At 45.9% G+C, this 144,179-nt stretch overlaps 1 protein-coding gene across 2 annotated transcripts; it reads right to left on the bottom strand.

The window, feature by feature from the left end:
• Positions 1–14,638: 14,638 nt before the first annotated feature.
• HUNK (hormonally up-regulated Neu-associated kinase) lies at positions 14,639–117,273 on the bottom strand. Of its 2 annotated transcripts, XM_014786919.2 has the most exons (11): positions 116,036–117,273; positions 76,851–77,143; positions 64,386–64,441; positions 59,158–59,293; positions 45,589–45,716; positions 38,031–38,166; positions 33,942–34,104; positions 30,468–30,551; positions 26,442–26,489; positions 21,743–21,923; positions 14,639–17,957 (listed from the first exon to the last, which is right to left on the bottom strand). In XM_014786919.2, the coding sequence occupies exons 1-11, from the start codon at positions 116,294–116,296 to the stop codon at positions 17,299–17,301; spliced, it is 2,145 nt and encodes a 714-aa protein (XP_014642405.2). In that variant the 5' UTR covers positions 116,297–117,273; the 3' UTR covers positions 14,639–17,298. The 2 variants fall into 2 exon arrangements, with proteins under 2 accessions (XP_014642405.2, XP_087274277.1); XM_087418151.1 differs by lacking the exon at positions 26,442–26,489 and having other exon boundaries at positions 116,036–117,068.
• Positions 117,274–144,179: the final 26,906 nt, after the last annotated feature.

The following is a 144,179-nucleotide window of genomic DNA, read 5'->3' on the forward strand; positions in this document are numbered from 1 at the left end:
TTATACACAAAAGGAAGTTTGCAGATGTGATTAAATTAAGGATCTTGTGATGGGGGCATTTCCTGGATTATCCAGGTGGGCCCAATCTAATCACAAAGGTCCTTATAAGAGGGTCAGAGTCAAAAGAAAGAGGTGTGATGAAGGAAGTGGGGATCAGAGGGCTGCGCTTTGAAGTGGCCACAAGCCAAGGAATAGAGGCAGCCACTAGAAGCTGAAAAAGCAAGGAAACAGATTCTCCCTTAAGAGCCTCCAGAAGGAGGTGTTAGCAGTCCTGCTAACACCTTGATTTCAGCTCCATAAGGCTCATTTCGGGTTTCTGATCTCCTGAGATGTAGGAGAATAAATTTATGTTGTTTAAACCATTAAGTTTGTGGTAATTTGTTACAGCAGCAATAGGAAACTAATAGTAATCAGTGCAGGACGGTAGGAGTGGGGACAATGACATCGCCTGGATAAGAAAACATGTGACACAGTCTTACAAAACAGGCAGGAAAAGTGGGAGAAGGGGGCCCAGCAGAGAAGACGGCAGATGTGTAGGGGGAAAGATGAGCAGTTGAGCACAGCTAAAGCACAAAGTTGTAGACAAGAAATGATGAGAGTTGAGCTTGTAAGATGGGCAGGAGCCAGATGGCACAGAGCCCTGCATTCTTGCTGAGGAGTGAGGATTTTAGCCTATGGCTCTTAGGAAGCCAGTGAAGGGCCTTATGCAGGGGAGTGACATGGTCAGTTTAATTCAGTTTAATATTAGGAAGAGCTGTGGCCAGGTGGACAAAGGATGGATTTCAGGAGACCAATTAGACTGTTGTTGCAATAGGCTTGACCAAGGATGATAAAGGCTAGGGTACAGGCTATTAAACCTGTTAAGGGAACTGGCTATTAAAAGGAACTGGCTTCAGTGAAGAGATGGAAAAAACAAGATCCTGATGTTGGTTGAATGGTGGAGCTGAAGGAGAAGAGGAATCAACTATGACAGCCAGGATTCTGGCCTGGGGGCCTCAGAGCAGATGAAAACAGAGAATAGAGGAATGAGAGCAGAGTTAGAGGGGAAACTGGTAAGTTTGGCTTTGCACTTGTCGAATTTGAGGTGCCTATGAGATATCTGACAGATTTCCAACTGGAAATTGGACGCCCACATCTGAAGTTCAGGGAGAGATAAAAGTTAACAACTTTGGCTTGTAGGTAGGAGTTGAAACAATGAGAGTGAGTGAGATGGCTGGGAATGGGAGGTGGGGACACCACCATTTAGAAAGCAGGTGAAGGAAGAGGAGATCCAGGGGGAGATCAAGAAGGAACAGTCAGAGATAAGAGGAGAATCACAGAACTGGGATAGTAGGGTTTCTAGAAGGAAAGTATATTAGTCAGCTAGGGCTGCCATAACAAAATACCACAGACTGGGTGGTTTAAACAACAGAAATGTATTTTCTCACAGTTCTGGAGGCTGGAAGTCCAAGATCAATGTGTCAGCAGGTTTGGTTTCTCCTGAGGCCTCGCTCCATGGCTTGTAGGTGGCCATCTTCTCACTGTGTCCTCATGTGGTCTTTCTTCTGTCTGTGCACATTTCTGGTGGTGTGTCTTCCTCTTCTTATAACACCACCAGTTCTATCCTATTAGGGCCCATCCTTATGACCTCATTTACCCTTAATTACCTCCTTAAAGGCCCTATCTCCAAATACAGTCACATTGAGGGTCAGGGCTTCAACATATGAATTGACTGGGGTGTGGTGGGGGTGTTCAATTTGGTTCATAACAGAAGCAGTCCAGTGAAATAAATGAAAAATGTCCATTATATTTGGCAATGAGGAAATTCCTGATGATGCTGGAGAACAATTTCAATGAAGCAGTGTGAGAAGATGCCAGAATGCAGTGGTACATGGTGAATGGAACAGTGTGAAGAAATGGAGGCAGCAGATGTGAGAACATCTTCAATAAGTCTAGATACATTGGGATGAGAAGGGGAAGATAGAGCACATTCAAGCTGGAATTGTGTTGGGTCAAGGTAAGGCAGTACTGGAGTGGCTTACCATTGTTTATGGGGCTCTACAGAATAAAGCTTTGTACGAAATTTCTGGGGGTGCCTCCTAGCCAAATGACATGTGGTCCTTCTAAGGACAGTGTACTAGTAAGTGTTCTCCAAAGAAACAGGACCAATAGAATATATATATATATTGTCGTGGAAGAGGGAGAATCCCTCTCTGCCCTTTCCTTTAAGGTTATTATGGCTGGCTAAATAATTAAAAGACAGGTTAGCAGGAGAAAATAATACCAAGTTTAATAACATGTATACATGGGAGAAACCAGGGAAACTGAGTTTCTCAACACAATAGCGGCAATTCTCATCTTAAATACCATCTTCAGCTAAAGACAAAGGAGGATGTTGGGGGTGGGGAGGGAGACAGAAATCACAGTAATCAAGAGTATGCAGATTTAAGGCCTCATCCTCCACACTGATAAGTTTCTAGAGAGGCCATCCCCCCTCCCCCCAGCACAGAAAGGGAGATACCTTTACAAATGGAGATTTCCCTTATAAATGTAAATGTTTGTCTGGCTACTCTTTGCAGGGCCACCTAGAGAATGTGGCTGAGAAGAGACATCATTTTTTATGAGAGGGGCTTGTTGGTGCCTTTCCTACTGTAACATCTATTTTACATTATATTACAGCCATCATATGATAGTAACTCCTTCTTGGAACAGGTCGTCTATGTTAAATTCTTTAGGCAGTTTGGGAGAGGTCAAATGTCTGTCAGAGAAAATAATCAAGGTAAAGAGATATATTTCAGGGTGGCCAATTTTGATCTCCCACAATATACATACACATATACATATACATGTACATATATATAGAGAGAGAGAGACAGAGAGATGCATTATGAGGAATTGGCTCATGTGATTTTGGAGGCTGAGAAGTCCCACAATCTGCCCTCTGTAAGCTGGAGACCCAGGAAAGCCGGTGGTATATTTTAGTCCAAGTCTAAAAACATGAGAAGCAGGGGAGCATCTGAAGTAAATCTCCGTTCAAAAGTCGGACAAGATGAGCCGAGATGTCCCAGCTCAAGCAGTAAGGCGGGAAAAAAGGGGAGAATTTCTCTTTCCTCTGCCTTTTGTTCTCTTCAGGCCCTCAACAGGTTGCATGATGCCCACTCACACTGGGGAAGGCCATCTCCTTTACTGAGTCCACTGATTCAAATGCTAATCTCATCTGGAAACACCCTCACAGACACACCTAGATAGAATATTTAACCTGAGAGCTCCATGGCCAGTCAAGTTGACAGGTAAATTAGTCATCACAGGCAGGATGAACATTTTCAACTCGTTGCACCATGAACATCTGTCCATCTACTGAAGTAGATTTCTGCATATCCAAAGAGGTGGGCTGTGAGGCTTGCAGAAGTCAAAGACTGATCTTAAAAGGGACTTGCTGCAACCTGTCTTTGCTGGCAGCAGCAAGACTTCCCACACCAAGCAGGCGGGTCTGTGCCAGAGGGCTGAAGACGGACGTGCATGCCGCTTCATGCCTGAGTAAAAATGATAGCAGTTTTAAGAGCAAAGAGTTCAAATTTTGTATAAAGTAAAACAACGGGTAAGCTAGACATTTGACATATTAAAAAGAAGCATTTGGAGAAAAAATCAAGAACAGATGGCAAAGAAGAGAGTTTGGGATTGTTATGGAAGGTTTAAGAAAGGAAGAAGACGGGTCAGTGATGGAGCACAAAGGATCTGCCTTGTCATTCTCCAGAGCAATGGAGACACTGAAAGGTAAGCATGTTGGACCATTAATTGTGAGCATCATGGCTGAAGTGTTACATTCAGATGGAAGAGAACATGAACACCAGGGAAATTTCTGTGAAAACTTACCAAGGATTTTGAATGATGAACTTAAAACTAAAAAGCCTTGGCATTTGCTCTGATTTTTCAAGGGGAGTTTGAAAAAAATAAAACAAAAAAGAGCACCTTTGAGAAAAATAGTAACTGATCACAGAACATGATGTTTCTATTATGATCCAGAAGCAAAGAGTCAACGTTTGTGGCAGAAAGCTTCAACATCCCTAAGACTTAGGAAAAATACCCATTTCAAAAGCAAAAGTGAAGAAAGTGCTCATTTGTTTCTTTAGCGTCAATGATATTGTTCATGCTTAATTCATCCCACAAAAGCAAAAAGTTGGTAAGATTTTTTTGCGTGTGTGTATAAATATAACCAGTGATTGGGAAATGTTAAATTCATTTTTAAAAGGACTCTTGCTATGATTTGTTTCTCAACCATGGCATTGCTTTGGCTCGCCACTTACTTTCTGTCACATGGTTTTTGATGAAAGATGTTATTTAACCCACTTGATTACCAATCTGTTTCCCCATATAAGATTCCAAATGACTTTTGGTTGTTAAAATATTTTTTAAATCCACTCACAAAGGAATGGGACTTGCCACTGTTGGTGGCATTCAAAAGAAGGGAATGAATTGGGGCTCCTTGGAGAAATGGCTGATTCTAGGACTGGGGAAGGGAAAATACCAGATGAGCCTGGAGCATCTTGAAGTGTCAGAAAGTAAGGAAGTGCTCAAAAAACAAGGAGAGGGCCGGCCCTGTGGCTTGGTGGTTAAGTGCGCGCGCTGCGATGCTGGTGGCCCGGGTTCGGATCCCGGGTGCGCATCGAGGCACCACTTCTCCGTTCATCCTGAGGCCGAGTCCCACATACAGCAACTAGAAGGATGTGCAGCTATGACATACAACTATCCACTGTGGCTTTGGGGGGAAAAAGTAAAATAAATAAAATCTTTAAAAAAAAAAAAAAAAAAAAAAAAAAAAAAACAAGGAGAACGAAGCATGTCAAAGGGACACAGGAACCAACTTGAAAGAGCTCCCAATGGCCAAAGCTGGGCCAACCTGGGCAACAAAATAAATAGTGTGCATTGGATTACAACCTAAAGCATAGAATAGATATCCATGTGTCAATACTTATATTAATACAGTCGTGCATCGGTTAACAACGGGGATATGTTCTGAGAACTGTGTCGTTAGGCGATTTTGTCATTGTGCAAACATCATAGAGTGTACTTACACAAACCTAGATGGTATAGCCTACTGCACACTTAGGCTGTATGGTACTAATCTTATGGGACCACTGCTGTACATGTGGTCCATCATTGACTGAAATGTCATTATGTGGCACATGACTGTAAGTGATTGAATAAATAAATAAATGGGGGAAAAGAGACATGTCTTTCTTAAAGAAGAACTTCAAATAATCTATGTCATACTCCCTCCTCTAAGAGGTGAAGCTCGACTCCTCCCTCCTCTCACTTAAGAATGAGCTAGACTTAGTCACTGACTTCCAAAGACTAAAGTGGAAAAAGGGAAAAACAGGAACTTGACAATGGAGAGACCTGGCAATCTCTACCTTAACCAAGTGATCAAGGTTAATATCATCAGTGACGTCATGGGGCTCACATGTACCCCCTGGTATGACATGATGAGAAGGGCACTTCACCTCTGTGGCATTCTTTACAAAAACCCCTAACCCCAGTCTAATCATGAAGAAATCACCAGACAAACCCAGACTAGGAGACCTTCTACAGGACACCTGGCCAGGACTCCTCAAGACTCTCAAGGTCATGAAAAACAACAAAAGATTGAGAAACTGCCACAAACCAGGGGAGCCTGGGGAGACATGACAACTAAATGCAATGTGGTGCCCTGGATTGGATCCTGGAACAGAAAGAGGACATTCATGGGAAAACTGGTGAAATCCATACAAAGTCTGGAGTTTAGTTAATAGTAATGCACCAATGTCAGTTTCTTAGTTGTGACAAGTGTCCCTGGTAACGTAAGAAGTTAACAATGGGAGAAACTGGGTGATGGATATATGGGAACTCTTTGTACTATCTTTGCAACTTTTCTGTAAATTTAAAAGTTTTCCAGCATAAAAAGTCGATTTCTTTTAAAGAAAAAAAACATGACGATTTCCAAGGGCATTACCAAAACAGAATTCCATAAAAGTATTTTGAAAAATGGCAGCAATGCTAGAACATGAGTTCAGTCTCTCAAGGGGCTCAACTCAACTCTGTTTTTGTTTTATTTCAATGAGGAATCTATCCCCAGAGAGTGAGGCAACTCGTCTGTAAGTTCTTTAATGCAGATCAAGGCTGAGAACTCAGGCTCCTTGACTCTATACAACAACACAGCCTCCACACAATAACTCACACTTCCATAGCACTCACTTTGTACCAGACTGTTCTAAGTGTCTTACATATGTTAACCATTTACTCCTCACATTTACTCCATTACCCCAAATTCCTATTTTGCAGATGGTTCCTGATGGTTCCACCATGCTAAATAGCAAGAGTAGAAAGAGTGGGTTTCATGCCTCCCATGTAGAGTTTGCACTGACTGCTAGCCCTTCATCTTTGGAGGGTGGAACTAAAAGGATTTACAAACGAACTAGGTGTAGGAGTTGAGGGGAGAGAGTGGTCCAGGATGATGCTCAGGTTGGGGTTTGGGCAAAGTGGAGTCTGTGATGCCCTTCACTACAAGAGGGAGCACAGCAGAAGTTGGTCTGGGGAATGAGATCATTTGTTTTGGATACACTGAGTTTAATGTGGACCAACATGCCTGAAGCTCCAGAGAATATTCTGTTCCAAAGACATAGTTTTGAGGACAACAATATGTTGACAATCCATGGAATTTTGGGGGGAATCACAGGTCATATCAAGACTTCATGAACCCCTGGTCCCAGCATTCCCGCAATTAAATACCCCACCCCTCAGTTGTCCCTCTCTCTGGTTCCTTTGTGAAAGTCTACGTCAGGAGGTGACCAAAACATCAAGCTGGCCCCAGTAGCCACCTTCCTTGGGGTGCACTTGCCAATCATTCCACATCGTCAGATATGGGTTCCTCTCCTCCCTGCCTCTAAGCATCCCAAAGTTCCTACCCAAAGCATCACTTCCTAACATCCTCTACTCTGGACATCTCAAGACTTCATGATGGGAGAGTTGAATCTCCCATCATGCCCAAGGCCCCAGGTCAGGTCCAGACTTGCCAGGCTTTCAGCCCTGGTGATAGCAGAGGAGGGCCCTTAACCTCATGTCCCCCTGGATCCTCAGAATGCGACCTAATTTGGAAATAGGGGCATTACAGATATGGTTAGTTAAGATGAGGTCATACTGGATTAGGGAGGGCCCTAAATCCAATGGTGAGGAATACTGCTGTCTTTATAAGAAGGCTATGTAAAGATGCAGGGAGGAAGACCAACTGAAGACGGAGGCAGAATTGAAGCTATGAGTCTACAGCCGAAGAAAGTCGAGGATTGCCAAGAACCACCAGAAACTGGAAGAGGCCAGGAAGGATCCTCCCCTAGAGCCTTCAGAGAGAGCATGGCCCTGCCAACACCTTCATTTCAAACTTCTCCTCTCCAGCCCTGTGAGAGAATAAATCTCAGTTGTTTCAAGCCACCCAGTTTGTGGTAATTTCTTACAGCAGTCCTAGGAAACTAATACAGCCAGAGAAATGGGTGAGAAGATATCCTCCCAGCCCTGTGAGATACTGAATATGCAAATGGACAAAGGCCAGATCACACATGACAATAGAATTCCGACCGTCAACCTCTGCAATAACCAGTCCGCAAAACCAAACCCCAACCTCTGCAGCCATCGACCCAGATGGACAGGACTTGGTCAGCGACTGCCAACTTCCTTCGTTTTGCCCTTGCTTCCAACTCAGAACCAAGCAGAAAAAGCCGAATATGCTCCCAAACCAATCACATAGGATGTTCTGATTCTAGTTAGTCTGCCTCCAGCTTCTCCATGACAACGGCCCCCAATCGGGGCCCACCTGAAGCCTACCCTTTATTCCCTGTAAAGCTTTCCCAGTCCTCTGCCTGCCGTTGAGTCTCTGTCAAACGCAAGTGATAGTTCTAACTCCCTTGCTGCAGCAAGCTCTGACAAATAGCCTCTGTTTGTTCTCACTGGATGGTCTTCATTATTTCCAGACCTGGGATTTGTGGGTGTATTCGTTGGCTAGGGCTGCTATAACAAAGTTCCACAGACTGGGGGGCTTAAACAACAGAAATTTATTTTCTCACAGTTCTGGGGCTGGAAGTCCAAGATCAAGGTGCCGGCGGGTCTGGTTTCTCCTGAGGCCTCTCTCCTTGGCTTGCAGATGGCTGCCCTCTCACTGTGTCCTCACGTGGCCTTTCCTCTGTGCTCATGAATCCCTGATGTCTCTCTGTGTGATCAAATTTCCTTTTCTTTTAAGGATACCGTCAGATTGGATTAGGGCCACCCTAACAGTGACCTCATTTTAACTTAATCACCTCTTTCAAGGCCCTAATCCAAATATATTCAAATCCTGAGATATTGGAGGTTAGAGCTTCAATATATGAATTTGAGGAGGACAGAATTCATCCCATATCAGGGTGGAAGAGACTGAGTCAGGTGGGGTGAGACAGAGTTGTGTGAATACCATCTTGATTAGCCATGTATCTCTCTTGTAAAAATGCATTATTTGCGTGTAGCTATTAGACAGTTTGTGTGCAATAGAGCTGGAAGCTTGGGATGACAAGACATCAAAGTGAAGATAACAGAGTATTTCAGAGTCAGTATTAAGATACAGAGAATTGGGGTCTCAGTATACTGGCCTAGGAAATAACTGTGTGGGTGGAGGGGGGAGGTCAGGTAACTGTCCAGCTTCTCTCATGGTCACCTCATCTTGGCAAGTTTCTATAAGGTCACCAAAGGAAAACAGTCAAATGGACATACAAGCATTTGATACATGGGGAAAATGCTTCATCACACAACCAAGGTCCACGATTACTTGTTTCCAGGGTGACGAATGTACCTATAGTAGGAGGAGGCAGTGCTCTGGCTGCCCTCTGTGAAGGATGTTGGTACCCAAAGTTAGAGCCCTATTTATTTCAGCCCTTCCATTTTTATATTTATAATGTATTTGAGGGCACGTACTCTGGATTAAGGGAGTACTTTCCTTTCCCTTAAATGCCCTTCAGCTATCCACTAATCTAAGTCATCTAACTCCTCTCAACATTTACTCTCAACCCAGCTCTCATCAGTCCACCCACCGATCCATCCATCCACTATCCATCTAACCACCCACACATCCAAGACTATCCATCTACCATCCACCCACGCATCCATCCATCCATCATTCACCCACCATCCATCCACCCATTCATCCATCCATCCATCCACCCATTCATTCATCCATCCATCCATCATTCACCCACCATCCATCCACCCATTCATCCATCCATTCATCCATCCATCCATCCATCCATCCATCCATGTCTTTAGATCACTGGGTGTAGATACAAAGATGAGTAAGATGGCGTCTCAGAGTCCTGGAAGACACAGCAATGTGTTAACAATTATCACACAGTGTACTCAGTGCTGCAACATACATACCTAGGAGTACTCAGAGGAGGGCAAGACAAATCATGCTTGGGAAGGTGGAGAGAGCACTTACACATACCCTCTTCATTCCAACACTCCTCACAGATCAATTTCCTTCTTTCTATTATGGTGATCACCATGTCTACCCTCTCTGTGGCCCAAAATTTGTAAAGGGGAGTGAGTAGACCCCGGACATCACGACACCCCTAAGCATCCCCAGGACTGCCTTTTACTCTGGGCTCTTTGCCCAGGGTAGTGGGAAGAGCACTAAGCATGGAGGCAGATGTTGCCACTGGCAAGCTGTGAGTTCTTTGATGGATTATTTCTCCATTCTGGCCTCAAATGCATCATCTGTAAATGAGGGAAGTTGACCCCGATCTCTGCCTCTTAAAATTATTCCCTGAAATGTCCAAAGCAGAGAGGACAATGAGAGTTGGGCCCACAAAACTAATACTGATTTTGCATCTGAATACATTACACATATTAGTTTTAAGTAAAAAAAAAAAAAATTTTTTTTTTAATAGCAGTGAGTTATAAAAATTCTACTGCAAGAAGCTCCTTCGTGCTTATCCTGAGAATCTATGTTTCTTGGTGCTCTTTACAGACTCTACCAATCTCCTGGGGGACCGAGCCCAGGGCTGGGTGACCCGAGGTCCCTGTAATTCTGTGACTTGGCCCGAATGCTCTGAAAGTGAGAAAGGCTCATGTAATTGAAGTGGCCATGGGTGGGAAGGACTCTGAATGGGCTCTTCGGAGCGCTCTGACTCAGACGACACCATTCATCTTTCAGTGGAGGGGATGCTTGTCCAACCTGCGGTGACACCACGTCATTCAGGTGTGAGTAACGGTGATGAATCGTCTGTAAGACATCATTCAGCTTCACATCTGTGCCAGATTTGGACTGTTCCCTAAGAGTTTGAGTAAGCTCTCTCTTTTTAGAAGCAAGCAAGAGCCCATTAGGCGAGGCCATTCACAAAAAGAAATGGGAAACGGCACGAATAGAAAACGACCGGAGTGCCAGGACATGCCCTGCTCTGTGCAGATGACGGCAGGGATGAATCTGGGCATTAGGACTAAACGGCGGCGTCAGGCCCTCCTGGAGCATCACCATGCCTGTGGATGGCAACCAACCCTGGAAACCTATTGAAGCCATCCAGCAAGGAATGGCAAAGAGAAAGGCCGGGGTCTCCCCACCTCCAAATTCCCTTAGGATAAATCCTTTCACTGGACTCTTAACCAGTGCATCACGATTATCAACAGACTCCTTCTGCGAGGCAATGAGCCCAGATCACAAAAGGAGCCCTTTCTCTCTTTTTTTTTTTCAGTGATAATTTCCTAAAAGGAACATTTGTAGTGTGTGAACTGGGCAAGCCACCTAAACTTACCTCTAAAATAGAGACAATGTGAGCACTTCGCAGGGTTTCTTGTGAGGATCAAAGTGGGAGTTAGCAAACTGCGGCCCAAGGGCCAAAGTCTACTGCAGCCTGTTTTTGTAGGACCACCAGATAAGAAGGGTTTTCACCTTTTTATTTTATGTTTTTTATGAGGAAGATTAGCCCTGAGCTAACATCCTATGCCAATCCTCCTCTTTTTGCTGAGGAAGATTGGCCCTGAGCTAACATCTGTGCCCATCTTCCTCTACTTTATGTGGGATGCCACCACAAAATGGCTTGATAAGCAGTGCGTAGGTCCGCCGCACCCGGGATCCGAACCTGCGAACCCCGGGCTACCGAAGCGGAGCACACACACTTAACGCGCTACACCACTGGGCCGGCCCCAGTTTTCACCTTTTTAAAGGATTGTTAAAAAAAAAAAAAAACTGAAAACACAAAAAAGACGGACTGCATGGTAGTCGCTAAGGATAAATATTTACTATCTAGCTCTTTACTGAAAAAGTTTGTGGATCTCGGGATTAAAGGAAGAAATATAGTTGAAAATAACTGGCCCGAACCCTAGCACACGGGAGACACTTAGAAAGGGTAGAATTTTTCTCCAAAAAAAGAACTTTCTTGGAGTAATTTAGTTGTAAGAAAAGGGTAAATGGGATTCAGCATATGGGACAAAACTAGTAAGATTTGTAGAATCTATTTCTATTTGGCCTCCTCTCCCTGGGTTAGTATGCTAGGGCCGCTCTGACAAAATACCGCAGACTAGGGGGCTTAAACAACAGAAAATTACTTCTCACAGCCCTAAGGCTGGAAGTCCAAGATCAAGGTGTCGGCAGGTCTGGTTTCTCCTGAGGCCTCTCCTTGGCTTGCAGATGGCTGCCTTCCCATGGTGTCTTTACATGGTCTTTCCTCTGTCTGATGCCCCGCTATGTATCCAAATTTCCTCTTCTTATAAGGACACCAGTCAGATTGGATTAAGGCCATCCTAACAGTGGTCTTATTTTAACTTACCTCTTTGAAGGCCGTATCTCCAAATACTGCCATATTCTGAGGAGGTTAGGGCTTCGACATATGAATTTTGAGGGGACACAATTCACAACACCCCCCTTAAATTAAATGAAATGTTAATAATGAACAATGCTTATCTCTTTATTTAGAATAATCCTTAATACTAAGAGATGCTATAATTACATAATAATGGCACAGGCCAGTCCAATTTTAGGGGACCTTTAAGTAGTAGGCATCTGTACCTTCCCTGTGGCAGAAACATTAACTGCACCCCAAATATCCATACACTCCCCCACATTTCTCAGCCTCTTGCTCAGAGGCAGGACTAGTTCCAGCCCCTCACAGAGCACTCAAGGGCCAGTGGAAAACTCTCCAGCTCGCCCTTCCTCTGCTGCAGCTGCCAGAGAAATGTCATTTTGAGCGTTTGGAGCCACAGCTGGAAGTGGCCTGGATTCCTGAGTCACCACATGGAAGGCAGCTGCTCTGGAGTCAGCCAAGCTGCATAAAAATGCGTGTAAGAAATAAATCTTTATCAGGCAGGTTGAAGATTTGGGGTTTAATTTGTTATCATAGCACAGCCTAATCTATCTGACACACTGGTTACCAGAGAAGAGAGAAACACAGATGAAAGGGTCACAGGAAGGCAGTCTCGTCTCAGACCTGCCATGAATTCACTGCCTTTCTTTTTTTTTTTTTTTTTTGGTGAGGAGGATTGGCCTTGAGGTAACATCTGTTGCCAATCTTCCTCTTTTTTGCTGAGGAAGATCGGCTCTGAGCTAACATCTGTGCCCATCTTCCTCTATTTTGTGTGTGGGACGCTGCCACAGCATGGTCTGCTGAGCAGTGCGTTGGTCTGCGCCCGGGATTCGAACCTGCGAACCCCGGGGCACCGAAGCAGAGCATGCAAACTTAACCACTGCGCCACCAGGCCAGCCCCACTGCCTAACTTTTGAGAAGGCTTGTTCCTGACACAGCCTTGCAAACTGCCCTTTTCCAGCTGGCTGTGGTCACAAGGCCTAGGAAGAATCCATTTTTGTTATTTTGAGGTTTTATGATATGAGCCAAAGCCTTTTCTTTCAAAATAGCTTACGGGCCATCTTCTGAGCAGGGAATATGTTGTGTAACTAGCTCCAGCCTTTAAATCAGAATCGTTTATTCCTTTCACCTGTAAATAACGCAGCTTCCTGGCCCTGTCCTCTCTGAGATGTGCCTTCGTTAACTTGTACATCACTCAATCCAGTTGATCCCTGAGTTGGTTCCCCAAAATGCTTCCTTATCTGCACATCAGCCCAGATGTAGATGTTCCTGAGAAAGGGGACTGCAAAGGCCTTTCGAAATGCTCCGCACCCCTCCCGCATCCCCAGGCCCTTGGTGCCTCAGACATCAGATCTCAGAGATAACCGTGTCTTGAAAACAGGGCCCCAGAAAAGAAGTACAGATATATATCCCAATTGTCTTTGGAACCAGATGTCTGAAAAGCTCCCTTGACAAAAAAAGCTGCCGCAAATAATACACTCATTTACTACTCAGGAAATACGCTCCTTTCATTGAAAAGTGATGACATTAAATTGAACCAGCTCCCAGGACTGCTTTGAATTATTCTTACTCTGCCTGTAGCACATGGAGGGTCCTACCAAAAAAAAATGCAATAACCAAGTGGCTTCCAGACCCCCTAACAATATCAGTCTTGCATTCTTTCTGAATTTGTCTCACTTTATGACGTGGCTATATAGAAAATGTTTCATGGATTTAATGTAGTAAAACCCAAAAGCCTTTTGATAGCTAAAACTAGATAACAAGGCTAACCAGGGGTCGCTGCTTACTTGGGAGATCTGTTGAGAAAGCCTTTCTTCAGCTTCGAGAGTCGACGGTGGATGGTGGACACAGTGTGATGCTCAGAATCGCAAGAAGCTGCACAATTTTGAGAACGACTTAAAAATGCAAAGACCTGGTCCATGTAGGGACCTCAAAGATACCCGCTGTAATGACAGCTTGATCTGCTGTTGACCTTCGCCTCTATCCATGGTGGCCACACTCTCTGATTTCTCCCTGTTCTTTGAGGGAGACGCCCTGTACCCCAGACTCACCGTGAGGCCAGCTCACTCAGGGACATTTGGGAGTCCTTAAACCACTCAGGGCCCTAGCTTTCTCTTTTTCTAAAAAAGTTAGAACCAGATAATCTCAGGTCCCTTTCTGTTCTAAAATGTTGTGATTCCTAAAAGAAAATATCATTATCAAAACTAGATACTCATTCTTGCCCCGACCCACCTCATCAAACTTCAGAGAGAGCTTCATGTAGAGAAACAATGAGTCTCTCCACTTTCTACCCTGCCACCCTCTGAGCCACACTGTACAGGGGACACAACGGTTTAAGCAAGGTGGTATATATGAAAACCTTTTTGTGAACAGTTATGAATAAAGTCGGAACTGGGACGATCCAACAGCCAATCTAGACCCCCCTTCCATTCCACCCCATCATCGCTCTTCCCCACTCCTCACCAAGGTCTAAAAACAAGGACAAAATTTTAGAGGTAGTGTTTACAGATGTCATTCTTCATGTACCATTTTCAGAGTCTCCATGGGACATCCAGATCCCCCCAAAAAGAAAAATGGTGATTCATCTTGATCTGCCCTTTGCCGTATGTCAGAGGTAGACTTTTGCAGACACACCAGTTGCAGGTGAAATGAAGGAGGGATCCTGAAGCGGAAAATGCCCTCAAATGCCCACAACTTGATTCCCCCTTGGATCCAGTCAGTTGCTGGGCCAAGAAATTTACACAGAAGATGGTACGACTATTTGCAACATACTCAATTTTTCAGGTTTATCAGCAAAATAAAGGAAGCAGTCATAGCGAGGGAAAAGTGTATTTCACAGTCATTATAAAAGTACATATATTTAATAATGGTGACATAAATACAGTCCTTACTTATGACCAAATCGTACAATTAAAGTTGACTTCCTTCTAGATTTCACACGATGATAGTTCAGTCACATCCGTCAGTCACTACAGGCTGACTAAGAACACAGGCTCAGACTAATGAGAGACAGTCACGGGTCACAGAGACAACACGCTTTGTACTAACCAAAGGATACTCAAGTTTTCCATATAAATATAATAAAATAATAAAGAATTTAACATTTCTTCTTTCGCTCGATTTCATAGATTTGTCAGGTGCTCACACACACAAAAATACGGTTTACCCCCCTTCCCCACTCCCCCTCACGTCTCACTGGGTTCGGAATAAACCTGAGGTCACAGTTCAAGTTACCAATGGTGATGCAGTCAGTTAGCTGGATGACAGTCCACAGCTGTTCTTGAAGCAAGCAAGGAACAGGAAACAAGTTCCAACAAGCTAACGGCGACACAGAAACGCTCACGCTCTCAAGGAAGGTAAGATACAAGAAAGAGACACAAAGGACTAGAGGAGGTCCACAAGGCACAGGAACACAGCCTGGGAACCTGCAGAGCGGGACACTCGCAGCTGGACACCATCAAAAGAGGTTTCTTCACTGATCGAAAACCAAACACTTCACATCAAATGGAGAGAGTCTTTTTCAGAAAAGCTTCTTTTCTTCTCTCTGCCTAAAAAGCTCTATTTTCAATGGAAAGTTCTGGAACCCAGTCTGGAGCCATACAAAGGAATAACACAACAGCCAGAAGCCTGACCTCCTCATAAGAACCCCTAGAGTGGGGACGATCCCATCAAAGGGGAAGCAGCCAGGACTGGGCATCAAGGTGGCTTCTGGGGCCAGCCAAATATGCGTGCTCTCCTCACTCAGTCACAGACGTGAGGGCCAAAGGAAATCACTACTGGTAAATGAGAAAAGATGAAGAACCACCTCACCACTCTCCGGCATGGGCTGGCTGCCAATGGAAATGAAGGCAGGCTTTGCAATTCTCAAGGGCCGAGGTCTGTTCTGGAACAAGTGGGTTGAGAAGACTAGCCTTGGAGTGACCACCACAGCGGTGGTTTCTGGTCACACCTGCACTTGTCAACAGTTGAAGACGCCAGGCCGTGGGGTAACTTGTCTCCTGAGCTAATGGCGCTCCAACCTGTGCTAATTCTTCTTCTTTTCTCAATTCTGCTCACGACCAAGGGGCCCCCCCCACCAAGTGCCAGGGCCCAGGCTCCAGCTGGAAATGGTCAGACAACACTAGGGTCCACAAAACACGCACACAGGGACGGCACTGACACAGAACCGGAGACGCATCTTTGGTTCAATCCTTGGCAAAAGGTGTGAGAACAGAACACGGACTCAAAAGCCTATTGGAGAAACGCTGCTTCCCTCCAAGAAGACACGTACCGTATTAGGAACATGATCCCCGCCAGCCAGGCCAGCCTGCTCACAGCTCACAGCAAACCAGCTGAGCTCTCTAAACCTCACTTTTTCTCTTGGCAGCTTGAAAACTGTATTGCACAGAGGTAATGGTGTCTTCTTGCCATCCAAATTCAACCTTAACCATTTTCTCTCTTTCTAAATAATCAAATGTAATTATGTTCTATGCCTTCCAGAAGGATCAGGGCTTTGTTGATGCAGTGGGAAGAACACAGGGCCGGCTGGGACCATGCCCCTCCTGCAGGCTCCTGCGGTCCACCAGCCACTGAAAACATCCCCTGGTGAGCTCTTATGCTCTCATGCTTAGCCTTTCGGGAAAACATGAGTTTGGTGGAATCGCTTCTCGTCTCTCTATACAGGTTTTTAAAAATTGTTACTTCGATTTAACGACCTCACATAAAGAGAAATCATCTTTGGAGAAGATAATTCGACCATTAGCAAGTTCCAACCAATAAACAAAAAAAATCTGTCAAAACCTTGCTTGGCAAATGAGTGTCCCCTTCAGTCTTTTTCTTTTCTGGGGGTCCCTACTGTTTAGATCAGTCCTTGCCCAGCTGCCCCTTTCTGCTCAGAGGAGGCGGTGCTGGTGGCAGAGGTTCCTGCCCGTCTTCCTCTGAGGTTCGGGGCCTGGTGCTCCACGCTGGGTGGCCAGCTCCCGCCAGCCTGCAGGACTCACTGCTACAAAAGGAAGGGAAACCGTGGCCCAGATGAACTGCTTTGTGATGCCTCAGTCAGTCCCCACGCGACCGCGGCCGACTGCTGAAAAGAGAACAATCCACTGAGAGGCACACACAGAGCACAGGGTGAAGAAAGGTCGAGTAACAGTCAGTAATCGGAGTAGCCCAGAGGCCGATGCCGGCTTTCGCCCCGGAGCCCAGCTGAGGGAGGTGGGCAGAGGGCGGGTGAGTAGGAGGGAGGAAGAATGACATGAATGATTGGAACCGGCTGCACCCGCAGCCAACGCTTCTAGTGGATTCCAGCATCTCTGGCGGTCCCTACGCGGGACTGGGTTGTATAGGCTTTGGATTTGTGGATTTCAGCTGTTCCACAGTTGGGACGTTGCACGGCAGGAGAAGATGAGGCCATGGAATCTTCACACCCTGACAGATGTGTGGAGCTCTATTCCATCACCTCCTTTAGAAGAACCCAGAATCCTGCCGCTGGCCCAGACTAACACTGGCCTTTGACCCCGTCAGCCATGTCAAAGGAGAGGCTCACGGGGGCCATGGGCTGCAGCGGGGGCATGCTGGCCTCCAGGGGCCTGTCCGCCGAGGGCTGCAGGCTCTGATGCCGCTTCCTCAACATCTGTCCGATGCCCATCATGGGGAACCTGCCTCGGCTCTTCACACAATTCGGGCTCCCCAGAGGCTGCGTGGTTCTGTGACTGGGAACCGGAGGTGGGGAACACACGCCCTCCTCTTTTGGGGGGCTGTTCTTATCTTCGTGAGCAAAGGAGACGAGAGTGGGATGCAAAGGAGTTTGGAGAGGTGATGGGCTTCCGGGCAGCAGAACCGGGGAGAGCGTCCGCTCGCTGGGATTTCCGCGAGCCAAGCCCACGGGAGAGTTTAGAATTCTATAGTGATGGGACGGGGAAAGCAGGTCTATCTGGTCATCGCGATCAACAGACTCAAAGGAGCGCACCATGTCCAGCATCAGGGGGTCTTCCTTGGGGGGGATTCCGGTGCTTCCAGGCCCTGGCTGAGGGGGCTCCAGTTTCTTGACAATCCTGGGGGTCCTGGGAGGTGGCACGGGGATGAACTCCATGGAAGAAGAAGCCACACAATTGGAGTCTGAGGTTTTGCGGAAAATATTGCGGCAGCCAAAGGAATCTGCACACCAAGAAAGCAAACGAAATTATGAGGTCAGCCACATAAACAGTGCAAATGGCCCTTCTCCTGCCTGCCCCAACCTCCAGCTTGGCCGAGGCAGTGCGTTACCCAGGGAGGTCAGAAGGAACCGAGAAGCTAACAGCCTCAGCTCTCCCCAGAGGGGACCCGACGGCCTTTCTAGAATGGAGGGGACAGAAGGCTGGTGACAGGAGGCCTCCTGAGTTCTGATCTGCCTCATGGCACCAGCTTAACATCTGCTCTCCTTTCAATTGCTTAAAATTCTGGATCCTGCCAAAGAGCCTTGAATAAAAAAGGTACATGACTCAACAGAACAACCACAAAACTACTGGAATCATACTGAGCCCAACTTATTGAGGACCCGAGAATTCGGTCCTCAGAGAACCGATGCTGGAAGGAGCATTTCCCTCACGACTATTTTTTTTGACTTGTGGTAAAAAATACATAACGAAAATTTACCATCTTAACTATTTTTAAGCGTACAGTTCAGTAGTGTTAAGTACATTCACATTGTTGTGAAATAGAACTCTTCTTACAAACCTAAAACTCTGAACCCACTAAACACTAGCTCCCCAATTTCCCCTTCCACCAGCCCCTGGCAACCACCATTCTACTTTCCCTCCTTGAATTTGACTATGCTGGGTACCTCATATAAGTGGAATCTACAGTATTTGTCCTTTTGTGACTGGCTTGTTTCACTTGGCATAATATCCTCAAGGTTCATCCGTGTTGGAGCATGTGCCAGAATTTCCTTCCTTTTTAAGGCTCCCTCATGACTCGATCTCAGCAGAGCCTCATCCAATTCTGAACAGCAGTGAAACACTCTTCATCTATATATTTAAGGCCATGAGCCAATCCCCACGGTTTCCATCTCAAGTTGGCAGACACTGGAATCCAGGTTTGCAGACTGTGCCAGAAGCGAAAGGGAAAACCCCCACAAATTTGGAGCTGAGAGAAATAAAGCCAAGTTCCTATGGAACAGGCTCTCTTAGCTTCCTTTTTCCACCATCACATTTTATAGGCCCCTGTCGAGGCCCAGCTGTAGGAACAAGCTGCTGCCCACTGGGAGTGATTTTGGAAGCAGCCAAGGGCACTGGGAATCTTCTTCACCTTACCTAAATAAATACACAGATCCCTAAAGAAATCTCCTCAGGCCGGCACAGATGCCTGAGAGTCACCGGCAGAAAGAGGTAAAATTGCATTAATGGCTCACGTCTCCGGTGTTCTGGCTGGCAAGTGGGCATCCCCTCCCCTCCCTGAGATGGCTGTGTGCCCCCAACTGGTAGCCCAACTTCTCCTTCTGCCCAGTCCTGCTTCCTTCCCTTCCCACGGTGTGGATCCTGAGAGGATGCTTCCCACACTCATCCTAGTGACCTCCACCTCAGAGCCAGCTCCCAGGGTACTGACCCGGACACAGCATGAGCCCCAGGAGAAAGGGCATGGTCACCAGGCTGGCCCTGGAGCACGTCTTCCGGCTCCTCTTCATCCCGCCCTTATTGGGAGGCAGCAGGCTACACTGGTCAGGAGAGAAAGGTCTAGCCAGGCTACCCGGTTGGAAATCCGGACTCTGCTGCTTACCAGTTCTCTGACTTTGGACAACTCTCCATGCCTATTTCCTCATCTCTAGAAATGGGGTGAGAATAATCTCATTGGGTTGAGTTAAGAGCCGGAAACAGAGCCTGCCACACAGTGAGTGCTCTGTGTTAGCAATCACACAGCCTCCCGGGCGCTTCTAAGCTAATATGCTCTCAGGACGGGATTTCCTAAATCCAAGGATGAAGACAAAAAGCAAAGAAACTAACTCAGTGACAGTTGGCCCAGGAAAGTACCAAGGAATGGATTGCACCTCTGGGGTGGCAAAGTTGTCCCAAATTATGCAGCACTGGCCTAGCCTTCCCTGGGGAGATCCACAGGACACCACTGTCAAGGGCCCGAATTGGCTGCTGGTTAAAAGCCAGAAAGGAGAATCTGCTAAGGAGGGATAAGCGGTGAGACCCCTCCCTTCTGAAACCTAAGAATGAAATTGAATCAAGTGGAATCGCTCTTCCCTGGGTGAGAACCAGGCCTCCCATAGGGTAAGACCCATGCTGTTTGGTGCTGTTTGAAACTCCCCAACACCTTTCTGCTTCCCCAGGGAACCACTCAGACAGCCCTGGCCCTCTGTGACCCTCAGTCTCTTCATATTCAAAAGAAAGGGATTGAAGACTGAACTGCACAATCTCTCCCACCCCCTTTCAGTAATAAGAACCTCTCTTCTATCCCAGTGTTCTGCTTTAGGGCAGGATACACCTCAGCTCCCTGCGCCCCCTCTCCCGTTTCTCAGTATGTTAAGCCTGTGTGGTGCTTCCTTTCTGCATCCCTCAATGATTGTTCCAGAGCAGTTACCTGATGTGCTCGTCCCAGAGGAGGGAGACTCATATTTATCAGTTACCCGATGTGCTAGACTCTGAACCAGGCAGAGAAGCCCACCTATGTATCTCATTTAGTCCTTCCAATAGCTCTGACAGGTAGGTTTCCTTTCACAAGTAAGGGAAGCAATTAAGGTCCTCCAAGGGTAAGGAATTTGGGCCACAACAAGCCTGAGAGCTGGGGTTTGAGCTCCCTCCCCTACTCCAGTTTCCAGACTCTATCAATCACACTTCAGTGCTTCTCAGGGTCCACTATTCTGGTGAAGCCTCCTATGACACCATGCCTCTGATCTCTGCTCCTGCACCCCATCTCTGCCCCTGCAATACTGAACACCCACCCCTGGTTCCATAACACCATGCACCCCGATCTCTGCTCCTGCACCCCAGTCTCTACTCCTGGGATACCTTACACCTCGATCTCTGTCCTCACAATACACTGTACCCCAATCTCTGCTCCCACAGCACCACATACCCTGATATCTGCTCCCACAATACCATGTACCCTAATATCTGCTCCCACAGTACCACACACCCTGATATCTGCTCCCACAATACCATCCCTCCCAATCTCTGTTCCTGCACTCTGATTTCTATTCCTGCACCCCAATCTCTACTCCTGCAATACTTTACACCCTGATCTCTGCTCCCACAATACCATGCTCCCTATCTCTATGCCCACAATACCATGCACCCCATCTCTGTGCCCACAACACCGTGTACCCCATCTCTATGCCCACAATACCCTGCACCCATCTGTGCTCCCACAATACCCTGGACCCCATCTCTGCTCCCACAATATAATGCTCCCTATCTCTATGCCCACAATACCATGCACCCCATCTCTGTGCCCACAACACTGTGTACCCCATCTCTATGCCCACAATACCCTGCACCCATCTGTGCTCCCACAATACCCTGGACCCCATCTCTGCTCCCACAATATAATGCACTCCATCTCTGCACCCACAATACCGTGCACCCCATCTTTGCACCCAAAATACCATGCACCCCATCTCTGCACCCACAATACCATGCACCCCATCTCTGCACCCACAATACCATGCACCCCATCTCTACACTCACAATACCGTGCACCCCATCTCTACACTCACAATACCATGCACCCCATCTCTGCACCCACAATCCGTGCACCCCATCTCTCCTTTCGCAAATCCTGCCCACACAAGTAGCTAAGCCCGCAGAGTCTGGACGCTGACTGTTCCTGGGTGCCTCAGGAGCGTTAACTCTGCTTTCCCACGGGCACAAGAATCTTGTCTGTCCCACAGCCACCCGTGAGGCGTACCCAGCGGCCATGCGGCTCAACGCGAGTGGCCTAGAGAGTACCCCGAGCCGACCCACCTCTGTCGGGGAAGCCAGACTTGGGGGCCTTGCGGTCCTTCAGCAGGGCCTTGGCGTCCTGAATCTGCGTGACGAGCGAGGCCGAGGGCTGTCTGTGCGAGGGCAGGCTCTTATCCAGCTTCTTGGAAAACGGCCGATGAAGAAAATCCCCTCTTTTTTCCTGTTCTTTGGGCTTTTTATCCTTCAAATCAGAAGCAAACATGTACTCAGATGCACACAAGAATATACAACGTGATTCGTCTTCGAAGAGTTATCCGAGTAGATGTGAGACACCCCAGTTTTTCAACACTCTATGCTCTCAACTGTGTGTCGAACAACCAGAGCGCTGAGGCCCGGCGATGCTCGGGAGAACCCACCTCCTCTCCCTGGACCACACGCAGGCTGAGGTTGCCCCCAGCTCCCTGAACCGCGCTGTTTCGAGGTGTTCCAGCAAGAGCAAGGTCATGCCTAGGTGGTCGATTATTCTAGAACAAGCTGAACAAACTAAGGCAAAGCAGACGAGGACTTCTGGAAATCTGCCGTCTCATTTAAAGTAAGGCCCTACGATTCTGCCCAAGGTGGTGGTTTTGCAAAGGCAACTTTGCAAGGGAAACATAACTGCTTCCATCTTAACCTCAGGTCACGTGTGTTCCGTCAAGCGAGGGGGTGGACAACAAACCCATGAAGCCCTGAGCCACCTGGGTAGTTTCTGGCCCTTTCCCACCCTCTGGTCATGTGAGCACTTACTTGTGTACTTAAAAGTGGCACTATTCAGCCATTTTTGTTGTAAATCTTGCTTTTATTGAACTTGCTTATAATCCCTCTGATGGGAGTGAATTTGACTATTTTATACATCTTCAACCCCACAGCCTCTGGCATAAAGCCAGGCACTTAGAGAAAGCTTAATAAATAGTTTTTGAAATGTTAAAAAGAAGAAAACAAGCCAGTGGAAACTGAATTAAAATTAACTGAATTCAAGCTTCTGGGAAGAGTGATGCCACTAAGCAGAAGTTTTTTCCTGGCCCTAAAGACTGTGTTTGGTGTTTACTGTTAAACAGAGAAATCCCTGACCTCACAAGTGAGGGAAGAAAAGACAGATTTTCACATTTAAAATTTTTTTCAACTTTAAGAGCATTTGCAATTCAAGAGAGTTCATCTATTTTTCATTGATGTTGTTGGGAAGCTTCTCAAGCAAGCATCTCTTCACACTTCTATCCCCCTTCCCAATGAGGATTTTCAAAGCCTTTATGGATTGGGGTTCATTATGTCCAGTTTTGGGGTGGGAAAGAACAGGAGGGAAGAAATGGGAAGGGGCGATGCTGAGCAGAGCCTTGAGTGTCACCGTGAGGGCATAGCTCCCTGGGAGTTGAAGCCTTGGCTGAGGTGGCTTGTCCCCAGTGGAGGGGTGAGGCAGGAAGAAGGGAGAGGCGAAGCTTCTGCAGACTCCTTCCCCAGCATCAGGACAGCCATCACCCGCCTTTATTGAGGACCCTCGGAGTGCCAGGCACTGCACTAAGAGCATGACCCACGATGAGGCAAATCCTGTTATCCTCCCTACAGACAAGGGAAGAGCCTGGAGTGGTTACGTAATTCACCCAGGAGCCGGATGAAAAGTCAGATTTTCATAGCCCTGAAAGTCGGTGTCCTTAACCCTTGACTCAACACTGTGCTCTGGAAGCCTGGGGCAGGGCCAGGCGATTCGCAGCGGCTGCGCAGGGGCAGGGACCACGCTGTGATGTAGTCCTAGGGCTCCAGGTCAGTATCCGGGAGGCCACGGAGGAGGCCACGTGCTCCAGGTCATTAACAGGATGCTACGAAAGGGAAAGGCCATCTGCTCCTGGTCATCTTGGTCAAGGCCAGTCACAGTTCTCCACCGCTTCCCTCTCCCCGTTTCTGGGAAACACCCACAGGCCCCCTTCTCTAAGGCAAAGCAGAGTGAACTTTCACACTCCCTCCTCTCCGCGGAGCATCAAGGGCACACGACGGGCCTGTCCTGAGAAGGCTGGCAGAATTCCCTCCTTTTGCTCCGTTCTTTCTATCTCTGTTTTTATGAGAAAAGTCACCCGTTCTAGCTCTTAACACCTTAAACAGGAAAAAAGAAATCAAATGCACTTCTGTGATACACTGTACGACAGTATTGGGAAGAAAAGACACAATTGCAGTTCCCTCTTTGTAGGACTGTTTTTTAGAACAATGAGCACACCTTTCTTTGGGTGCCCTGTGACCCCTACGCTTAGAGAGCCCCAGTGGCTCCATGGGTTCATTTCAGCTCCTTCCCAATGTTCCTTGGGTTCCCAAAAGCTAAGGGATCAAGATGCAAAATGTCTAAGGCCCGTATCACCACTCAGAGAGAGTTCATTAGCACCAAGAGGTGTACAAGGCATGAGAGTTTTCTGTAGAAAGAGACCAAGGTTGGCTCTAGAAATCCCTCCTGTAGTCAACAAAGGGATATTTGGCAACGAGCAGAAAGCCCGCTCTGGGGGCAGAAGAAAGGGGAAATGGACCGTGGACTGAAAATCCTGGGAAACCCTGCCACGGCCACCCTGTTGAACTTCATCCCAGGATCCTGCACCCTGGTTTCCTCCAAAACCCCCCAGAAAGCCCTTCTCCAGCCTAAAAGAATGGGTGATTCCATGGCGACCGGTTTCTAGGAGGATGCCAAGAATTCACCACCAACCGCTCCCTGCTGGGGACAAACCACTGGGTCAGCCCAAGTGGAAGGGTCAACAGCCCACAAGAAACATGTTTGTTTACAAGCAGCCAGTCTCATGGCCCTCCGAGCACAGGTTAGCAAATGCAACTGATCATCCAATTATGCCTTTTCATTTGCATGGCCTATTTTCGCCAAAATAAATTTCCTAGGGAGCAGGATGCTAAATTGCCTTATGTAACAGAAACAGATTTTCAGAAGGACTAATTATGTTCCTCCTTCGACAGGCCTGCACCCACTCCCGCCCTCCCCTCCCAGCAATGCTGCTCCTGCAGGGCCTCTTCGGCTTCTGAGTCTCACGGGCGGTGCGCCCCTCACCCGCAAGCGCCTGAGGGCGGGCAAGGGAGCTAAACTGCGGTTCAGAGGGGCCTCGTGCACCTTCACTGCATAGTCCCGAACCCCAAAGGCAGATCAGAGAGGGGACCAATGAAACCCAGATGCAAGCCCCACACAAAACAGCTTCTTGTTTTCTTTAAACCATTTTCTACCCACTGCATATGCATGGACATGTACAAAACTGGACACTTTTGAAAATATTGCCCCATAAAGGATTAATCTACCCAAGACTCTTTTAATGTCATGGATTGTTTGATGGAGGAGAGGAAGAAGCCAGTGAGTGATGAACCACCGGGCTTCCAGAGGGAGATGTCTGAAGGCTCGACAGCCAGTGGGAGGAGGAAGCCAGCCTTGGCCTCTGAGCTCTGAGCTCCAGGGCGCTGGTCCCCTTGGGCCCCGTGGCTCCAGGCTCCTGCATTCTAAAGAGCCACACCCCTCCCCCTTGCTTCCCAGTTTTGCTCCTGTGGGTGTAGCCGGGTGACCTTCAGCGAGTCACTCCCCTTGAGGGAAGTGTCTCCCCATCTGTAACCAAAGGGTGGGTCCTTCCCAGCTCTTCCAGTATAAAAATGAACCTCACATCTTACCTGCTTCATCGTCTGAAAGGCAAATGCATCAATTTAACCAGGACAGATGCAAACACACCTCCTCACCACCCCAGGCTGTAGGAAGGACTGCTGCCCAGCACAGTGCCCTTGCCCCTTATGCAGTGAGAAACTGACCACAGAGCATGATGCCGGCAGCAGAGGAGCCCTGGGGACTTGAGCCGAGCTGAAGCTGTTTTCTTTGAGTAACTGTCAAGTCCAGCTTAGCGTGGGCTTTTCTGGAGTATGGTGTCCTCTTGATGATGAGTTAACCTCACCTGGCTGTTGGGGACATCAGAACTAGGTGCAGATCGTGAACACCTGGGATGGCCCAGGGGCCCAGGTGTTGTTTGCTTGTTGATTTTGGTTCCTTGCTGTGCATCACATAAGGAACAGCCACAGAGGCCTGACTTTGCCATAGGAAAAACATGAACGAGTTGAGATAAAAAGGGCTTGGTTCATAAATTAGGCCACTGAGCTGGGAAATTCTGTTGCAAACCCCACTTCTCATACAGGTAGAAACATGAATGCATAGCCAAGCGTGTAGTTACAGCAAGACAATGAAAAACAGTCAATTAAACATAGAAAGCACCAATCTGATCTGAGGGGATTCTGATAAACCCACTCACAACAGGATTCTGCATGTTTTAATTTAGGATAAGGACAGGGGTGTACAGAGTCCAGAGACCTGGTCAGGGATCCACCAACCCTCAGGGTCATATATGATGGTTAATTTCATGTGTCAACTGGGCTAGGACATGGCACCCAGATGTTTGATCAAACACCAGTCTAGATGTTTCTGTGAAGGTAATTTTTAGATGTGAGTAACGTAAATCAGTAGACTTCGAGTAAAGCAGATTGCCCTCCACAACGTGGGTGGGCCTCATCCAATCAGTTGAAGGTCTTAAGAGAAAAAGACGGCGGTGTCCTGAGGAAGAAGGAATTCTGCCTTCAGAAGGCCTTGGGACTCAAGCTGAAATATCAACTCTTCCCTGTGTGTCCAAGCATGAGACAGACACACACACACATACACCCTATTGGTTCTGCTTCCCTGGAGAACTGACTAATCCATCATAACCCCCCAAATTCCTACCTGCACAGCATGGAATTCAAAGTCTCTTGTCCAGGTGTCCAGGGAGGCCTGTGGAAAGCAGCATTTTTCAACAATTCAAGAAGCTGCACCTGCTGTTTATTCTCTAAACTCCCTCCCCTACCACTCGCAGCTCTGGTTGGAAATTTCCTTTCAATGTTTATAGACAGGAAACCAAACTCCTAAATGACTGTGGAAGCAGGCAGCAGATGTCCTAATTCACGCACTGAACAGATTTTCCAGGTAAGTGTTTTATTCAAGTCCGAGACACATAACGGAGGAGCGCTCTAATGATGAGAAAGCAGCTCAATGCGTTTTCCCAAACAGCAAAAACGCTTCCAACCAGCACCTGGAGGTCCCTCCTACTGTATCCTCTCCCGGTCCCCAAAGGTAACTACCATTCTGATTTCTAATAGCACAGATTGTTTGACTCTAAACTTTATTTTAAAAGTTGTATAGATTTTGAAATAAGACACAAAGTGAACATGTTAATATTTTACCTTTCAACTTATAATCCCCATCATGGGTTGAATGGTATCTCCCAAAATTCCTATGTTAGAGTCCTAACCTCCAGGACCTCAGAATGTGACTTTATTTGAAACCAGGGTCAGGACAGGACTCTCATGTCCGCTTTGAAGCTCAGGGGGGAGCAGGAGTGAGAAAGCTCATTCTCCTTTGCCTTAGACAAGGGGGCCTGTTGGTGTCACCTTTACAGAGGTAATCAAGTTAAGATGAGTCATTAGGGTGGGCCCTAGTGCAGGCTGACTGGTGTCCTTATCAAAAGAGGGGAATCGGACACAGACACACGCACAGGGAGGACACCATGTGAGGATAAAGGCAGAGATCAGGGTGATGTGTCTACAAGCATAGGAAGCCCAAAGATTGCCAGCAACCACCAGAAGCTATGGGAGAGGCACGAAACAGATTTTTCCTCCCAGCCCTCAGAGGGAACCAATCCTGCTGACACCTTGATCTCAGACTTCTGGCCTCCAGAACTGTGAGACAATACATTCTGTTGTTTAAGCCACTCAAGTTTACGGTACTTTGTGACGGCAGTCCTAGCCAGCTCATACGGTCCTTCTGCCACGCTCTGCACAACTTTCCTTCCCAAAGTGCAACATTACTTTGACACTACAGAGAAGCCTTCCTAGTTCTATGTTACATTTTTCTACAAATTAACATTATCTTTAAAGACTTTAACAAAAATGGCTTCTGGCTCTATATGGCTTTAATAGGCCAGTTTAGAAATGAGGACTGTCCCACCTCAACCCCCACGGTCCTCAAGGGCCTCTTTTTTAGGAAGAGTCGTCCCTGGGGCCCAGGCCTGAGGTGTTCTTAGAACAGACAGGTGTCCTACTTTTTGCAAACACAGTCTCTGCCTCTTACAGGAAGAAGAGGTGTAGAGAGCGGTGACGTCATAAATCACAGCACTGTCATCCCAGGAGGGAGGTTTTTTCCAACTTAATTCAGCTCCTTTGTCTCCTAGGAGAAAAAGAACTGGAATCGGGAAGAACAAGGAGGCCGTCGCTGGCGTTCAGTGCAGGGCCACGGCCCCTGAGCCACCCCCAGCCAGCTTGGGCACAACCTGAATCTTCCATGCACCTCTTCCCCTCCCCACCCTCCCCTTCCCCTGCCGCTTGGCGGCTTCTCCTCCTGGACCAGCTGACAGCAACTGGAATGAAACCCAAAGAGGCTCTGAGTTGGCTTCTCCTAGAAAATCTGAGCTCTTTCAGACTTTCTTAACACTTTTTCTAACTGGCCCCACTCCACTTTCTGGGTTCCAACGGAGACGTGTTGGATAATCTAGTAATAGCCTGTAATTTAATTAGCAGAAGTATTGCCGCAGTTGGAGAAAACAAATGGATCATAGAAAATTGAAATTGTGTTTTTCCATTAGTGTTCCTATTTAAACCCTAACCGCTAAGCATTTCAACAAATGTTTAAAACGTTCACCATGTGTTTTCAGGCCAAACGAAATCATCATCCGGGAAAAATAATCTGGATGAAAACAAGAGGCCCCTTTCCCATCACAGTTCTGATACTTTCAAACACAGCACCGCAGGGGGTCGGGTGTGAGGGCAACCAAGGACATGGGCATCAAGTCCCTGCTCTTAGGGACTCACAGTCCAGAGTGGGAGAGAGACGTTCATCAAATAATCCCTGAAAATGTAACACTGCAAATGGGACAAGCCCCCAGGATGCAGAATGAGGTGTGACAGCCTGTACTACGGGGATGTGACCCAGGGGCAGAGGTCAGAGAATGGCAGCGGTCCATGAGAAACTGACCCTGCCTTTGGATCTGAAGATATACAGACATTAACTCAGCAAAGAGGGGTGGGGAGAACATTCTGGAAAAGGGAACAGGGTGTTCACAGCCCTCGCAGCCAAGAGAGCACAGAAGTCTGAAGGCCCGTGGGACTGAGCACAAAGCAAGTAGGAGGGCTGTGTGTGGGCCTGGGAGACGAGGCTGGAGAACCAAGCAGAGGCCAGTCCAATCCGTGACACGGTGGCGACATCACAGAGGTTGGCTTCCAGGTTAAGGAAGCCTTTGAAGGTTTCAAGCAGGGAAGTGACATGATCTGGTTCGAGTTCAAATAGCTCGCTCTGGCTGGCGTGCTGAGAACAGAGCCAGGCAGTCACGGGGAAGGGGGTAGACCAGTTAGGAGGCTGTGGCAGAGGTCTAGGCAAGAGACCGTGGTCCCGGGGACTGGAGCAGGAGGATGGGGATGGAGAGAGCAGAGGGGTTCGAGAGCTTTAGGAGTCAAATTGGCAGAACCTGCTGACAGACTGGCTCTGGGGGTGAGGGGAAGGTATTAAAAGGACTCCTGGGTTTCTGCCCTGTACCGAGGGCAGGGCTGCCATTTGGAGACAGAGAAGGGTGGGGGCGGGGGGAGGGCGTTTGGTTCTGGGCACGCTGGATTTGAGACACCTCCACTCATGCACGAGGAGGTTTAGTAAGCAACTGGCCAGAGGGTCTGGAGCTCAGGGGAGTCTGGCCCCTCCATCACCTCCGCTCTCCTGGCCCCAGCCTAAAAGCCATGCACGGGCCAGCCTGGCACTCAAGAAAAACCCGGAACAACCTCCTTTCCTGATGACACGTGTGGCTTGTGGAATCAGGATGAAAACTTCAAGCCGGAAGAGGGAAGAGGGCAGTGGGCAGCCCATCGGCCTCACGCAGGGCATGGAGGAAGGGTCTCTTTTTGATCTCTCTTCAAAGGAAGGAATTCCTACGTGTCTTGGAGAGACCCCTGTGACGGGGGACTCGGAGCACATGGAAGAGGCTCCAAAGGGGAAATGGAAGTGGGTTCCCAGGAAAATCACTGAGAAGACAGAGGAGCCCCACTTGACAAAATGGCGAGTGAGGAGTTCCGGGTCGGGGAGCACCCTCACCCCATGCTCCTGGCCCTGGATCTGGAGTTCCCAGGCACGACCTCTTTACAAGCATGCTTTCAGGGTCCAAATTTGGGAAATTTGCCATATATCCCTAGTTTTTACACTGAATTCAAAGAATCTTGGTATTTTCTCTCAGGTATGTGCCAGGTAGCATCAAGTCACCTGGGAGAGCAGACTGGAAAATCTTGCTTTCATCCATAACTTATCCCTGTTCCTCATCTTACTTTCTTCTCCTGATGCCAAGTGTTACATTTGCTTACATTTTTACCTGTTAGAGATCTGACAGTGTCAGAGGTTTCCAACCTTGGCTGCTCAGTGGAATTGTCCAGGGAACTTTAAAAAATACTGACCGCAAGTCCCACGCCCTGGGATTCGATGGACTTGGTCTGAGGTGTGGCCTGGGCACCCAAAGATCAATGCTCCCCAGTGATTCTAACGTGCAGCCACAGCTGAGAACCCTCATTTGGGGACTGAGCGATGGTGCTCTGCTGTAAACTGTCTCTCCAGGGTTCAGTCAAGTGTCTGATTTTTGCTATGTCTATGATGCATAATAAGTGGTTTCCTTTCCACTCTCCTCCCCAGATGGAAATCCACTCTTCCTAAGCAATCCTGGGTTTTGCTTTGGGGGTCACTCACCTCATAGGGCTCTTTGGTGGGCCTGCACTTTTCTATCTGGTAGAGCTGGGTCTTGTAGCAGACGCTGTCCTGGATGTCGGATTTCTACCAGAGGAGAAGAGAAAACAAGCGTGGCTTAACTCATGGGAAACTGAAATGTCCATTAATTAAGCAGTCGTTAATTTTTAAACCAGCGCTTGGCTGAAAAAATGCCAGAAGTGGTTGGCAAGCCCGTTCACTGTAATGCAAAGCCTCATCCGAGGATGGCCTCCAGGCCGGATGCAGTGCGGGGAGAGCCCTGGGCCCAGAGTCAGGAGACCTGCTTCTGTTACTGGCTGTGCCCGGAAAGGGCCAGGTCACCCTGGGCAGGCGGCTGCTCCTTGCTGGGCCTCAGTTCTTTCCTCTGTGCAATGAAGTCTACTCTCAGAAACCAAATACGTGAGCTGGGAAGAATAACTTATTTTATTGAACTACAAAATAGGATACAGATCTCGCTTATCTGTTTATTTAAAAACAGCCCTGGTCCCTGCCCACTCCCCTAATAAAAGTCGCAGCGATTCATAATATAGCTTGAAGAAGAAGATAGACACCGCACCTATGATGATCTAGATGCACAATTTAGGTGCAATCCCGTCTGGAGACAGCTGAAATTAAATGACTGATTGATGAATTTATCCACCAACAAATATTCACAGAATGCCCTTACAGGCTCTCCAACTTAAAATGCATGCTTCTTGGTTTTAGAAAGAGGAAACGAGAATCGGAAGACAAGAGAAGAAATGACAAATAATTAAGGTATAATATTTACTTTCTAGTTCAGTAGTTTCTTTTTCAAAATTATACGTGGGCTGTTAGTAATTGGCTGATGAGATTAATAACTGGGACAGTGCATACGGTGCAATTAAATTAGCCATGTGCGGAGATTACTGAGCAGACAGCTGTAGTTGTCTGTGGGGATTCATTTGCTCTAGTTAAAAACAGCACTTGCCTAGACGCTGGTTCTCGGACCAGGTACATCCTGTGATTTAAGGGTTAAGTGCGAAACAGATACAACAAAATAAGAACTTTCTTGGGTCAGAACTACATTAGCTGAGTTTCCAGGGAATGTTCTCAGTAGACAAAGCCATGCTCAGCTTTGCAACATTGCAACACTTGCAACCCCAATGCTGGGCAAAGAGGAGGAGTGAAACACAGCAGCCGGCAAGACACCCGCAGAAATCAAGATCCAGCTTCAGGGCTTCAGACCAACGTCTCTATTGCTTGGATGAGCTCTGTGATTGTTTAGGCTAAGTCTGAATAACCAAAGTTTGTATCTGTAGATGCAGAGGTAGACACAGGAAAGAAACTACTTTAAAAACTAAAGCCCTTCCATCTCATGGATCAGTATCCAAAGAACTAGTTCTACCAAAAGAAGAAGGTTTGAATCTGCTGGCTTTCTTAGCAAAGTAGCAATATCATCCTCTAAACATGAGAAATCATCAACTTTATAGTCAGTTTTGTGAAAACACTTTTTAAAAACTAATTTTTGAACAATACTCATCATTTGAAAAGGAAAATCAGCGTGTTGACCTTCTTCTCTTCCTTTTACTTGAGAACTATTTAAACTCTTAACTATCATCTTCTAGCATGATGGTCCCCAAATGGTGTGACCTTGAACCCATATGAGTGAAAACATAAGCAGGCACCTACAATACAGGCATATTTATTTATACATTGGGAGTATGTACCACTATTATATCATGTACATTATAAAATACAGAATAAAATAGGAATTAAAAAAGATAAGAAAGAATGTGGGACATATGGTCTTCTTATAAAAGAGAAATAAGAAACAGCTTCAAGTTCAATATGTTTTTCAAGTTCCTCATGGTGATAGAATAAGAACCTCTGTGTGATATAAGAGATTTTCTTAATCACTCTTTATCACAGAATAAAATGATATCAATAATATACTATCTGTCGAAGGTCTGGTCTTTCTGGCCTTGACTGCTCTCCTGCAGTTTTCCTGTGACAGTGGCACTGTCTCTAAGATCAAGCCTCAAAGCTGCATATCTGTCACCATCAGAAGTGCCATCTCGTTACTGCTTACATGGAACGTGTTTTTTCCCCCATAAAACATTGCTCTTATTAAAAGCCTTGACTATAGAGAATGTTTCTTCTCGCGTATATCTTTCCTTTGGTGGTTCACCAAAAAAAGGAGTTCTGTGAATAATTTCCTGTTGAAGCAAAATCTAGCAAATACCCTTAGCTGAATCAGCTTAGAAACATCTGTACTCTCATCCAACTGTTTAACAAACTTCCCGTGGAGCTTTCTCACGATTCAGTAGTGTTTTCTAGAAGTCTCCCAAATCTATTTGCTAACAAGAGATACACTCTCACCATCTTGTCTTCTGCGCATTATTTTGGTCATTTCTGCCATGGCAGGGAAAATATCATTTCCCCAATTGTAGGTGGATTTTCGTCTTCAGCTCTAAGATAGAAACTTCACAAAAGGTTTCTAAGCCTATTATTTAGTATAATTTTGTGATGCGTTGGGCTATCACATGACTTTAAATAGCACTGAAAAACTCTAGAAGTTCACCTTCACGTTCTGGATGTCTTCCTAACAGCGTCGACCCACACAACCAGATCTCAGGTCACCATATACATGGGGTGAAGGTCATCCTTCATGACTGGGTACGAAATCAAATTTCAGACAGGCTCCCTGACAGTTCTGAATCTCTCTGGTTGACTTCCTGTTAGTCCCCACCATTCTGAGCAGGAGAAACAATAGGACTGGTATGCAGAACCCATACTGCCTTTGATCTGGTTTTCTTTGCAGAATTCTTTTTAAGCCATTGTCCATTTGGAGAGAGATGGTTTAGCCAAAACTAGATACGGAAGCATGTAAATTCCCTTAGCCAGCCACATATGAACTGTTTGTGGCAGAAGGATGAAGGTGACCAAGACAAGAGGGTACCACTGTCCACCCCAGGCTACGGGACTCCCAGCTGTACCTCACATGTTGCCCAGACACCTGGACTCTCTAAAGCTCAGACTGAGAGAAGGGGCCAGAGTCAAGCTAGTGAAGTTCAATTTCATTCTTATTTTCTGGAGAAGTAAATATAAATAGTGGCTTTCTCATATACCATGCTTTAGAGATGAATGCCTAAGAGGCCCTTTAATGACTACAGAAGTCCCCAATGCCTCTAACGTGGGGAAGGAACCCAAGGAACTAAGAGAGAGCAGAACAAAAAAGGCAACAGAGGAGCTGAGGGGAAAGAGGCTTGAATCTCTCACAATGCTCCCCAGGGCTTAACTTTGTGGGAGAATATTTGAAAAACACCTCAGATAAAAAGAGCTAGGTACCCGAGAAGCAGGTTTTGCTACTTTTTTATCCCACATTAGTTTAAATTAACAGCTTAGATCAAGTGTCAGCAACTGGGAAAGACTTGGGGTGTAAGAGCTCCTTTGTCCACAGAGAGAAGAGAAAACCACCACGAGGGCCCCACTCACCCCTGACAGATAGCACTCGAGTTTCTTGTTTAAGAGGAAGTAGATGGCGAGGATGTGGCAGGCCCGGTTGGAAAGCACAGTGTTGATCACGTCGCTGTTCTTGTAACCTAGCTTCTCGGTCATGTGCAGCACCACGCTGGGGCTCAGGTCTTCCAGGGAAATCCTGTGCGGCAGAGGGACAGAGCACCGGTCACCTCTCCACCTTCACGGAGAGGCACTGGGGCTTTGTTAGTGATGCTCACAAACATGGTAGCACGGGACAATCAGGTCCACTCATTCACTCATTCATTCGTTCATTATTATGAATAATTGCACATATACAGAAAAGTCAAGGGAAGAGTATAATTACCGTTATGTGTATTCAACACCTGGGAGTACCAATTGGTCATCTATATTTTTTTGGTAAGTATTTTAAATCACAGACATTGTGGCATTTCATTCCTAAACACCTCTGTGTGCATCTTTAAAAACAAGGACATCTGCAGAATCACAATACAGTCAACATACCCAACAAAATTTTAATAATCTCTTCATATTGTCTAACATCTAGACTATATTCGAATTTTCGCAATTGTCCCCAACTTTTCTTACAATTTGACATTCTTTCCTTAAAATGTATTTGTTGGATGTGGGTGGAGTCCACTTAAGTCCAACTTAAGTCCACTTAAGTTGGGTGTAAGTTGGGTTGGGAAAGGAGGGTATTCGGGAGCCAGCCCAGGCTGTGTTTAAAGGAACAGTGTGAGCTCACAAGTTCACAAGTAGGGAATTTGGGGTTCAGCTGTCAAGTGAGGTGCTCTCAGAGGACAGGTTCAAGCTTCTTTGCAGAAGTATTAGGAAGATAAACTCCTTGGGATGAAGTGCCAAAGAAACACCAGGCATTCATTTATCCACTCATTCTTTCATTCAACAAGTCCCCATCTCATGGAGTTTACATTCCAGCGGGGAGAAGAGAAAATAAATTCATTTAGCCCTCATGACAGTCTTATGGTAGCTACTGTTATTATCCCCATTTTATAGATGAAGAAACTGAGGCCCACAGCAGTGAACTTGCCTGGGGTCGCAGAGGCAGCCCCAGAATTTGAACCCGGGCAGCCTGGCTTAGAGTCTAGAAGCTAAACCTCTACACTCAGCACCTCTCAAATAAATAGACAGGTCGAACGGCCGTGGAGAGCAATAAAGCAGGCTGAGGGGTAGAGGGAGTATGCGTATTGGTAGTGGAGGTGTGTTATCAGATAGAACATTCTAAGTCCCTTAAGATACAAATAGGGCACTCTGGGAGCAGAAGGCAAGCACATCTGGCTGGAGAGCTCTGTAGATCCCCTTAAAGGGTCCAAAGACATTTCTAATGTAACCTCAGAAGTATAGCCCCCTGAGAAACCGCACAGTGCAACCCCATAATGGTACAGAGGAGGAAACCGACCTGCCAAGTTCACAGGCCAGATGGCAGGAGCGACAGGGGCAGACCTAGGTCTGCTGACCACCTTCTACCACCGGTCGGTGTAAGCTGCCGCAGCCCTCCCTCCCCCGGAATTGACTAAGTGCAGTCCAAAGAAAACGTGCCCCAAGAACCTCGACATCTGCCTTCCTCACTCCTTGGCCACAAATTCTAAATAACGAGTGGGAAGTGGCTGGAATGACTAATGGTAAAAAATAATAATGTTTATTAAAAAGGAATACGATTACTTGAAGTTTGCCAAAACACCACAAGGAAGCCTGGATTGTTTGAAACTACCTGGTAACCTCTGCGTGGGAGTGGCCCTGTCTCTGGCGAAGCAGATGACCCGCCACTTGACCCCGCCCCTGGCCAATCAGATCACTGCTGTGCCCTGACCTTGGCGAATCAGACCATACTCATACCCTAGCCCCTGGCCAATCAGATCATGGCTGTGTGACTCTGCCCCATGCCAATCAACTCAGGGCCACACACAGACTGCCCGCCCTCTACCGGGAGCAGGCTCTGGAAGGGCCAGTGCTGGGGTTTGGGGTGCTACAGGGGATTGGGGGCTGGGGGGGTGCTGGGAGGTGGAGGTGACAGGAGGGAAGTGAGCAGGACCAGACACCCCATCTCTTCCCATCATATCCACTGTCTTAAAAAAACAGGAGGGCTCTGCCAAAATGCAGACTGTCCACTGACTCTTGACTGAGAGTAACATATTAAACATTTTTTCAGTAAGCAGTGTATATATTTGGTGCTGTCCAATATCAGTTATTGAATTTGTATTATCTCTCCGTGTTTGGATGATACAGACAATGGTAAAATGTTCCAGAACACTAGGTGTAATTCTTACAGAATAAATTCTCATTAAATCCGTTTGTATACCACTTTGCTCTAATTCTGTCCTGTGTTATCAATGACCTCCTTGCCTTCCCACCCATCTCCAGAGCTAACTGGACGAGTGGGAGACTATCCAGGCCCACGCAGGGAGGCAGAGGAAGCAACCAAGGTTTGCTCTGTAAAAACGTCTGCTCCCAGAACAGGGAGGCCAGCCTGGCACACAGCAAACATCTGTTGACTGACCAGCATGACATTTATTATAAAAAGTTTACTTTTAAAGACATTTTACTCTTGCATTTTGGAGATCAACTTGGAGGCCCAAGTGATTAACAGAAGGCTTTACAGAAGAGTGATATAAAACACAGATCTTTATTTTCTTTCTTTCCCAAAAGGATAATACTGACACATCTAAAATAATTAAATGGGGCTAGTTATGTTGGGAAGCTATAAAATATACTTTATAAAGAAAATATTCCTTTCCCTGGTCACATGTTCTTACTCCGTTTATCTGTATGCTGATAAAACCAGAAAAATAAATTATCAAAAGCATATTATTTTTGCCTTAAACATTTTTCAAAATAAAGACTATAAATAACATGGGCCTCCTCCAACAGTTCAGATTTCTGGTTTCATTACTTAAAAACCGAACATGGATTTGCCTCTAGTATAAAATGAGTAACGGGCCTTACATAAACAGAAGACATAGAGCTGCTGTTTTCATTAATATACAAGATCTTAGCCATTTTTACAACCTAACTAGTTCATGTGCAGCCTTTATGCTTCTGACCAAGTTCACTGCAAAAATTACTAGTCTGGCAATACCAATACAGGATACTTCAATTTAAGTTTTAATCTACAAAAGCCTGTCTACTACCTCTGGAAAAGCTACAAAATGAGATGCCACAGCACGATTCCTTGTGAATGAAGACGCAGCCAACAAGGAGGGGGGAGACCATATCTGAAATACCAGCTCCACTTCCTTCAACAGCTGCCGTGTTGAGTGGATTGATTATGCTCATTTAGATGGTGATTACATTAGCCTAATGACTCATTTGGCTGTCACCAATGCCCCCTCCTTTAACAGAAAGCATTACCTGGTGCTGCTACCCATTATGAGCATTGGTAATGAAGTATGGCCCCTCAGCTTTGCTTTCCGTCTCACAGTAGGGTAATATTTCTGGTGTCTGTTTCAGATACTGGCCCAAATCGAGCTGGTGTTGGAAACCAGAGTCTATTTCCAGGTTCCCTTGGTAACCTAAGTAACCTAGACTTTGTTTAAATTACCTCCCATGAGTCAAATGCTAGAATTCTAGAAGGCAACTGAGTGAAACCCCCTTATCTATGGCCATAGCTGAGTGTAAATTTGGCCCAGCAGTGTGGATGCAGACTCCAGGAATGTCTACCCACACCCCCTTAAGTTCCTCTAGAAATTTCTCTCCAAGATAGAGCCCTGCCTGCCCACCTCATTTGAAGAACTTAGTGCTGCAGCTTTCATAAGACTTGGTGGATATTTCCAGACCTTTCTAGGCAGGTCCTCCAGGGCAGGTTTGACAGGGGAATGTGGCCTGGATTTCAGCCTCCACGCACCTCCACTGGGCGCCCACTGCAGGGCGCACTCTACACAACCGCATGGGATGGCCCTGTCTCTGCTTCCTCTTGTCTGTGGATGTGTGGGTGCGGAGGGGGAAGGGCAGCCAAGAGAAGACGCAGCATTTCCTTGAATCGTGTACAGCCTCCTGTCCAGAACTATTCAGGGCTCGTAAGACAGGCCTCATCTGGCCCAAGAAGGGGTCCCTCTGTGTGCACCTGATTACCTGTTGGGGTAGGTGACATTACACGGCACTTTGCCCGTGTAATTCTCATTGAGCCAGCGGTTTGCCAGTGCTTGCTGAATGTTGGGCCTCTTCACGGGATCTGGTTCCAGGAGAGAGCGCAGGAAGTTGATGGCTCCTGTGAAGACATTCAGCGAAGAACACATGCGTGTTACAGGCTAAATGAAGACACCACTGGGACTCGAGGCAGATGACCCACCATCCCTCCCGAGCCACTGCTGGGCTGATCTGTTTTCTGGATCTCTGGCTGCCACAGGTCAAAGAGTTTAAGATATCCATCCAAGGAATGCAAGTGGCACGTGGTAAAGCAAGAACCGGTTCGGGTCTCTCCACGTCCTGCACTTCCCAATACAGCCTGTGGTCTCTGCTTGTGGCCCACCTCTAAAGGTGAGTCAAAGACATGTTCTATTTATAGGCTTGAAGAAATGAAAGAAAGTAGAGAAAATGCTTGATCTCAAGGTAGGTTTTTCAGCACTCCCAAAGGAACCAGGGGTACAGGCATCCTCACTTAGACCCTCTAACTTGGCCTTCACCATGTGACACCCACAGTATCAAGAGACCAGGGAGGTCCTGCTTTCTTTCTGCTCCTTTCTTTTAAAGCCATTCTCCTTGGCCACCCACTTATTCCCCAGACTCTGAACTGGTGGTGATGCAGCCCCCAGACCAGCCAGAGCCCACACCCACTTAGCTGAGCCAGTGAGGCCAATGAGATGCCAGAGAGCCTGTTTTTATTAAAGTGTTAAGTAAACTCTGTAACAGTGACTCAAGTTTTAAAATCCTAGTTCGTGTACAAAGTTGTGGCAAGCACTGTACTATACGGTAAACCCACGGCTACCTGATGGGCCCTCTCCTTTTGTGCTGTCCCTCAAAATGAAGGGGCTGCTTGGGCAGAATGTATGCAATAAAGTTTGCCCTTATTTTTCAGCCTACTGAAGTTTGCTGCCATCATATCAGTTATGCTGAACATCGTGTGCAAGGAAAGGATATGAGTAGCGATTGACAAACTATAAAATCTCTTTCCCTTCCATCCCAGGCAAAAATGATTTTTTCAGATGCCCTGCGTCTCCTTACGTAAACAAACATTTATGGAGCACCTGTTGTCCATCCAGGCACAAGGGATAGGAAGCTGGTTCATCTCTAAGTAGAACATTTGCATCCTCTAAGATTATAACATTGGAGACAACTACACAACATGGGAAAATATGTTTATAATGCACACAAAGGTCACAGGCCTCAAAATCGTTCAGCATGAGAATATGCATGTCCACATATGGACAAAGAATGCCAGAGATGGCTTCACAATGAAGATGGTCTGTCTTGCTTGAGTTGTGGGACCATGATATTTTCTTCGTCTATACTCCTTATTTTATGGAGTATTGTCATATTGTCTTTGCAATACAAAGAAATATTCTTTTATGTAGCTTTGTACATGATATCTAATTTCCAATATATCAAGTATTAGATCCCAGGAAATAATCTTGATTTGCTTGGTCCTCAAACTTTTCTATCCTTCTCTCCAAAGCTATTTTTCATTTTCTAACATAATCTAACCTTTTGAGGAAAAGTCATAAAAATTCTCACTTTCTCACAAGCTTTACTTGTCATTTTAATGCTGTTCTTTACAGAAGGATGAGTGTTGTCTGTCAACCTATTTTCTGCAGGGTAGAAACCAAGCCATCAAAAGACGGATTAATTGTGATGCCAGAATCAACCCAAAAGAAACAACTTTTGGTAGGTCAAGCCACCAGATAACTCCTCGAGGTGTTATTCCCATACAGTTGACAAGGTCACCAGAAGGTCATTTCTCTTTAAGAATGTAGTGGGTAAAAATATACATGTAGACGCCAGAGCAGTCATAAGGTACACTTAATACTCTAAGTTTTATAGCTGGGTCTCCAAATAGAACTTTCCTAAAACGTTCTACAATGGTCTGAAAAGCAAACAGATCTCCAAAAAAAGAGGTTCCTCTTTTGGAAACTCTATCTCCCTTCTCTCAACTCCCCTACATGGCAAGAGTCATTTGGATGCTTAATCAGAAACATCTACTGGTCAAAGAAAAAAGATGTGGGCTTAAGGAATTGAAATGGAGAGGCTGTGAGTTACTGATGTTTCTGAGACATCTCTGTCACTTACCCTCAAGGGCCCCAAACAACAACCCAGGCTGTAGCCAGGCTTTTTCAGAGTCTGATTAACCAGAAGAGCTAAGAAGAGACTGGATGTGCATTTTTGTTCTATTTTCAGAACCAAGCGCTCTGCATCTTCACAAATTGCTGATGAGCACAAGTAATTTTAGTCTGAATCTCGACTGACGAATTTTCTTTTCTTGGACATCACAAGCATTGCATTACTATCCAAAAAGGACTTTGAAAACATCTTTAGAGCTCTTTGAAGTTTGTGTTAGGGTCTTGAAAATCCCTATGACTCATGAGCAAAAGGGATCAAAATATTCTCCACTGTCCTGGAAAGCCGTGGTGGGCATGGCGATGTATCACATTCCATCTTCTGAGCTGGCATGTGGGCTCTCCATTCGGGCCGGAGGGTAGGGGTGACTCACATAGGATGCTGTCTCTCTGTGCTCCTCATCACATGCAGTACACACTCCTCCAGTGCAAAACCAACTTTCACCCATGAGGCATCAGCTTTCTAAAGTCTAGACTGGCTGTGTGAGCACCTTGACACTGTGCCTAGGGCAAGGGCCGCAGGACACAGGCAGAGCTGTCGGACTTTTTCCATGAGTGTAGCCCACTGGATGCAAGTGGAGACCCATCCCCACCCAAGGCTCCTCCCTCATCACCTCCAAGGCAAAAGCAGCAACAATTATTTGACAGTCGAGCCTTCTCTGAAATCTTAATTGGCGTGCCTCAACCCTCACAGATGCTAACACCTCACCTTCAGCTTCACTGCGGTGACTGCATGGTGCAAATTCCTCTTGATCTGAAGTGACTGTTTGGAATGTATTATAAGTGCCATCACTGAGGTCTCGTGATGAAAAGGTAAGCTGTCCGAAAAATGTGTAAGCCATAAAAGGCATTCACGACTCTGTGATATACAAGCACCAACAAGCAGAAAGAGGAATTGTCTAGAAGCAAGAACTGAAAAGTCCCCAAGAGCTTAAGTTTTCAAACTACACAGTAGAGATGAGGGGCAATTCTTCGAAAGCATGCACAATGGACTCACAAGGGCAATAACGCATTCTTTTTTCAACTCAAATTTGGCAAAAACTCTTCCAACTTTAAAAAAAAAGCATACTATTACACAATAGACATGGAAAGATCATTACAAATATGAGAGACAGAATCATCAAATTAATAAAGATGTGTAAGTGGGATACAATAAAATTGGCATAGTTTCAATTTGGACATTTCAAGTTTGATATTACTCAAAACATAAGGACAACAAATAATACCCTCAAATCTAGGCAGAGGGCCATCTTATACTAAGTAAAGTAAGGAAAGAGAGAGAAGTAGCACAGTATGGTAGAAAAATCCAGGTTTGGGGGGTCAAGTAGACGTGAATTCAAAAAACAGAGAAGCCACTTAATCTCGCTTGAGACTCAGTTTCCTCCCTGATGCATCAGGAATAATAGTACTTCCTTGCACAGTTGTTATGAGAACAAAAGGTAATATGAAAAGCACTTAAAAATGGCCATTCAATAAACGGCAGCTACTCTTGTTACTGCTAAGCTGGTATTTGGGGATGTAAACAAGATGGTATCATACGGTATCATAAATGAATATGGGCCAGGCTGGTTGGAAGGGAGAAGAGATGAACTTGGTGGGGTGCAAAGGGCTAGAGAAACAGGGGGCTGTCAGAAGGGCAACAGCTAATACCTAAACCCAAAGTCATTCACTCTGGACCCTACCGCATTGGGCCAATTCCAACCCTGGGTAGTCAAAGGAATCTGTGGGCTGCCTTCCCAGTCCAGACACTTTAATACCAGAGTCAGCATCCTAGATTCTCTGAGCACCTATTATGTGCAAACTCTATGCTTGATACCTTGAACTCAGGTTTAAGCCCGAATTGAGGAGAGATATTTATATATCCCAATAGTAAAAAAAAAAAAAAAAAAAAAAGGGAGGGGGGTGGGGGGGAGCCCAGATTCCTGTATGTAAAATCAGATGTAGAAATGCACTCCATGCTTGTTCATGCTTGACAAGTCAAGACAACACAGTCTTGGAATTTGAAGATCTTTCACAAGCAAGCAGAGCGTAAGGCCAAAGGCAATGCTGTCTGCTCAGAGCAAGAGGGAGCTATGTGAGGTTGGACACCAACTCCAGTGATGCTGAAATTGCTTGGAATATTTCTAATATTTCTTCTTTGGAATTTCCTTTGGACTTTTTCTTTCACCATCTTCAGGGGTGCAACTTTTACTTCTTTAAGGGTAAATTTAATTTTCACAATCAGACAACATTTAGAGCCCAGCATCCAAAGGCTGGGTAATAGTACAGGGGATAAAAACAAGGTATGGCTTAGAAGTAATGAGACTGATTTTCTTATGTTTTTAATCTGCCTGCCCTTGCCCTGCTGCCTGACTAGTGATGATCGCAGTGAAGACCCGCCTGCTCTTCTTCCCACAGCCTGAGGCTCACGCTAATGCTGTTCAACAGATATTTCTGGCTTTCCACCTTTCAGACATACAGTAGGCTTGCACTTCCCCACTCCCTTGAGTTGGGTGAAGCCATATGACGTGTTTTAGAAAGTTAGGAGATGAGTGGAATGTTGGTGGGAGATTTAATTGCTGAGGAGAGATCTTCTGGACTTCTCTTTCCCTCTGCATGGACCAAATATGCTTGATGTGGTGCTACTACATTGGTCTGGGACCCTGACCGAGTAGGATGGGCAGAACCCTTCAACCCTTGATCCAAGTCTTGATAGATATGTGGCATGAATGAAAAATAAATCTGTTGCCTTAAGCCACTGAGATTTGGGGGCTATTTGTTACTGCAGCATAACCTGGCCTATCCTGACTAATACAATGAGGAGCAGTTCTCCAGCTTCTCAGGATCTCATGGGATTCAAAGTGTCTGCCTTTTCCAGGCATTGGGGGTACAAACATCCTCCTAGTGTCCTGTGTTATGGATCTTGAGGAAAAAACAGACCCTGAACCATAAGAAGAACTTCAGAATCACTCTGCAAGATGGCAAGATTTATGACCATATAACCCTTAAAGAGACTACCTGGAAAGATTGCCATCTTATTTGTTACCACAATGTGATATCATTAGACCCCTATCAGAATAGCTAAAATAAAAAAGAGTGATAGCATCAAATGCGGGCAAGGATGCAGAGAAAATGGATCACTCACACATTGCTAGCGGGGATGCCAAATGGTACAGCCACTCTGAACAAGAATGTGGCAGTTCCTTACAAAACTAAATACATGCTTACTATATGACCCAGCGACTTCACTTTGTAGGCATTCGTCCCAGAGAAATGAAAACATGTTCACACAAAAAACCTGTACATGAATGTTGATATAGCAGCTTTATTCACAATAGCCCAAAGCTGGAAACAACCCAGTGTCCTTCAGTTGGCAAATCGTTAAACAAACTGTGGTATATCTATACCATGGAATACTACTCAGCAATAAAAAGGAACAAAGAATGGATACATGCAACAACTTGGATGGATCTCAAGGGAATTATGCTAAGTGAAAAAAGCCATTTATATATATATATATATATATATATATATATACTTTTTTTTTTTTTTTGGTCACTTGTCATTTTTGAAATGACAAAATTATAGAGGTGGAGGACAGGTTATGGTTGCCAGCGGTTAGGGAGGTGGGAGGCAGGGAGGCAGCTTTGGCTATAGAAGGATAGTGGGAGGGATCCTGTCATGGAGCTGTTCTGGACCTTGACTGTGGTAGTTGTCACATGAATCTACACCTGTGATAACATTGCATAAAACTAAAAACACACACAAGTGCATGCAAATCTGAATAAGGTCAATGGATTTTATCAATGTCAATTTCCTGGTGGTGATATTATACTACAGTTATGCAAGATATGACCAATGGGGGAAACTGGATGAATGATAGACAGATCTCTCTGTATGGTTTCTTATAACTGCATGTGAATCTACAATTACTCCACAATAAAAAAGTTTTTGAAAATGTTATTGGTTAAAAAAAAAATCTTTACTCTCTATCCCCTTATCCTAATTTATTTTCCTTTCTTTAGAGCACTAACACTACCAAACCTCACACATGTTGATTTATCTGTTTATTTTTTGCCTCCCCTGCTGATATGTAAGGTCTATACGGGTAGGACTGTGTCTGTTTTGTCTTCTGTTTTCCTGGTGCCTAGAACCTTCCTAGCATGTAGCTGGCACACAATACATATTCATGGAATAAGTGAATAAATATGAAATATGGAATGAATGAATGAGCACTCCTCATAGTGCTCTGCAGCACTTTCAAAATTTCTGAACGCTCTTAAAACCTAAATATAAAAACTTGTTCAACATGTTGCACATTTTCTAACTCCAAAAGTTACGGCTTTCAGTGCAGAAATATTTCTTTTATAATGACAGCACTGTAACTTATCTTCCCAAGTACCTAATGCCGCCTGTGCTTTCAACCTACAAGGATTCCACCCTCCTTAGCAAAGGTGAAAGTAAGGACTGAATTAGGCAATTACATTCGAGAATGCATTTCAGCTTGGAGTCCATTTGGCAAGCATAAAGTCAGGGTCAGCTTCATGGATGCTTTATAAACTCCAGAGAAAAATACATAACGGTAGTAAAATAAAAATGCTATATTTTAATCATGTATCATAAGTTGAAATTAAATAATTACTTTTTTTTTGGTCACATGCCTTATCTCATTGAAGCTGAGTTTACTCTAAGGAGCCAATTAAATGGCCAACCTGAGGCCAGGAACTTGAAGTGAATGGTGAATCCAACAAAAGAACAAATTGTACTAATTTACTGGATCTGAAACCAAACCTGAATACGAACTGTTTACTGAAATGTGAACCAGCTGAAGTGTGAGAGTACTTTCCAAACACACCTGCCAATTCAGTCTAACCGAGTAACTGAACCGATATCTACTTAAAAGCTTTTGAACAGGCTCAAAACTCAAATAGCAAAACAAATCACAGACCAAACTTGAATGAAACTAATATTTCTTAAGAGTGAATTGACTAAGGAAGACACAATAGAAATGTGATTAGAAATGTTCTTTTCAAAGTCAACATTATACTATGGTGAGTTTTTAAATAATCAAGCCTGCAATTATTTTTCCAATGGAGACTATAAGATCCTTTTGATATGTGTGTTTTGTGCAGAAGGAGGAAGTTAGGGGTTCTGAATTATAGCAGAAAAGGAAAGCATTGAGGTGAGATGAAGGGAGTGGCTGCTTAGAAATGGGAAACCCAACCACCTCTTGAGACTTCGTTTTAATACTAGGGAGAGACCTATAATCATGGGGTAGTCCTAATACTACTGCTACAAAACGAATACTGCCTCACAGATGGACCCAAGCTGGCTGGGGTATAAGTCCTGAAATCCTGAATCCAGAGCAGCAGGAGCATTACCTGTGGAGAGCTGGGTAGGGAGCGGGTTCATTTCCTTGTCCACCATCTTCTGGTACAAAGCCCTCAGGCTAAAAGGCTCCACCGTGAAAGGCAGGGTCCCAGTCAACATGGCGTACATGTTCACACCTCTGAAAAGAGAGACACCAAAGCATGAGAATAAGGCCCCCCGGGAGGGCAAGACAAAGAGGGCACGGGCTTGGCGAAGCTTCAGTCCTGTCACCTTCATGCCAACCTCAAGAGGCCTTCTTCACAGTCATCTTTCTAGAACCCTCAGCACCAGGCTGAAGAGCAGGAGTGAAAGGGGTGGGTGAAAACACACTTGTGAAGATTTGGAGATAAGAGGAGTTTAAAGAGCTTCAAGAGCTACCCCCTAAGGAGGGGAAAACATGTCCCTTCCTTCTGGAAGGAAGTCCAGACCAAATCATGTGAAAAATACCTGGGGGGTGTTAGGAATCTCGAATAAAAGTAGGCTTGCCATTATGTGGTTTTCCAAGTATGGTTTCCACAGTGGAGCCTAGAGGAGGCCAGACCAAAAAATATAGACAAGATTCTGCATGGGAGGGCAAGTCACAGCCTAGCCAGCATGCCTGGTTACTGCTCAGCCCTTGGAAACGAAAGTCTCATACCCAAAACTGGTGTCTGGCTCTTCCATTGAATTCTGTTTGGCCTCTAACTAGACAAATTCCTTGGAGGGGAGGGGGGGTCTCCTTACCACTCTTATTTTTCACATTATTGTTTATTGTGAGATTCTGCCACCCAGCCCTGGCCCAATATCTCAGATGTGGTGGAAATATCTTCTGAATGAGCTTAACTGCTTATATCCAAAGCCAAACCAGATAACAGCAACATCTTCTTGGAGGGTATATTTTCCTGATGTACAAACCCAATATCATTTTGATGAGATTTCCTGATGGGGTTGAAATGCCTGCCTGCCGAGAAGTCTCAAGCACTCAAAAGCGCCCAAGGGAATATGTTTTAAAAACAGGCAATAGGATTTCCAGTCAAAACAAATCCAACGAGACTGATTGAAATTAAGACCCTTGGGGCCCAGTTCTACTAAGGCGCCTGTGAATTACAGCTCTCCAGATCAAGACAGGTATGGAGCCCATGGGCTCCAGCTAGAAATCATTCTCAAATTGCAGACTTATGCTAAGACCCGGTTCCCGCTCTGTAACTCACAGTTGAGTGAGGGAGACAGATATAAACATTCATTCCACAAATACTTGCTGGCTGGCTCTCTGCCCCAGGCACTGGTGGAGGTGCTGGGTAGGGGTGAACCAGACGGGGATCCGCCATCTTGGATTTGGGGGGAGGGGAGACAGACAATCACCACGTAAACAAATAAATAAGTACAATCTTTCAAGTGGTGATGAGTACAGAGGGGATACGAAAGTGCTGAACTGTGCTGCTTTTGACCACAGAGGAGTTCAATTAAGGGAGAAAGAGGACTGTAATCAGTACTTGAGGCCGGGAGGCCTCTCGGGGTGAGTTATGTGTGTGAGCTTATACGTCTGTGGCCGGATGTGAGCATGGGGAAGATAAACTGCGTAGACCAAGAAATGGAGACAAGAATGAACCAGGCACATGCAGGGCCATTTAGAGCAGCATTTCCCTCTGTGTGGTTAGTGGAACACGGTCCCCAGGATAAGAAGAGATGTTGCACAAATAAAAGTTCTAGGGCCAGATCCTTTGGGGGAGGAGTCATCTGGTATTAAGTGGATTAAAGGGGCTCAGAATGGGGTGCAGGAGACTGTAGCAGTAAATCCGCATGTTGCTACTGCAGTCAGAGAGAGAGTGATGGTGTGATGGAAAGAGAAAGGCAGATAAGCTATAAAGACATCCGAAGGGGATGTGCCAAGTGTCAAACCTGGAAAGCTGGACGACCGGTGGTAACAGTGACAGAACTGAGGAAGCGGGGGTTGGGGGGGAGCCAGTTTAGGGGCAGAGAGGAGGAGTGTTAGGGTGGTAACATGGTTGAACACCTACGATGCAATGCTGCCTTTTGGATACGGTAGAGCTAAACATCCTCGATTTGGAGGATTCTTGGAGATTGATGATTTGGAGGATTCTTGGAGATTGATAAGAGGGCCCCCAAACTGTAGAATATGTACCTTCAAAGGGGTCTTGGACACATGGCTTTTATGAATGGAAACCCCTGGAACATCCACCAAGTTGTTGTTGGGGACTCCTGAAGAGCTTCAGAGGCAAGCTGTTTCCAGCCTCCCTAAGACAGCTCATTCCACTCAGAGCAACTCTATGCATGAGGAGGGCCTTCCCAATACTACGCTGAAGTCTACAACTTCTACCCATTGGTTGTGGGACGAGACCGGTTGATTCTGTCTCTGCTCACCCCGGTTTGCCTTAATCTTGGCTCTAACATTTGCCTAAAGCAGAGGAGGCGGGTACTTACACAATACCATTTTTTCCCACAGGTAAGTGTTATATAATACCCCACCCAGCTAGTGTTTCTGAAACTAGGTACGTGGACACGTTCTCAGGGGTTCAGTGGTTCCACTTTGGATTTTCTTTTGATGTTATACTAAAACATTTTACAAAGCCAACCAGGGACATTGGACGACCACCATAAAACCAAGCACACCCTCCCTGTACACACTCAATTTCAGTGCCTGCTTTGCCTTTGTGTTTACCAACACACAACTATGCAAAAATTTATCACTTTAATTGTCACAGGCTAATGAGAAAGGAGCAGAGGGGGGCTTAATTTGTCAATGACGTTTCTGTGCTTATGTCTGTGGAAAAGCAAGTCTCCTGCTCTGAATAGTGCAGTGGTTCCCAAAGTGTGGTCCTCAGACCAACAGCTTCATCATCACCTGAGAACTTGTAAGAAATGCACATTCTCGGGCCACACCCCAGACCTACTGAATCAGACACTCTGGGGGTGCTGCCCCAAAATCTGTGTTTTCACAAGCCCTCCTGGTGCTTCAGATACACACTCAAGTTTGAAAGCCACTGGATGAGTGGCAAAGTGTGGAAGAGTTGAGCAATCCCAATACGGGCCTGACCAGCTCAAAGAGCCTGTGCCCAGTGGTGAGAATTCCACTCAGACTGGGTACGGAAATTCAGTTCTCACAGAACAGTAGCCACGGCGTGTAATTAAGGTTGCTAATTTGAATTTTGGGGGGGTTCTTTTAGTCTTGGTAATATTTAACTTATAAATGAGTTTTGGTTTTTTATTTGTACAGGGCCATAAAGAAAAGGAGTTTAATTTTATGTTCTTGCACATTAAGTAAAATTTAAAGAAAAATAACTTAAGTCAACACCAGGGGTACCAAGAATGTTCTTCCTCTATAAGAAGAGTGTACAATACTCAAATTTGAAGAATGCCCTATGACCTTTAATATTTCACTTTATTTTGAGAGGACAGAGTTTCTTGTCACAGGTGGGTGCATAAAATAGTGCAGAATGCTATAGGAGGTAGGACATTATGGTAACAGGAAGCGAATCCTACTGAAGGAGTTTGGCGAATGTAATATGGGACCAGAGGACCAATTCTAAAACCTTTATGAAAGCCTCTGTCTTCATGGAGTCCTTAAGACATTAAATTGCTCGTCTCCTTGTCACCAACTGGCTTCAAAAGATGACAAAAATCTCCTGCAGTCACTGCCTTTCTCTATTGTCTGGCTGAGACCACAAATAAAGTTAACAGATGCTTGTCTTAAAGATGGTGCCTTTGAACCAGCACAGAGTGGTCCGACCAGGATCGAACAAGTGGTTTTTATAATAACTGATTATTTTACCCACTGACTCCAGAATTTCATTTTTCTTGGAGGAGTTTATCATCCACAAAAACAGTCACAAATCCTGAAAGAGGACCCAGCTCTCTCATCTACAACCTGTGGGTAATAACAGTACCCACCTTTCAGGTGGTATGAAGGTCAAATGAACGAAGGCACAGAAAGGGCTGAATGCTGTGCCTGGCAGAAATTCAGTGCCTGATAAATGTGACCTATTGTTGCATCACAAAACTTTAAAAAACAGATAAAAAGCTACAATTATATTTGCATCCTACTGCCAACTAGTAATGGAAACCTATGTTAATAGTCCTGCAGTCCTAGGAGATTTTATAAGGGAAACCAGATTGAGCATCTTAATTCTCCCCCCTCAGTTTTCATACATGTTTAATATCGGGATAAATAGAAATCTAGTCCCTCTGACATTTCAGAAGTCTGAGAATGCCAAGGGAAAAATGTGGAATGCAGTTTATAAACCTCTGTAATCCCATAGAATTAGGAGGAGTTTCAAAACATGTTCAGAATTTCCTGATGTGTCTTTTGAAATATGGCCCAGAGGCTTTCTAGCTTCTTCACGGCAGACATGGGGCCCCCAAGAATCATGGATAGTTTTAAAGAAAGAGCGTGAGAGACTGGGATGAAGGAGGGCAACAAGTAAACATGATTTGGGTTTTTCCAAGCAGAAAGAAATAAGGGGGAGATATTGTTGGATGGAAGAAAACCCAAAGACACTGACCAGTGTGGAATACGCTGGTGTCAAAAGAGAATGAAAAGGTGACAATGAAGGGCAGCTCGAAGAGGAGGAGACGGAGCCCCATGAAATATAAATGTGGAATCTTTGGGATTACGTCAGGAGCCAAATGGTGGTCTTGATATTTAGTCTGATAACAAAAATATTCCCTGAAGGAAAAGCCAGGGTATCATTTGCCATCCAAGAGAGGAAAGACAGAGAGTTACACCTCCCTGGAGAAGTCGGCCAGTAACTAACAAGACACAAGGGACAAAGCCATTGACAGAGCTTTGCTGGCAGGTGGAGGGTCTGATTACTCGTTCCCAAGGCCCGGTGAGCAGGATCCTGGGAAACTGCCCAGTTTATACCGGAGTGCAGCTGACAGATCCTGCAGCTGACACACCTTGCTTCTGTGTGATTCTTCCAGAAAGAAACTGCCTCAGAAAAATTAAAAATAACTCTCCGCCTAAAAGCAATATCCTTCCATCTCTCAGTATCAACTTTCAATACAACTTCCAATTTAAGGTCTTGAAAGTAGAGTGGGAACAGATCCATCCATTTGGAAAATCTCGAACTTCACGACTGGTCCATTAAATAGTCTGTGTTCTGCAAGAAATTATCTTCTGTGGATTTAAATATTTTTTTTCTTTTTCCTTTCTTCCTTCCCTTCTTCTATTTTAAATGCACATGCTAGATACAAAAAAAGTCATAGATTTTATAATCAAAAAATATCAGAAGCTAAAGGAAGCTTCTTTCTTAAGAGTCAAAAGCTCTCAACTACCCAAGAGGAGACATAGGTCTCCTCCTTCCACCTCCTTCTCCTGCCATCCTCCATTTTGAGAGGGTCTGAATGGAGAGAAAATGCTCTCCTTCCATATTTGACCGCTGGCAGTAGCTGCTGGTGTCTGCTAGTACTTTTACAAAACAGAGTCTGAGGGCCGGAACAAATTCTCCCACTCTCCCTCCTGAATGCCTAGGTCTATGTGGGGAAAGTGGGGCTGGAAACAAGATGGCTCCCCTTGGCCAACTTATCTACCCAACCGGACAGCATTGGGGACAGAGATTTTCCCACTAAGTGAAAACAGATTCAGTGAGACTGGGATGGTGATCTGGGTGTGTTCTGCACAACTCTCTACGAGGCACCAGGTCCTCACACAAATGCTTCACCCATCCCAGGTGCCCCCCTGAGAGCAAAGAGCAGTGTTGGCTGAAAAACTGTTGCAACCTCAATCCCTCGGGGGTACAACTATCAACTTCAGCTTTCCTTACCCTTAGAGATTCACCAAAGTTCTCAAAAGAGCATTGTAATATCCTGAAAATAAAGTTAATTTTGATTCTTTTCCTTTAAAAAGTACATCTGCGTTAAATTTTTTTTAATTAGTATATATCCCACTCTGAGGAAAAGTCAGTTAGCCATAAAAAAAGGTTCACTGTAGCAGAATGAACATTTTTGTTTTTGCATCTGAAATCTCAAAGTTCATTGGAGATATATAGATATTTCATCTATCTGGATCAAAAGAAAGAAGTGAACGATTTTAAAGATATTCATATACAGTCTATGTATGAAAATAATGACCATTGAAAATAATGGTGAACTCTCAAGATGGCGTGCACCATTTTCCATTTACATCGTTAATTCCTGATTCCCTAGAGGAGGATCCTGGAGGCCCCATTTGTGGGGAAGAGTTTTCTTTCCCAATGTTTCTTTGAATGACAAACTGGTTTTTGTCATAAGTCAGTCCCAGAAGTCTCGAAAAAAGGCTCCATCTCTCCATCAAGCTCTAAAACCTCTTGAGAGGGGAATTTGTTTTTGATTTTGGAAGTGAACTCTTCATTCTGTCGTTGTTTCAGAACAATCAAAAGGGATGTTTTGTGATAACAGTGTCTGACCCAGGGAGAAAATTGGTTCCATTTTCACTCTCTTTTTAAACAGCCTTTTAAATTAAATTCTCTTTGGGTTTTCCATTTCCAATTCTGCCAGCAAAGTCGTGGGCACCAAACAGAATCCTAACCAGCATCATAGACACAACAACTCAAAGTAGGGAAAAATTTATCTCTTAAAGAAGGCTCTCAAGTTTTTCATTTTCTCCAAGATTAAGAGCCACAGTAAATCAGATCTTTCACATCTTCCGGCCTTTGCATATGCTGTTCCCTCTGCCTGGAAAGTTTCTCCTCCTCTTCTCTACTTGGGAAACTCCACCTCATCCCTCAGGAGCAGATTAAACTCTCCTCTGATACCTTCTTGAATTGACCCACCTGTGCACCCTTATTTGCTCTGTGCACTGTGCCTCCTGATGTGGTCTATTTGTTTACAGGTAACACTTGTAGGTAAGGAGGTGTCTCAGTCAGCTCGGGCTGCCGTAACAAAATACCACAGAGGGGGTGGCTTAACCAACAGACATTTATTTTCTCACAGTTCTGGAGACGGGGGTCTGAGAGCAGGGTGCCAGCATGGTGAGGCTCTGGTGACAGCTCTCTTGCTGGCTTGCAGACAGCCACCTTCTTGCTTTGTCCTCTTATGTCAGAGAGTGAGTAAGCTCTCTGTGGTCTCTTCTTAGAAGGAGACTAACCCCATCATGGAGGCTCCATCCTCATGACCTTGCAAAGAACCCACCTTCAAATAACCCCACCTTCAAATACCATCACACTGGGGGTTAGGGCTTCAACATATGAATTGGCGGGGGAACATAACTGAGTCCATAGCAGTAGATAAGTGTGTTAGACTGCAAAAAATAAAAGGCCACAGATTCCTTGCCACTCACCCATCAAGGAGTGGAATCTCTCTCTCCTCTTGACTTGACTGTGTGACCTGCCTTACCCAATGAGACATTCGCAAATGTGACACACAGGCATCTTGAAAAATGCTTTATGCACTTAGGGCTTGCCCTGTCTTACTCCAGAGGACTCTCCCACAATCATGGGAATGAAATTCTACATATTTTATGGTTTTCTTTTGTTTTTGGTTTTCATGCAGGCAATAATTTATTACCTATAGGTGACAGCAATGGCGCAGAATTTGGTTTTATGATCTGACCATTTGGAGATCTCTGTTGGGTGGCTGATGGAAGTTTACTCTCTGTTGGGTAAGGGATGACCAAGAATTCAATTGTCTATTTCACTTGTCTATTAGCGAACTTGATTCAATAAAGGAATTATTTCATGCTTACTGGGATGGAGAGTGGCTCTTGAGATCTGGAGTGGTGAGTTTTTACTCATCAGTTTACTTTTGACCTTTCTTGAGATTTCAGAGCTTAAACATCAGAAATTTATTTTCTCACAGTTCTGGAGGCTCAAAGTCCAAGATGAAGGGGTCAGCGGGTTGGTTCTTTCTGAGGCGGTGAGGGAGAATCTGTTCCATGCCTCTCTCTGAGCTTCTGAGAGAGCAGCAATCTTTGGTGTTCCTTGGCTTGTAGAAGCATCACTCTGATCTCTGCCTTCATCTTCACAATGGTGTTCTCCCTACGTCTCTCTGTGTCCAAGGCTCCCCCTTTTATAAAGACACTGGTCATATTCAATTTTATGACCTCCTTTTAACTTGATTACATCTGCAATGACCCTATTTCCAAATAAGGTCATTCTGAGGTACTGGGGGCTAGGACTCCAACATATCTTTGGGAGGGGGACACAAGTTACTCCATAACATTTTGTTACCCACCTGTTTACAATTTTCCAATGGCCTCTCAATCCCCTTAGGACAAAATCCAAACCCACACCTCCACACCCCACGGCCTTCACACATCCTGTTCCCTCTGCCTCGAGCCTTCCTCCCTGACCCCCTCTTCTTCCCTTAGCTGATTCTTTCTCGCTCTTAGGATTTGGCTTTGAGGTTTTCTCCTCAGGCGGCCACCCCCTTCCTGGTTCCCTGCATCCCGCCCACTTCCTCCACAGCAGCTACCACTCACAGTTTACAGCTTTTGTGTGTGTGTGTGAGGAAGATTAGCCCTAAGCTAACATCTGATGCCAATCCTCCTCTTTTTGCTGAGGAAGACTGGCCCTGGGCTAACATCCGTGCCCATCTTCCTCTACTTTATACAGGATGCCACCACAGCATGGCTTGATGAGCAGTGCATAGGTCTGCGCTCAGGATCCAAACCTGCGAACCCCAGGCCACCAAAGTGGAGCATGCGAACTTAACTGCTAGGCCACCGGGCCGGCCCCAGTTTATAGCTTTTTAAGAAATTGTCTGTCTGCCCCACTAGAAGTGTAAACCCCCAAGAGGAAGGGCAACAGCAGAAGCCTAGAGGGTGACAATTAAAGGGAGACCCTACAGTCAAACCACCCACATCAAACCCTGGATCTGTCACACACTCGCTGTGATATTTGAGCAACTGCCTAAGGCTGTTTGTGCCTCAGTTTCCTCATCTGTAAACTGGGATAACAGCATTCCCGTGAAGGGTGGTTAGGCAGAGGAGATGAGCTAACACATGCAAAGCCCCTGCAACACTGCTCGTCACTCAGTCAGAGGGATGTGGGGGTTAATAATGATCATTACAGGAGCAGGGACCCACTAAGGCTGCTTTACTCACCATTGTGCACACAGAACTCGGCACAGCGCCTGGCTCAACAAATATTTGCCGAATGAACAATCTCTGGTAAGCCATATGCTGCTCACATAGCTTCCTTTTGCTTTTTAAGCTTTATCAACAGCTTTCAAAAAGGGCCTAATTGATGTCATCCCGTGAATTAGGCATGGGTCATGCAGCCTCATCCCCTAGGGAATGTTCCAGAGAGTCAGCTAACACAGAGTTGCTCCAGGGAAACCTCATTTATAAAAAAGAATAAAACACGGTCCTCGTGGCTGAGCAAAGGTGAGACTCTCCACCTCAACTCCCCACCACGGGACACAGAACAGGGACTCCCGGGGCTGCAGTCAGGTCTACCCAGAGGTCCCACATGGGCCTCCCGAGCTGCGTCACAATCAATGGAAAGACCAGTGTCTATGTGGTGCATTACCACATATCAAAGCCTTTCGCATACATTACTTTATGGCACTAGGACTAAGAATGAGGCCTGAGTAGAGCTTTTCAGAAGACCTTCAGCTGCACATCACTTCTTGAAAAAAAAATGCAACAAAGTGGAGGTTAGCAAAGAAATGTCCAGCTGCCCCAGACAGCCCAACCACACCAGCGGCCAGGGTGGAGGAGGGAAGCAAGTGTCCGGGCATCCTGGTCTTGGGTCATCTCCATCCCTCCTGCAGCATCCCGTCCACCTCCCCTCCTTCTATGCCACCATGACTTCCGGTTAATGGATAGGGACACAGCAGTGGCAATGGACCAGGTCCCTTCGTTTTAATCACGGGGCCCCGAAACTGAGCAATGGAGCATCTGTGGTCACTAAACATGGATTCCTTCCCCAGGTCAAGGGACTTGGCAGAAGGGGCCGGAATAAAGTCTGAGCTTAAAACTGACCCTCAGATGTGCTGCCATTTGCAGCCTGTGCTTTTCCTTCCCCTTTGTATTTCCCAGACAGGATAAATGATCTGTTCTGTCTTACAGTCAGCACGTGGGGACGAGAGCTTCCCCATGCCGCTTATAAGGCCCAGAAGCTCTCCCACAGCTCTGACATCCCACAAGGCTCCTTCCTTCTGCCAGCAGTCCTAGACTTTGAGGAGATGCCTGCTTCGCCAGTCATGACTGGAAAGGTCCCTCTGTCACAGGCTGAGTCTCATCACCATGACAACTGGTGACAACACCATATCTCCAGTCCCCTCGAGAGCAGGACCTCAGGAGCACACTGTCACCTCTCTCCAACCTATCGACTTCTCCTTCCCTTTGGTCCCTACGTCTCCTACCCACTTCCCTGTCACCACAGTTACATGACACCAGGGAATCTTCTGGTCTTTCAGGCTCCTCATTCTCCACAGCCTTCTTTTTTTTTTTTTTGGACACAAATTGTCCCTTTTATGGCTTTCCGTTTAGCATAAATGGGTTCCCTAACGGTTAAGGAAAGAAGGCAATTAGAGACTCAAACATTCATATTCATCCATTAATAAATATTTATTGAGGGCAGATTATGCGTCAGACACTTATGAGAATTCTTCAGCCTTGGAAGGGACCAAGGACGGATTTCATCTCATGTATCCACTCCGATCCATTGGTAGCGGCTTCCTGGATGGCTGTGTTGAGAGGGATTCTGAGGCCCTTCTGGGCACAGTATAAAGAGTCTGTGAATCCAAAAAGGCTTATGCACCCCTATGTTCATTGCAGCATTATTCACTATAGCCAAGAAGTGGAAGCAACTCAAGTGTCCATCAACTGAGGATTGGATCAAGAAGATGTGGTATATATATACAATGGAATACTACTCAGCCATAAAGAAGACAAAATCGTCCCATTTTCAACAACATGGATGGACCTGGAGGGCATTATGTTAAGTGAAATAAGCCAGAAAGAGAAAGACAAACACTGTAGGACTTCACTCATATGTGGAATATAAACCAACACATGGACAGAGAGAACAGTTTGGTGGTTACCAGAGGGAAGGGGGTTGGGAGGTGGGCACAAGGGGTGAAGGGGCGCATTTATATGGCGACTGACAAATAATAATGTACAACTGGAATCTCACAATGTTATAAACTATTATGACATCAATAAAAAAAAATTAAAAAAAAAAAAAAGTCTGTGATTAGCAATGCCTGCCAACCCACACAGAGTACCTTGAAGAGAAGGCATCCTCTGCTGCTGCTTCCTGCTCCCATCCCCACCCACTCCAGGTGGCCCCCAGCCCACCCCAGGGAGCCATTAGCACACCACACACTCTCCGCCTGCAGCCTCGACCGCGCCTCCTCTTGAGACATAGGAAATGTAACCAGGAGCTCAGGCTTCAGTGTGAAAAGCCTTGAGTGCAGAGCGCAGCTCCACCGCTCACAGGCTGTGTGTGCCTCCAGGCCAGACTAACCACTGGGCCTCTCTCCTGTCTGTGTAAAGCGGGGTGAGAGATGCACCTCACAGGCTGTCCTGAGGATCAGAGGTGATAACTAACTCTGAGCACTCAGCCTTCCCCTCAGGAATGGAAGCTGAGTCCTGACTAACTTGTCTCACTCCCCGGCTGACCAGCCAAGCCTGGGTTCCAGGGAGAGCTGGCCCTTTCTGGAAAGTTCAGGGAATTCTGTTGCCCTCAGAATCTCATTCTGGTCTCTGGTCCCTCTCAATCTCCAACCAGAACTTCCTGAATTCCCCTCATTTCTAGACCCTTGCAGTGGGTCACATTCCTCTGCCAACTGAAGCCCCTGACCCTCTAGTTTCTGTTCACCGGGATGAAATGTCTGTCCTCACTTCCTCCCTCCTTCCTTCTTTTTCTTCCATCCTTCCTTCCGCCCTCCCTCTCTTGCCTTCCTCCCTTCCCTCCTTCCTCTCTAGCCCAGGCTCCATGCCAGGTGCTGAGGAATCCCCGAAACAAGCCAGGTGGTCCCTTCCCCTCGGCCTGCAGTCCAGGGGTTTCTGGCCAGTGAGCAATGACCGCAGGGGAGAGCCAGGGGAGCAGAGAGCAGGGACTAAGGGAGACACCAGAGGCCTCAAAGCCAGCCTGCAGGAGACAGGAGGGCTGCCCGGAGGAAGTGGCATCCAGCAAAACAAGAAGGAAAGAAAAAGGGTCCAGGACCAGGAAAAAGAATTCCCAGTGGAAGGAATTGTGCACGCAAGGGCAGGAATCCAGGGGGAGGCAGGCTGCGTTCAGGGGGCAAGAAGCAACGTGGATTTAGCTAGAGAATGGATGGGGGGAGAGGGAAAACAGCTTCCAAAGGACCAAGCAAGGGCACATACGTCATGTTCAAGAATCAGTACTTGATCCTGAGACCCTGGGAGTCGGCCTGGTTCAAATCCAGCTCCACCACTTAGTAGCTCCGTGACCTTGGGAAATTTTATTAATTTCTCTTATGATTGATTTCTTCTTCCATAAATTGAGGATAACAGAGAGTAATGGTTTCACTGGGTTACCATGACAATTAAATGACATAGAGTCTGCCATACACCAAGCATCCGGCAAACGTTACCTTTTCTCCAACCTGGACGAGGGAAGTGTAGCGAAGATGGAGAGAAGTAGGGGAATTCCAGAGATGTTTTGCATCAACACACACTCGGTTCCAATCAGCCCCTCTCACCTCTAGCTTCTATATCTTCATCAGGAGCCCGCTCTCTGTGCATCTAGAGCCCATTTCCCCATGGCAAGGAATTTGGTCCCTACCCCGGATCCAGGACTCTGCACGGCTCCCTGTACCATTCATGTAAGATAATGAGGGCCTGACTCACCAGGGGGACCAGGAGGGACCTGGGTTCAGTGACCAGGGCCCCTGCAGCCATCCATGACTCATTCTTTCAACTACTGATTGAGTTTGCCCCTCATGGTCCACGCTATGCTCGACGCTCGTGAAGCAGACCACTAAGGCCCTTACCCTCAGGCGGCATCCTTTCCGACTGGGGAGACAATAAACGGATGAACAAACGAGAAAATGACAGGCTGTGACAAGCGCTAGAGAGGAAATTAAAAGGGTGAGGAGACAGATTCATGCGGAAGCCTTCTGGCAGGGAACTCAGAGACGGCCTCTGCGGTGGAGACACTGGGTTAACACTGGAATGTGGGAATGGACAGGCCGTCGGAAGAGCTGGGAAATGGCGTTCCAGGCAAAGGAAATAGCGGGTGCAGAGCCCAGGGGTGGGAAAGACGAAGTGGAGGCTAACGTATCTGAAGAATCCTGAGCAGAGGGTGGGGTAGGAGGTGAAGAGGCAGGAGCGGTGGGCGGAAGCAAGTCTCACAAGGAGCGTGGCTGAGCTCCCAGGCTGAGTTTTATTCTGATGCTGATGGAAAGCTGCAGGAGGATTTTAAGCAGGGGAAGGACATGACTGATCCATGAAGCCAGACACGGGTCCTGTGAGTACAGGACTTTGTTTTCTTGTGTCCCAGCCCCTAAATGAATTTTGATAAAGGCTTGTCTGGCAGTTTGTGGAGAAAAGACTAGAAGAATCACTGAATGTACATCCTAGAGCCTATAACATAATACATTCTCATCAAATACTCAAACATTATTTCATAAGAAAGAGACAGCAGAGACAGCAGGAGGGAGCATTCACTTTCGTAAGCTCAATAACTCACATGGACCAGACATCGATTTTGGGGCCATATTTCTTCCTGGCAAGAAGCTCGGGTGCCGCGTAGGCAGGGCTGCCACACTGCGTGCTGAACGGGTCGGAGTGGCCCAGGATCCCCGCGCAGTTGCTCAAACCAAAGTCTGCAAAGAGGGGAGGACAAAACCGGCTCCGAATTAGAAAATTGCAGAAATGAAGAAGAAGAAAAAAAAAAAGGCAGCAGGAAAGGAAACATTCTCTCAGGCTAACACATCATTTAACGTCCAAAAGGAACACCAGCAGCTGCGAACCATAACCCCTGGATATGGGTCTCAAGACAAAAGAATGTCAGGCAGTGGTTCCTTTGCTTAACTGGAAACATTTATATCAGGCCTCACTGTAAAATCCAGCTAGAGCTAAAAGTATGTTGAACCAAAACATATTTTCATCCAATCTTGGAAATGAGTCATCCAGGAAAAAGAGAGGCTTTGCTTTCTAGGACTAAGGCAGGAAGAGAGAACATGCGGAGGGCCGTGGAGTCAGCGTTCTGGCTTCCAAGTGGCCCAGTGGGGAAAAGCCGAAGGAAGATTGATTTTCTCTGGCTGGTGTCAGCGTCACCCCAGGTGACATGCGATCTCACCATTTAGAGTTGACTTTTTCAGCTGAATGTTTTCATTTCATGCAAGTCTCTTAAAAATGCTCCCAATGCATGTGGCAACATATGGTGATTTGAAGAGGGGGAAGAAATACACCCAGTGATTTAGACAACGCTGAATGTTGGCTGGAAAAATAACGCCAGAAGGATAGCAATGAGAACTAGGCTAGGTGACCTCATAGCAAAGCTTTGTTCTTTGATGATTAAGGCAACTAGGAATAGGAAAGAAGAGGCCAGGTACCTAAAGGTATGCTGGGTCCATCATGCTTTTTGTGCTGTGTTTACTTTTGATCGTCAAGATACTGCAACTGACAGGTAATCAGAGAGCTGTTAGGGTAATATTCTCATCTGATATCTTTCCTCAATCTTTGTTGATCTCAGAATTAAGATCAGGGCTCCTCCTTTGAACTTCAATGTAAATATTATGGTTCTAGTCCCCAAACAGAAGACTCAGCCCAGAGGGCTCCATCAGAAAGGGGCTGTAGTCAGAGACTGGCTCCGCGTCTTGAACAAAACTCTCGCGCTTTCTCAACTGGCAGGATTTACATCTAATTTCATCACTGTGTTTTTTTCTAACATGTCTCCACCTGCAAAGTGCATGACTATTGTGAAAGCTGGAGGAAGGCTCAGGAAAGTAGAAACACAGAATGGAAAGAGCTGCAAGGCCATGAAGTTGCTCCATGAGTCAAGACACACCACTAAAAATCCTCCAAACAGTCGTTGGGTTAAGCTGTAAATGAAAGAGCTTTTCTAAATTGAACCCCATCCAAGCAGAGCTCTAAAAAGTCTTAAAGGCTCTGAGGATCACCCAACCCTTCAGCTTAGGCTTAGAGATGAAGGATCAGAATGTACACGAGGGACTGGCAAACCAACTGGGCACGCTGCACGTTCACACATTCAACTCTGAATTTGTTTCGTTTTAAGATTCTTTTTTTTCTCTCATAACCTACCTCCTCCTCTCTTCCTCTGCTCCCTCATTCCATCCCCGCCTTCATCTGGCCCCTTTTCCTTTCTCAGAAGAAGGCCCTTCAAGAGCCACGAGGCTCTGAGATTCCTATCTTAGGAGGCGATCTCTGTTCAGAAGGATCTGAGGGCCCCTGTTCTCAGGCCCCACCCTGGAGAATCACTGACGTGGGAGAAGGTGGATGGGGGGTGAATATTTTTATAAGATGAAAAACCACATTGAGCTTTAAATTGGATGGCCGTTTACATGCTTTCCATTTGAAAATCAACCTAAAGGAATTTTAACGAAACAACAAATGCATGAAGAGCATCCACATGGTGAAATGGAAAGAGCCCCATGGAATTAAGGTTATATTATTTGGGGCAACATTTTAAGGAAAGTTTCATAAACAGTCATGTTAGGGGCCCAACCTCCTAGGAGTCCCAGAAAACTTCTCTCTAGATTTCTGAGATTAAAACAAAAGACTCCGTTCCTAATCGCTGTGGGGTTCTGTTAACAGCCAAGGACGGCCTCATTCAGTGCACTTCCTCAGCTCCTGGATGCCGTCTATAACGAAGTGCTTAATCGAAGAGGGCAGGGCGAGGGGAGATAAGAGACCAGATCACCCCCTTTGCTCCCAGGCAAGCTTGAGAACACAGTGTCTTGCCTTGTGTTAAGCACAGTTTCAAGAAGATAAATCAGCAGAGGATCTGAGGAATGGAGGAGATAAAATCAGCCTTTTAAGTGACTTATGTTGACCTAGCCGAAAGGGTTTAATTTAAAATATACTGTAAAGAAACAACCAGTATGTGTCACATCCGAATATGTAATTATTAAAATTTCACACATAAGCCCATAATTAGGATTGTGAAACTAGAGAAAAGTTCGCCTCCCAGTCATGTCACCCAGGTCTGCCTCAATTCGATTTGGTAGACACATAAGCCAATTATCACTCAATTTTCTGCGAGCTGCAAAATGAATCTCAAAGAAGGAAGGCCCAAGTGAATGCTGCTTTGGAAAACTGAAGTGCCACACTGTTCTACGTTGCGACTCTTACATTTTAAGATTATACTAAACTAAAAGCATCAGACTGGTTTTTATTTTTTTGAAGGAAAAAAAAAAATCCTGATTAAATCAAATCTTACTTCCGGTTAATTCTAGTTAATTTGAAACATGGCTTAAGTAAGTTTATTTAAATCAAATTATTTCTAAGAAAGAGAAATGATTAAGAGGAAATGGTAATGGCTATAATCAATCTTTGAAAAACAACTAGGTAATTCCTTTAAAGAAAAGGTTCAAAGGGCTTTCAAGTTGCAAAAAGACGGTGGTAGAGACATCGGATCCAAATTGCCTAACCCAGGGGCAAGAAAACCCACAAGACACGGGGCCTACCTTCCTTCCAGCATCTTCCCTTCCCTCCTCCAGCCTACCCTGTATGAAAAAACGAGGAAATGCAGATTCTGCTCAACAAAATCCAGTTCCCAGTTGCCCTGTGGGATGGTACAAGGTCTCTTTTGATGATGAAGATGTGAGTGAGGGCTCTTTGGTTTGAGCTGGTCATGAGAGAACTGGGAGCCACATGAAAAGTTCTAACAAAGGGAAATCCAAAGATCGGCGCCTCCTTTCCTGCAGTTTTGGGAATTCTGGTTTCTGACATGGCCCCATTTTGACCCAAGGAGCTGAAAGGCTGCTCGGGTCCCAATCCAGAGGTTGCCACGCCGAGAGGCGATGATTCTGAGGCATTTGAATAAAATGGTTCCTGGCATCCAAAGAGCCACTCCCCTCACCTCAAGGGGAACCGTGGGCTCTAATTCAGGTGTATCATTTCTTCATCTGATTTGTACAGGTCTTCTCTAAGAGGGTTTATTATGCGGCCAATCTGGTGAGCTACTTATAAACGCATGCCCTGTTCACAGAGATTGGTTCTTCCAGAATGTTCTGAGCAAACTTCCCACCAATAAAAAGGCCTGGGGTTTTCAACATTGTCTATTCCACAGTCCATTTCTAGTTTTATGAATGGTTGTCTAGGGCTATCACTTGAGGAGAGAGAAGAGAAGGGAAGAAGTAGTATGGGTGATGCTGAACTGGCATATGGGAACTACCACCAGTGGACTGCACTGTGCTAGAATTACCAGCCTCAGTCTAGAGATGCACGGTGGAAGTGAACTCTTCTAACTTTTACTGTCACGTACATCCGGCCTTCACACAGCCTGTCCTCTGACTATCTCTGCAGCTGTTAGGGCAACTCTGTCCCTGTCACCTCCACGTTTTCCAAAGACAAGTGACAGGTCGGCCTGCCAGGGAATCTAAAAAACAACCTCCTTTCCTCCATTCCTCGCCCCACCAGGACGCTTCTGTGTTTGAGGCCACAGATCCCAGGAACAAGGACCGGAAAGACACCCTGCAGGCATGTCAACATCCCCCTTGTTTAACGCTGCTGTAATTGGCTCTCAGGACAACTAAGATGCAAAAGTGAAACAATTTGATAAAAAGAAAATTCTTTGAATTGTCCAAGAATCTTCTAAGAATACACTCTTTAAAATCTTTCAGAGAAAAAAATGGGTTTCGTCTTAATTGTTACTCTTCTCATAATGGGCGTATCCATCACCACCTGTCAATGGTGCTGACTCACCCAGCCAAGGGGTCTCGAGGCCCTCAGCCCCTTGCCTGTTACTGGGTTGGGAGCCGACTGTGATTACAAAGAATCTAATTGGTCATTTGAATGATATGTTTTAGTGAGTCTTGAGATGGTTTTCAGTATTTGCCAAACAAAATTTCCTTCTTAGATAGGAAAGTTAAATTCACAAAATTCTATTGATCCTTCTCTTTTCTCCTAATATAAAGTCTTTTTCAAGCCATTGAGGTGGAAGAAATTACTTGCACTTGAGGTGGGAAAAGAAAGAAAAGACAGGAGTAAAAGATGGTGCTAACATCTGGGTGTAAAAATGATGCCCTGAGATTTTGCCAAGAGCAACCACATCGACACCACATCGACAGACAAAAATTGAATTCTTCTAAAGAATGAGCCACGGAGTGAATTCACTTGTAGACCCTGAATTATGAACCAATTATGACTCATTCTATCCTGGAACTTCCCTCTGATTGGTAGAAACTTCTAAATCATCCCTCTGTGGGGATTTCTCTCTGCACAACCATCATTGCTCTACCGGGCTTGAATAAAGATTATATTAAAAAGAGAAGGTAAGATGCTTTCTTCCTACATGGCTATGCTAAGGGCAGCATTTCTGAACTAAATTATTTTCCACTACTTTTAAGATGTTTTTGGTTAATCCAGATAAAAATAATCCCTATAAAAGTTCAGCTCCATCTGAATTTTTAGAGAGGCCGAAGTTTGAATCATCTAAAGAACATGTAACCAGCAAATACTTATCTGGGGCTGTGAAATTCATTTTATGCTCACTTTACAGTATTTTTACCTTCCTAATTATGTTTAAATTATTACTAAAATTAATTTTCAGTTTCAAAACCATTGTTAAATATTGGAGGTAAACGGAGGTGATCTAGAAGTATTGCCTGGGGATTAGAAATAGACCACGGATAATTTTCAAAGCCAATAATCCAGAACTAAATAACTGAGAATTGACAACACAACACTTAAAGGATAATCTTGCTTTAAAAAAAAAAAAAAAAGTCATACCAATCAGCTTGATATTATTGTCTTCATCTAGTAGCAAATTTTCTATCTTCAAGTCTCTGAAATAAACAAAACCACACAACATTTCAGATAGGCATTTGAAATAGCGGAACAACATTTTGCTTCTGAAGGGAACCAAACCGTTTTAGAGCCACTTTGAACCAACCCATAAGGCTTTCTGCCAAAACTCAAACAATCAATAAGTAAATATTGATAAAACATGATGAAATTAATTGCCCCAGACTAAAGAAGATGAAGGATTTCAGAGAAGATGGAGAGTGATGAGGGCACAAAGTTTCCAAATCATGAGAAGTTTCTGGAAGAAGTGGGAGCAAAGCTGAAACCCGGGAGTTAATAGAACTGGGGTTTGGGGGGGCCAGCCCGGTGTCGAAAGCGGTTCAGTGCGTGCGCTCCACTGCGGCGGCCCGAGGTTCGCCAGCTCGGATCCCAGGCGCGCACCAACGCACTGCTTGTAGAGCCACGCTGTGGCGGCGTCCCATATAAAGTAGAGGAAGATGGGCACAGATGTTAGCTCAGGGCCAGTCTTCCTCAGCAAAAAAAAAAAAAAAAAAAAGAACTGGGGTTGGAAGAGAGGGGAATACATCATTCAAGACAGGAGCTGCCCAAACAGTGGGAGAAATACAAATGTGGCCATATGTTTGTGAGATAGTGAGCAACACTAGCCAGAGGAGGGAACAGATTCGGGGAAGCAGATTAAAAAAAAATTGAAAGCTGGTATAATTGATCAGTCCTACAACCTCCATGCTTGGAGCCCAAGTGTCATCCACAAATTGGCAGGTGATAATAAATTAATCTATTTAGCAAGCAGAAATTACGGTGGGCAGAAAAATAGACCCCAACAATGTCAATGTCCTAAGCCTTGATATGATGCCTGAGTATATGTTAACGTTACATGACCAAAGGGAATTAAGTTGGCAGATGGAATGAAGATTGCTAATCAGATAATGGGTGACTGATCACTGACACTGAGGTAACTGAGGAGGTGGGAGGGAGAAAAACACTTGGGCTCATGCTGAGTGTGAGGTGCCCTGTGGTGTCTGTTTTAGTCAACAGTTAGCTCCTCAAAGGCAGGAAACATGTCTGCCTTGCTTACCACTGTACCCCAGGACCTTTGCACATTCCAGGTACTCAGTAAATACCAATGAATCTACATTACCAGAGAGATCATTTTGGATTTCAGAAGAAAAAGTGTGGGCAAAAGGGTATATTTGGTCATCAAAACCATCTAGGCCCAGCTTCTATTTTCCTACTTTTGAATAGAGACATGGGCAAAAGAAATCTTTTTCTCCTCTTATCTCAACTGTAAGGAATAGAATTGCATAATCACGATAAACAAAAATGGCAACTGATAACACCAAGTTGAAGTCGTGAGACAAAAGGGAGAGTTGCGAGGACTATGGCAAACAGGAGAGCAGTGTCCCATTCAACGGGGACAGTCACTCACAGCTCGGTCCCAGCACTGCCCGCTCATCCCTTTTCCCAGAGAAGCCAGAAATCTGGATTCAATCCCAATTTTTAAACGTTGGCAACAAATTCATATTTAAAACAACAGTAACAACCACAATGCATGGGCCAGCCTTGCAGGCAAGCTATGACCTACAGGCAACCAACTATCAACCTCAATGCAGTGGCACCTGAGCCTTGAAAAGACATGAGATGGCCCAGGGAGAGGGGAGGGAATGAGGGGCATAAAGACCAAGGACGACACGCTGCCGATGGGGGACAATGACATCAGCCGACTGGGAAGGAACAGTTGGGGAAGCTGTTGTCATAGGAACGCCAAAGGGCAGCATTTCAGGATGGGAGGGAGAGTTAAGGAGTCCAGTACAGAAAAAAGGTGCCCTCTGAAAAGTGACCCATGGATTTCAAAATTGGAAGGTGAGAGGAAGAATTATACACCTTCACTTCAATTCAAATGAAACAATACAGAGTATTTAAAAACTGTGTCAGCCTTTAAAAGGTATCGCTTATGTCCAAATGCAGGGTGACCCCAAATACAAGGGGATCCTCCCCACTGTTCCAGCAGGAAGACCCTACCCCTCAGAAAAAGGTTTTTGGACACAAATATATAATTTTGGGAAATGCAATGGAATTATCAAGTGATTAGTTATACTATTGATCTAGGAAGCTGCACCATCCTATTTAAGAGCATATACTATAATGTTAATATAATTAATTTTAGAAATATTGTTCCCACACCCTCACATGTTGTGAAACAATTTTATTAAAATTTGTCACAGACAGAAGCAAGATGACAGAGTCATCGTACGGTGTTTCCAGCATAACATGATCTTTAAGTCGGCCAGATATTTGAGATAAAGCACTTTTGGCATCTGTGTTTGATGCACTTGCTGGAAATATTATCCGAAGCCATTTAAATAATAAGCACCCATTTAAAATCTCTATAAATTAGCCACTCAGTGAATTGTTTTTAGAGGGCTCTCACAAGTCCTCACAATTGTGAGCTCATATCTCTAGAAGCTATTACAAAAGCCGTGTAAAATGTCTTTGCCTCCCTTTCAATCAGTTTCCAAGAGTTCCCAAAGTCATCAGTGAGTCAGGTCAAGGTCAACGTTTCTTCTCCAACTAGTACTTTGCCGTTGAAAATAAAATAATTGAGATTGTGCCCCCATAAGAGGAGAGACTTTGCAAGGACTCTGTAAGGCACTTCCTCTTTGCCAAAAATAATTAGGATATAGTATAATCCTGAGCTTATAGTCAAGCTCATATGGTAATTTCAAAACACGTGCATAACACCCAAAACTGTGTGCCAGCAACAGCCCAAACTGTGATTCTGCGAAAACTGATTATAAAGCAGTAGCACTACTCAAATCTAAAGGAAGGCCACAGTTTGTTTCCAGCAAAATTAAATGTCTCTCCCAGGGAGGAATGGAAGCCACACTAAGGCGTTAAAGGAGAAATTCAGTTAAGAACAAATACTGTGGAGAAAAACAGCTTCCAGTGGGGAGGTCAAAGAAAGCAATTGTCAAGAATAATAGGGGCCGGCCCCGTGGCTTAGCGGTTAAGTGCGCACACTCCGCTGCTGGCGGCCCGGGTTCGGATCCCGGGCGCGCACCGAGGTACCACTTGTCCAGCAGTGCTGAGGCCATGGTCCCACATACAGCAACTAGAAAGATGTGCAGCTATGACATACAACTATCTACTGGGGCTTGGGGGGGTGGGAATTTGAAAAAAAAAAAAAAAGAATAATAAAACTAAGCTGGATAATTCTGGGGCCACAAAAGCCTACAGAACAACCACGATAATTAGACGAAAGATATAAATGGAAGACTAAAAATAAGAGAAAATGCAAAAGAAAAAAACACCCGCTTGTAAAATCGGGAAAATATCATAAAACCAGGGGAGAAAGTTTAAAAATGTAATTATTAGGCAAAATGAGAAAAATCAAATCAGTTAAAAGTCACTGTCTTTCCACCCACTGCATCCATAGACACCCACCCCAGCCCCCAGGAAAAATGATCAGAACAAACCTGGCTAACAGGGATGGTTTACAAATTTATTACCTTTTTGTTAAGGTTTCTAAAAGATTTCAGTGATAAGCAATCTTACTGCCTACAGGTTTCATGACTAGTTAATGGAAAGCTGAGCTACACTAGTCTCTGTCCAGAAGACTGTACCTAATTTACCCAAATGAAGGGAACATTCGACCTCTTTTGGCTTCATTTATGTCCACCTCCTGCTTTGTCTTTTGAGACTTAACTAGAAGGAGGAGGAAAATACTTTCTTCCGACTTCTTAGGAAAAAAGGCTCTAAAATCATATTTTTAGAAGTAGTTTTTGCCTAGGTATTTACCCAAATGAATTGAAAACTTATAGATACAAAAGTTTATAGCAGCTTTATTCATAATTGCCAACACTTGGAAGCGACCAAGATGTCCTTCAGTAGGTGAATGGATAAATAAACTGTGGTACACCCAGACAGTGGAATATTTTTCAGTGATAAGAAGAAATGAACTATCAAGTGATGAAAAGCCATGGAGGAATCTTAAATGCATGTTTCTAAATGAAAGAAGGCGGTCTGGAAAGGCAGCATACTGCATGATTCCAACTACATGACATTCTGGAAAAGGCAAAACTATAGAGACAGTAAAAAGATCAGTGGATGTCAGAGATTTTGGGAGGAAGGGGAGGATGAACAGGTGGAGCACATTTTTCTGGGGCAGTGAAACTACTCTTTACGATACTGTCATGGTGGCTACACGACATCAACAATTTGTAAGCATCTGTCAAAATCCGTAGAACTATACAACACAAAGAAGGAACCCTAACGTAGACTATGGACTTTAGTTAATAACAATGTATCAATATTGGTTCATCAATCGTAACAAATGTTCTACACTCTCACAAGATATTAATAATAGGGAAAGCAATGTGGAAGGGAGGTGAGGAAGTATGTGGAAATTCTGTAGTTTCTGGACAATTTTTCTGTAAACCTAAAACTGCTCTAAAGAATAGTCTATTGAGCCAGTCCTGATGGCCTAGTGGTTAACATACGGTCCTCTCACCGCTTCGGCAGCCCGGGTTTGCTTCCTGGTCACCGAATCACACCACCCATCTGTCAGCTGCCATGCTGTGGGGGCAGCTCACACAGAAGAACTAGAAGGACCTACAACTAGGATATATGACCATGCCCTGGGGCTTTGGGGAGAAAAAAAAAAAAAAAAAGAGGAAGATTGGCAACAGGTGTTAGCTCAGGGCAAATCTTTCCCTGCAAAAATAAAATAATAAAGTCTATTAATTTTTTTAAAGTAGCTTTTGGATATTTTTTCCTTTCCTAAGAGATGAGTATTAGTTATGGCTACAACCAAGAGCCTCACTCAGGATGTTCATTGTGGAACATCCTTACCACCACAAGTCCATTCAGCACAGTGGGCCACTCAGACCCTCTGCCCAGCTACTCAACAATGACCAAAGAGGTCACAAACGATCCCAAGAAACCACAAAATTGAGAGACACCTTCTTGAATAATAACAGAAGGATGAATTTATTCAGAAGGTTTTAGTGTTAGTGTATTACAATATATCTTTAAAAAGTATACTGGCAGGCCTCTATTATCCAGAAAACTTCCCCACGGTCCATGTGAAAAGCATGATGTTTATCCTGGTTCCATCCCCAAGAGCGAAATATTTGGCTCTAAGTGTCAGATTTGCCATCTGGGAGGGAAGGTTCTGAGAGCTGACTAGTCTGCACTTGATGATGGAGGGGATGCGCTTTCACATGAATGCTCCTTGATGGATTAACCACTTCACGGAGGGGAGAGAAGTGGGAGGCTCTTCCGTGGTCTTGGAGTGTGAGGAGTCCTCTGTGGCACGCAAACTGGAAGTTCCATGTGAACTGGTAACCGAGAACAAAAGGGAAGAAGAAGAAAATGGCCCCTGGATGGACGGGAAATAGCTTTTCCTGGGCCAAAGGGGCTTCAGAGAGGAGTCAGGACAAGCAAGAAGGGATGGGGTGTGCCCTAATTGAAGGAGGATCGGGTTACTAGGACAGTGCTCCGGGGAAACTGAGTGTCCTGGAAACAAAGGAAAGTACCCAAGAGGAGAAGCCAGCCAGTGGAGCGGCCCTTGGGCAAGGTGTAAGTCGGGGGCCCAGCCTAGAAGAGGCCACCAAGGAAGCAGGGGTAGTGGCTTCTGGACCCTTCTCTGGTGATTGGGCAGTTCCAGGGAGAAATGCCCAATGGGGCTCGTCATAGAGGCTCTCGGCAGAGCTGACATTGGGTCTCGGCCTCTACAGTGCTTTAGGGAGGATGAGGGGCCTGGCGTGGTGGGTGTTTTTTCAGAGATTGAGAGAGGGCCCAAGTGAAGAGCCCTAATCACCAGCCCTTTGTTGTAGGTTATTTCAAAAGAACAAGCTCAAACAGGCCACTACCAACATTAAAGGCTCACCCACAGGCCACCAAGTGCACCCTCCCTCCCCCCCACCCCACGCTCTCCCTGCATGTCTTCAAAGATGGTAATCTCTAAGGTTTGGAGGTTGGCCACACGAACTCCAATTACTGCCCTCGAAAGACAGAGGGGTGGAGGGGTGCAAGTCAGGGAGGACCCTGTTGCCATAACAAACATACGGGTCCTGGCTCTCCTGCTGAGCGAAGAGGCAGACAGGGCAGTACCGGAGGGTGGGGAGTGTGTGTGTGCACACTTGAATGTAGGTGTACGCATGTATGCATGGGTTTTGTGTGTGTGTGCACATGAGTGTGAACACATCCGTGTATGGGTATGAGAGTGTGCACCTGTGTAAATATGTGTGTTGTGTGCATGCCCACTTGTGTGTGAGCACAAGTGTCGGTGTGTATATGTACATGTCCATGAATGTGTGTGTACACTTAAGTCTGAGCACACATAGGTTTGTGTGTGCACATTGCGAGTGTGTGCACACATTCACGTGAGTGTGTGCATGTATGTGTGTATGCACGCATGTGGGGAAGAGCACATGTGTGAGCACATGTGTCAGTGTGTGTGCACATGCGCACGTGCACACACATACATCCAGAATATTGGGAATATTGGGACGGATGAGTCTCCCCTGGGCCTCATCAGGCCCTGACAAACCCAGCACGAAGGTCAAAGGTCAGGCCTCTAACAAACGTTAGGCCTAGACTGAGGGGCAGGAACTCAAAAGAGAGCCTGGGGGAGCCACTCCGGGTTGAGACAAAGATGGAAGTGAAGAACTGAACATCACAGAGCAGAAGCCACCAGGATTCAAGGGAGGCATGAGCAGGACAGAGTGAGATGGAGGATCCCGGTGAAGACCCGACTGGAGGGGCTGAGCAAAGACTCGGAGCCAGACAGGGCGGCCTGGGGAAGAGAGGAGAGCCAGGCCCGGGCACTGGTTCTCTCGCTCACCTGCCCTGGGCAAGTCATTTAAACTCTCAGAGCTTCTGATTCCTCTCCGAAAAATGGTGTCACATGAGGGGCTACCTACAGCCCCGTAGCAGGAGGAAATGTGAAAATGTACCTGCTGTCTTGGGGGCCCCTCCAGGCCAAACAACAGCCAGTAGATAAGAAGCGAGAGGCTGTAGGTGAGGATCATAAAGTTACAGACTCCAACACAAGTGAAGGGGAGACTCCAGAGAAGACTTAAAAGGGTGATTAATTTGGGGATAAGCAAACAGCATTGGGGTAATTAACGCTTAAGCAAACGGTCAGAGAGAAGGCGCCCCAGGGCGGAGGGAGGGGACGGGGAGGTGACCAAACTCATCCAGGATTAGGTCTGGGGGGAAAGCTTTGCCTGTGGAGATGGCCACGAGATGGATTTTAGTAATAAGCTAAGAATAAAGCGTCCAAGAAAAGAACATAACTCCCCAAGGCAATAGGCATTTTGCAGCGAACAAGAGGGGTTTTTTGGTTAGGTTTTATCTTCAAAAGCACTGTATTAAAACCAAATGATTTGTTAATCTTTATTCCAGAAAGAACATAAAACTGGCTACCAGAAAGCTTCCATCCCACTGCTAACCCTGACACTAGCCGTATTCATTCAGTTTCCCTTCCTTTATTCAACCAAGTCTTACTGTGTGCCCACGGGGCTCGGCGCTAGACTAGGTTGCAGCCTGTTTAGAAAACAGATATCAAACAAGTAAGTTATCATGTGAAAAGCATTTGAAAGCAAAGAAGAAGGTGCTGTGGGAGTCTATGATCGGGGGGCTAGCCTGGAGGGCCTCCTGGAGGAGGTGAGCCTGGAGCTGGGACCTGAAGGACGAGCAGATTCAGCCAGGCAAAGAAGGCAAGGACAGTACAAGTGGAGAACAGCTGTGGGGCCTTGAGCACACAGAACTCAGCCTCTGTGTAGAAAATGAATGAGGTGGACTCAGTAATAATTACAGCGAGCGTGGGCCCAGTACTTACTAAGTGTCTCAATGTTAGCGTGGGCCCAGTACTTACTAAGTGTCTCAATGTTAAGCACTTTACATGAATCAACTCATTTAATCCTGACAACAGCCACCAGCAATGGCTAATCCCTTATCCCTAGCGTGTAGATGTGGAGAGAGAGTCACAAAAGCCCGAGTGACTTGCCCAATGCAGCTTTTACATGGTAGAGCTGGCGTGCGGATGCGGACAGTCCAGCTTTAGAATCAACGCGGCTGACCATGGCACATCCTGATCCACAAAGTTGTTGGGCTAGAACTTTGTAAAATCTCACATTTCCACTCATACTTTTTTTTTTTTTTTTTGGTGAGGAAAATTGGCTCTGAGCTAATATCTGTTGCCAATCTTCCTCTTTCTGCTGAGGAAGATTGGCCCTGAGCTAACAGCTGTGCCTATCTTCCTCTATTTTGTATGTGGGATGCCGCCACAGCATGGCTTTGATGAGCAGTGTGTTGGTCCGAGCCCGGGATCTGAACTCGCGAACCCCGGGCCGCCGAAGCAGAGCTCAAGAACTCAATCACTATGCCACCGGGCCGGCCCCCACGCATATTTTTTTAAACCCAATTAAACACAAAACCTTTGATATATATAACCAGCACCTCCCGATATGTGCTCGCTCTCAGCAGAAGGCCCTGGGATCTCAAACAGCCCCTGCATGTGAGCAGAGTTTCTCCCTCTCATCTGCCTTCCCCTCCCTCCCCTCTCCAAGAGAAGCTCAAAGTTAAAAGAACTTCTTAATACCCCACCAGTACAGGGTGTGTCTGCTTCTTGTCAGCCCACAAGAACAAAGGAGGGTCCCCTCTCTTCCCCTGCATTCCTCCCAAGCGCAGAGGGCCCATTCCCAATATTGATGAATGAATAAGGTCGTGGCCCTGGGAGCGGCGGGCGGCTGGACACACATCCAAGCACAGGCTCGGGCTCCCTTTGATCAGCAGTCTCTCCCTCGGAGTCCGGGGCGGGGGGTGGCCCTGGCCTGCCTCTTCCTGCTCAGGGAAGGCGGTATTGTGTTACACTGCTGTGTTTTGTCTGGATAGTTTGATTGGACTTTGTTATTTTGAATAAACAGATGAATCTCACATTAGCCTCCCAGCAGAATCAGCATTCTTGATGATCGGATGTTAAGAGTCAGTGCTCCATATACAATAGGCAAATCATCAGATCTGGGCATCTTGCTGGGTGAGCACGTTTAAGGAAAAGGAAAAAAACTCAGATTTTAAATGCGGAGCATCGCAGGCAAACCTAACATGGAGTGATGAAGAAGTGAGACCATAGTTTACCTTGCACAACTTCACAACAGCCCTGTTGGAGCAACAGACACAAAGGCTATGGCAGGTCCAGGTTAAAATGAAGTTCTCTGCCCGCTAAGAGCATCTGTTTTCTAGAGGTTTAGTTTTCACTTTTTCTTTCCACTTGTAATATTTACATGATCTTTAAAGATTTGCTTCCTTTAAATGATATTTAAATAGTTCTGAGTAGATAATTAAATGCTTAGATTTAATACCACAGGAAATGAGGGCTCTGCCAAGCATTAAGTTGATGACAACACAACATTATAGTTTCTGCCTAATCAGGAATTGTGCTTTTAAAGCATCCTCCAACACAGAACCAAAAGCCCTTTAAATCATTGTATATCTGTAGCCACCAAAATTCGTCCTAAATCCTTTTGGATGATCTAATCTGTTTGCTCAGAAATCTTCCCACGAGGGACTCCAGGGTGTCTCTGAAATCTATACTCTCTTATTCATCTGAAAAAATCTAACCTCAAAATAATTTAAGAAATTCATTCCACCTTTGGAGCATAAAAGAGAAAATTCTCCACCATGGAAAGGGGCTACAGTAAAATGTATACCAGCAGTGAGCCAGATTACGGATGCTAAAAACGAGTGGTAGAGAATCTTTGAAAGTCAAGACACGAGTTCAAGCCACCCAAGAATATATTCTAAACAAACATTTTCATATGATGTCTTAATCACCTGTCCCCATGCACTGACACTCATTAACACGATTTCTAGAGAGAGAAACAAAGACGCCCTCCTAACTCGTATTACCTATCTTCCCAATCTTCCCTAACTTTAGAAGATCCGAGCCTTTGTCATTATTGGCTTATGAATATATTTCCAAGGAGCGACGAAGGAGATGCTGGGGATCAGAGGAAGAAAAAGCACACCGTCTTTGCTATCAAAACATTATTAAATTCATTCCTTTGACATTCTGACAGTAATTGCACTGAGAGGGATTGGATTTTGTTAAAATTGCTTTAAAAGGGTTGTTGAGAATTTCCTGCGGGAGAGACCAGTGAGTGATGCACAGCTCTCACTCATTTTCCCTTTGTTGTCCTCAAAATCCCGCGAAGCTCGGCGCACATCTGATTTTTGACAGCACGAAGCCCTTGTCATAACACCCTGGGTCCCTCAGAAAGCTCTGCCCCCTGGTTCTATTTTCCACTGTGACCAGCAGAGTCGGTAACCCAAGCTGATTCACTCTCGAGGTTTCTGCCTTTGTCACCTTGATAAACAAAGACAGAACCAGGGACACTTACAGCATCATTTTCCTAATAATGGCAGAGCTGTGACACAGCAGGCTACACAAGGGTATTGTAGGAAAGAGCCAAAAATAGTGTTCTTCGCTGAAAACTTCTGAATGTTCCCTTCCTTGCTGATCAAAACTCAAAGAGTTCTGATGAAGCATGATTTCATGACAACGTGCATGACTAAAAACATGTCCATGAAGAGGCTGTCTACCTCAGCAAGTAAATGACCCACCTGGGTGGTGCCTGGCCGAGGCTGGCGCTGAGAAAGCCCTGGGCCAGGGGACGTCCCCTGAAGAGTCCCTAGGTTTGGGCATGACAGGGAAGGGCATTCCAACACCAATCCCATTAGGAAGGACATGGCACTTGTCACCTCGAAAGCCCACAAGTTTTATTAATTAAAGGCCTAGCCGCTTTCTTCACTGATCAGAATATGAATGGTTTTCAAACTGACAAAAGGTACCATTAGAAGTTGAATTTTTGTTAAACACAGAATTGTCATATGACTGAGCAAATCCACTCCTAAGAGTAGAATTCTCCAGAAGTAAAAACATATGTTCACACGATAACTTGTCTATGAATGTTCGTAGCAGCATTATTCACAATAGCCAAAAGGTGGAAACAACCCACATGTCCATCAGTGGATGAATGGATAAACAAAATGTGGTCTATCCATACAATGGAATATTACTCAGTCATAAAAAGGAAAAAAGTACTGATAGATGCTAGAACAGGGATGAATCTTGAAAACATTATGCTAAGTAAAAGAAGCCAATCATAAAAGATCACATATTGTTTGTTTCCATTTATAGGAAATGTCCAGAACAGGCAAATCCACAGAGACAGAAAGTAGATTAGTGGTTGCCAGGGGCTGTTGGGAGGGGAGAATGAGGAGTGACTGCTAATGGGTACAGAGTTTCTTTTTTGGAGTGATAAAAATATTCTAAAATTACATAGTGGTGACAGTTGCACAACTCTGTGAATATACTAAAGCAACTGAATTGTACACTTTAAATTGGCGAATTTTATGGTACGTGAATTTTATCTCAATAAAAAAATTTAAACATGTGTGTGTATATCTGTATATATACCCACATATTTTGTGCTTTGATCTTGCTTTTTAAAATGAGAATCAATTAAACATGAGCCCTAAATTTTCTCAACAACCCAGAATAATTATTGATTGTAATTCCATGAAAGAAAAACTATGCATTTATTAGTGAAGTCGACAATTTCTTGGGGGGAAAAGAGAGCTTTTATTTTATTGTATTGTGTTTATTTTATTTTAGTATAGCACTAAAAGTAGGCACCCACCACCGATGGCGACATTGCTAAGAATGCTATTTCCATTCACTTTCCTCGTAGAGCTCCTCCACAGGAGGGAACAGGCTGTTAAAAAGAAAAGCTTGATTTTCATAATTATTTGCAAGGTTGGTTTGGCTTGTGGGGAACACCCCTCAGTTTCAAGGGTAAGTGCACAATGTGAATGGTGATCCAATTCAGTCGAATAAAACAGCTATTGAACAACTACCACACGTGAAGCAAACACAATGAGAGCGCCATCGCTAGCGCCAGCTGAAAACCAGTCTCGTGCCATCTTAACACTGATGTTTCTTTCAGAGACCTGAACAACTGGTCTCATTACTATGCAAACAAGAAGAGCAGCCACACTTATATGGCCCTTGCTCTACACCAAACACTGTTCCAAGCTCTTTCCATATGTTTAGCTCCTTCACCCTGACACCAACCTCGAGTTGAGTATCATTATTATTCCCGTTTTACAGAAGAGACTGAGGTTCAGAGTGGTTAAGTAACTTGCCCAGGGTCACACAACTATTAAAGGACAGAGCCAGGATGCAAAGCCAGGCACTCTGGCTTCAGACACGGCCTTCGGAACCCCACACTGGCATTAACCCAACTCACAAAACATTCCACGGAACAAAAAGGTAGAATTGTAAAACACGCTGCAATGACTCGGCCTCGCTTGGGGTGCGCTGAAGCACCGTGTCGGCGACCATCAGCGGGGCATGGCCCTTACCTGTGGACCACCCCGGCCCGGTGCAGATGCTCCACCGCAGAGATCAGCTGCCTGATGTATCGGCGGGCTTCAGGTTCCTCCAGCCGCTTCTTCTCGTAGATCTTGTGCATGAGGTTGCCCCCGGGACACAGCTCCATGACCAGATAGTAACTGTTCTCCGTCTCTAAGATATCGAGGAGCTGGGTGATGTTGGGGTGGCGGATCATCTGCTGGATCTGCCCCTCTCGCCGAAGGTTCTTGGTGACATACGTGTCTTTTTTGGCTCTCTTCTTGTCGATGACTTTTATGGCCACCTAACGAGACACCAAGAACACGCCTGTCGTCAGACGCTGCAGGCAAAGGTCACTCCCTGACTATTCACAAGAACTCTAGGGAAATATATAGCTACTTCTCTGCACAAGGAGAAAAACCTTATCTAAAAGAGCATCAAGGGAAAAAAAAGGAGAATGTAACATCAGCAAAGATCAAAAGATTCAATTATTAAGGAAGAGAAAGAAATTTACTTAAGCAAACTTGAATGGCCGACTGGAAGGCTCAGTGAAGGGTCAATGTCAAACATGGTTCTCCAAAGGGTGAAATGATGCCCAGTGATGGGGCACCCCCGTCCTTCCTCCACGCCCCTTCTCTGCCCTGCCCCAGGCCCTCAGGCCAGGCTGCCTCTGGCCTCCACTGTTGACCTCTTTCCCTTGGTGAATTACCATGAAGGTTACCTCTTGGCCCTATGTCAGGACCCAACCTGTTGCTGCTCCAGGGTCACGTCTCAAATACCCACAGGATGCTCCTCCTGGGTCATTTCCCCCATAGTCAACATGTCACAGCTTTGCATGAAGGTAGGGTGAGAGGGAGGAAGGGAGAGAGAGAAGAAAAAGGGAAGGACAGAAGGATGGAGGGAAAGGGAAGAATGTCTTTTCCCAATCTGCACCCCTTTCCAACTCTCCCCTTTCCTTTGGTGGCAGTCACCTCTCCACTCACCAGGCCCTAAAACACCCCACTGCTTTTGCCCTCTTCTTTTCTTACATCTTCACTCCTCTCTCTAATGTGACCAGCCATTGACATCATGTCGATTCCTTCTACTAACTGCCTCTCTCATCTTTCCCTCCTCTCTGTTCACAACGCCACCAGTGGGGTTCATTTAGGACCTTGCCTCCTAGTGACCAGACGTGCTGTCTCTAAGTGAGACTCGAGCAACCCAAGGGACATCCTCATCCAAGGCTACCGAGCCACCTGGGTGCAGGACGAAAACAGCGGACCTTCCATTTCTATTTATTTCCTTCTTTTGTACCTATATTTTGTAACTGTTTCATAATGCACTCAATATATTAATACAGAGGTGTGATAAAGAGCAATAAATAAATGATTGATAGAAGACAGTTGATGGACAGATAGATGTTTGCAATGAGAGGCTCAAATGTTATTTTCTTGACATAGAGTTTGTGATTAAAAAAAATCTGGCCACCGCTAGCCTGGACTATGACATCAATGTCCTACCTGTTTTCTCTCATGCTCATCCTGGCCCCTTGAAGTCACTCTATGGTCTGCCTCAAAATCAAGGGGTCTGGAACTCTGATTTCTTGCTTAAAGCTCTTCAGGGACTCCCACTGCCCACAGGGCAAGGTCCAGACTCCTGGCCCAGCACTCGAGCTTCAGACGATAACTCAAGTCTCATCTCCCTTCTAGAGAGTGCCTTTAACTTTCCTTCCTTGGGCTTCCACCACACTTATCATCTGTGACACCACTGAGAGCACCTATCCCTTAACACAGGGACTGTGCCCTTCTTCACCACACATAGTATTGTATAAACAATAAGTGACCAATAGGTTACTAACTGAGCAAATCATTGAACCTATTTTTTTTTTTTTACCATTGAAGTAAAAATAGCTATAAACAGCTTAATCTATTATCTCTTCTGGAGAACAGTCTCTTTTTATTTAATTTTAATTTTTTACTTGAGATATAATTGACATGCAACCTTGTACTAGTTTTAGGTGTACAACAGAATGATTTGATATATGTGTATATTGTGAAATGATTATCACAATAAGTTTAGTTACCATCCAACACCACAGATAGTTACAAATTTGAGTGTGATGAGAACTTTTAAGATTTTCTGTCTTAGCAACTTGCAAATATATCATACAGTGTTGTTAACTGTAGTCACCGTGTTGTACATTACATCCCCAGGACTTATTTATCTTATAACTGGAAGTTTGTACCTTTTGACCCCCTTCACCCTTTTTTATGGGGATCTTCAGACCCTTAATCCAAAGATATGACTAAGAGGAGACAACTAGCCAACAGGAGCAGACAAGCTGGGGGCCTGTCAACCTGAGACTGATGCTGTCTGCCCACAGAAGTGAACGTTACACTCTGTGGTTTGGCCCCAACTAGTTCAGTAGTGCTAGACTAAAAGCTTTAAAAACTGTACTCCTTCATGACAAAAGAAAAAATATGTATATAATATACATATTATATTCACATATATACAATATACATGTACATACATATATCTGTCCATCATCTGTGGGGGAGGGGAGAAAGAGGGATGCTGAAAAGTACAATTAGATTGTCTTTGCTTGAGTCTGTGTTGCAATATTTTAAAAATTACACTCTTTGGCAGTGAAATTCTTAAAAGTAGCATGAATAAACAACAGTTGAAAAGCCCAACAGTAATACGGTCTGCCTTTTTGAACAGAGCACACAGTTATCATCAGGATAATTTATTTAGTGCTTTAATTGCCTGTGGTAAGTTATATAATGGCCACCTAAAGACATTACATCCTAATCCTTGGAACGTGTGAATGAGACCATATTTGGAAATGTGAAGGATTTTAAGATGAGAGTAATCTGCATTATCCAGATGAACCCTAAATGTAATCATGTGTCCTTATAAAACAGAGGCAGTGGGAGATTTCACACAAATACACAGAGGAGGAGGCCGTGAGAAGAAGGAGGTGGGGGAGAGGGCAGTGATGGGCCCCAAACCAAGGAACTCCACAGCCACCAGAAGCTGGAAGAGGCAAAGGATGGAGTCCCCTTAGAGACTTTGGAGGGAACACAGCTCTGTCAACACCTTTATTTTGGTCCAATGAAATTGATTGGCACTTACGGCCTCTAGAACTGTGAGAGAATAAATTTCTGTTGTTTTAAGCCACCAAGTTTGTGGTAATTCATTACAGCAGCCACAGGAAACTAACACACCAGGTGCATGCCCCACCATCACTTGGTATCTTGGTTCCCACGTGCTACTGGTTCTGAGAGGCCCTCTGTGAAAACCCTGAAACCTTAAGGTACCTCACCAGGAGAAGGTTCCTGTTAAGCCCCCTCTCCATTTCCAAATACCAGCCAGTCACCAGGCTTGTTGTTTTCATTCACCCCTACACTTATAAGCTCTGCATTGATAATATTGAAAATGGAATGCCATTCTTGATTACCCAAAACCATTGAATCAACTTCATCTGTAACAACTGAAATGGGAAAAACTGAATGGGAAATTAAGGAAAAAGCAATCAATGATCAGCAAAGGGAGACATTTAATTTAATTTGACGGTAATCAGAGATTTGCAGGCAGAGTAGCTCTAACACTGATTCTACTGGGGTGAAGCCCAGCACAATGATGGGTCTCTAGCTGAAATGATAAACTGCTTTGGCCAGGACAGTTTTAAAAGTAAAATTAAATCTGCACAGATTCACTGTGGACCGGGTCCAAGGACCAGATTGGAACTCCCACCAATCCGGTCCTCGAGTGTGTTTTGGAAAAGAGGGGGTCACAGGGGAGTGTCTAAGCCTAGATGTCATCCTGAGCACATCAAGAAAAATAGTTTTCTTGAAAAAGGTCAATAAAATGAAGACGCAGCTCTTCAACAGGTCCAAGTTGCAAAGCCTCCCAAAATTTTACAAAGGAATCCATTTTCAAAGACTGCTTCATATTTCCAAGAGAAGTAGCAAAGTCTTGTGGTGGTGGGAAATTAGAGAGAGAATAACACAGCTCCAGTGTACCACAGCACAGCTGAAACAAATTATTCCTCAACTTCTCTCGTTAATTAAGAAACTGCATTTCTCGAAATACAGCAACTCCCACCCTCCTCCCCACTCCACGCCACTCCCGCCAAAAATAATGCCTATCGATGATGGATAAAATCAGCAAACTAATTTTTAAATAGCTAAGCTCATAAGAAAGAAAAGAAAATTCCCCAAGGCCAAAAAACAAGTAGAAGTAAGATGATTAAATGGCAGCTATAGGGGTGGAAGAATAGAAGATACAGGAAAGAAGAGGTGACTCCAGGCGAGGAGACCCCGAGGAAGGGGAAGGAAGAGGTGGAGGAGGCTGCTCTGCCCTCCAACATGGGAAAGGAGGAGAACGGAAGCCCGTGGATCCCAGTTCATCCGGAGTGGGGCCAGCTGCAGAAAGGAAGTCACGCTTAATGGCCCCTGTTATGTATCAGAAGAAAAACATCCAACACAGAATTTCACTTAGAATGAGAGATGCACAAAAGCATATGGTCCCCGTCATGCTACACACTTCCATAAACAACTGGTACCTAAGATAACGTACATAAAGCACTTAGTACGACGTCTGGCGCATGGTAAGTACTCCTTAAATTGACGCTCTCATCATCAACATTTTACTTTACTGAAGCGACTTGTAAAGAGGGTGAAAAAGCATTCAAGCTTAATTCAGCTAATTATTCAGCTTAATTCAGAAAAAATGTGCATTTCCTTGACCCACAGTTCTAGCATATTAAAAAAGAAGCCTGAACCACATTTCAGTGTTTCGAACTCTCTGGGATAGAGCTGCTTTTAAATCCCAAGTCAGTGGTTTAATATCAGCCTAGTCTCTCATCTTCTTTAAATATTGACTTAGTTGAGACTGTCTACACAGGATCAGAGTTAACAGGATTTAAAATTCATCCCTTCATCCTCGATCACCCTTCACTGCCTTTATTATTCGTTACTCTGAAACACATCAAGAATTTGTTGATGTATCCAATCTCTGAAATGAAAAGGCAGCTGTAAAACAGATCTTCCATATGACTGAGAGGAAGAAAAAACCACTGATCAAAGAGACTACTCTAATATCACAGAAACATACATATATGGTTTACCCATTATACAATGTATGCTGTGCTTTCAAAAGCTCATAGTCTTTCTTTAATCAAAGGGCTTTCAGACCACAATGTTTTAAAGAATCAGAATGCACAGGGAATAAGAGGCCCTGATCAACTGAATTTTCTTTTTACATGGAAATTAGCCAAAAAAGAGCTTTCTTTCCAAAAGACTTTGGTTTCTTAATAAATACTGTACGTTAAACTCAAATGAATCTTTTTTTCTTCTTGAAGCATTTGAGCACCTAAAACATACTCAACACTATTCTACATGCCAAGTGTACACTATGAAAGAGACACAGATCTTCAGGCCCATTTGTGGGGATAACTGAGATTCTTTATAGTGGTTCACGATTACTATCCATTATGGACTGAACTGTATCCCCCACAAATTCATGTGTTGAAGCCCTAACCCCCAGTGTGCCTGTATTTGGTCATGGGGAGCTTGCTATGTCCTCACATAGGCTTCCCTCTGTACATGTGGAGAGAGAGATCACTGGTGTCTCTTCCTCTTCTTATGTGGACACCAATCATATCAGATTAGGTCCCACCTTCATGATCTCATTTAACCTTAATTATCTCCTAAAGGTCTGAAGATCCATGTCTCTTTCATAGTGTACACTTGGCATGTAGAACAGTGTTGAGTATATTTTAGGCGCTTAAACGTTTGCTGAAGGAGAAAATATTCATTTGAGTTTAACAGACAGTATTTATTAAGAAACCAAAGTGTTCTGGAAAGAAAGCTCTTTTTTGGCTAATTTCCATGTAAAAAGAAAATTCAATTGATCATGGCCTCCTATTCCCTGTGCATTCTGATTATTTAAAAAATTACGGTCTAAAAGCCCAGTGTCAGGAACAGAGAAGAAGCTCAACAAACATGTACTGGACTAATGACACAGCCAATGCACGTGCAAGTTCAGGACGGAAGAAGGAAGAGAGAGAGGGAGGATCGATGGACGGCTGCAGCCCTCCCCAACTACGTATGTCTTGTGGATTCCGCTTTGGACTGGATAGAGGCCGGACAATGTACACTAAATGCTCATACTAGAATATAGATACAAGGACCTGAACAAAGTGTATCCCTGATGACTCTCTCTGGGAGAGTCAGAGCAGAGAGAGGAATTTAAGATCAATGCCAAGCTAAAGGTGGTATAGACGATCGTCCACAGTCACCACGTGTGGACTGGAACCCTCCAGCCAGCCTGCTGCAGAAAGCAGCTTCTCGCCCTAAGCGTCTGGCTGCGAGTTGGGAGAAGCCACTAGGGAGAAGGGGTGCTGGAGAGAACATGACCATGATCATGACCAGGACCAGCGACACAGCATGTTGTCTGGGGACCCTGGCGTTCCATCACAGAAGAACCCGCATTCTTCATCAGCCACCTCCTCGTGCCCCCCTAGTCCCTCTCACCCCAAAGTCCAATTCTGGGCTGTGCCCCTGCTGGGCACCCTTTCTCCCTCCCAAACTTGTCTGAACCACCTGTTACCTTCTCCAGAGCTGCTAATCTATGGGGACAGGAAAGTTCGTCAAAAGCGAGAACCAACCAAACGCACCCAGAATCCCCGTTTCTCCCAGAGGAAGGCGGAAGTCCTGACGATGCCTGCAGACCCCATCATGCAGCCAGCTCCCCTCATCTCCTTCTGGTCTCCCTCTCCTTCCTTCCGCTCACCCGCTGGCCTCCTCGAAGCTCCTCAGTGTGACAGGTGTATTCCCACCTGGGGGCCTTGGCTCACTCCCTCCCTTTCAAGACTTTGCTGAAATGTCACCTCTCAGAGAAGCTTCCCTGACCCACCTACTCACAGCTACACGCACCCGGCACTCACAACCCCCTTTCTCCAGTCTATTTTTCCCCCTAGTGTTTATCACCTCTTAAATCCTACAGAACTCATCAACTGAGTGTGGAATCTGTCTGACCCACGGAAGCTCCAGAAGGGAAGGGATGTTCTTCTGTCTCCTTCACTGTCATACTCTCAGTGTCCAGAAGAGCCTCTGGCATATAGACAGCACTCAATAAATATTTCTCAAATGAATAAATGAATGAATGAATGCAAGTACAGTTGGGAGAAAAAGATTCTAACTCTATCAGAACCTGAGATGGACTGAATTGTGTCCCCTCCCAAATTCATATGCTAAAGCCCTAATCCACAATGTGACTATTTGGAGACAGGGCCTTGCAAGAGGTGATTAAGGTTAAATGAGGTCATAAGGGTGTGGCCCTAATCCACTAGGGCTGGTGTCCTTATAAGAAGAGGAAGAGACACCAGGGATCCGCTCACACAGAGAAAAGGCCACGTGAGGACACAGGAAGAAGATGGCCATCTGCAAGCCAGGGAGAGAGGCCTCAGGAGACACCAAACCTGCCGACACCTTGATCTTGGACTTTCAGCCTCCAGAACGGTGGGACAATAAATTTCTACTGTTTAAGGCCCCCCACCCTCCCATCTGTGGTATTTTGTTATGGCAGCCCTAGCAAACTAATACAGAACCTTTATGAAAGTTATTAGTAATGACAGAATGGCTCGCTTTGTAAATCTCATTATAAAATAAAACCTGGGTGACAATGCTGGATGAAATGAAGGGAGCAGGGGTGAGCTGGGGGGCACGACCCAAAACCCAGGAAGAAAATGACAAGGGGCCGAGGGCTCTGAGGCCCCAGGCTCCAGCCCGAGCCTGAATTCAGTGTAACAGAGCTGAAAACTGTGGTGATTAGCAGGACCAGTGGGAAGTTTTGAAAATAAATTGGTTTCACGCCTTCTTCCCAAGAAACGATATGTGTAAATGCATCCGGGTGGAACGTGCTCCTGTGTGGAGGATATGTATTTAACAGAAAGCAGAAAATATCTTTTGCAGGCTTTATAATTAATTTCAGGGTTGCTCTGATTCACAGAGAGACGAGGCTAGACGGCAAACACACATCGCTGTCTTTTACAGGGCCCATTAATTGCTGCTATTTATGTAGCAGAGCGAAACAGCTCGTGACCCCTGGCTCCCCGCCGGCCACACTCCCGCTGCTGCCCGCGAAAATCTGTCTTTTTGTAAATGAGGGGAAAAAGTCTCCTTCCCCAGTTTAAACAACAGAGCTTATTAGGACTGATCCTGGCGAGGATAACAGAACCCAGTGCGGAGTAAAGGCAAAGAGTTCAGCTCTAGTTGAAGAAAACATGAGGTCAGCTGACAATGCTGGGCTGGGAGACCCTCCCATGCCCACCCCATGGAGCTCTGAGACCCCCCTCACAGGGCTTCTCTGAGCCCTGACTCAGCTCCGACTCAGAAAGCAAATCATGTCCTAACACCCTGGAAACATCCCGCTGGTGGGAAATCAGACACTGGTTCCTGCGAAGGAGGAAAAATGCAGAGAATTGTGGGAGAGCAAGGTAGAACGGCCGGGCTGCACATAAAGGGCAGCGGTGTGCAATTGTTGGAATTCTTATCAAAAGCCCGTCTACTTAGTTAAAATATGCATGCTTCCTTTATCATCAAAATGCATTTATTATCCACAAGGATAAAAGTAACCCCAAATTCCCTGCCCAGTCGAAATTCATCCAAACTCAGGAATCTCAAGGGGAGATGAGGTGCAAGTTAAAACGGGTAATGCTAAAATCATTTCTCTTTGGTTTTGGAAAAGAGTCAAAAAGGCCCAGCTCGGTAACAGATGACAAGTTTTTTGAGACCGTGGGTAATTCATCTTGGTGTTCCCCACAATGCTCGGCTTCTGAAGCGCCAAATAAATTGAATTGATAAATACATTGGTTAAAAAACTCAACACCCAATTGTCTCAAACACTCTTCAACTCCGATCTCCCAGCAGCTCCTTACTGCTCCATTCTCTTCCAGTTTGGCCCTATTTTTAAGTACCCAGAATGTAACCTGGTGACAATACAGAGGAAGTCTCAAATGACATCTCTAAAAGCACATAGAGCCATGGAATCCTAAAGATAATGGGTTGGTTAGGCATGACTACCCCTGGCCAGCCATCACTGTCAACTCACTGAGAACAGCAGCTCCCCACTGCCCATTGGACACCCCATGTGGACAGCCTCTGCCCCAGCCCTCCCAACCCAGCCTCTCCATGATCATATTTGTCACGTTCCCCCCCCCAAGAAAATCGGTCTCTGTGCTCCTGTCATGGAGGCCATCACCATCCCCACCTGTTGCCTGAGCAGTTGCTCCCTTCCCTCTTCCTCTCTGGGCAACCAGTCACCAAGGTTCTTCCGGAAGGTTCCTTCCTTGCCACCGCCATTGCTGCTGGCCAGTCTCCTAAGCACTTCCCAGCACTCCCTCAAGTCTCCCTCCTTCTCCCTCTCGACACTGAGGCATCACAGTTTTCATTCTAAGGATGATTATGATCATCCTCTGCACTCAGAAACCTTTAAAAGAAACTCAATTCCTTGATGAGGAATTAAAAATCCTTAGTGATCTGGCACCAGCCTCCTTTATCTCCCCTCTGCTTTATTTTCTTTTTAAACAAAATTTTCCTTCGACTAGCTTACATTCTATCAACTTTCATTTAGCCCAATTGCTTTTAGGCAAATAAAGTTTTCATTCTTTTTTTTTTTTTCTTTTGGTGAGGAAGATTGGCCCTGAGCTAACATCTATGCCAACCCTCCTCTATTTTGTATGTGGGACGCCACCACAGCAGGGCTTGACAAGCGGTGTGTAGGTCCGCACCCAGGATCCAAACCCGTGAACGCTGGGCCGCTGAAGCAGAGTATGTGAACTTCACCACTCAGCTGCCCAGCCGGCCCCAAAGCTTTCATTCCTTTAATGCTTTTTCCTAATATTCATAGTGAGACTTATAATCCTTAAGCTTTTGTTTGTCTTTTCAAAAAATTTTTTCATTGTGGTAGAAGACACCTACCATAAAATGTACCATCTGAACCATTATCAAGCGCACAGTTCAGTAGTGTTAAGTATATTCACTTTGTGGTGATCCCCTTCCACTTTTTTTTTGCAGGGGAAGATTCCCCCTGAGCTAACATCTGTTGCCAATCTTCCCCCTATTTTTTTCTCCCCAAAGCCCCAGTACATGGTCGTATATCCTAGTTGTAAGTCCTTCTAGTTCTTCTATGTGAGCCGCCCCCACAGCATGGCTACTGATAGATGGTGGTGTGGTTCTGCGACCGGGAAACAAACCTGGGCCACCGAAGCAGTGCGAGTGCCAAACTTGAACCACTAGACCATCAGGGCTGGCTCGATCCCCTTCCACTTTTAACGTGCCCTCCAGGTACCTACGTGCTGCCTTCCCCAGTCTCCACCTGTCCAGGCTTCTCTTTTCAGCCCACCAAAATATCCCCCCATATAAGGGGCCTCACTGGGCCTTTTCACGACATCCTTCCCCAAGTGATGTTCACTGTCTTGTCACCAGTGCCGGGACCTGTCCCATCACACCCACCCCTGGAGGAATCATGGGGACCCCATCCCACTCTGTGCCCATCTCCAGACACTCACATGTGTGCGTGTGTGTGTCCATTGCTATGTCATGAAACTGTGCAAACGAGTGAACGGCCATCGAGGCCACAGTTATACAACTTTCAGTGTGTGCCATGACAGTGTCACTGCTTTTTAAACTCGATAACTTTTTATTTTAATAAAATGCACCAAGAGTCCCTGAGACTCCCATTGGACTTGCAGAGGTTTTATTTTTTTGGCCTTAGAATCTCCAGAGTTGAGGAGGCACCGACCCCAGCGCAGTAGCCCTGGCCCTGGATTGCATTTGCCTTAGCAGATATGTTTATACAGATGAACATAAAAAGGTCCTTTTCTTTGGGTGTATTGCTTTTATTTTTTTCCTCCCTTCTGACCCACAAAGAAAGAAAAAAAAAGCTACTTCTTCATTTGGTGGTATGACTTGTTTTTTAATCTAAAACAAGATAAAATTAAAAAAAAAAAAATATCCCCATATGGACAGAATCAGCTACTGGTCAGAAGGAATCACTGGCACCGCTGAGCAACCAGACCCTCCTCTGGACTTTAAGGGCTCCTTCCTCGGAGTGATATGAGATACAAGGCAGAGGGTGCAGCAATGACAGGGGAAACCCTGGCTCAGCCACGTGTTGGCCCCGTGCTGTTCAACGGAAGTATGGGAGCACACATGTGATTTTAAATGTTCTAACAGCCACAAAAAAAAAGTAAGAAGAAACAGGGGAAGTTAATTAAGAATATATTTTCTACAACCCAATATATCTAAAATATTATCATTTCAGTAAGTAATCAATACTTTAAAATTCTTTTTGTTTTCAGAGGAGTTATTTTTTTTCCAATTTTTTTATTGTGGTAAATTACACAGGCCATAAAATTTGCCATCTTAAGTACCATTTTTAAGTTCAGTGGTATTAAGCACATTCACACAGTTGTACTACTGTGTACCACACCACCATCCGTCTTCAGGACTCTTTTCATCTTGCAAAACTGAAGCTCTGTACTCATTAAATAATACCTCTCCCTTCCCCCCTACCTCCAGCCCCTGGCCACCACCATTCTACTTTCGGGGTTTTTTTTTTTTTTTTTGATATCCCCTTATCCCTCACACTCCAGCCTCCGGTAACTACCTTTCTACTCTCTGTTATTACAAGTTTGGCTTTTTTTTCTTTTTTTTGGTGAGGAAGATTAGCCCTGAGCTAACATCTGTTGTCGATCCTCCTCTTTTTGCTGTGGCAGATTGGCCCTGGGCTAACATCCGTGCCCATCCTCCTCTACTTTATATGAGATGCCGCCACAGCATGGCTTGACAAGCAGTGCATCGGTCCACGCTCAGGATCCAAACCTGCAAACTCCAGGCTACCAAAGCGTAGCGCGCGAACTTAACCACTGCGCCACTGGGCTGGCCTCGGCTTTCTTTTTTTTTTTTTTTTTAAGATTTCACATATAAAGGAGATCACGCAATATTTGTCTCTCTATATCTGGCTTATTTCACTTAGCATAATGTCCTCCAGGTTCATCCACATTGTCACAAATGGCAGCATTTCCTTCTTTATGGCTGAGTAATATTCTATTATACATATATATATGTATATACACATGCCCATGTATATGTATATATACCACATCTTCTTTATCCATTCATCCATCGATGGACATTTAGGTTGTTTCTACATCGTGGCTATTGTGAATAATTCTTAACAAGATATTTTACATTCTTTTTTCATACTACATCTCTGAAGTCTGATGTGCATTTCACGCTCACAGCACATCTCAGTTTGGATCAGGCACATTTCCAGTGTTCAACAGCCACACGTGGCAAGTGGCCACTGTGCTGGACAGCACAGTCCTGGCTCCATGGCTTTGGCCAAATCACCCTCTGAGCCCAGGATCCAACACAGTGACCACCTGAGATGGAGCACTCAACAAAAAACTCGAGTGAATGAATGAATGAAGAAATGCTCCATTGTCTCATCCGCAAACTGTGTAGGATAATGATCACACACACTTGTAGTGAGAATGAAATCACACCTTTTGGGACCAAACCAAGGTCAGAGCCCCAGAACTGAGAAATCCCTGGCAAGAAACTTAACCTCAGTAAAACTCAGATTGATCGTTCATCAGTAAACCGGGGACAATAATGGTGGCCACGCTATGTCACGTCAAGTGCATGGCACCCAGTGACCGTTCATTAGTTGTAGTTAAAACTGAGCCAACAATAGTGACAACACAGTGGGATAAGGATATAACTGATCTATGCAGATAGTGCTACTGGGGACAAAAGAAACACAGAAAGTCAGTACTTCAGGGGGAGAGGGAGGTGTCTCCTGGAAAGCCTCGCAGAGGAGGGATGTGCTGCTCAAGGGTGGAGAAGAGTTCACCAGCTCCGCCCCCCAAGTGGGGAGGGCACAGGCCTGGGGGAGGGAGAGATGTGGTGGTTCCAGGAGTTGAAATAACAGTTGTGCGCCAACAGAGCACAGGAATCCTTGTCCTCCCTCCCATCTCCAGCCCCCGGGACTGTTGGTGACCCTTTCACACGGGGTCCTCAATAAACGTCTGCTGATGGCGTCCCCATGCCACGTGCACACAAGGCTTCCTTCCTCTCGTCTTAAATCACACGCTAGATATCAGGGCTGGCCCCGGTGCCTGCGTGCATCGGAAAGGGAAAGCTAGATCCTTTTCCCCCTCTGCTCTGATTTATACATGTACGTTTATGGTGTCAGTCTGTACGAAAGCAGAATTTGTGTCCCTGCAATGACGCCATAAATCCTCCCGGCCCCCCTTCTACTCGCTGGGAATACGGAATGCTCCACTTACACTGACAGCAGATAATGGCTCTTAGGAAGGGCAAGGAGTTCACAAGCAGATAACAAGGGAACTCAGTGGGAGGTGTGTGCACGGGGTGGGGGCTGCATGGAGAATGTCTGGATGAAGGCATAACTCTGGAACACTTGATTCTTCTTTTTTTTTTTAATACAGGTTGTCGTTCCCATCATTTTAATTAATATCTCGCAGTTTATTAGTTTGCTCAGGCTGCCATAACAAACTACTAGACTGGGTGGCTTAAACCACAGAAATTTATCTTCTCACAGTCCTGGAGGCTAAAGTCTGAGATCAAGGTGTTGACAGGGTTGGTTTCTCCTGAGGCCTCTCTCCTTGGCTTGTAGACGGCTGTCTTCTACCTGCGTCTTCACACGGTCTTCCCTCTGTGTGTCTGTCCTAATTTCCTCTTCTTATAAGGACACCAGTCAGATTGGATTAGGGCCCATCCTAGTGACCTCATTTAAACTTAATGGCCTCTTTGAAGGCCCTGTCTCCTAATATGGTCATATTCTGACCTAGCGGGGGCTAGGACTTCAACATAAGAATTTTGGGGGGAAACACATCTCAGTCCTTATCACCCACTAAAACTTCTCACGAATTTTAGTAACAAGAAAGGAAGCAATGAATCTGAAGGAGAGGAGACACAGCAACACTCCAGAGTGGAGGCGACGCGACTTGAGTAAACTCAATTCCAATAATCACCATGCTTTGAGTCTCTTTTTATCTCTGTCACCTGTTTTCCCTGCTTATGCATTTCAATATGCTTCCTCGTTTAAGTTATTAACTTTTCTACAAACAAGCTTATCTTTTGCATCTTAATTTTGGACATCTACTTGCCGCTTATCTTTAGAAAAGGAGGTCGCTATCTTCCTATTTGCATTTGTCACCTTGAGTTTCCTTTTTTTTTTTCAGCTGCTGTTAGTGATGCACAAAGTTTAGGAAGCGTCGGATAAATGCGCTTTCTACTCTTTACCATTTGTTCAACCATTTAAAGTTTAGCAAAAAGTAAAGACAGACAGAAAGGGGCTGCAGGAATAGACCCAAAGAGATTTCCTGAGGCAAATCTATGTCGAAAATCCGCCAGGATTTCAATATTTGAACATAAAACACCAGTCCTTTGTGGTGAATCGTCATGATTTGTATACTGGACAGAGAGCTGTGACTGACTGACTGGCTAATAGGAAAAGAGGGTCTTGAGATGGTTCCAGGAAGAAACAGAATTGGTTTTGGGCACCATTCTCCTTAAAGAGGTCTTTAAAACTCTTATAATAACTACAACTATCAGAGGAGAAATTCACACCCACCCCCAAACAGGCTATTTTTTTTGTTGATATCGTTTAGTTTTCTTAAATGGTATCGTGGCTTAAGAGTAACATTATCTAAATCAGCTATCAAAAAAAAGGAAACTAATCATTTTTAATCAATATTGTTCATCCCATTAGACTCAATCTGAGTATGTTTTAGAAAGACTTAAAACATTTCCCTTGTTTTCTCTAAAATCTTTCTCATCTTGTGCAAGTGCATTTTTCGTAGCACTATGCCTCTGAATATGTGACCATTTAAGAAAGGATTGGGAGTTTAGTTTTGTTTCCATTAATGGGAGTAGGTAAACTGTATTTAATAGACATTTTGGGAATTGTCCAGGGTGACCCAGACAACGAGACAATCCCCAGGCTGGAACACAATGATTCTGATTCTATCCAGGGCACTAATGTTCAGAATTCTTTTCAAATATAGACTTCTCATTTAGCATTTAGTCAACTGCTTGCCTTAAAGGTAATTTTTTGGGAAGAATAAGTTCATCTGTTTGGCCAAGAATTAAAATCATTTTCAACTCAACAGTATTTTCAGTATCTAGCAAACATTTTTTACTATTCAAATGGCAAAAAAGTAACCAATGAAACAATATGAAATATACACATACAACAACATAAATATTTATATAGTCAAGTCCAATAGAAGAATCATTTCAAGAGAGCAGACGATCATAGACTTCAAAAGGATGTTTCCCACTTAAAAGGAGGTGATCACTAACTGTGAAAATACATTTTAAATTCTGAGGTATCTTTTTTATTTTTGGTGAAGGAGTATCTGTGATTGGCGTTATTATTCTCAGTTTATGATTTCCTATCCTACTGGGTCCCTACTGTGAATTTGGGTCAAGGGGCAGTTATCTTTTTGTCCATCAAAATTAATGGAGCTTTGTTATGTCAAAATCAGAAAGATTTTAATAGTGTCTTTCACAGGAGACAAGATTTACTGGTTGCAAACCCCACCTCTCCCCCTCCATCAAAAAAAAAATTAGACACTGTGATTATTATCATAGTTTTTTAAGTAGATCAGTAGTGATAATCTCATTATATGGAACACATTTTTATCATTACATAAAGAAAAGATTAACTAATAGTATCAATAGCATTAAAAATTCATGTTGCAATCAGGCATGGGTCTCCATGGTCCAGATTTATCAACCACTCAGTCAATGTAGACAACTGTCCAAAAAACTCAAACTCTATAATTATTCAAACTGTCTGGGGATCCATTTAGCGATCTAGATGTTCTAGCTTAGCCATCTATAAGCATAAAATTAATGAGCTATTTGGACAAAATTGCCATTTCTTGGTTAACTGCATAGCGTGAAAACAAATAAAAAGGCACATGTGTGGACCACAGTCACCAAGCCATGTAAATCTCAAATTGGGACGAGTCCCGTTTATTAAGCACTTGACAAGCAAGACTCTGCAAGGTGTGCTGTCTCATGTAATTCCCACACCCCTATGGAGAAGATCCTCTTACTGTCTCGTTTCATGAGAGGGGAACCTCTTGGTTTACTGGTTGAGAAACCTGCCCATAGGCGGCCCAGCTGGGACATGGTACAGCCCAGATTTGACTCAACCCACAGCTAAGCTGCTTCTTGCCACGTAGAAAGGCCATTTAATCTGGGTTGGGGCCCAAGCTGGGGTACCCAGCAGGTTATCTGATCACTGTAAACAGCTAAATCAAGTAACTCAGTGTAACCAAGAAAAACAAAAACGACTTATCTTACTCCCCACACTGGTCACTTTAAAAGCATAATTTCCAAATCTCTACATCATTCCACTGCCTAATGAGCCATCCCGTGCTACCTGTCCTGGCACAGAGGAAGTAGTCCAACCACACCGATTATCAGAACTTGGTCAACAGAGGAAGAAACAGCACAGGTGGGGACATCGCAAACAGAACAGGGCAAGTCACTAGTTTAAACATTAGCTAAACACAGATGTGACTGATGCTAGGTCCTTAACTCTGAGATCTCAAAAGCTCCCTCCAAGAGGGCCTACCAATCCCTGCTGCCCAGATGAGCAGGGCTGACCACTGCCGGCATCCCCAGACCAGGCTGGTCACTCTTGCCGCCAGCCTGAGGTCTCTGCATCAGAGAATTGCTGCCAATGTATCAACAGTCAAGTAGACAGACCCGGAGTTGTTTTCCCAGAGACTAGAGGGGACCGGTACAGATGGAGATGGTCTCCCTCTTCTCCTCTGAAGGAGCATCCCTCCTACCTGGCAAACTTCAGTGCTTCACCCAAGCCAACCCAATAGACACACCCCTACAGGAAAGCCTGAGCTTAGTGCCTGTTATGGCATGAATTGTGTCCTCCAAAAATGCATGTTGAAGTCCTAACCCCAGTAGCTCAAAATGTGACCTTCTTTGGAAATAAAATCATTGCAGATGTAATTAGTTAAGATGAGGTCACCAGGGTGTGCCCTAATCCAATATGACTGACGTCCTTATAAAAAGGGGAAATTTGGACACAGACATGCACGGGAAGAAGGCCATGAGAAGATCAGAGTTACGCTGCCACAAGCCAAGAAACTACCAGAAGCTATAGGAGAAACCTGGAACAGATCCTTCTCTAGAGCCTTCGGAGGGAGCATGGCCCTGTGGACACCTTGATTTTGGACTTTTGGCCTCCAGGGCTGTGAGGCAATACATTTCTGTTGTTCTAAACCACCCAGGTTGTGGTACTTTGTTACAACAGCCCAGGAAACTAATACACTAGTCTAGGGTTACCAGCATCCCATCCATCCTGAAACCTCTGGGAAAACCTTTCCAACGACTTCACATCCAGTCCATTAGGAAGTTAAATATAAACCACAATAAACTGGTGGCTGACTTTGGATAAAGGCTAATTTCCAGAGTACTGATTAACTTAGGTATCACGCAGGGCTCAGTAGAGTGATGTTGTCAAGAGAGCTAGACTCAAAGAGGAAATCTTTGGACCATGACACATCCTTAGAAGTGCAGCCAGAGCCTCCACAGGAAGACCTTCGTTCTACTGAGCTGACCATGTACCACCATTTGTGAAACATCACGATGGGCACAGATGAGTATTTTTTTTAAATGACTAAAACCTAGTTCTACTCTAAATAATCCTACAGATTGATGAAGAAGCTAACATACACTCGCTAATGCTTAAAATGTCATGTGGAGTGTGAGAGGTGACATAGAGGGGGCAGGACAAAGAGGCGGGAGAAATTGCTTCAGGCCAGGAGGATCAGGGCAGGCTCCAGGGAAGAACGGGGCATTTCAGTGGGGCTAGAAGGGTGGGCCTGCGAGAGGCACCAGCAGGGAGCAGAGGCAGCCAGAAGCCCCCCCAGAGGACAGAGGACACTCAGATGACAGAGGAGCCATCATGCCTGGGCCAACACAGACGGTGGTGGGAGAGAAACTAGAACACAGCACAGGGACTGATCACAGAGAGCCCCGAATGCGGGGGTGGAATCTGCAATTCACCTGAGGGTGATAAGGCAACCAATGAAGGCTTTTTTTTAGGAGGGCTGTAGCACAATTAGAGTTCGTTTCTAGAAGGTTAGGATGGATTACGGCCATGAGGAACTGGGGAGGGGGAGGATTAAGGAGGACTAAACCTGAATGTGGCAAAAATCCTGGTCAGCAGCAGATAAAATCAGAAAGCCACACGGAGATGGAACTCACGGGAGCTGCAGATAACCCGACAAGGGCTGAGGAAGATGGAGGAAAGGAGACGACGCCAAGGCTTCGTCCCAACAGGACAAAGAGGGAAATCGGGAGGTGCAGTGGTTAGTGGCGGGAGACAATGAATGAGGTTTGCAATGTGTTAGGAGTTGAATTGTGTACCCTCAAAAAGACAGGTTGAAGTCCTCTCAGTACCTCAGAATGGGAGCTTACTTGGAAATAGGGTCATTCATTGCAGATGTAATTAGCTAGGGCTAGATGAGGTCGTACAGGAGTAGGAAGCATCCCTAGTCCAAGGGGGCTGGTGTCCTTGTAAGAGGAGGAGAGGCACAGGAAGGATGCCTTGTGTAAATGGAAGGAGAGAATGAGTGATGCAACTACAAGCCAAGAAAGACCAAAGATAGCTGGCGACCACCAGAAGCTAGGAGAGGGGCCAGGAAGGAGTCCCCTACAGGTTTCAGAGGGATCCTGGCCCTGCTCACATCGCGATTTCAGATTTCTAGTCTCCAGAACCGTGAGACAATGAATCTCTGTTGTTTTATGTGGTACTTTGTTACGGCAGCCCCAGGAAAGGAATACAGAACGTAAAAACAGAAAGTCTAAGGAAGGTGAGTTCAGCGGGAAATCGTTGCCGGCTTTAAAATCATTTCCTCCATAGCACGAAGTGAGAATAAGCTTTTCCCTGTTATATACCTATCGAGAACAGTGGAGGAGGGTGATAACTCCAGAGCAACTTATAATCATGGAAACCGTCTCCACTATAACATACAGTATAAATGTTCATAACATTAAGCCATGAAAGAGAATACGTTCACAAATGGTATTCCTCAAGAGGCTCCCAACACACTATTTAGGCATATTGATTGGATGCTTTGTGGATATTAAAGGCTTCGCTTTCAAATCAATCTCTTTTAGTATCAACAGAAACTGCCCACTCTCTCAAACTTCCCAATCTCGTTGCTTCACACAAGGCTAGTCTGACATTAATCAGCCTCTCTTCACACTTCCAGAAGCCTCTACCCTACTCATGCCCTGTCCCATCCCACCCCACCCCACAACAAGTTCAATGCTGGCCTCTCCATAGGGGCGACCAGGAGACAGAGGGCAGGCCTCCAGAGTCTGGCCTCCAGAGTCTAGAAGAAAAGAGAGCTTGAAAAATGCAATTCAATACACTTACTTTTGCCCTAATAAAACCACAAAATACAAAGCTTGTCCTGACGACAACCACGAAACATAAAATGGTTTTGCCAGGTGGGGATTCACCACGGGGCATGTGGATGAACAATAAAGCTGAGCAATATTGCCCTGTGTTGTTCACCTCTATGCCTTCCCATGGAAGCCAGCCCACCTGGGGGGCTCAGAGCTCAAGTCCGTGTCCAGGGTCCGGTGTCTTCTCTGACGCAACATCAGTGTAACCATCTGCGTTTCTACAACACGCCTCTACTCCACCTGCCCTCCCTCATTTCTCTCCCCAAGTTAACTGTCACTCCACGATGAGCTCCAAGCGCCCTTAACAGTGACTAGCACCCCAGGGGGAGTGGAGCAGGTTGAGTGCCCCCAAAAGCTAGGACACGGAGGACAGAGGAGATGAAGCTCCATGGAAGGTCCAGGCAGCGCTCTCCCCCCACAGCCCAAGGAACACCAACGCCCGGGCGGTATATATTTTGGCTCTGATCATTCCACCACCGCCACTGTCCCCTTAACCTTGCCTGTCTCTTGCTCTCTGCTTTGAGAGTCCAAAGGCCTTTTTGGGGCTAATGAGGCAATGAGACAGGATAAGGATGAGAGAAATCCTAACATGATGTTATGAGCTGAAATGTGTCCCCCCAAAAAGATGCTGTAGCGCTCACCCCCAGGACCTCTGAATGTGACCTTCTTTGGAAACAGGGTCTTTGCAGATGATCCAGTTAAGATGAGATCATTAGGGTGAGCCCTAATCTAATATGACTGTGTCCCTATAAAAAGGGGGACATTTGGACACAGAGACAGATGAACACAGAGGGAAGATGACATAAAGATGCAAGAACACCATCTACAAGCCAAGGAACACCAGAGGCCACCAGAAGCTGGGAGAGAGGCCTGGGACAGATTCTCCCTCACAGCCTCAGAAGGAACCAGCCCTGCCGACACCTTGATCTTGGACTTCCAGCCTCCAGACTGTGAGACAATGAATTTCTTTTGTTTAACACACCCAGTCTGTGGTACTTTGTTACAGCAGCCCTAGGAAACTAATACACATGACAAAATGCCATTAGCAATAACAACATTTTCAATGTAAACATTTTAAGAGGTGCACAGAAGAGCCTTTTGGGTTCACACAAATCATATGCAAATTATTCATAAGCCACATATCAATACCACATAAACAAACAAAATATAAGTACCTTTGTGGACTGTCTTCATGATTTCATATACCTAAATGTGTCCCATAAGAAATTCTAGTAGAAATGTAAAACACTTTATTCTCCTGAAGGCTGTAGGAATAAATATGTCAGGGAAATAGAAACCATGATTGAGACTAAATATTTTCAGAGGGATTATTTACTTATTTTGTTACACCTATACGGAATCAGACAGCACGCAGCACCATACAACAAAACAAATCAGGGGGAGGAGGCTGTTTCCAGGTATTGGAATATCTGGACATAATGCAATTCACTACCGAGTGGAATTCAGTGAGGCGAGGGGTGTGGGCGAGAAAAATCCCAGGTTCCTTCCAAGGGGAAAAAGTGACTGAGGAATCAAGAGGATTCCATCAGAAAGTGCTCTCAGTAATCCAGTGAGTTTCCCGGCCTGATTCCTGAGGCTGGCCCGAGCTTTCAGGAGGCCCAGCGAATTTGGATATATAAACATTACGTTGGTTTGCCAGGGCTGCCGTAACAAAATTCCACAGACTGGGCGGCTTAAACCTCAGAATTTATTTTCTCACAGTTCTGGAGGCTGGAAGTCCAAAATCAAGGTGTCAGCAGGTCTGGTTTCTCCTAAGGTCTCTCTCCTTGGCTTGTAGTCTTCTCGATGGGTCCTCACATGGTGTTCCCTGTGTGTGTCTGTGCCAATCTCTTCTTCTTATAGGGACACCAGTTGTATTGGATTAGGGCCCACACACATGACCTCATTTTACCGTAATTACTTCTTTAAAGGCCCTATCTCCAAATATAGTCACATTCTGAGCTACTAGGGGTTAGGACTCCAGTATAGGAATTTGGTGGGGGGACACAATTCAGCTTAACAGATGCAAGACTTAGGCCTCCATACGAGGATGCTCAGGATGACAGCAGCTCGACAACCCCTACAAAACAACAAGCACCAGCTTACAAGCCCTTTCGGAGGCAGAAGCCACGCTGAGCATCCATATTTAAAAGGTTGCTTATGCCTGGATACCAATGAGGCATGGCCCACCCAGCTGTTTGTGATAAATCAGAAATTACTTCCCTAATGCTGAAATATTCCTCTGTCACACTGAGATGGATTAGCCTCTCAGATTACACACAGAGAAACCCAAAACCATCACGTTCCTCTCCCAGAAAAAAAGAAAACTCTGTTCAAAGGATCTTGCTTTTCGTTCTCTCCACTTGTAATTGTCACAGGTCCCTTATTAAATTGTCACACTATTTACCCATCCAAGGAAGGAACTGTGCTGGGGGGGTTGATGAGCAATCAGCACTTTGCGGAGGATTTCTCTCTTCCAACTTGTAGGATCTGTCGGAGCCCAGCTGAACAGTTGCTGCAGCTGCTAACACACAGGAAGCCTGAGCCCCAGGCCCCTCCATCAGGTTGAATGATGACTCAGGAGACAGAGGGTCACAGGTCTTGAGGCTCCAGTGAAGGGCATTTCCCCAAGATCCTAACTGTTACAGACGCCGGAGTATGTCTTGTGTCTCCCAGGCAGTGAGTGACACAAAGACAGCAGAATTTATTTCTCACTCGGAGTCTTCGTCTTGTTTGTCTTTCTCTTCTAGAACAAAGCAACCAAGTGGACTTTTCCAGAGAGGAACTAGGACTGATTCTGCAGAATTTTACTTGAGATTCCCCAAAACCCTAGCACACTGCATCTGTCTCTCTTTCAGGAAACATTTTCACTGTATTTTCACTGTATTTTCACTGAGTTCTGTGTTTGTGGTTCACGGCTCGGTTCCCACGCTAGAACCCAGGTTTCTCTGAAGGCAGACCAGATTCTTGGGTCTGTTCACAGTGCATTTGGTGCCTTACACAAAAAATATCCATTGGAGGGGGTCATTTGGGACAGAAACCCAGATCCCATTTGGCTTGCTAATCTGTGTGCCCTGGAGGAAAGGATGTATTTTTTCCGCTTGCCACACTATGCACCGTGGAGCTGCCGCCACTCAGAGGGGCACCTTTTCCCAACCAGTCTACCCAGAGAGGATGCCTTTGTCTAACTGGTCTGCCTACGCATATCTTTTTCTAATTTGTACAAAAGCCTATACAGGTTACCAGCAGCAGAGCATAAAGAAGACAACCAATAAATTTTTTTTTTTTTTTTGGTGAGGAAGACCGGCCCTGAGCTAACATCTATTGCCAATCCTCCTCCTTTTTTTCCCGCTTTTCTCCCCAAAGCCCCAGTCATATGTCATAGTTGCACATGCTGCTAGTTGCTGTATGTGGGACACCGCCTCAGCATGGCCAGACAAGCGGTGCGACGGTGCACGCCCGGGATCTGAACCCGGGCCACCAGTAGCGGAGCGCGTGCACTTAACCGCTAAGCCACAGGGCCAGTCTCAAATGTTTGAATGTAAGAACACATGATCCTCTCCAAGTAAAAATAATGCTTTTTTTTTTAAACTGGTTACAACTGGGAAATTTCTCCAGCAATGAGCATTCCAACCTCACGGTATACCTAGCAAATGGCTTTAGATTAAGAAATAAGTCTAAAAAGCAACATTATGAAAATGGGAAGAGTTTTCCCTGAATGTGGAGGGAATGATTTAGAAGAGAAGTATTCAGCTATTTTCTCTTTTCCCTTTTCTTTCTTCCTTTCCCTTCCCCTCGACTTCGGATGACCTTCCCTTCTATAACAAAGAGATCTTAGACACGCTTTCTTCAAAATCTGACTTTAAACTTCAAAATTAGCTCTATTTCAAGAAGTTTTCCTGTCCCACAGGCAACAGGAAACAATCAATATTCTATGCTCACATCACAGGACGACTGGCAGCCAAATGTAGCTGAAAAGGTAGAAAAATAAAGCAGCCTTCAAGGGCCGGGGGTACTGTAGGAACTGGAAACCCAGAAATTTTGGCAATAATAACCCAAGACAAAATTCTCAACCCAGTCCTGGAATCAAAAGAGATCTTAGATCACATTGGAAATAATAGGGGCTTCTAGAAGGGCCAATTAACAAATGTGGCCCCACACCCCAAAACCACAAAATGCAGAGGACATCATAACCCCCAAAGACAGTAAAATGTTTTGTGGAATGTTGAGAACAGAGCTGGCTACCAAATCAAAAACATGGGGAATTAAGTTGTCCAATAAATTTCTCCACACCATACCAATCTGGGCACTCATGGGGAATCACTTATAGATTGACTCTTTCTTCCACTGTTAAGATGATTTTCTACTGTTAAAGGATGCTCAGTGCTGAGAAGGTAAGGCCAGTAAGGATTCAGTGATCATACCTTCCTAGCACTAAGTCACCAGTCCAAGAAATGTAAGGGAACCCAATAAAACTTAGAGCAGAAAGTAAAACCAGGAGGCAGAGAAGCCAGCAGTGGGGAGAAGGTGTCAGGCAGAGGGGAGGGCAGACAAGAATATTCCCTAAGAGCCACGGAAGCTGCTGGAAGCTCCTGGCAGAGGCAGAGAGGAGGAAGTGGAATTCGAGGAATGCAGACCTCTAGGCCCCCTGGGGCGTCCCAAGTGGCCTTCCAGTCCTCAGGGAGGTGTTAACTGCAGAGGTGAGAGGTGCAGCCAGAATCTTTTTCCTCACCTCCCCTTTATCCTTAAAATAAAACTCCATCTTCCATGATACACAGAGGGGTATCCGTGTCTCACTATCTGAAAGAGCCTAATTAACACACAACTTTAAAGGTTAAATATAAACACAAAAGTCTAACAGAAGAGAATAACCGAAGGTCATTTGTTCACTAACACAATATTGAATATATTTTCAAGCTAACTATGTGCTCTACACATGTATTTGTTGTTCGTGACACGGAGTGGATCCCAACTCCCAGCAACCCTGTGGACAGCAGAGCAGAACCCTGCCCCGTCTTCTTGCGCCACCCTCTCGCCTTCTGGTGCTGTATCAGACAACGCTCCGCCGCTATTCACAGGGTTTTCACGGCCAATGTTTTTGGAAGTGGGTGGCCAGGTCCGTCTTCCTAGTCTGTCTTAGTCTGGAAGCTCCGCTGAAACCTGTCCACCATGGGTGACCCTGCTGGTATTTGACACCAAGGTGACATAGCTTTCAGCATCACAGCAACACGCAGCCACCACAGGTTGACAACTGACAGATGGGTGGTGCGGTTCCCTGACCAGGAAATGACCCTGGGCCACCACAGTGACGGTGCTGAATCTTAACCACTAGACCAGCAGGGATGGCTTTACACATATATATGTCTACATGTAATATATTTTTTTTACACACACACATATATAGTTAATCAAATTCCCACTGAATATCTGTGACGTATTATTATCATCATTTTACAGATATGGAAACTGAAGTTTAGAGGGTTTGAATCTTGCCCAAGATCACACAGCTACTAAGCAGCAGAAAGGTGATAGGAACCCAAGGCTGTCAGCCCCTAAAGGCTGTGCTTTAGTACATGACACCATTAGGTTAAATCATTATGCAACGGGTTAGAAAATATAGCCAAAAATCCCTACCCAACACAAAGATTTTTCTGCACACAACAATGAAACACTGGCAAGACTCACTGATAATTTATAAAGCAAAACCAATAGCAAACCCTCTAGTTTACTTAAGCATGAAATATAAGAGAAAAACTAAAGAAAAGACTAATTGGTTTGACTAGACAAAATATAAAATTTCTATGTGCCTCCTCCCCCCCAAAAAGGAGACACAAAATGAATCAAAAGACAAACAATCAACTGGGAGAAAATACTTGCAACATAACAAAGATAAAAAGCTAATATCCTTAATATGTAAATAGTCTGTACAAATCAATAAGACAAACATAAGAAAAATGGGGAAAAGTCATTAACAAAGCTAATAAAAGGAGAAATACAAATTGCCAATCAAATACAAAAATTATGATTAACCTTACTAATTATCAAAATGAACTTTTTTTTTTTTTTGTGAGGAAGATTAGCCCTGAGCTAACATCCATTGTCAATCCTCCTTTTTTGCTGAGGAATATTGGCCCTGGGCTAACATTCGTGCCCATCTTCCTCAACTTTATACAGGACGCTGCCACAGCATGGCTTGATAAGTGGTGCGTCGGTCCGCACTTGGGATCTGAACTTGCAAACTCCGGGCCACCAACGTGGAGCACGCTAACTTAACCGCTACACCACCGGGCCGGCCCCTCAAAACTAACTTTTAAAAAGTCACTTCCATACATTCTTGTGTCATTTGGCATAATCTTTCTAAATTGCAATTTGGCAATATATCAATTGCCTTCTAAGCATTTACCCTAAGGAATGGCTCAGCGATGTTCATACAAGGATAGTAATAGCAGTATTATTTATGTAGGGAAAATCTTGAAATAACCTCAATGGCCAACAGTAGGGAACTAGTTTTTAAAATTACGGTAACTCCAAATAACCGAACGCTATTTATCACCAAAAATCAACTTTTAAAAGAATATTTAACAACATAGGAAAGTGTTCTCTATATAGTATGATGGAAAAAAAAGTGAGGTTATAATGTGAACATGCTAATCTCAATTTTGTAACATATGGCTTCAAAGGGGAAAAAATCAACTCTACGTATACATAGATTGTATGTATATGTATATATACATCTGTATCACATGTACCCAGCCCAAGGATCATATATTCACAGTGATCATTGCCAGATTTTGTTATTACAGGTGATTTTTATATTTTCTTCTTTGTGTTTCTGTTTATTTTCCACAAGGAACCAAGACTAAAAAGTCATGTTTAATTAATAAGAAAAAAAAGGATAATTTTTTTAAAGTATCTAAAACAGAAGGGGAGTAGATAATGAAATGTAATAAGTAAAATGTGGTAGCAAATGGCAGAGATAATAACAAAAAGACTATATGTAAATGGCTATGCAAGAAAAAATATATGACAATTAACAAATATTAGCCCAGGATTTATTTTGATTGATTAATAACCTCAAATATTCTAGAATGTATCTGAGACTGGAGTGGTTTAAAGAATTTTAAAATACTTGGTCAAAAATACTTTAAAAAATTATTTAAAAAATATTTATAATTGATCACAGGAAAAACATTGATTTATATTAGAGGATTTGTATCTATTTTTGAATAAATATGCCCCTCTAAAATCTGGAAGACATTATTCTAAGTCTGATTATTGGAGAGAAACTATGAATTACTCTACACACTCTCAGGTGCTTTAATTTAATGGCGCTCTATGATAAAAAGCTCATTCTTGACCTAGAAAAAAGCATCTCAGAGCAAGGAATTAAGTGGGAGGACAATAGCCACGTAGTGCACTTCCTCCAGAGGGAAATTCAAGTTTCATTATGTCAAATTGGGCTTGAAATCGCAACTACTGCTCACGAACGTTAGTTTTTAATAGAATAACACGTCACCCTGTGAGAATGACACTTCACAAACCCGGAGAAGTGTTTTCAAAAGAAGTTTTTTTTACTATTATTACTACATGTCAATGTTCAACTGAGAACTGAGTCACAGACCAGTTTCTCTAATTCAATTTTTAACCTGGGATAAAGAACGCACTTAGAAAGCCAGACTTCCACATCAGAGCAGCAGTCATTCCAACTAAAAACCAGATTACAGAAGTGATAACACTTATCTTGATCCATTTGGTTTCACCAAGGGAGGGCTCAGACACTATGTGAGAATATTCTAATCCTGGACTCCACAGCCAACGTGCCCTGAAGCCTCATCTCCATCTGGGCACTTCCTCATTCCATTTGCCTCTGATGTCCCCTCTCAGCCCAACCGGGGCTTTTCCCCAGTCTAACTCCAGAAAGTCTACACAATAAGCAAAGCAAAGGCACCAGGTGTTCTGTTTGGTTTTCAATAAGTAATCTGTGTTGGTTCTTGTAGGAGGGTCGTCTAACACGGAGACCCTCAGGGACCGTTCAGTGTGCTGCATAAGACACGCACTTGCAGCTTCACCATGTGATTCAAAATCCTCTCTCTCCCCCAGAGATTTTTCTCCCTCCAGTGAAAAGGAAGGGACTAAAACTAAGACCGAAAGCTAAGCAGAGTTATTCAAAGGGGCTTCCAGTCTCCACTGCTTCCTTCCTGGAGGAAGTCTGCTACCGAAAAGTTATATGTTCATATTTATATTTAGCATAGTACTATATGATTTATATTTAATAGTACGTATACACATAAATACATTTGTGTATATGTATATACATATATATTCATATATACATTTATGTGTGTATGGTATACACACACACACACACAGCTCAAGCTCTTCATCTCATAGTGAACTCATAAAAGATGGCGCACCAGTACCGCTGACCACACTTTGAGACTCTGAGTGCACCACGAACCTAGCATATTGGAGCAAAGCACCCTTCACCATCCAGGACCATACATGGAGGTCATCATCCACAAGAAGGATGCCAGTGACGCCCAGGGTTCTGGGCTTCAGTTTACTCAGCACCGACTCATGACCTGATTAGCTGCTCATTAATATTTTTATTTGAAAACCTTCAGTGGGATTCCAAACACTCTGATGAAATGTTTTCTTGGGTGAATCTGGTTTTGCCATTATCTGAGGAGTTTCCCAAAATGCAGGACTTTCAGTGCTAAACTCAACAGAGTCCTGGGCACAGGGGACAGCTGGTCACCCTAATCCGCAAAATCGAGGCAACAGTACCTACCACAAAAGGCACTGCAAGGAATAAATTATGTTACGCGGCAATTATCTAGGAATAGCAGATGGTATGAGATCCATAAATGGTAATTATTATTATCTTTATCCGTATTACATCCTCGTGGTCAAAGCAAAGAGCAAGCATCTTCCTGTAGGTTTTTGGTAATGCCGGAGGTCATGAGATCCCTGTTCTGCTCCAGGTAGACAAAGGGAGTCTGAATTTCATCCTATCAACACTAAACAGAGAGAGCCAACTCCTTGAGGGCAGCTGCTATAGGTTCTGCTGCCTCCCTCCCTCAGAGCCATGCTCTGCGCTCAGTGGGCGCCCATCACTGCTGTCTACCCTCTTGTGTGTCCTGCACAGAGCTCTGGCAAACAGCAGGCAGTGACCGAGAGAGGCGCTTCATGGAACAAAAGTGTCTGAACAGAAGCAGAACGATGGCCAGACATCTCACCAAAAAGCCATGGGGCAGGGTGCAAGACAAGAACTCAAGCATGGGGTAAATAGACAGAAGTAATGCAAAGAGGGAGATGAGAATAAATCAAATGGCTCAGAGAACGGACAAGAGAAGCAAGCAGGACTGCTAAATATTTTGGCAGCAATCTGCCTTAGCAGACTGATACACTTATAAAAAAAATTATAGTCTAGGAGATAGATCCAAACCTCCATACATCTCCATGGGAAACATCCAAAAAAATGTATGTTTGCAAATAGCAACTTTGCCCATCTGCTGCAGTGTTGGTATATTTTCTCAGGAAAGAGCTGAGGGTCCATTAACAGTTCCAAGACATTGCAAAATATTTGACTGCTTCTGGCTGGTCACCTGTCACTGATACCTAGGTGCCTTTCCTAACAAATCAGTGCAGAAGGCACAGCTGTTCCGGGGTTGGGATTTTTCCCAAAGAGTGCCAGCTGGACAACCTGTTCACTCTACTCATCACTCACACAGGCGTGCCCAGGAGTTGCAAGGAGGAAGAGAGACAGTGTTTTCAGAACCAATCCCTGCCAACTTGGACACTGTCATCCAGAAGGCTGTCCTCACGTCCTGGGAAGATCAGAGTATTCTTTGACCCATTCAAAAAATATTTACTGAACACATTCCCTGTACCAGGTACTATTCTAGGCATCAGGAATAGAGCAGTGGTCCCTTCTTCAAGAGGCTTACAGTCTAGTGGGGAGATGAAAAATAAACACATCAGGGCCAGCCCTAATGGGCTAGTGGTTAAGTTCGGCGCACTCCACTTCAGCGGCCTGAGTTTGGTTCCTGGGCGCAGCCCTACACCACTCATCTGTCAGTGGCCATGCTCTGGTGGCAGCTCACATACAAAAAGAGAAAGATTGGAAACAGATGTTAGCTCAGGGCGAATCTTCCCCAGCAAAAAAAACACATCAACACATGGGGTCACATGATGTTATGAGTTGAATTGTGTCCCCCCAAATTTATTATGTTTAAGTCCCTTTGGGCTGCTGTAACAAAATACCATAGACTGGGCAGCTTGTAAACAGCAGAAATTTATTTCTCACAGTTCTGGAGGCTGGAAGTCCAAGATCAAGGCGCCAGCACATTTGGTGTCTGGTGAGAGTTCTCTTCCTGGTTCATAGACGCCATCCTCTTGCTGTGTCCTCACATGGCGGAAGAATCAAGGGAGGCTTCTGGGGTCTCTTTTATGAGACCACTAATCCCATTCATGAGGGCTCTGCGCTCCTGCCTAATCACCTCCCAAAGCCCCCACCTCCAAATACCATCACACTGGGGATGAGGTTTCAACATATGAACTTTGAGGTGACATAAACATTCAGACTATAGCAAGTCCTAACCCGCGGAACCTCAGAACGTGAGTGTATTTGGGGATATGGCCTTTCCAGAAGTTATCAAGTTAAAGTGAGGCCGGTAGGGCGGGCCCGAATCCAATAAGTCCTGGTATCCTCAAAAAAAGGAGAGATGCAGATACGGAGACAGACACACAGAGGGAAGACGATGTGAGGAGACGCAGGGAGAAGATGGCCATCTACAAGCCAAGGAGACAGGCCTGGAACAGGCCCTTCCGTAACAGCCCTCGGAAAGAACCAACCTGCCGACACCGTGATTTTGGACTCTGGCCTCCAGAACTGCATGACAGTAAAACTCTGCTGTTTAAGCCACTCAGTTTGTGTTTCTTTGTGACGGCAGCCCCAGTAAACTAATACGAGTGGTGAAGGGTGCTTTGAGGAAAGACAAAGCAGGGTAAGGGGACAGAGGGTGACAGGGCAGGAGCATTTTAGAGAGGGTCATCAGAGTGAGGCCATGCTGACCGCGATGACTCCCAACAGCAGGGCCCAGTTGTTCGCTCCACCAGCACATCCCCGAGGGCTTCTTGGGTAGATGAAATATCCCAGAGGGTCCCAAGGCATAGTTTTACACATGAGCTTACACTTGACAGCACACTTTATGTCCAAGTTAAGTGGCAGCTATTGCTCCTTAAAATCTTATTTCCCTTGATATTCCCCTTTCTCTTTCTTCTCAGCCACCCTCCATAAATTGTATCTATTGCCTTTCCCATGAAGACATGATGGAACATGGATCCAGAGTTACCCCAGCAAAGAGTCAAGGTTCTCCAAAGATCTGTCTCCACTCCATCATGCCCCTCCCCTGTGACCCTCCTGACACGGCAGGGGCAGAGGAACAGAAATCCGGCATGCCTAGCCCAAGGTCATGGTTGTAGAACCAGCCTGCCGAGCCTGAGTGCACTCTGCAACTTTTGCCCAATTAGCACAGGTGCTAACAAACCAAGGTGACCCAAATCCTCATCCCAATAATGCACACACCTCCATTCAGACAGCAGAGGGGTGGGCAATGAAGCAGTGGCTCTTAACATTTTGGGAGTAAATAACTCCTTTTAGAATCTGATGAAAGTCATGGACATTTTCTCCAGGAATATAATTATAATTATAGTTTAGTAGAATCCAAGGAAATAACCACTGCAATGGCAAGAACCACCACGAAACAAAGACAAAGAATAAACAGGGAGCAAAGGAAGATGAAGGAGGTTGCAAAACACACCACTGAAAGAGGACTAATGTCCTTAATATATAAAAAGTGCCTACAAATCAATAAGAAAAAGACCAAAAACCCAAGAGAAAAATGGGGAATGGACATGAGAAATTAACAGAAATGAAATGCAAATTGTTGTTGGACACAAGAAAATATGCTCAACTCACTTGTAATAAACTATAAATAAAACAAGACACCATGTTTAATCAAAGATCAAAAAGTTTGAGACTACCTTGTATTGACAAAGACGTGGAAAGATACCCACACACCAGGCTGATGTGAGTATAAACTGGGACAACCAATTTGAAGGCAATCTGGCAATATTTATCAACAGTTAAAACAATCATGCTCTTTCACCTAAGACTATGAATTTATCCCTCATATATACTTGAAACACTTACAAAATGACAACTGGGCACAGATATCTACTGCAGCGTAGTTTGGGAATAACAAAAAATTGTATGCAACCTAAACGTCCATTCTTTAATTGTCCTTCATTCCTTAGGTAATGTCCATTGACTTAACCAACAAGGAATGATTAAGTAAATATGGTACCTCCATACAATGAATACTATGCAGTAATTAAAAAGAATGGGGCGATTCTGTAGTAGTTTTGGGGAAGGATGTTCAAGACATATTGCTAAGTAAAAAAAGCAAGATACTGAACAGCATGTACAGTGTAAAAATATACCTTCCTATACCTATACATTTACAAATGTGTGCCTATAGAGCATCAGATGTATGTACACTCGTACGCATATAGAGTCGCTCTGGAAGATACACAGAAAACCAGAAGCAGAGGTCGCCAGAGAGGAAGCAGTTGCTGAGACACACAGGTGAGAGGCAGAATTATCTCTTGCTATGGACCCTCTTGAAATCTTTGAATTTTAGGCCAAGTGTCTACATTACCTGTTCCAAAACTTAACCAAATGAATCTTAACACACACAAAAATGATTAAAGACCAAAAAGAGCACAGTAACTAGAAATCACATAGCTAGGTAGGGCAGAGCCAACAAGGTGGAGGTGGGAAGAGGATGTTAAGAGATGGCTCTGAGGGGCTGGCCCCATGGCGTAGTGGTTAAATTCAGTGTGCTCCACTTTGGCGGCCTGGGTGCGCGGGTTCGGTTCCTGGGCCTGGACCTACACCATGCTGTGGTGGCACCTACATACAAAATAGAGGAAGACTGGCACAGATGTTAGCTCAGGGCTAATCTTCCTCAAGCAAAAAAAGGAAGATTGCCAACAGATGTTAGCTCAGAGTGAATCTTCCTCAGCAAAAAAAAAGAGAGAGAGTGCGATAGCTCTGACCCGAGCCATCTTCTTGTCCACCTGAAGGTCCCGAATCGTTGCTCTATTGACAATAATGCAATTTCCCACAAGTCCTTCAGCAACTTTTCCCACAACTCAGGAGTGAGGGGGGAGGGAAGGTGTCTCCCAGGAAAGCACCACTGTCTTTGAATTAGGCACAAGGGTCGACAAGTTAGCCAAACTATGCTAACACAAAGTTCTCAAGAGAAAACACAGAGAACACATAAAATATACAGAACACATAAAAGTACCTTAAAAGTACCCACAAACACAACAGAGAGCCCCGAGAATTCTAACTGAAGAGAAACGTGAGACCAGAATATTTCCCAGCATGCTAAGAGTGTTCGGAATGGAGACTCCACTGGCTGCTCCCTCATCTCAGGCTGGGAGGGACCACGACTGGGTCAGTAAGGTGAGGCAGGAAAGCTGCCCACTTTCTTTACAGAACTGGCCTGGACTCGGGTTAAGACCCCCTGGGCGCTGGCACTATCTCTCCCAGTAAGCAGTGGACACTGCGCCCCAGTGTCCAGATTCCACTTCAGGACTGAAGAACTTCCTCCCCGCTCTGCTGCTGCTGCTGGCTCTCAGCTGTGAGCTCGCCCCAGGAACTGTACTCAGCAAGAGTCCAAAGCCATGTCCCCTTCCCAGGGCAGCCCCATCCAAGGACAGGTCCACGCAGAGGTAGAAAAGCCCAGTCCCCTCGCCTCAATTTGGACACCTCTGAAGGGCCATCTCAGCTCAGAGCCCACCATGGCATGGGCAATGCATTGGTTGAGACTGCACTAGAACCCAACTTCTCCCTCTGCCCCATGCTGCTCTGCTCCACCCCTCCTCTCCCCTGCCCTTCCCTTCCCTTCCCTCCCCTCAAAGGTTTTGGTCCAGAGTATACTCCCTAAGACCACATTCGCCTCCTGCTCTATGCCTGCTTCCCAGGAAATCACCTTCAACACAATCCTAACAGTCTAGGAAGGTGTTGTGGGGTGAACTGTGTCCCACCAAAAGATACGTTCAAGTCCTAACCCCTGGTACCTGTGAACGTCACCTTACTGGAAACGGGGTCTTTGCAGATGTAATCAAGTTAAGATGAGGTCCTACTGGATTAGGGTCGACCCTAAATCCAATGACCGGTGTCTTCAAAAGGAGAGGTAGATTTGGAGCCAGAGGCGACACACAGAGGGATGACGGCCATGTGTAGATGAGGCAGAGACCAGAGTGCTGCAGCTATAAGCCAGGGAACACCAAGGATTGCCGACAACCACCAGAAGCTGGAAGAGGCAGGAAGGATTCCCCCCTAGAGCCTTCAGAGGGAGCATGGCCCTGCTAAGAGCTTGACTTCTGGCCTTCAGAGCTATGAGAGAATAAATTGCTGTTGATGTAAGCCACCCTATTTGTGGTTATTTGCCCTAACAATGGAGAAGAGAAGGTCAGAGGGCAAATGTACTCAAGGCATTCCTCCACTTAGTCAATGCAGGTGAGTATTTGGTTCTTACCTGGCCAGGGTCGTTGTGAGCATCTAATGAGAAAATGCATGGAAGACCCTGAATAAACCACAAAACACTATACCACTGAGCTGATATTTATGATAAGGGGAAGCAAGGGCTCTCTCAAGTTGTAAAGGTATCGGCCTACTCGGGTACTATTCAGGGCCCATGGTTCCCCTCTTTCCTGCTGGTCATCTTACCAGCCAGCATCAGAGAGCGTGAAATGCAATTCAGGTCAGCACTTGGAAGTGGCCAGAGCCCAGGGTGAGCCGAGGAAGAGGTTTCACCAGTTTGCTAAAATAAGGTTGGCGTTATCTATGGGTTTCAATTAGCCAAGAGAGCAGGTCACTCAGTTACCATGAATAATCGAGAGGGGGTGTAGAGCCCAAGGTCAATGATACTTTGTGCCCAAACTACTTTCCCACGGAGGACACCCAGCCTGCCCATTGCTTCGGGGAGACACAGCCGCCACTCCCTACACCTCCTGGAAAGATCATCACCAGGGTGAACGTCTGCCACGCTGCACTGAAACAGCCACGGCGTGCGGCACGCTCTCATTGAACCCAGCCTGTGCTGGTGACTCACCACCTGCAGAGAAAATTTAGGGTTGTATCCTCTTCGTGGGCACCGTTCAGCACTGCTGTGCCGACTCAACGCACCCTTTGAAGTCTGTGGGACCTTCGAATCAGTGAACCCTAAGAACCCAGCCCTAGGTGCCAATTTCCATCACTCACAAGTGCTTCAAAAAGACGAGGCTGCGAAGGAAGTTCAAAAAGATCGTGCCCACAACTGCAGCGTGCAATCTCAGAAATTACAGGTGCTGCCTTGTCACACACAATACACTTAGCAGGTGCTTCTGCCAGACGCCTCCTTCTCGCCAAGAAATCCCTGCTGAGGATTAATGGGAATTTCCAGTTCTCTGAGCATCTCTTGCTCCTCAGAGCTATTACCCCCAAATTTCTTAGCACTTAAAAAAAAATACAGGATTTAGCACCTGTTTGTTTCAGCAATCCTTGCTAAAAACAGATCTGCCAAAAGACCACCTCTAAAATTAGTCATATTTCCTGCTCCAAAAAACATAGTAAATGGTATTTTTAGTAACTCCTTTACTCCACGTATCTGGCACTGTCGTGCTCAAAGTCTAATTACCGGCAACTTACTAAGCAGGCAACTCTGATTTTTAGCCCAAAAATAGCTCCAACGAAAGCAATTATCAGGGTTTTTTTTCTTTTTAACCAAGGGTTAGAACAAGATATTTAAACATGTTAACCAATCATTTCATGCACCCAACTCTGTATCTTAGGGAGACTTAATCACAAAAGAAGGGAATTGAGGCATCAACTCTTTTCCCTTTTGCAGATTGTCTGCCTATGAAACCAGCTCTATTCCTGAGATATACCTGTTTTCTCTCTATGCCTTCCCAACTATATTTTATCAATTTTTTAAAAAATATAATAAAAACCTATTACGTGCCAAAGACTCTGCACTTCATAGGTACCAGGGGCAGCAAGCGCAACCTCTCCAGGTCTTTCAAAGTCATTACTCGATACTCCTGCTCAGCCACTCTGCTTTGTCTCAAAGCCACAGAGCATGATACTTTTCCAAATCTGATTCTGTGATTATTTTTCCTTGTCCAATCATCAACTCACCTTTAGTTAGACACTCTGCCCAACTGAGAACGTACCAATTAAGAATTTCACAGGACCAAGTGAACAAGTTATTTTTAAAGCCACATTAACAGAGATTGCATCCACTCCCAGCTAAGGGAGGACAAAATTAGGTCTTGCCCAAAGCCATTCTGTCTTTTCAAGCAGTAAAAGGGCCATCTAGATTCAAATGACTTTCAAACAAACAGCTTCAGAGGAAAGGCAGGCAAAACACCGTCCTGCTGGCAGTGGTGGGAAGAGAAGCTTCTTGATAAGATAGGATTGAAGCCTGAAACGAAAGACAAGAAAAAGTGGCTCCTTTTGTCATCTGGACTCAGACAGTGATTCCCGACAAGCCATGGAGGATTTCGCCCAAATCTTTTTGGAAAGATGCACCAAGTCAAAACACAACACACACACACACACACACACACACACACCCCAAGTGTCCTTAACCAGCAATACTCTGGATCTTGGCATAAATCACCCAAAACAAAGTGCGTAGTTTGCAACTGCAACAGTGAAGCAGGCCAAATGTGTTACCCCTCTTCTCCCCTTTCTCCAACCCCCTTTCAACTTTTTCATGAACCGACTGCCGACCACAAGCTGCCCCAGATCCTTCCAGGCAGGGGGTGATGTGGGGGCATACATCTCTTTCTTGCTACAGTATTCATGACTTAATTCCCCTCCTGCTATGGTCTGTGTCCTTTAAAAAATAAAAGAAATGAGAAAAGTGAAGTGCTTTACTAAAAAGTACGCACCCCCCAAAAGGGGGAAGTATTTGGCTGGGAGGCCTCCCCGGGGCCACTCACATCCCCCACTATGGGGGACAATTCATTTCCCTTTTGCTCTGTCACCTCAAGGTCTCCCTTGCTCGGCTCACATGAGTAACCCCTCTCCAGGGGAAAATCCTCTTAACAGCTCACCTTTCAAAGAGACCACAATGCTGCAAACAGCGGGAGGTTGACCTGACCTTTGTTTTGGCCTTAGTAAGACAATTTCCAGAACTTGAATGGGATGGGGACTTACGAACTCAGCAATTGTTCCCAGGCAGAGTCATCATGCATACACAAACACACACACACATTTTAATCCCTACATCTGCCAAAACCCAAAACTATTAGTTAAGCATTAAAGGTACTGGCTTTGGGAGATAAAAGCTATGAACGACACCCATTGTTGCTTCAAAGCTGGCAATCAGGTGAACTAAGATCCAGATTTCTCACGATGCTGACAGTCACCGGTCACTAGCTGGAGAAGAGCACACCAGAAAAATCTCCGGACCTCCTCTTCCACCCCGAGAACGACCGTCCTTAACTAGTGCCGATCAATTAATCCAGCGCAATAATTTTACATGCAATTAATAGTTGCTCCCATTGCTAAGATGAACTGCGAGTTATCACTGAAGAAAGATAAGATGGGAGGGAAAGGGGTGTGAGCATCTAGGGGTGCAGGGGGCTCCTCATCTGGACCTCATTTGGGCAGGAACTCCCTCATTCCAGTAAGCCCTGTGGGCCCAGCACAGAGCTCCAGAACGCAGGCACCCGGCTAGGGACTGAGCTCTGAGTGCGTCCTGCGGCAGTCAGCCAAGGCTAACAGCCTTATGTTACGGGGCAAAAACGCACCGGCGACGGGCAGAGTCACAACCCGGCACGGGAACGTGGAGGGAAGCCAGACGCCGGCGAGCGTCAGGGCCAGGGAGACGAATGTGCTCCTAATGTTGGCCATCATGCTGTCAGCATAAAGCCTCGTCCCTTTTTGCTGACTCTCAAGACGGAACACACACAACCAGATTGGATCCTACATATTTCGAATGAAAATCAAGTTATGCCATACGTGCCAAGGGGAACTGACACAGGCACACGGGAGCGAGCGCGCCGTAATTAGCGCCCAGACCCGACGCGTAAGTGGGACAGCCCTCTGCGAACCGAGGAGTCAAGTGTGCCGTGCTCCCTCTGGACTAGAACGAGATTGGAGGGTTTTTTCCTTCTTCTCTGAAGAGTTACTCAATTCAGTGAGTTCATCCCGAACACTCCCTTTTTGCATGAAAATGTTCAAGCAAGAGACACTTTTAAAACTACTCACTCTACCTCCACTTACCCAAAACAAAGGGGCACCCCACCCAGAGCGGCTGTAGGAATACAGGACAAATGACAGAGGGGTGGAGACCTGCACTCAAATGCACGGGGCTCCAGGACACAGTGGGGACCGAGGAGAGAGACTAAAGCTAGGTGAGGCTGAGGATGGGCGGGCAGGGCAAACTGCCCTGTAATCAGAGGGCCCCCAGCAGAGCATTCCCGGGAACTCCCACGCTGGGCGGAGGACCCCAGCTCAGTGGGTGGCAGGCGAGGCAGGAAGCCCTGTCCCTCTCATATTGATGGTGCTCCCTTGGTCAGTGGGCCATAAAAAGGGGCTACCACCCCGCCTGTGCTGAGCTACCCCCAGCCGGGGTGGGGGGGGGCGGGGGGGGGGCCTTGTGTCTGAGATGACCGTGAGCCTGGGGCGGCCCCAGTCTGAAGTAGCTCCAGGCTCCACAGCCCGACCGCCTGGGGTGACCCATTTCTTCTCACAGATCTAAGTTACAACTTAGATCTTCCTGGGCCTCCCCTGGCAAAACTTCACGATCATCTAACTTCTCACAAGGCTGGAGAGGGTGCCCCTCCAGGTCTCTGGGGGTCTTCCTTTCCTTTCCCCTCCTCTACAAAAATTAAGAAGGCATCTCCCAACCTCTGAAGTCGGGGGGGTACCTGCCACAGCAGGGTGATTACTGCAGCTTCCACCCAGGACATGGAGGGGGGGATGGAGGGAAGGGGGAAAGGGGGGAGGATGAAAAAACCCTCCTCGGGCATGAAAACCTTTCCTAGCTACCCCAGTCCACAGGTGGAGACGAAAGTTCCTGGGGTCTCAGCCTTCCTCCACCTCCTCCCCAGAGCCCAGGAGTGGGGTCAGACTCTAAGCTCCCCCAAGGGCTGGCTAATACGCTCTCGCACCCTTAAGGGCCCACGCACTCCAGCGCGGGTTCCTGCCTCTCCACTCATCTGCGGCCCCCACCCTCTGCGAGAGCAAAGCCCCCCACCCCACCCCGCGCTGGTGTCCGCCAGGCGGCGCCCTTCCAAAAGCATACAGGCTGCGGGCGGCTTCGCGGGTAAACTAGCCGCCCCCCGGGGAAACTGACCCCAGACCGCCCCTCGGGAAAGGCCGAGAACCCGGCTGCGAGGGCCTGGGCGCGCGCTGGGCTCGACTCCTCTTTCAACCCGAAAGGAAAGGCAGGCGGAGCGGGGTGGGGGGGGGCTCCCGGCCAGGACGATGCAGCCGGACTCCCAGTGCAGTGCTCTCCGGAGGGTCCCCGCTAACCCTTCCCGCCCGGATCTCCCGACCCCAGCCCGGGGGCCGGCGCCCGGCGGCTCACCTTCTCTCCGGTCAGCACGTGCAGCCCCTCGCGCACCTTGGCGAAGGAGCCCTCGCCCAGCTTCCTGCTGCCGATGAGGTAGTTGCCCACGCGCTTGTGGTGCTGGAAGTCTCGGAGCCGCTCGCGGGGCACGCCGCTCACCCAGGCCGGCAGGAAACTTCCCTCGCAGGCCGCCGCCGGCCTGGCCGCGTCCTCGGCGCCGCCGCCGCCCCCGGGCGCCACCGGCTCGCCCAGGAGCCCGTCCCCCGCCGCCGCCGGCATCGCGCTCGCCCGCCGCTCCGGCCCGGCTCCCGCGCTCGCGGCTCCTCCTCCGGCTCCCCGGCGCCCCCGGCTCCTCCCGCTGCCGCCCTGGGCCCGGCCCCGCCCGGCCCGCGCGCCTCCCGCGCCCCGGGCCGCCGCCAAGCGCCGCGCGCAGACAATAGCGGCCGCCCAGGCGACGGGATGCCGGGGACCGGCCCCCAAGAAGTTCTTCTTCAGAGGGTCGCCTGGGCCCCTTTCAGGACACCGGGACTCCGCCCCGGGTCCCGTCAGGCCGGCTGATGACAGTCGCCCCGCTCGGGTGTGCAGGGAGCCGCGCTGGCCGGAGAGGGGCGGCGGGGGCGCGGCCCGGTGCCTGGGTGCCGGAGCCCGGGCGCCTCCGCAGCCTCCGCCCTCGCCGCCGCCGGCTGGCCCGCCCGGGCTCGGGTCCGGCTCGCTCGCTCCTAGCTGTGCGCCCGGCGGCCGCTCCCGCCCGAGAGCAGCGCGCGGCGGGCTGCAGGCGCCCTCTGGAAGGCAGCAGAAGAAAGCCCCATTCAGTTTGAATTTGCAGAAATTTAATCCGGTCGCGGGCGGCGGGAACAGATGCGAGCTCCACTCCGCAGCCTGTGCACTTTCAAATCCCTCGTAGCCCCTCCTTCCCCGCGCGCAACAGCCAAACTCGACCCTCGCTGGAGAGGGGAGGGTCCGGGGAGGGGAGCGGCGGAGTAGGCGGCGGAGCCACCTGAGCGCCAGACAGGGGGACCCCGCGCGGCCTCGGAGACGCGCGCTCCCGGGCCGCCCAAGTCGGGCCGCCTCCAGCTGAGCCTCTCGCCTGGATTCCGGGCTTGGGCTTTCTGGACCTTTCGGCGGTGAAATCGCTCACCAGCCGCACCCACCCGGGGCAGGAGGAAGGGAGGCGCTCCTGAACCCTGGATCGTGGGTTAGGTGCCCGGTGTCCAGCCCAGGGTCTGACCCACCGTAGGGCCCTCTAGACCCTGGATGGACGGATAGATGGAGGGGTGGAAGGAAAGATGGGGAGGTGGTGGGGCGTCTGCCCGGGCTCGCACGCAGACCGGATTGCTGTGTTGGAGGAGGAGCAGCCGCAACAATAATAGTAGCAGCAGCAACGTAGGAACCAGGGCGTTTGCTGCCTCTGCCTGAATGTTTACACCTTCTTTGCTTCCCATTGAAATGATGCTGGTGATTGCTGGATGAGGTGGACCAGTGCTCCCTGCTCCTGGAGGCTTTTGTTCTGTGCGCGCCCCGTGCTCATCCCTCATAAACAAGAGGAGCTGTCCTGCCGACTCTGATCTTCTCCAGGATCCCCAACGTCTTCTCAAACCCAAAATCAGGAATCTCGTGAGGCAGAAGCTGGGGGGTAGGTAGATAGGGGGAGGCATTTACAAAATGCTACCTGTTGAGCAGCGAGAGAAAAGGCGCCAGCGTTTAACGCACCCTTAACCCCTGATATTACAACGTCAGAGTTGAAAGGGAGGATTAGGTCCTCACCAAGTTCCTTTCATTATTGACTCCTCGGTAAACAAGTATGGCATGATCCACATCCATGCTCTGAGATGGGGGCGGGGAGAGGGCCTGTCATCAATCCAGTATTGGAGGCTCTCTGACCATCTGAAAAGTGACCCAGAGAAACGCCTATGTTAAATAGATCTCATTTTATATATGCTATAATCACCTACTCACATGTTACAAGTCACCAACCTTGTTATGACTGAGCCTATGTTTTCTATCAGCCTTCTCATTGTTCCCATTTTCCAACATTAAAGATTTGCTTTCAAATATTTTTCTTGCTGTGCAAAGGGACTTCTTGCTGCCACTCCACCCCCACAATTTCTGCAAGACCAATCCAGTCTCTTTAGTGTCTGTGCTTCAATAATCAAATTTTAGGACAGTAACATGGGGGAGAGGGGGGCTGAATGCCCAGCACAGGGCCTGCAGGGTAAATGTTCAACAAATGTCTAATGAATGGGGAAGATGGAGCTCACTTTGGGGTCAAAACCATTCTAAACCTTCTTTCAGAAAAGGTTTTGGATTTTCCCAATGTTGTATTCACAGAGTACAACTTTTTAAAAATTCTAGGATACCAGCTGTCTATGAAAATTTAGAGGTCCCTTTATTATGATGTAAGGCAAATTTCAGAGACTGTTTGTCAAACTATCTTTATGGCCTTAAAAAAAAAGTTAGCTTCAGGCACAAAAATGGTGGAAGACATTTACAATGAAACAGAGATTTTCTTTCCTTTTAATTATCCTCTCGTGGTGGAGGTCAGGAAAAGGGTGAAGAAGAGAGAAAATCCAGCCCCATTAAATCTTTTCCAAGCCTGATGCCTGGGTCTGATTCAAGTTCACTACTAATTCCATCAGCTGGGATGGATGCCAAAGAGAAGTCCAAATCCTAGACTGGCCTGGGCTTAGCAACTGGTTTTTGAACTACAGGTCCTGTCTCTGAAATGACCTTGTTTAATAAGGAATAACCTCAGAAATTCCTTTATGGAAGACAAATTCGTACTCAAAACAACGTATTGGCCTCATATTAGAGATGCAGAAAACATCTGGTTGAAAAGCAGTGGTCCAGCATTGAAGATTCTCTACTAATTCTCCTAAACTACATTTCCGCTCCTCCTGTGGGGTCTCCCTGGGCACTAAATTTCATCTGTCTTCATCCAAGAAAGGGCTTCCTCACCTCTGCACCTCTGCCTATGGCCCCCCACCCCCAATCTGCTGCCTCTGACCCATTTCTACCTAGTACAGATATTCTCTTTCCCATGAAGCCCTGCTTGATCAATGAGCTACAAGAGGCTGATCACTTGACCACTCTTCTCTACTATATATCACTCATTTCATTTTATGTCCTGTATTACTTCCCACAAATGTCTTTCTTTTCTTTTAAACTCATTGAGAATAGGAGCTGTGTCTTATTTTATATTTTATTTGCCTTGGAGCACTAGCACAGTGCCTGAGACATGGTCATTGTTCAATAAATGTTCGTCAAATAAATGAATGAAAGTATATGATTCTCCCGTGGGTGGAGTTTCATTGCTCCTGACAGCAAGACCCCATCTGTTCTGCAGCAGGACATTTCCAATAACTTTCTAAAGGTGTTTGCAGTTATATTGTCAGTTGCCTTTAGAGGTCAACAAATATAATTGTTTGTCTTGTCAAAATGGGCCATTCTCTAACTAGGATGAGTTAACTCTTTAAAAAACATTACCAATCACAGTGGGCTGGAAAGCTGCGAAAAGCTTTCTCGGTTGACTCGTACCAGCTGCTTCCTTCCTCCCCATCTCCTTCCCCATCTCCTGCCTCCATATGGCTGGGAGAGTGTCTGTGTGCTCCCACAGAATGCCAGCGAGGAGACTCAGCTGGAAGCAGTCAAAGACAATTAGAAATAATCAGGCTGGCATGGCCAGGAAATGAAAGCTGGCTAGAGGGGGTTAGGCTGGCAGAAGCTGGCTGGGGACTGGAGAAGGAACAGATAGCAAAGCAAACACAGCAGGCATGAATAAACTTTGCTGGAAGACATTCTGTGAACTCTACTCATTAATTCTCCCCAGACAAAGCTTCCAATAAATGAAAGGGGCAGGACTTAAATCCATGTCCCCAGAGTTCATGTCCGCCGTTATTCTCTTCACAACACCCAGCTGTTGAGTGTGTGCCATGCCGAGGCTGAGGAAGGAGGGCCTCCTCAGTCATAATGACTGGTGTGTGAGGGCAGCCCAGCATGGTGCTGGAGAACAGGCTGTCTGCAACACCCTGCAATGTAGCATTTCCCTAAAAATGAATTGTGACGCATTATCTCTCTGTGCCTCAGTTTCCCGCATCTGTAAAACTGGGATATCAAAAAAGGGTGAGGACTAAATGAGATTATGCACATAAAGCTCTCAGCCAGTGCCTGCCACTTTGTAAGCACTTGGTGAATTTTAGCTCTCACTCCATCAATACTGCCATCGTGATGACACTGAGAGAAGTCACTCAAGACTGCCACCAAATCCACAAACACAACTGTCCCTGTTAGTGAGGTTCCCTGATCGCCATCCTCTACCCCCACACCCTGCTCCATATTTCCCCATGCCATTCATCGGGAGCTGACAGAGAGTGCACATTGGTTTATTGGGTTTGCTGTCTCTCTCTCCCTCTAGAATTTAACATCCATGAAGCAGGGACTTTGTCTGTATCCCAACTCCCGTGCACACCTGGTATATTACATTGTAGGTGCTCAGCCACACCTGGGGAACCTCATCTCAGCTCCCAATCTGCCGTGTGTGAGAGGAAAGAGGCTCTGGGCTTCGTGTGGCGTGGCTCCTGGAGTGTGATGGAGTGTGGATGGCAGTACCAAGCCTGCCCGCCTGCGACCGCTTCCCAGCAGCACCGACCTGATGTTCAGGAAGAGAGAGGTGCATTCTTCAAACAAGATATTGATGGCTGCCCTCCAGGAGAGGGGGACTCTTATCATGGGTGTACCTCCATCAGTCCCCAAGAGCCAAATGTCATGGCTATTTCAGTAAGAAAAATGTATCCCCCACCCCTCAGCCACAGGGGAGCCCAGGGCTTTCAGAATCCACATCTTGAAGCTTGGCCCCTTCCTCTAAATTCCAGATAGAGGCTATTGAGAAGGAATGCAAGTTAGAATATTATATAGGAAGAGGCCATCGCACATACTCCTCTGGACCATTTCTCCTTGCATGCATTTCTCACTTGGAGTGGCTGTTCCCTCTTAAGTCAACACCAACCTCATCACCATGGCCTATGAGGCATCCCAACCTATGAGGGACCCACAGCCCCCCCCTTGTCCCTTCATTTCTCTGAGCTCAACTCCCCCTGTTCACTCCACCAGGCCACGCTGGCCTGCATGCTGCTCCCCACACATACATTATCACTTCCCGGAAATATGGTTCTCCCAAAAATCTGCAGAGCTGGCTCCCTCACCATCTTTGGGTCTTCTCTCAAATGTCACCCTCTCTGTGAGCCTGTCCGACCTCTTCATTTACGATACAAACTCCCCCCAGATGACCACCCCCCGGAACTCGCTATTCCCTTTCTCTGCTTTATTTTTCTTCATGGCATTTAAAGCCATGACACAAATTGTATATTTTCCTTATTTATTTTGTTTACTGTCTGTCTCCCTCCCTAGAATGGAGGCTCTATGAGGGCTGGGATTTTTTTTCAGTGCTCTACTCATGGTGCCCAGCACCTAGGAGGTACTCGATACAAATTTGTTGTGATTGAATGAATTTGTAATTCACAGGATCTCCCGTTGCAGAAGTGGGGACCATGATGAATGAGAAAAAAGAAACACAGCAAAACTGAGTCCTGCTGGAGACAGCATGCATCATACAGGCATATTTGAAAAAAAAATCAATATTCATGCCACAAAGATAAACCTCCATGACAAGCTCCACATTTGTATTACGGCAAGAAGGGAAAGGTTATTATTAGCACTAAGGCTTGAAATTTATGGCCTCCATTCACGGGTGCTAATGCCTGTCCATTTTTGCTAGGGACTGGGCAGAACCGGGCAGCATCAAGGGGTCTGCAGTGGGACCTGGAGAGTGAGCACACACAGTGGGGTAACTCAAAAATGTGACCCGTAAAAGGAAGAGCATTCTGGAACCGAGCCACTCGCCAGTCACAGGTTCAAGCGCTCAAGCAGGCAGATCGCAGAAGCCTGCTCTGGACAGTCAAGTGGCCAGACGCAGAGGAGAAGAGGCTGGCGCCCCCTGCTGGTTGACTTGGCTCTGCTTTCCCTCCATAGCCCTAGAGGAGGCCAAGGAACCACACAGAACAGAAACCAGAACCTCCCTCACCAGCTGGCTCTGTGATCCTGAGCAGGGCACTCATCATCTCTGAACATCAGTTCTCTCCATCTGTAAAGGAAATAATTTCTGTCTGTCATTCCTAGGTCCCAGTACTGTTGCTAGGATAAAAGGAAGCAAATGTAACATGAATGTGTCACAAAAATACAAACTATCTTGGTTGTCTTAAGTCAATATGGAAAGTGTCTGGGACATAAATTAGAAAATGATGAATTTAAAATAAAAATGAAAAGTGAATGGTTGACAAGATGCGGTTGTTCAGAGCCTCTTCCTTTCAAGGCGGTGGCTTTCTGCTGAGCATTGACATGGGTATAAATATCATCACACTCTGTACCCACTGCCATAGGTCCCTCACATGCCCCTATCTCAGACTTCCTTAATCCTGATCTTCCATTTCTTCTCCCTCCAGGCCCTGATCAACTGACCAAGCCATTTGTTACTGCCAATGAGCCTCTGTGGGTGTAGGTAGATAGAGAGATAGATAATCGATATTCTGCATCTGGACTCTGTGGAGGACCAGGTGCACCTCTGAAGCTCCACCGTTAGAAAGATTTCCCCTCACTGTTGTCTTTAAAGCCAATCCTGTGAACAGCTATAGTAGAGTCACTGTCTATTTTTGGCTTGTATCCACATACACCATCCAAGAACCAAGCTCAAGCATTTTCCTCCTCCCTCAGTGTGTTGTAAGAGATCCCCTTTCCAAATGTGCCATAGATGTGAGCTGATGGAGAGTGGCTGGTGCAACACTAGAGGAGGTTATGGAGGTCTCGTTCACCTGCTTGTATAGCTTGCTTGGGCCCTCAGGTCCTGCTCATGTTCAGTCTCAGAGGCAGTACTTCTATCCGGCGGTGGATGCTCTGAGCCCACTGAGTTTTGTAACCTGATGAGTCTGACAGAATCCAGCCTATGATGAGGAGTTCTGGAGGTATGGTCACTTGGTGTCCCATGTCCAGATGCTCTATCTCTATCAGGGTCCAGCAGCAATGCACCAGAAGCTCTTTTCTAAAGAATGTAAAATTCTCCACTGCAGATGGCATGGCCTTGCTCCAGAACCCTAGGGGACTGTTTTATGATTCTCCCGTTAGGATTTACTATAAATTGCACATGGTGGTCATTTCCTACCACTGATATCCATAGTAACCTAAGGTCTGCTGACTCATACAGGCTAAGCAGCAGGGACACTGGTACTGCAGCCTGGGTCTCTTCCAGAGCCTTCCCTCTGGGCCTTACTTACAGTTGGCAGCCTATCGTGTAACCCAGGTATGGAATATGCTACCTCCAGAAACTATAGGACCTACCAGCATTGTGCTTCCTTCTTTATGGTGGGAGATGCGAGATGTAATAACTGGTCCTTTACTTTGGAGGGCGTGCTCCAGCATGCCTCAGACCACTAGACTCCCACCACTGATGTGGCAGGCCTCTGGAACGTGGAGTTTATCTCCCATGATCTGGAGCCCATGTGTCTTACCAACACCTCCAGTACACTGGCTGCTTCTTGTTCATCCATTTGATTGGCACGAGGCATTGATATAGTGGGACGGGGGATGTTTGGCAGGATGTCCAGCTGGTCCAGTTCTCTTCGAACTACATATGACAGAGGGCGGGAGAGTTAACATAGCCCCAGGGAAAACTGCAAATATTTACTGTTGTCTGTTCTACGTGAATACAAATTGTTTCTTCTCCTTTCTTATAGTGATGGAAAAGAATGCATTCACCAGATCAAGGGTGTACAAGTAGCACAAGGCATACCATGCACTAAAGGCTGCATTTATCTCTTTCAGTAAAATTCCACATTGAAGACAATGGCACCGATTTGTGCTACATCGGTTGACTTCGCAGTGATCCATTTTCATTGTCCAGGATCCAGTGGTTTTCACAGGGGCCAGGCTGGTGAATTAAATGGAGATATGTTTGGGACTACCATATTTGCATCATTTAAATCCTTAAGGGGTGGAACCAATCTTTAGTATTCTTCTTGGGATGGGCAATTGTCTTTCAATTTTAGGGTCTTCCACTTGGCCGTCTCCACTACAGTATCTCTTACTCCACAGGCCAGATAATCAATGCAGTGGTTGTAGCAGGTACTAATACGTCCATTCCAATTATACATTTGAAAACTGTAGAAACACCAATACCTGAGTCCATGGACATGGTAGACCCACTGTGAGCTTGACCTAGGCCAAGACTCCATTTATTGTCTTGGCCCCAAGGCCCGTATTCTAACAGGAGGCCCATGATGAGGCTTTTGGTTTCTGGATATTAATTCAGACCTAAACAGTCATCGAAGTGTTTGGGTATTTCCCTATATTAATTATCTATTACTGTGTAACAAATTACCCTAAAACTTAGTGGCTTAAATCAGCAATAAATGTTCATTATCTTACAGAGTTTCTGTGGATCAAGAATTTGGGAGTGACTTACCTGGGACATTCTGGCTCACAGTTTCTCATAACGTTGCAGTCAAGATGTGGGCTGAGGCTACAGTCAACTGAATGCTTGACTCAGCTTCAAGATCCAATTTCAAGATACATGACTGGGAAGTTCATGCTGGCTGTTGTCAGGAGGCCTCAGTTCCTTGCCTCCTGGACCTCTCGAAAGGTGGTTTGAGTATCCTCATGACAAGACAGTTGGCTTCCCCCAAATGCAGTGATTTTCCAGGCACGTGAAAAGATGTTCAACATCATTAACTATCAGGGAAATGCAAATCAAAACTACAATGAGATATCACCTCACGCCCGTCAGAATGGTTATAATTAACAAGACAGGAAACAACATGTGTTGGAGAGGATGCGGAGAGAAAGGACCTCTCATACACTGCTGGTGGGAGTGCAGACTGGTGCAGCCACTGTGGAAAACAGTATGGAGATTCCTCAAAAAATCAAGGATAGAACTACCATATGATCCAGCTTTTCCACTGCTGGGTATTTATCCGAAGAACTTGAAAACACCAATGCATAAAGATACATGCATCCCTGTGTTCATTGCAGCGTTATTCACAATAGCCAAGACTTGGAGGCAACCTAAGTGCCCATCAAGGGATGAATGGATAAAGAAGATGTGGTATATATACACAATGGAATACTACTCAGCCATAAGAAACGATGAAATCCAGCCATTTGTGACAACATGGATGGACATTGAGGGTATTATGCAAAGTGAAATAAGTCAGAGGGAGAAGGTCAAATACCGTATGATCTCCCTCATTAAGTAGTAGATAATAACAACAATAAACAAACACATAGAGACAGAGATTGGATTGGTGGTTACCAGAGGGGAAGGGGGAGGGAGGAGGGCGAAAGGGATAATTCAGCACATGTGTGTGGTGATGGGTTGTAATTAGTATGTGGGTGGTGAACATGATGTAATCTATGCAGAAATAGAAGTATAATGATGTACACCTGAAATTTATACAATGTTATAAACCAATGTTACTGCAATAAACAAAAAATTAAAAAAATAATAATAATGATAAACCAAATGCAGTGATTTTTAAGAGAGGGCAAGGCAGAAGCCTCAATATCTTTTTCCCCCCAATTTTATTGAGTTTTAATTGACAATTAAAAATTGTATATATTTAAGGGATATAAATTGATGATTTGATATATGTGTACATTGTAAAATATTCACCACAATCAAGTTAATTAACATGTCCATCACCTCACATAGTTACCTTTTGTGTGTGTGGTTAACACATAAGATCTACCTTTTTAGCATATTTGAAGTATACAATACAATATTGTTAACTATAGTCACATTGTTGTACATTAGATCACCAGAACTTATTTATCTTGTATAACTGAAACTTTGTGACCCTTGACCAACATCTCCCCATATCCCCATCCCCTCAGTCTCAGGTAACCACCATTCTACTCTCTGTTTCTATGAGTTTGACAATTTTGCATTCCACATATAAATAAGAACATGCAGTATTTGTCTTTTTGCATTTGGCTTATTTCACTTAGCATAATTTCTTTGACGTTCATCCGTGTTGTCACAAATGGCCATATTTCTTTCTTGTTTACGGCTGAATAATAGTCCATTGTATATATACACCACATTTTCTTTATCTATTCATCCATGGACAGACATTTAGGTTGTTTCCATATCTTAGCTATGTGAATACTGCTGAAATGAACATAGGGGTGCAAATATCTCTTCAAGATACTGATTTCATTTCCTTTAGATATATATCCAGGAAGGAATTGCTGGATCATATGGTAGTTCTATGTTTAATTTTTTGAGGAACCTCCATACTGTTTTCCACAGTGCCTATGCCAATTTACATTCCTACCAATACTGCACAAGAGTTCCCTTTTCCCCACATCTTGGCCAAGGCTGTTATCTTTTTCTTTCTGATAATAGTCATTCTAACAGGTGTGAGGTGATATCTCATTGTGGTTTTGCTATGCAGGTCGCTGATGATTACTGAAGTTAAACACCTTTTCATGCACCTATTGGCCATTTGCATATCTTCTTTTGAGAAATGTCTATTCAGGTCCTTTGCCCATTTTTTAATCAGGTTATCTGGTCATATGGTCACGTCGCTCCCTTATTCAGACCAGCACTTCACCAGCTGTGGATGTTGTGACTTAACCCTAGCTCTTGGTCCCTTGGCCAGAAGGGGAGGTTGGACCAAGGTCTCTGCATCATCCCCCAGCAAGAGGGAGGTGCCAGGCCTCACCAGTGAGACGAGACTACAATAGCAAAGATAAGTGAGTCATCCAGTGTCAAGATGGACATGAAAAGGAAGAGAAATGTGAAAACTAATTGCTCCTTTTAGACCGAAAGCATTAAATTCAAAATACAAACCAATCTCAAAAGAGAATCGATAAGAATATGCACATTTAAGTTTATACAAACAAACCTAAACGCACAATAGCAAATTCAGAGTCCAGACTTGTACCAAAAATGTAATAAAAGATTTCAATAAGGTATACCTTAATTGAAGTCAAAATTATAACTCTTCGGTGATACAGTACACAATAAAAAGAAAATAGGCATAAAATAAAGCTTTGGTGACTGATCGATGGTGTGCATTCACCTCCAAGAGAATGCAGACGACTGCCAAGAAAGAAAAACCCAGGCACCAAGATAAGAACAAAAACCTGATGGAAATACGCTAAGGGGAACCACAGGAATCTTTTTTTTTTTTTTTTTTTTTTTGCCATTTAATTCTCTGGAAAAAAGAAACTGAGGAGAAGATGTCGTTCAAAAGTTGAGATAGTGGAGTATTTCTATTTCAATTTATTTAAAAATAATTGTCCATGAGTTTCCATGCTTTCTGGATTTTTAATTAAGAATAAAGATATCTTATAAATATTTTTCACAATTTCTGCAAACTCTAAATAGGATCAGACAACTCTGATGTGGACCTGGGACTGTGTGCAGACTATGGAAACGTCTGGAATTCTTCTCAGGTGGCAGGAGACAGACTGAGTGGCAGGGTTTCATGGCATCATGAGTTATGAATATAAGTCATCATCAGCAAGGTACACTTTTTTCCCAAGGGTCTTCTGGACCCCCTAAAAATGAGAGGAAATAATACAAACACTCCTAAGTGTCCACTGTTATCCCTCAGAGCCCAGATGTCCCAGGAAACCTGCTGACCTCACCTCGCCAGGACATCTTGTTACAGATGCATAATCCTTGAATAATTCACCTCCCAAAGTCCAAACTGATACAAAGTACAAACACCTTGGTACAACAGAAATTTGCCTGGTCTAAAGAAAGGAAAAAGTTGCCTGAACTGTTGATGAACTTACGTGAGCTCATTTCACATCTGGAAAATTTTGTTTCTTTAAAAAAAAGATCTTAAATAATGACTTATTTCATCTTTTAAACTCAATTTATACTCGCTTCATGTGCAAGTATTCATCTTCTGCCCAGAGCCCAGAGAAGGAGCTAGGAGAAAGTGCCAGTATCCCTAAGGTACTGGGGGGGAAATGAGGAAGCAAGGTTTGAGCCCAGAGTCACATACTCAAGACTTTAAAGCTGTGGCGAAACCAAGACGCAAACTATTTCCAGGAATTCCTCAGGATGCTAGAGGTCACTTAACTGACACAGAGAGAGGACACGTTAAGAGGCAAGAACTCAGAGAGACAGAGTCAGAAATCCCTACCGAACAGAGACCTCGATCCTGTTCATTAGGGGCTGGCATCAGTAACAGTGACAGTGTCGCTGAAAATGAACCCTGCTACGGGAGAGTAATCTGCTGCTGCTATAACACGGCCAAAGAAAATTACCGTAGGGGTCAGCCCAGTGGCGCAAGTGGTTAAGTGCGCGCGCTCCACTGCGGCCGCCCGGGGTTCGCCAGTTCGGATCCTGGGCACGCACCGACGCACCACTTGGCAAGCCATGCTGTGGCGGCGTCCCATATAAAGTGGAGGAAGATGGGCACGGATGTTAGCCCAGGGCCAGTCTTCCTCAGCAAAAAAAGAGGAGGATTGGCAGATGTTAGGGCTGATCTTCCTCACACCCACAAAAAAAAACTACCATAGATCACCGCAATAGATGCAGAAAAAGCATTTGACGAAAATCCACATCCATTCATGACAAAAACTCTCAACAAATGGGGTACAGAGGGAAAGCACCTCAACAAGGTAATGGGCGTAGATGACAAGCCCGCAGCTGACGTCATACTCAACGCTGGAAACCTGAAAGCCTTTCCTCTAAGATCAGGAACAAGACAAGGAGCCCTACTCTCAACACTTTTATTAAACATAATGCTGGGGGACATAGTAGTAGCCAGAACAATAAGCAAGGAAAAGAAATGAAAGGCAGAAAACTTATACAGGAAGAAGTACACTGTGTCTACTTGCAGATGACATGAGACTATATACAGAAAACCCTACAGACACCACCAAAAAACTGTTAGAACGAATAAACACATTCTGTAAATTTGCAGGATACAAAATCAATACACAAAAATCTGACACTACCAACAAACTATCCGAGAGAGACATTAAGAAAACAATCGCATTTATAATTGCATCAAAAAAAAATGAAATACTTAGGAGTAAGTTTAACCAAGGAGGTGAAAGATTTGTACAGTTGTCCCCTCTTTTCTGTGGGAAATACATTCCAAGACCCCCACTGGATGCCTGAAACTGTGGATAGTATTGAATCTTATATCCATATAACCTTATATATACTACTGTCTTTTCCTACACAGACATACCTGGGATAAAGTTTAATGTATAAATTACGCACAGTAAGAGATTAAGAAAAATAACTAATAATGAAATAGAACAATTATAACAATACAGGCAACTTTCCTTTATTGCGCTTCACAGATATTGTGTTTTTTACAAATTGAAGGTTTCTGGTAGCCCTGATGGGCCAAGTCTATCAGTGCCATTTTTCCAAAAGCATTTACTCATTTTATGTCTCTGTGTCACATTTTGGTAATTCTCACAATATTTCAAAATTTTCATTGTTATTGTATTTGCTATGGTGATCTGCGATCAGTGACCTTTGATGTTACTGTTATAATTGTTTGCGGCACCACAAACTGCACCCCTGTAAGACGAGAAACTTAATGGATAACTGTTGTGTGTGTTCTGACTGCTCCACCAACCAGCCGTTCCCCGTGTCTCTCCTACTCCTCGGATGCCCTGCTCCCTCAGACACAACATTATTGAAATTAGGCCAATTAATAACCTTACAATGGCCTCTAAGTGTTCAAGTGAAAGGAAGAGTCTCACATCTCTCAATTCAAATCAAAACCCAGAAAAGATTAAGCTTAGTGAGGAAGGCATGTCGAAAGCCGAGATAGGCTGAAAGCGAGGCCTTTTGTGCCAAACAGTTAGCCAGGTTGTGAATGCAGAGGACAAGCTCTTGAAGGAAATTAAAAGTGTGATTCCAGTGAACACACGAAGGATAAGAAACCAAAACAGCTTCATGCTGATATGGAGAAAGTTTTAGCGGTCTGGATAGAAGATCAAACCAGCCACAACATTCCCTTAAGCCAAAGCCAGGCCCTAACTCTCTTCAATTCTATGAAGGCCGGGAGAGGTGAGGAAGCTGGAGGAGAAAAGTTGGAAGCTAGCAGAAGTTACTTCATGAGGTTTAAGGAGAGAAGCCGTCTCCATAATATAAAAGCACAAAGTGAAGCAGCAAGTGCTGATGAAGAAGCTACAGCAAGTTGTCCAGAAGATCCAGCTAAGATAATTAACGAAGGTGGCGACACTAAACAGCAGATTTTCAGTGTAGACAAGACAGACTTCTATTGGAAGGAGATACCATCTAGGACTTTCATAGCTAGAGAGGAGGAGTCAATGCCTGGCTTCAAGGTTTCAGAGGACAGGCTGACTCTCTTATTAGGGGCTAATGCAGCTGGTGACTTGAAGTTGAAGCCAATGTTTATTTATGATTCCGAAAATACTAGGACCCTTAAGAGTTATGCTAAATCTGCCCTGACTGTGGTCTATGAATGGAACAACAAAGCCTGGATGATAGCACATCTGTTTACAACATGGCTTACTGAATATTTTAAACCCACTGTTGAGATCTACTGCTCAGAAAAAAGATTCCTTTCAAACTATTACTGCTCATTGACAATGCACCTGGTCACCCAAGAGCTCTGATGGAGATGTACAACAAGATGAATGTCGTTTTCATGCCTGCTAACACAACACCCATTCTGCAGCCCATGGATCAAGGAGTCAGTTTGACTTTCAAGTCTTATTACTTAAGAAATACGTTTCATAAGACTATAGCTGCCATAGATAGTGATTCCTCTGATTGATCTGGGCAACGTCATTTAAAAATCTTTTGGAAAGGATTCTCCATTCTAGATATCATTAAGAACATTCATGATTCATGGGAAGAAGTCAAAATACCAACATTAACAGGAGGTTGGAAGAAGTTGAGTCCAACTCTCATAGATGACCTTGAGGGGTTCAGGGTTCAGTGGAGGAAGTACCTACAGATGTGGTGGAAATAGCAAGAGAACTAGAATTAGAAGTGGAGCCTGACGATGTGACTGAATTGCTGCAATCTCATGATCAAACATTAACAGATGAGGAGTTGCTTCTTATGGATGAGCAAAGAAAGTGGTTTCGTGAGATGGAATCTACTCCTGGTGAAGATGCTGTGAAGATTGTTGAAATGACAACAAAGGACATAGAATATGACATAAACTTAGTTGATAAAGCAGTGGCAGGGCTTAAGAGGACTGACTCCAATTTTGAAAGAAGTTCTACAGTGGGTAAAATGCTATCAAACAGCATTGCGTGCTACAGAGAAATTGTTCATGAAAGGAAGAGTCAATCAATGTGGCAAATTTCATTGTTGTCTTATTTTTAAACATTGCCACAGCCACCCCAACCTTCAGCAACCACCACCCTGACCAGTCAACAGCCATCAACATTAAGGCAAGATTCTCCACCAGCAAAATGATTGCAACTTGCTGAAGGCTCAGATGGTGGTTAGCATTTTTTAGCAATAAAATATTCTTTAATTAAGGCATGTACATTGTTTTTTAGACACACTGCTATTGCACACTTAATAGACTACAGTATAGTGTAAACATAACTTATATATGCACTGAGAAACCAAAAAACACATGTGACTCGCTGTTACAATAGTCACTTTATGGAGGTGGTCTGGAACTGACCCACAGTCCCTCTGAGGTGTGCCTGTACATGGATTAACCGACAGAGACTGTCAGAGTGAATCAAAAAACAACACCCCAGCGTCCGGCCTGGTGGCGCAAGCGGTTAAGTTCGTGCGCTCATCTGCGGTGGCCCAGGGTTCGCCGGTTCAGATCCCAGGCGCACAGCGACGCACCACTTGGCAAGCCATGCTGTGGCAGCATCCCATATAAAGTGGAGGAAGAAGGGCACAGATGTTAGCCCAGGGCCAGTCTTCCTCAGCAAAAAAAGAGGAGGATTGGCAGATGTTAGCACAGGGCTAATCTTCCTCATAAAAAGAAAAAAAACACCACACTCTATGCTGCCTATCACAAACCTACTTTAAAGACAGGATTAGATGAAAAGTAAAGAGATGGAGAAAGACATAACATGCTAACAGTAACTGATAGAAAGTGAGAGTAGCTATATTGAAATCAGACAAAGCCGACTTCAGAACAAGGAGAAGCATCGGTGGTTTCCAGCAGCTCCAGAGGAGAGAGGCAGGGATGACTGGTGGGCACAGGGCATTTTAGGGCTGGGACACTGTTCTGTACGATACTGCAGTGGCGGGGACAGGACACGTGCATTTGTCAAAGCTCACAGACCTCTGCAACACAGGGAGTGAGCCCTCACGTAAACGCTGGGCTTTGGTTGATGACAGTGGATCAGGGTTGGTTCACCCACTGTAACAAGTGCCCCACACTAACGCAGGATGTTAGGAGGAGGGGACACTTCATGCGGGAGACAAAGGCGTATATGTGAACTCTCTGCGCTCTCTGCTCAATTCTTCTTTAAACCTAAAACTGCTCTTAAAAAACAGTCAGATTAAAAAGCAAAGGGGCTGGCCCAGTGGTGCGGTTAAGTTCGTGCACTCCGCTTCGGTGGCCCTGTGTTCACAGGTTCGGATCCCGGGCGCTGAACGATGTGCCGCTTGGTAAGCAACTCTGTGGCAGGCGTCTCACATATGAAGTAGAGGAAGATGGGCACGGATGCTAGCCCAGGGCTGATCTCCCTCACACACACACACAAAAAAGCAACAAGAAACAACTCTCGCTGCGGGCATTTGGCCACCTCCTCCGCTCACCACCAGGCCTGGTCAGAGCCTCTGTTCTCTCCACCCCTGGAGCCCCTGTGGCCTGAGCCCTGGCACCCTCAGGACCCCAGACTGGCCTCGGCTGATGGTTCTCTTGTTTCCCTCTCAGCTAAAGGGACGGGGGACAAGCTGCTCGTGAGGGAGTCCTGGGGATGGACAAGGAGGCTCTGAGCCCGGGTCTGCCAGAGAGCTACTCGGAGAGCGGGGTGTGGGTTAATCAAATCAAGGTGGGCAATTGAGCCAGAGCAAGGACCTGCCCCCTCCCCAGAGGCCCACTTCTGGAGATGACTCAGTGGACTGGAGACCCTCCCTGGGGCCACCTTGGGAGGCATGGGCTGAAGATGGAGGGCCATGTGAGGGAAGGAGCCCGGGTCACTGTGTCACCCGTGGAGCAGAGTCACTCCCTTCCAGGAACACTTGGATTGAACAGGGACAATCTGGCTCCACAGAAAATCCATGAAATTGTAAGATTCTGCCAGTTCCAATAGATTTCTCCTGAGTTGTTAGGATTAGAAGCCTGGTCTCTTAGTTAATATTTTTTTTCTTTTTCCTTCTTTCTTTCTTTTTTTTTTTTTTTTTTTTGGTGAGGACGATTAGCCCTGGGCAAACATCTGTGCCAGTCTTCCTCTACTTTATATGTGGGTTGCCCCCACAGCGTGGCTGACAATTAGTGTAGGTCCGTGTCCGGCATCTAAACCCACAAACCCAGGCCACTGAAGCAGAACACGCCGAAATTAACCTCTAAAGCTTGGGGCCAGCCGTCCTTAGTTAACACTTTCGACGACACCCTTCAGTCCTGGGGCCCTGCTTGCCCACAGTGACCAAACACAAAGGAGAGAGGGAGCCTCAGAGGAGCCAGAGCCCTGGGATCTTTGTGGGCAGCATCAGGCACCCTTGCACAGCAGGAAACTGTAAATCAGGAGAAGGGACCTCTCCTGCGGATGGGGCCCCACCATTGCCCTGACTTGCTCTTGTGCAAAGAAAGGGACGTGGCCTGGCCCTGCTGTGACCCCCTAGGTCTGCTGAAGGGCCAGGTGGGCCTAGAGTGGCTGAGCTCAGGCTGCGATCAGCCCTTTCCACCTCCCCCAGTGTCTGGAGAAGTGACATCACTTTCTACTTTAGAGCAAAGTTAGGGAGAACTGTTTTCTAGAACCTGCTGGCCTCCCCCTCCCCCAGCTCAACTGACCAGCCCTGGTTGCCGGGCATCTGTGTACCTTAGAGACGGGTCATTCCACAGGGTTCTGAGAGATCAGTTGTGACCCACAGGACACTGGCACTCGGAGGCAGAGCAGTGGAGCCCTCCACAGCCATGGAGGGCCTGCTGCCTGCCGCGGGATCCGCCGTCCAGCTGGTCCTGGAGCACCTGTGGGGGGCTCTGCTGGTGATTTCCGAAAGCTTGAGACACGTCTCAGCTCTCCCTGCGTTTGTCTGGGAGATCCTGATATATTCTGTGGTGCTGGTTCTGCTAGTAAAGAGACAACACGCTTTAAGAAGTGTGAATGTGCGAGGCAAAAGGTGTTCTGCCCACGACGAAGTCTCTGGAAAAGGCAGTGAGAATACTGGACCAATGACAGAAGCCGATGACACCATCAGGCCGCCTGGGGTGGAGGCCAGTCCTCCCATGTTACAAATCTTGTGCTTGTCGGCAATAAATACAGACCCGAGCAGGTCGGCGCTTCAGGCCGCTGTCCACCTTCGGCACCTTCGGGAAGAGGTACGGAAGAGCCGGCCTTCTAAACTTTCCCAAGGGACTGATGAAAAGCCCATCTCAAAAGCTTCAGCGAAGGTGGGAGGACAACTTCAGAAGAAAACAATGGATGATTTGAATGGAAACAATCATTTTCCAGAAAGCGTAGAACGGCTTAAACAAAAAATTGCGAGATGGAAGCAGCGAGTCCAGGAAAAGGAGGAGGAGAAAGAAAGGCTGGAAAAGTCCAACCCACGAAGGAAGCAGGTCCTGAAAGATCGACTCAGACAATTAAAAGCCATGGCTGAACGGCTGCTGCAGACCATCCTCTCGCCTGAGCTCCCGGGAGATGGTGTGGACGGTGGGCACCCGGCCGGCCAGCAGGAGAGGGACGCACAACCCGGCCATCAGTCCAGCCCTCCGTCAGTAGTTGACCTGAATGCTGTCACTGAGGATGCTGACTTCAGTGTGTCCCCTCAGAGTCCTGAAGAGGAACGTCAGGAAATAACCAGACAACTCTGGGCAGAAGAGCAAGTGAATGAAGAGCTTGTAGAACGAATAAGGAGTCTTGAAACCGAGGAGGCATCCTTGCTGCAGGAAAATGCAGGGCTCGAAAGTGAGATTCAGCAGCTGAAGCTGCAGCTTCAAATCCTGCCCGAATCCCATGAAGATGATTTAAGGCAACTTCAGGAAACATTGCTTGAGGAGGAAAGGCGCTGCTTGGAAATCGAGCAGAAACTTCCCATCGTGTATAGAAACATGAGCTCCACCTGTGAGACTCGCCACCTCTACAAGAAGATGGCTGAAGACATGCGCAGAGAAGTGGAGAGAACCGCTTCCTACACTCGCAGGAAGATCCTCTTCCACGCGGCAAGGGCTCGAGAAAGCTGGAAGGCAGCTGAGTTGACCGAGAGGAAGCTCGAGGAGCTGAGAAGAGAAAATGAGCGCAGCAGGCAAATGCTGGCCGCGGTCGAGTCCACGGCCCAGCCTCTCCCAAGAGGCCCTTTTGCTCCAGCGGATCCTCCCGCAGCCCCCAGAGGCCCAGACATGGGGGGGGCTCCCCAGGGTCACCAGGACCCCCAGCAAGGAGGAGGGTCCCGCCCTGAGTGCTCAGGGCTCTGGGGTCACCTGCAGGTTTGACTCAGGTCAGGGCAGCTGGGTCCTGGACCCCCACAACCACGCAGAACACCTGAGGGGTTTTCTTTCTCAAGCAACTGATCTCTTTTTAGTTTAGCTTCTGTTCTTTAATTGATGCTGTGATTGCTCTATGCAAGTAGACAGAGCATGATAATTTTAAGATGGTATTTTAAATAAAGATTCATTTAATATAACTCTTATGAATCCATTATTTTCCCATCATTGCCCCCTCTTGACTTAGGTAATATAAGTGTTGTGTTGTGACTGAGATAACAGATGTGCTGTTACTTTGGCCGTCATTGAAGTTTGACATGGGTGTGGACAGTAAAACGATACAGACCATTTTTTATGCCATGAGCTGTTATTAGAAGCCTTACAAGTTATTTAATATTTACCTGATTTAATTTTGAGTGGTTTTTTAAAAACAATTGGAAAAAACTCGAAACACTCACAACACCCCATTCAAACTTCATAATATTTTTGTTAAATTAGCTCTGAATTCATAGAATGTTTTAAGGGCGTTGAAATTTTGCAACCATTTTTTTCTCATTTTGTAATTTTTAAAACGTTTTCATTTTGTTTGGGATATTGTTTCTTCTTTAGATGGTTCTAAATTTTATAGTTAAATTAAAAGATTTCCCTTGATGGCAAACACAAACACACAGACACAGACACACACAAAACCACAGTGCAGACACAAGGCACACTTAGTTGGTATGTCAGGAACAGAGGATAATGTAAAACAAGAAGAGAACCGCAAAATTTTTTTAAAAATTTATTTTTTTTTTTTTTTTAAAGATTTTATTTATTTTATTTTTTCCCCCCAAAGCCCCAGTGGATAGTTGTATGTCGTAGCTGCACATCCTTCTAGTTGCTGTATGCGGGACTCGGCCTCAGGATGAACGGAGAAGTGGTGCCTCGATGCGCACCCGGGATCCGAACCCGGGCCACCAGCATCGCAGCGCGCGCACTTAACCACCAAGCCACAGGGCCGGCCCTAAAAATTTAAAGACAGAAAGAAATACCATGCTCACACAGTTTGTGTACACACAAAAGATCCCCGACTCATAGAGACGCAGGAGGAGAGTTACCTGACGTGTCAGACAGGATTCCAACAAGAAACACTTGTGGAATCATCAAACGTCCAAATGGTGCAGATGAGGAGAGTGAGAGGAAGGCTCAGTGTCCCCAGCTGTGCCAGGACTAGGGAAGGACCAAGGATGGGGGCTCCCAAGTGCTAACAGTAGGGGGAGCTGTTCCCAGCCCTGGGCTGGAGGGAGGAGGGGGAAGTGGTGTCATCTGCGCCCAGTGGGGGGTTCTCGTGGGAATGAAGAAAACTGCCCCCACCCTCTGTCCTTCTGTCCTCCCATTTCTTTTTTTTTTTTTTTAATTTTATTTATTTTTTTCCCCCAAAGCCCCAGTAGATAGTTGTACGTCATAGCTGCACATCCTTCTAGTTGCTGTATGTGGGACGCGGCCTCAGCATGGCCGGAGAAGCGGTGCGTCGGTGCACGCCCGGAATCCGAACCCGGGCCGCCAGCAGCGGAGCGCACGCACTTAACCGCCAAGCCACAGGGCCGGCCCTGTCCTCCCATTTCTTGCAGGAGCAAGGGGCAGCCCCCCAGAGGCCTGGGCAGTGCAGGCGGGAGAGTCAGCCCTGAGCACAGAACAGGCAGGAAAAGGGCCCAGAGGAATGAGGAGAAGGACCAGCAGACTTCAGTCTGTTTGATCCAAAGTGTGTGAGTTTCCTCGTCTTCATTCACATCCATTTACTCAGTGAATCTCTGTGGAGCTTCTGCTGTGTCTTCAGCAGTATTCTAGGTGATTTGGATGCAGCAATGGAAAAAGACACCTGATGAGGCCCGTTAACCCCAGAGCTTACATTTCAGTGAGGGGCAAGTTCAGATGATAAAAGAAAAAACAAAAAAAAGTAATATCTGCTCTGCAGACAGTTCTCATAGGGTGATGGGGGATTGGGGTGACAGGGTAACACCCAGGTGTCATTTATGCCAAGATTAACGGTAAGAGGAGTTAGCCTGGGAGGTCAGGGGCAGAATGTTCCAGGCAAAGTGAACAGGAAGTATAAAGGCCTGAGACCGGGGCTCTGGGGCAGGGGAAGCGGAGCCAAGAAGACAGGGAGTGGGGGTGGCGGGGGCAGGGCCCACAGCACAGGCATCTCTCTGGCCCAGTGTGGTGACGCTGGGGGAGGGTGCAGGCCTGGAGGGGAGGGGTGGCACCTGGGGATGTGGTGTGATGTGTAATCTACACACACTCTGTGGCTGTGGAGAGAGTGGAACGTGGGGTGGAGGAGGAGGGGCGGGATTTGGTGAGGAGTCTCACGGAGGTCTGCATGGAGCACTGGGGGCTGGCACTGGGGTTGTCATCACAGAGATGGAGGAGGAGGACAGATGGGGCTCTGTTGGGTGGTTGGAGGGTCAGAGAAGAGGAATGAAGATCGACTCTGACCTTTTCTAATAACCTGTGTATAGTTTGCACCACTTTAAGTAAACCGTATTAAAATCTCTGCAGGAGAACCCAAAAAACATCAGCGAGGCGTAGATGTGTTACGTCCAGTGAAAGCCTGCTTTGCTAAGGAGTAGAGTGTGGAGTAGGCTTGTTCATGTGAACTTCCATGAGGTTTCTGCCACACCTGAAGACCCTCGTGACTGGGTGGTCTCACCTCTCAGGTGCTCAGAGACTCCAAGGGCAGGTCCAGGAGGGGCCCAAGGGCAGAGTGCGAGTTTGCAAGTGCGGTGCATTCACTCCCTGAGTTGAGCCGATACAATGCTACTCCCGGAGACACCAAGATGAACAACAGGTTGACTCCAGCAGAGTGCACAGCCAGGGGAAGAGAAAGACCCGTGGACAAGTAGCGCTCGTGAATGTGGCGTGTGCACTCATTGCTGGCACTAGGCCCGCTCTCTAATTCTCCCTATAGCAGGCTGAGGGAAGGGATGGGAGGTCAGGGAGGGCTCTCTGGAAGAGGTGGTCCCTGAGCTGAATACTGAAGGGGAGGTAGGAGTTACCTGCAGTGCTTTCACACTTAAGGGGCTCATGAATCACTTGGAGATCTTGTTACAAAGCAGATCCTGCTTCCTCAGGTCCTGGGTGGCCTGAGACCCTGCACCGCCCCCAGGTGACATCCACACTGGGACCAGAAGTGGAATAGCATCTGTAGATGATGATGGGGAAGGAGTGTGGGAAAGATAAAGGGAGCAGGGGCATTTCTGTCCAGGGTTCACCCAGGCAGAGACATGAAGGCACAAACAGCCCGGCTGAGCTGATGCAGAACTTGTGCAGGGACCTGCTCCTTATTATCCTCTCAAATGCTCCTGTCGACCACGGATGGATCTTGTCCTCAGCACAAGGCCCGCTTCAGAGGAGCACGATGAACCACAGATTTGTGGTTGCCCTTGGGGAGGCCAGCCAGGGAGGACCCACTTTACCTCCAGAGTCCCCTTGTCATTCAGTAGTCCCACATCCCCTTCCTTTCTCAGTCCAGACACCTGGGAACCCTTCTGAGCCGTCCTTGTCCTCATCCTCTACACCCAATCTATCACCCCGTCCACAGATTATTCCTTCAAACTCCCCCTGTTCTCTTCTCTCTGTCTCAGCCACCACCCTCCAGTGCCAGCCACCACTCTCACTTCCTTGGGTCACTGTCACTCTAGTGACCATGCTGGTCTCTCCAGCTGAGCCCACCTCACCAGGCTTCCTCCCATCGACCTCCTCCCAGAGCCAGAGGGGACTCTTCACCCCATGACCTGAGCACGGCCAGAATGAAGCTGGACCTTGAGAACAGTGCCATGAAGGTGCAGCCCACCCCTGCCCTCGGTCTCCTGTCTCCTGACTCTGGGTCAGGAAGGCAAGGGTGAGCACCCATCCCCGTGTGCCCTGGACAGCTCTGCTGCTGCTTGGTTTGTGCCTGCACATTACTGATGGCTCCCCTCTCTCTCTCTTAAAATGGCTCCAGGTATGACAATAAATTAAGTGGTCACAAAATGAATGGCTTGCTTGAGTTCAGTTTCTCCAAAAACAATTGCAATTTTTTTTTCCTGTGAGGAAGATTAGCCCTGAGCTAACATCTACCACCAATCCTCCTCTTTCTTCTGAGGAAGATTGGCCTTGGGCCAGCATTTGTGCCCATCTTCCTCTACTTCATGTGTGGGGTGCCTGCCACAGCATGGCTTGCTAAGCAGTGTGTATGTCCGTGCCTGGGGTCCGAACCTGAGAACCCTGGGCCACCAAAGTGGAGCACGCAAACTCAACCACTATGCCACCGGGCCAGCCTGCAATTACAATATTTCTAAAAAACATATAAGCTTGTGAGAAATATGGACAACAGGATTTCAATCTAAATCTAAATGCAGCCATGAACAGTCAAAGAAACACCACCGTTTTGCCATGTGAACCAATGTGGGGACACACATTTTTGGTTGAGATGATTCTACACTCAGAATCTACATTCTATACGTTCAGAATACACTCTGAGTTCCTAGTATAAGCCAGCTTAGTTGTGAGAAAGTCCCAATAAAAACCTAACAACATGTGGAATAAAGATAATAGCAAGTGTGGTTGGATTAAACTTAAGGCCCCTCCAGTTTACTGTGGAACCTGAAGACACTGTACTTGAAAATCTTCCCACAAGAGCCCATCTGTTACTGAGCAAGGGCCGGCTGCCTGACACACATAGAAGCCAATACTGTGGCCCCAGCTTTTGAGAAAGGAAAAGGCTTTATTGTGAGGTGGACCAGCAAGGAGACAGGAGGCAAGGCTCTCAAATCTTTCTCCCCAATCCAAGGTTTGGGGTGAAATTTAAGGAGTTAGGGGCAGAAGCTGATCGTCTAGTCTCGAATCAGTCCATAATCAAGCTGCTGGAAGGCAGATTTTCCTCATTGAAGGACTTCTTGCTTTGTAAAGGGCTCAGGTGGCAACGCATCTGAAGATTCTTGGTTCTGGGGACATCATGTGGCTATGGGTTCCCGCCTGGCACATGCACAGTGCTGTCTCTGTTTTTGAGCTAGGTTTGCTTAATCAATATGTTTTAAAGAAGCAAAACTATTTAAGCTGGTCAATGTTTTGTGTGCTGTTTCAATTCTAATGCCAAGTTCATGTGATGCAGGGTTCACGTGAATTGTAGACAAAGGATTCACTTCTTTGACTGTTTCTGTTGTTCACCAGACTGTTTCTGGTGAAGGAAGACACTGAGTCCCAACATATGATGTAAAGACATGAAGTTGCTGAGCCCGGAATAGGCTCCTAGGAAGACAGTGCAGTAGTCAACGCCCCTTCTGGGCCCCGCCCTCCAGGCTCTGATTCACTTGCTCTTGGGTGGGTCCTGGACACCTGTACTGTTTCCTCTCATGATTCTGGTGCACATCAAAGATGAGGAACCACTTCAATTGGGTAGAAACTCTAGCTCTGTGTTTAAAGGATGTGCGTCCTTCTCTGATCCAGCACACGGGAACCTCACTTCTCACAGCTCATGACCCCTTCCATTATGATTTTTTTTAATTAGTAAATCTTATTTTTTAGAGCACTTTTGGGTACACAGCAAAATTGAGTGGAAAGTACAGAAAGTCCCCATAAATCCCCTGTCCCTACACACTCAAAACCTCCCTATCAACATCCCCCACCAGAGTGGTGCACTGGTTACAACTGATGAACCTATACTGACACATTACCATCACCTGGAGTCCATAGTTTACACTAGGATTCACTGTTGCTGTTGTACAGTCTCTGGGTTTTGACACATATGACACGTATCCACCATTATCGTGTAATACAGAGTATTTTCTGTGTCCTAGAAACCCTCTGTGCTCCGCCTGTTCATCCTGCCCTCCCTAACCCCTGGCAACCACTGATCTATTCACTGTCTCTACAGTTTTGCTATTTCCAAAATGTCAAATAGTTGGAATCATACAGTATGTAGCCTTTGCACATTGACTTTTCTCACTTAGTAATATGTACTTAATTGTCTTCCATGTCTTTTCATGACTTGATAGCTCATTTTTTTTTAGTGCTGAATAATATTCCATTGGGTCCCCCTGGAGTTTTAACCCTCAGACTTGTCCCCATCCAGCCTCCAGCTATTCGTCAATCACAGCTCAGGTTTTCCTTGCCCGGCACTGGTTCCCTGGGGGTGTCTGCTCCTGAGTTTCTGCTCCGGGAAGTCGTGATGTCTGCCCCTGCATGTCTGTCTCTCCACTTTTGGGGGCAGCAGTTTGCCCTGTGGCCTCACTTCTCTGATGGATCTGAGAGAGTCGTTCATTTTCAGTTCGTTCAGCTTTTTACTTGTTGTTAGGACAGAGTGACGGTTTCCAAGTTCCTTACATGCAGTTTATGGTATTTCCTTTCCACTGTGTCCTTCTCCACCCTGTTCCTGATCTGTCAGGCACTGACCCCAAACAGGTCCCCATCTCTCCTGCTTCCTTTGGGTTCTGGCCCTGGGGGAGCCCAGAAGGAGACTGGAGGGAAGTGGAGGATGAGGCCAGGGCACTTGCTCTCTTGGCTCCTCTTTGACGAGGTGGCCTGGAGCTGGCTCTGTCTGTGGGCTGAGGGCCAGTCTCCTCTTAAGGGGCTGAGTCTACATGACTCTCTTCCTCGGGGCTCCACAGACAATCCTTCCCCTGTTCCTTCAGGCCTATGGGTGCTAATGGCTCCACTGCAAGTAGCCCCAGCTTACCGCGTGTATTGGTTTAATGTGGCTGCTACGACAGATTACCACAAACTTGGTGGCTTAAAACAATACACATTTATTACCTTACACGTCCCGAGCTCAGAAGTCCAAAATCAGTCTCACTGGGCTAAAGTCAAGCTGTTGGCTGGGCTGTCTCCTTCTGGAGGCTCCCACTGCCTTTCCAGCTCTAGGGGCTGCCTGCATCCCTTGGCTATGGCCCCTTCCTCCGTCCTCACAGCCAGCAGCGTGTCATCTTCAAATCTCTGTCTGGCTCTCTGACCTCTGCTTCTGTCATCACCTCCTTTCTGACTCTGACACTCCTGCCTCCCTCTCATAAGAGCACCGTGATCACGTTTAGAGCCCATTGGGGTAATCCAGGAAAATCCCCCCAACTCAAGATCCTTAACAGAAGCACATTTGCAAAGTCCCTTTAGCCACATAGGGGCATATATGCACCGGTTCTGGGGACTAGGAAGTGGACGTCGTTCCGGGGGCCATTACTCAGCCCGGCACACTGATGCTTTAGGTGCTGCAGCTCTCTTACACCCACACCTCTGTAAATAGCGTCTCTGTGTATAAACTCGCCTCAGAGTAACCTATTCTGTTCCCGTGATTCTGTACCATCCATGGCACTTATTTCAAAAAATGTATGGAGGGGCCGGTACCGTGACGTAATGGTTACATTCGGCATGCTCCGCTTCGGTGACCTGGGTTCGCAGGTTTGGATCAGAGGCACAGACCTACGCCATTCGTCAGCAATGCTGTGGCAGCGACCCACATACAAATAGGGGAAGATTGGAACAGATGTTAGCTCAGGGCTAATCTTCCTCAGCCAAAAAAACAAACAATGTATAGAAAAGGTAAACTCACTTAGCACTTAACAAACATCTTTCCAAGGAAGTGACTAGATTACAGCCATTTTCTGATAAGTCAGAGATCCCCTGTGGAAATACGAAAAGTACAAATGTGTATCTTGGTTTCTATGAACTGAAGTTTACTGACAGGACAATAAAGTTAAGATAAGATCTACAGAAAGATTAACTACTTTTGAATAACTCTGTCAAAATTTTGGTATAATGCTGCCTTCATTATTGTAAGAGGGGACTTAACTGTCTTTTTAATTCAAGAACCATATTTCTGTCAACTGAAATCTCCCGGAGTGTGGTGGCTTGCGCTTGCTGTGAAACCAACGTGCCTTGTTCCTAATTTAATAATACACAACGTGTGTGGGGGGAAGAGTAATGACACATCCCCACCCCTCCCCCAGGAAAGGTGTCCATCCCTGGAACCTGTAAATTTGTTGTGTTACATGGCAAAAGAGACTTTGCATGTGTAGTTAAGGTTATGGACCTGAAGATAGGGAGGTCAACCTGAGTGGTCTGGGTAGGCCCCATCTAGTCACATGAGCCCTTAGCAGAGAACTTTCTCCCCCTGGAATGAGAGGAGAGATGCAGCAGATGGAGAGTCAGAGAGACTCCAAGAAAGAGAAGGATTCCTTGTGCCTTTCCTGTCTCTGAGATGCAGGGGCCGTGTGCAAGGACCAGACAGAGGCCTCTGGGAGCTCAGGGTGGGCCCCGGCTGACAGTCACAAGGAAAAGGGACGTCAGCCCTACAGCCACAGGGAACCAGATTCTGCTAACAACCTGAATGAACTTAGAACCAGATTTCCCTGAGCCTCCCAAGGACAGCCCTGCTGGGGGACATCTGCTTTCAGCCTTGTGAATCCAAAGCAGAGAAACCAGTTGAGCCGACCCAGACTTCTGGCCCACAGGACTGTGAGGGAATAAATGAGCATTGGCTTAAACCCCTCACTCTGTGACAATTTATGACAGCAATGGAAAACTAAAAC

This window comes from Ceratotherium simum, chromosome 27, assembly GCF_057802395.1.
Source record: "Ceratotherium simum simum isolate JZ-2026a chromosome 27, ASM5780239v1, whole genome shotgun sequence".
Taxonomy (NCBI): Eukaryota; Metazoa; Chordata; class Mammalia; order Perissodactyla; family Rhinocerotidae; genus Ceratotherium; species Ceratotherium simum.

What these genes read in the sequence shown, in the direction of transcription:
- HUNK (XM_014786919.2), bottom strand. Translation starts at nt 116,296, where the DNA reads ATGCCGGCGGCGGCGGGGGACGGGCTCCTGGGCGAGCCGGTGGCGCCC. An exon ending in ACGTGCTGACCGGAGAGAAG is followed by an intron (nt 77,144 to 116,035) that starts GTGAGCCGCCGG and finishes GTGTCTCGTTAG; the next exon opens with GTGGCCATAAAAGTCATCGA. An exon ending in TTGAATTCCATGCTGTGCAG is followed by an intron (nt 21,924 to 26,441) that starts GTAGGAATTTGG and finishes TCTGATTTGAAG; the next exon opens with GATAAAAAGCCCAAAGAACA.